Source organism: Carcharodon carcharias, chromosome 1, assembly GCF_017639515.1.
Source record: "Carcharodon carcharias isolate sCarCar2 chromosome 1, sCarCar2.pri, whole genome shotgun sequence".
Taxonomy (NCBI): domain Eukaryota; kingdom Metazoa; phylum Chordata; class Chondrichthyes; order Lamniformes; family Lamnidae; genus Carcharodon; species Carcharodon carcharias.
In genome coordinates, this window is record NC_054467.1 from 176,609,923 (window position 1) to 176,731,818 (window position 121,896).

Consider the following 121,896-nt stretch of genomic DNA (forward strand, 5'->3'; position numbering starts at 1 on the left):
GGTCAGCCATGATCTCATTGAATGACGGAGCAGACTCGATGGGCCGAATGACCTTCTTCTGCTCCTATGTCTTATGGTCTTAAATGCAAGACAAAAAGTTTTGACAAAATGTCTTTGCTCAGCATACTCTCAAGTTCTGTACTACCAAATGAATATGTATAATGCATATATACATAATATGTGTGTGTATATATCTATGGGTCTGTGTGCATATATATGTATGTGTGTGTATCTGTATAATTGTATGAATATATGTGTATTTATACATATGTGTATATTTATATGTGTGTATTTATATGTGTGTATATTTGTATGTATGTGTATTTATATATGTGTGTATATTTGTGTATATGTGTATTTATAAGTGTGTGCATAATATATATGTGTGTGTGTACATTTGTATTTATCTGTATTTATATGTGGATGTGTGTATATTTGTATGTGTGTATTTATATGTGTGTGTATATATATATACACACGTGTGTGTATATTTGTGAATATGTGTGTATATTTGTGAATAATTGTGAATGTGTATTTGTGTATATTTGTGTGTATATGTGTGTATATGTGCATTGTGTATGTGTCTTTATGTGTATGTGTTTATATGTGAATGTATGTGTGTAGTGTATGTGTGTACAAGTATATATGCGAATGTGTGTATTTGTGCAGATATTTGTATATATGTGTATTTATATGTTTGTGTGTGTATTTGTGAATATGTGTATATATGTGTATTAATGTGTGTGTGTATATATATAATGTGTGTGTATATTTGTGAATATGTGAATGTATATTTATGTGTATGTATATTTGTGTATATTTTTGTATGTACATTTATGTGTATATGTGAGTGCATGTGCATCGTGTATGTGTCTTTATGTGTATGTGGCTATATGTGAATGTATGTGTATTAGTGTATGTGTGTTTATGTGTATATATGTGAGTCTATGTATTTGTGCAGATATTTGTATATGTGTATTTATATGTTTGTGTGTGTATTTGTGAATATGTGTGTATTTGTATGTATATGTATATTTGTGTGTATATATGTGTATATGTGAATGTATGTGTGCGTTGTGTATGTGTCTTTATGTGTATGTGTCGATATGTGTATGTATGTGTGTATATGTGTGTGTGTATTTGTGTGTGTGTATTTGAGCATATATGTGTGTGTGAATTTGTGCAGATATTTATATATACGTGTATTTATATATATGTGTGTATATTTGTATTTATGTGTGTATTTGTGAATATGTGTATATATGTGTATTTATATTTGTGTATATTTGTGAATATGTGTGTGTATGGGTAAGTATATTTGTATATATATTTGTGTATATATATATATATTTGTGTATATTTATATATTTGTGTATATGCAGTTAACACAGTTTTCAAATTATCAAATGACTTTTGACATTCCAGTGTCTGTTGAAGCCTCTTGTTTTTTTCTTAATTGTTCAGTCAATGGAGCAACCACTTGGCTAAAATTTGGTACAAATTTCAGGTAAAACCCACTCTTGCTCAGAAATCTCAAAACTTCTTGTTTTGTTGTAGGCACTGGGAAATCAACGATAGCCTTGAATTTCGCATCTGTCAGAGCCACCTTACTATGTCCAATGGTATGCCGTAGATACGTAGCTTGCGCTTTTGCAATCCCATTTTTAGCCATGTTCATCACGAAATTAACTTCTTGTAGTCGAGTAAATAATTCTTCCAGATGCTGTAAATGCTTCTCCCACATCTGACTGAAAATGATTAGATCATCAATATAAACTGCACAATTGCTTAGATCTGCAATTACTTGGTTTGTCAGCATTTAAAATGTCACAGGTGCATTCTTCATACCAAATGGCATGTCTTTAAACTGATATAGTCCACTGTGTTACAAAAGCTGATATCTCCTTTGCTCTCTCTGACAATGGTGCCTGCCAATATCGTTTAGCAAGTCAATTTTGTGATAAATTTCGATTGTCCTACTTTCTCAATGCAATCCTCCAACCATGGTATGGTATATGAATCCACTTTTGTCACCGCATTCACCTTTCAATAGTCCACAGACAGTCTTTGTGTTCCATCTGGTTTCAGTACCAGTGTAATAGGCAAACTCCAGTTACTGCAACTAGATTCAATGGTATCATTCTGAAGCATGAAATCAATTTATTTTTGTACTTGTGATAACTTTTCCGGATTTAATCTATAAGGTTCTTGCCTTATGGTAGATGATATTCCTATACATACATTATGTAAAGCTAAATGTGTCTTTCCCAACTTATTTCCGCAAATAGGTTTGTGTGACTGCAATAGTGTTTCCAAATGACATTTGCTTAGAAGGTAACTCAACATTTCATTTAAATTTTCAAGCACCCCCTCATTATCAAATTTGATTAGAGAAAAATCGATTTCAGAGCCCTACATTTCTACCTCTTTCTCATCATCCACCATCACTAATACCTTTTTTGTTCCTCTTCTCTGTCAAAGTACTTTTTAAGCATATTTACATGACACACCTTCTGCTTCTTTCTTCTACTAAATAATTTACTTCACTCAATTTCTTTTCAATCCTGTGAGGCCCACTAAATCTTGCATTTAATGAATCACATAGCACTGGTAACAAAACTAGTACTTTCTCTCCAGAAACAAAACCGTGAGTTTTAGCCTTCTTACCTGCTTTCACTTTCATCACTTGCTGTGATATCTTTAAATGTTCCCTAGCCAGCTCACATGCTCTGTTCAAACTTTTCCTGAAGTTGATCCGTAATCCAGGAGAGTAATTTCTGAATTTTGACTCACCAATTTCTCATGAATCAATTTCAGTGGTCCTCTTACTTCATGACCATAAACTAGTTCAAAAGGGCTAAAACCAATCGATGCATTAGGAGCGTCTCTAATAGCAAATAACAAAAATGGTATCCCAACGCTGTGCATAATTCAGACAGTTTGCTCTCGTCATAATTTTTAAAGTTTGATGTCACCTTTCCAAAGCCCCTTGTGACTCCAGATGATATGCTGTTGACTTAAACTGTTTTATCCCCAAAATGTTCATTACTTCCTTAAACAATTGTGACATGAAATTTGACCCCTGATCTGATTGTATTTCTTGAGGTAAACCGCAACTTGTAAAAAATTTAATTAACTCCTCCACAATCTTCTTAGTTGTAATATTTCTTAAAGGCATCACTTCAAAAAACCTGGTAGACACATTAATTATTGTCAATAAATACTGATTTCCACTTTTAGTCTTAGGGAGGAGTCTTACACAATCAATCATGATCCTGGTAAAAGGTTCTTCAAATGCTGGTATTGGGATTAAAGGCACCGGTTAGTCACTGCTTGTGGGTTTCCTGTTATTTGACATGTGTAACAGGTTCTACAGAATTTGACTACAATAAACAATAAAACCCCTTTCATAGTACCAGTTTTATTAGTAATATAAACATATTGCTTGGTATCTGCTAGATAGGTTGAGTTTTCACCCCATTTTTGAATGCTTTATTCAAAAAATGCAAATGCACACTATCTCTCTTACATATCAAAACTATTACACATCAAAGCACCCAGACCAGCTGGCTTTAATCCAACTAAGACACACCCACAGACTAAACCTCTATTTTAAAAGAAAAATATTTTCCAATAATATTATATACATTGCTAGCTTCATTACAGTGTATTTGTGCATTTATGTATATTTGTTTGCATGTGTTTGTGTTTGTACATATAAATATATGTATATGTGTATATTTGTGTATATGACTGTGTGTTTGTATTTGTGTATATGTGTGAGTATATTTGTGTATGCGTGTGTATATATTGTGTATGTATATATTGTATGTGTATATTTGTCTATGTGTATATGTGTGCGTATATGTGTGTATATTTGTGTATACGTGTGTGTATGTGTGTATATGTGTTTAATTCTGAATATGTGTGTGTATCTGTGAATATCTGTGTATATATGTGTATATTGGTGCCTATGTGTGTACTTGTTTATGTTTGTAAATGATTGTGTATATTTGTGTGTGTATATGTGTGTGGATGTGTATATATGTGTATATGTGAGTATTCATCTGTGAATATGTGTGTGTATGTGAATATGTGGGTGTATGTGTGTATATTTGTGTATATGTGTATATTTGTGTATATGTGAGTATATTTGTGCATGTGTGTAAATGATTGTGTACATTTGTTTATGTGTGTATATGTGTGTGCATATATGTATATATGTGTGTGTATGTGTATATATATTTGTATATTTGTGGGTGTATATGTGTGTATTTATGTGTGTGTATCTGTGTGAGTATATATGTATATATGGGCAGGATATTCCCCTCGCCAGTCAAGAACGGCGAGTGGGCCAGGGAACAGCCGCGAGACAGACCTCCGCCCGCAATTGGGCTCCAGCCGCGATTTCACACTGGCTAGCCAATGACCAGCCAGCGTGAAACGCGCATTAAGAGCCTCAGCGGTATGAGGGTGGGGGCAGGAGGAGCACGAGCACTGAAGTCTGCACATGCGGAGGGAAGCGGGCACTGAAAGCTCCCTGAAAGCACAGAGCTGCTTCAGGGAGTTGAAGAATTTTAAATATAAGAATAACTATTTCACGAATTATATGAATATGTCCCCACGTGTGACTCAGTCAGATGAAGAGGGACATGTAAGAAATGATATTAAAAAAAAATTTTTTAGGCACCATTAGAAACCTCATTCCATCCATGGATGAGGTTTCGTAAAAAACGCAAAGGCCATCAGGCCAATTTGCTCACCGCCAACCGAACAGTTGAGCAGTCAGCAAAAAATACAAATGAATTAATTGCTAAAGGGCCTTAATAAGCCTCTTAATTGTCGGCAGGGGTGTGCGAAAGGCGAAAGATCACGAGAGTGCACAATGACAGCAGGATGCTCGCCCAATGTCATTGTGCACTATTTCTTCCCCATTAAGGTCATGCATGCGCCCACCAATGGGATGAAAAATTCTGCCCTTTGTGTGTATATTTGTGTGTGTGTGTATATTTGTGTGTGTGTATATATTTGTGTGTGTGTGTGTTCATATTTGTGTGTGTGTACATGCGTTTTTAAAAATTCATTCAGACAATGTGGGCTTCGCTGGCTGGGCCAGGATTTATTGCCCATCCCTAGTTGCCCTTGAGAAGGTGATGGTGAGCTGCCACCTTGAACAACTGCAGTCCATGCGGTGTAGGTACATGCACAATGCTGTTAGGAAGCGAGTTCCAGGATTTTGACCCAGCGACAGTGAATGAACCGCGATATATTTCCAAGTCTGGATGGTGAGTGACTCGGAGGGGAACTTCTAGATGGTGGTATTCCCATCTATCTGCTGCCCTTGTCCTTCTCAATGGTAGTGGTCGTGGGTTTGGAAGGTGCTGTCAAAGGACCCTTGGTGAATTCCTGCAGTGCATCTTGTAGGTGGTACACACTGCTGCTACTGTGCATCAGTGGTGGAGGGAGTGAATGTTTGTGGATGTGGTGCCAATCTGGCAGGCTGCTTTGTCTTGGATGGTGTCAAGCTTCTTGACTGTTGTTGGAGCTGCACCCATCCAGGCAAAGGGGAGTATTCCATCACACTCCTGACTTGTACCTTGTAAATGGTGGCCAGGCTTTGGGGAGTTAGAAGGTGAGTTATTCATCGTACGATTCCTAGCCTCTGACTTGCTCTTGTAGCCACAGTATTTATATGGCTAGTCCAGTTCAGTTTCTGGTCAATGGTAAACCCCCAGGATGTTGATAGTGGGGGATTCAGTGATGGTAATGTCATTGAACATCAAGGGCCCATGGTTGGATTCTCTCTTGTTGGAGATGGTCATTGCCTGACACTTGTATGGAGCGAATGTTACTTGCCTCTTGTCAGCCTGGATATTGCCCAGGTCTTGCTACATTTGTACATGGACTGCTTCAGTATCAGGATTGCTGGGTCCTTGACAGAAATCTTTGTATTCTCACTGGCTACCGGTGAGGTCCCAGAGGACTGGAGAATGGCCAATGTTGTTCCATTGTTTAAGAAGGGTAGCAGGGATAATCCAGGAAATTACAGGCCAGTGAGCCTTACGTCAGTGGTAGGGAAATTATTGGAGAAGATTCTTCGTGACATGATTTACTACCATTTGGAAGCAAATGGGCGTATTAGTGAGAGGCAGCATGGTTTTGTGAAAGGGAGGTCGTGTCTCACTAACTTGATCGAGTTTTTCGAGCAAGTAACAAAGATCGACGATGGAAGGGCAGTGGATGTTGTATACATGGATTTCAGTAAGGCCTTTGACAAGGTCCCTAACGGCAGACTGGTACAGAAGGTAAAGTCACACGGGATCAGAGGTGAGCTGGCAAGATGGATACAGAATTGGCTTGGTCATAGAAGACAGAGGGTAGCAGTGAAAGGGTGCTTTTCTGAATGGAGAGCTGTGACTAGTGGAGTTCTGCAGGGATCAGTGCTGGGACCTTTGCTGTTTGTAGTATACATAAATGATTTGGAAGAAAATGTAACAGGGCTAATTAATAAGTTTGCAGACGACACTAAGGTTGGAGGAATTGCAGATAGTGAAGAGGATTGTCAAAGGATACAACGGGATATAGATCGGTTGGAGACTTGGGCGGAGAAATGGCAGATGGAATTTAATCCGGACAAATGCGAGGTAATGCATTTTGAAAGGTCTAATACAGGCAGGAATTACACAGTAAATGGCAAAACCCTTAAGTGCATTGACAGGCAGAGGGATCTGGGTGTACAGGTCCACAGGTCATTGAAAGTGGCAATGCAGGTGGATAAGGTAGTCAGGAAGGCATATGGCATGCTTGCCTTCATTGGCAGGGGTATTGAGTATAAGCTGGGAAGTCATGCTGCAGCTGTATAGAACCTTGGTTAGGCCACATTTGGAATATTGCGTGCACTTCTGGTCACCACATTACCAGAAGGATATGGAGGTATTGGAGAGGGTGCAGAGGAGGTTTACCAGGATGCTGCCTGGTCTGGAGGTTATTAGCTATGAGGAGAGGTTGGAGAAACTTGGATTGTTCTCACTAGAGCGACAGAGATTGAGGGGCGACTTGATAGAAGTTTACAAAATTATGAGTGGCATGGACAGAGTAGATAGTCAGAAGCTTTTTCCCAGGGTGGAAGAGTCAATTACTAGGGGACAAAGATTTAAGGTGAGAGGAGAAAACTATAGAGGAGATGTGCGGGGCAAATTTTTTACGCAGAAGGTAGTGAGTGCCTGGAATTCGCTGCCAGAGGAGGTGGTGGAAGCAGGTACGATAGTGGTGTTTAAGAGACAGCTTGACAATACATGAATAGAATGGGAATAGAGGGATACGGACCCTGGAAGTGCAAAATGTTTTAGCTGAAGGGCAATATGATCGACACAGGCTTGGAGGCCTGAAGCGCCTGTTCCTGTGCTGTACTTTTCTTTGTTCTTTGTTTTTTGAGTAATGAATGGTGTTGAACATCATGCAATCATCAGTGAACATTCCCACTTCTGACCTTGTGATGGAAGGAAGGTCATTGATGAAGCAGCTGAAGGTGGTTGGGCCGAGGATAGAACCCTGAGGAACTCCTGCAGTGATGTCCTGGAGCTGAGATGACTGACCTCCAACAACTACAACCATCTTCCTTTGTGCTAGGTATGACTCCAACCGGTGGTGAGTTTTCCCCCGATTCCCATTGACTCCAGTTTTGCTAGGGCTCCTTAACGCCACACTCACTCAAATGCTGCCTTGATGTCAAGGGCAGTCACTCTCACCTCACCTTGGGAGTTCAGCTCTTTTGTCCATGTTTGAACCAAGGTTGTAATGAGGTCAGGAGCTATGCACCCCTGGCAGATCCAAAACTGGGTGTCAATAAGCAGGTTATTGCTAAGCAAGTGCTGCTTGATAGCACTGTTGATGACCCCTTCCATTACTTTACTGATGATCGACAGTTGACTTATGGGGCGGTAATTGGCCAGGTTGGACTTGTCCTGCTTGTTGTGTACAGGGCATACCTGGGCAATTTTCCACATAGCCGGTTAGATGCCAGTATTGTAACTGTACCGGAACAGCTTGACTAGGGGCGTGGTAAGTTCTGGAGCACAAGTCTTCAGTATTATTGCCGGAATATTGTCAGGGCCCATAGCATTTACAGTATCCAGTGCCTTCAGCCATTTCTTGATGTCACGTGGAGTGAATTGAATTGGCTGAAGACTGGCATCTGTGATGCTGGGAACCTCAGGGGGATGTCGAGATGGATCATCCACTCGGCATTTCTGGCTGAAAATTGTAGCCTTATCTTTTGCACTGGTTTGCTTGGCTCCTCCATCTTTGAGGAAGGGGATATTTGTGGAGCCCCCTCCTCCAGTAAGTTGTTTAATTGTCCACCACCGTTCACAACTGGATGTGGCAGGACTGCAGAGCTTAGACCTGATTAATTGGTTGTGGATCACTTAGCCCTGTCTATCATTTGCTGCTTATGCCGTTTGGCATGCAAGTAGTTCTGTGTTATAGCTTCACCAGGTTGACAGTTATTAGGTATACCTGGTATTGCTCCTGACATGCCCTCCTGCACTCTTCATTGAACCAGGGTTAATCCCTGGCTTGATGGTAATGGTAAAGTGGGGGATATGCTGGACCATGAGATTACAGCTTGTGTTAGAGTATAATTCTGCTGCTGCTAACGGCCCACAGCGCCTCATACTTGAGTTGCTAGATCTATCCCATTTAGCACGGTGGTAGGGTCATAACACGATGGAGGGTATCCTCAATGTGAAGGCAGGACGTCGCCTCCACAACGACTGTGCAGTAATCACTCCTACTGATACTGTCATGGACAGATGCATCTGCAGCAGGCAGTATGCTGAGGATGAGGTCAAGTATGTTTTTTCCTCTTGTTGGTTCCCTCACCACCTGCTGCAACACCCAGTCTAGCAGCTACGTCCTTTAGGACTCGGCCAGCACGGTCAATAATGGTGCTTCCGAGTCACTCTTAGGGATCAACATTGAAGAACCCATCCAGAATGCATTCTGTGCCCTTGCCACCCTTAGTGCTTCTGAAAAGCTCAGCGCTGAAAGGCTCAATGCTGCTGGGGTGGGGGTGGGAGGAGGGCAGGCAATGATGTTTCCGGGGGTGAGGGTGAGCGCTGAGAGAAAGCTCTCTGAAGGAAAAAAATGACCGAGCATCATATTCAGGCACCTGAACATATCGATCATAAAAATGCTGCCCACAGATTTTTGTTTTTATGTTATTTACTAACGGAAACCTTATCCCACCCTTGGATGAGGTTTGATGAAAAATGCAAAGGCCGCCTGGCCGATTCATCCGCCCGCCAACCGCAAGGTTGGACAGGCCATGAAAAATTGGAGATGATTGCGCCATTAATAGGCTTAATTGATCTCTTAATTGTTGGCGAAAGTCGGAAGCCTGCCCGCCGACCAAAATATCGTGCAAGCGTGGGATAATGTCAGGACCCTTGCCCGATATCATCACGTGCTATTTTATGCTCGAGCGGGTTGGGCGCATGCCAAGCTAAAAATTCTGCCCGATGTGTGTACATGTGAAACAAAAGCAAAAATACCTGGAAAAACTCAGCAGGTCTGACAGCATCTGCGGAGAGGAATACAGTTGACGTTTTGAGCCCATATGACCCTTCATCACGTGAATATGTGTGTGTGTATATGTATGCGTGTGAATATATGTGTGTGTGTATGTTTGTGTATTTGTGTATATCTGTGTGTACATGTGAGTGTCTATGTTGGCTATATGTTGGTGTACTTTTGTGTATGTGTGTATATTTGTGTATGTGCGTGTATATATTTATGTATGTGTGTAGATGTGTGTGTGTGTGTGTGTATATTTCTGTATATATGTATTCAAAATGGGCTTAGTTGTAGGAGACAGAGGGTGATGACAGAAGGATGCTTTAGTGACTGGAAGCCAGTGTCCAGTGGCGTACCACAGGATCTGTGCTCGGTCCCCTATTATTTGTCGTTTATATAAACGACATAGATGACTATGTGGGGGGTAGGATTAGTAAGTTTGCGGATGACACAAAGATTGGACGAGTGGTTAACAGTGGGGTTGAGTGTCTTGGGCTACAGGAAGATATAGACGGGATGGTCAAATGGGCAGATAAATGGCAGATGGAATTTAACTCTGAAAAGTGTGAGGTGATACACTTTGGAAGGAGTAATTTGGCAAGGAGGTATTCAATGATTGGCATGACACTAGGAAGTTCTGTGGAACAAAGGGACTTGGTGTATGTGTCCATAGATCTCTGAAGGCGGAGGGGCATGTTAGTGGGATGGTGAAAAAGGCGTACAGGACACTTGCCTTTATCAATCAAGGCATAGATTATAAAAGTAGGGAGGTCATGTTGGAGTTGTATAGAACCTTAGTGAGGCCACAGCTGGAGTACTGTGTGCAGTTCTGGTTGCCACATTATAGGAAGGATGTGATTGCACTGGAGGGGGTGCAGAGGAGATTCACCAGGATGTTGCCTGGGATGAAATGTTTAAGTTATGAAGAGAGGTGGATAGACTTGGGTTGTTTTCGTTGAAGCAGAGAAGACTGAGGGGCGACCTGATCACAGTGTACAAGATTATGAGGGGCATGAACAGGGTGGATAGGGAGCAACTGTTCCCCTTAGTTGAAGGGTCAGTCACAAGGGGACATAAGTTCAAGGTGAGGGGCAGGAGGTTTAGGGGGGACGTGAGGAAAAATGTTTTCACCCAGAGGGTGGTGACGGTCTGGAATGCACTGCCTGGGAGGGTGGTGGAAGCGGGTTGCCTCACATCCTTTAAAAAGTACCTGGATGAGCATTTGGCACATCATAACATTCAAGGCTATGGGCCAAGTGCTGGTAAACGGGGTTAGGTAGGTAGGTCAGGTGTTAATCACGTGTCGGTGCAGACTTGATGGGCCGAAGGGCCTCTTCTACACTGTGTGTTTCTGTGATTCTGTATGTGTGTGTATATTTGGGTACATGTGTCTCTATATTTGGATATATATGTGTGTGCGTATGTTTGTGTATGTGTGTATATAGCCAGAATTTTCCCATTGGTGTACGGGAGCAGACCCCACACGCCGATTTGTAAAATGATGCAGGATGACGTTGGGCGAGCGTCCCAATGTCACTGCGTGCCATGTGATATTTAAGAGGGTGGGGGATGACGTTCTCCGATGTATGCTTGCCATTAATCACCTAGTTAAGGCCCTTGAGGCAGCAATTGACTGCAATTTTTTCGGGGCCGTGCAATCTTCAGGACGTTGCACAGGCGCAACGGGCAGGTGAGTAGGAGACATTTGTATAAATCTCATCCATGGGCGGGATAAGAGGGGTGAGTGGGGTCGTAATGTTATCTTATAGGTACTTAAGTGTGAAAGTTATTGATACTTGCCTGTGTGAACAGGGATACTTTAAAACTCATACCGGGTGCTTGGACAGGAGTAAAAGCCTTCAGGTCAGGACTCAGGACAGTAAAGATCATTTTTGGGGCCTGCAGCTTTCAGGAAGCCTTCCCTTAGCCTGGGAATGGGCACTGTGCTCTTCACTGGGGCACCTCCTCTGAGGAGGAAGGCAGGGCTAGAAGGGGAAAGAGGCCAGGAGTCCACATTCAGCCTTCAGAGCAGCCACCTTTGGGAGGAGAGGCGCAGGCATAAGGGGTGCAGGGCCAATAGGAAGTCCAAGGCGGAAGGGGCCGCAGAAGACGCCACTATCCTGCTGCCAGGGTATACAGGCTGCAAAGCAGCTACCTCAATATGTCTGAGGTGCAGCGCTGAAGGAGGCTCCAACTCTCAAGGGAGACAGTCACCTCCATTTGTCAGATGATAGACCCTGAGATCTCTGCAAACTGTGTGGGTGGACACCCCATGCCAGTGGCTCTGAAGGTCACAGCTGCTCTCAACTTCTTTGCCTCCGGCTCTTTCCAGGAGTTGGTGGCTGATCTCTACTGAGTCTACCAATCAGCTGTCCGCATTTGTGACAAGCAGGTTATAGATGCTCTGCTCAGGCATGCATTGACTTTCATCCACTACCGCTGGGACCAGGCCAGCCAGACAGAGTGAGCCAGAGGCTTCACAGCCATTGCTAGCTTTCCCCGCGTCCAGGGTGCAATAGACTGTACACATGTGGCCATCAATGCGCCAGCAGGTGAGCCCAGTGCCTTCATCAACAGGAAGGGCTTCCACTCCATGAACGTGCAGATAGTGTGTGATCACAGGATGCTGATTCTACAAGTCTGTGCAAGCTACCCAGGCAGCTCTATATCCTCAGACACTCCCAGGTGCCAGGGCTCTTCAGTGCTCCAGCCCTTGATGGATGGCTGCTGGGTGACAAGGGCTATCCCCTCAGAAGGTGGCTCATGACGCCTCTCCGCCATCCAAGAACAGAAGCTGAGCAGCGATACAATAGGTGCCACGTCTCCACAAGGCCTGTCGTGGAGAGAACCATCAGTCTTCTCAAGATGCGCTTCTGATGCCTGGACCGTTCAGGGGGTGCAGTCCAGAAAATCTGGCTCTGGAAAGGGGCGATGCAGTGGACGAGGAAGACGTAGATGCAGTGGCTGCAGCTGCACATGATGAGTCCAGCAATGAGTCCGCGGATGAGCATGCACAGGAGAACGCTGAGGGGGTAGACGCTGACCTGGGCATATTTCAGGGAGGCAGGGACACCCGGCAGGTTTAATCTAAAGAATCTTCAGCTAGCACACCACAAATGGACCTCCAACACATGCCAGGGCTGCAGGCTCCATACTCGAAATCTGAGTGCTAAATCTGCCTGGATAGGGACGTTAATTAAGGCCCTTGTCAATAAAGCTCAATGTCAGACAACTCACTCATAACATCATGGGTTCCAGTCCACCTGCAGAAGTAAAGAATCACCCTGAGGCATGGCAACATATCAAAATTTATTGAGAGAACAAATGTAACTTCATAAAGCAAAAAAAGAGGGTGTTGGACATCCATGGTCTTCAATAAACTACTATAGAACAACATAAAAGCACCAATGAGAAACCCGCGGTGTGCCTAAGGTGCCTTAAATTTATGTTTACGGGTGCTATGTCTTGGTGCTGTCTCCTCGCTGGTACTGGCATCTAAGACAGCCTGCTCGTTGTGCTGTCCTGTTGGCCCTGATGACTTTGGCAGCCGTCCTCTGGCCCGTGGAGCCTTTGCTGGCCCTGCCTGGGTGGGAGCAGCCAGTTCCACAGCTGGCTTCTCCCCAGTCGCCGCAGCCTCATCAGATGCCACGGTCACTGGCAGAGGGGCGGAGGAACTGCCGCCCTCATCCGGAGCACCCTGAGAGGAGCCCGCAGAGACAACAGGCAGCTGCTGCGCCGACGTGAGGTCGCTTTGGACCTCCCTGCTCACCGAGTTGGGATACTTGGTGCCCAAACCATCTCCCACATAGGCCAATGACCAGCCGAGGTCAATGCCGCTGTGAGGGCTTGCAGGTCAGAGCGCAACACCAGAAGGCCCTGATTGTTCTCCTGGAGGAACCTCTCCACGAGAGTCGCCACTGTCTCCATGGAGGAAGCATGGCGCTCAGCGTGATGCTCCGCGTGGACTACTCAAGCATGGGCACCATGCCACACATAGCCTCATGTATCTCTGCCAGATCCTCCCGCATACCCTGCTGCACTTCCAGCATTTGCTGCCTCATGGACAACTCCAGAGGCACATCATCAGCCACTGACTGAGCACGTACCTGGTCCCCAGCCGTCATCCCGCTGCCAGCGCCCTGGGTGCACTCTATCTCTGCCCGCACCTCAAGCGAGTGTGAAGTGCCCTCACTGCCATGCCCCAGGACACTAGCCGAATATCTAGTTCGCACCGAGGTACTTGTATTTGCGCTGATGCCTGCCAGGCAGAGGTGTTGTGATGCTGGTGAGCGGATTTCCTCTGGGTCCTCAGGTGTGATAGGTGGCCCCTCTGCCTCCTCCTCCCGGCCCTGCTCCGTGATGCTGAAAGGAAGAACAAGGACATTTGATTAGTTATAGTGCAAACAATGTCAATGTACATGCCAGTCCCCCGTATCATTATGCCCTCATCGTTCCATAATCAATGGTCAACCCATGTTGCTAACGTCAATCACTGAGCATTCAGCAGTGCCATGGCATTTGGGACACACATGGTGATCTGAGTGCTCGCCAAACACACCTCCCCATGGCACCCCAGCCTCCCCGCCACCGGTGGACCTGGGCACATGGCGTCTCTCCAGATCCATGGCCTGCTGTTCAAAAGGAGTGAAAATGGCCAACTGGGCCTGGCCTCCGCCAGTCCGCATCTGCTTGGCAAATTTGTGCGCAGTCTCCTCCTGAAAAGGAGAGAAGAGCATTGATTAGTCCACCCTGTACCTGAATTCCCATCGCATCCCTGCCAATCCAATTAGAGTGGGACATTGCAGGACTCCAGTTACTTGTTACCCCGCAACTGCTGAACACTCATCCAAAGAAACCAGGGCTGAACCCCCCCACCCCATTGCCCAAATGCTGCCTCCTTCACATGTGGCACCACAAGATGCAACTTTGCTAAGCAAGGAGGCACAAACATGTGGAGCGCAAAGACCAGCAGATGGATTGGTGCCCCACCACCTGGAAGCTCCCCTCCCAGCATGTTAGCACCCTGACTTCGACACGCTTCCCAGTTCCAGCACTCTGCCTAGGTGCAGATCCTTGACATTCACTCCCATTCTATACTCTGGGTGTCAGTGTCACACATGCTGTGGGTGGAGAACCCGTCCTAGCTCAACCCTCTCAGGATGAACTAAGCATGGGCAATATCTGCTGGCCTACCCAATGAGGGACACATACCGTGAGGGATTCAATGCAGTTACTGTACTCAGAGTTGCTGGGGGGTGGTCCCGTATATGACTCAGTTACATAATAAGGGATATATTAAAAATTATGTCTAAAAATATTTACTTTTTAAAAATTACTGTTCGAAACCTCGTCCCGCCCGCAGATGAGATTTCATAAAATATCCAAGGCTGCCTGACCGATTTGTCCGCCTGCCAACCATAAGGTTGGATAGACAGCAAAAAATTGCTTTTAATTAATTGATTAAGGGCCTTAATAGGCCTCTTAATTATCAGCAGGCGTGCTGCCGACTCTCACATGTGCCAGCCAACCGAAATATCTCATGAGTGTGCAATGACGTCGAGACACTTGTCCGACGTCATCGCACACTATTTTATGCCCGATCGGGTCAGGCGTGTGCCCACCCGTGGGACGTAAAATCCTGCCCTATGTGTGTCTATGTGGGTGTGTATGTCTGTGTATATATCTGTGTTTTTGTGTGTGTCTATGTGTATAAGTGTGTACATTTGTGTATACGTGTATCTGTGTGTATATATGTGTAGATGTGTGGTTATATGTGTGTGTGCATATGTGTGTGCATATATGTGTAGATATCTGCGTATATTTGTGTATATGTGCATGTTTCTTTGTGTATATGTGTATGTATACTTGTGTGTGTATGTTTGTGTGTGTATGTTTGTGTGTGTGTGTTTGTATGTGTTTGTCTGTATGTTTGTATGTTTGTGTATATATATGTGTGTGTATATTTGTGTATATGTGTGTGTGTGTATAATTGTGTGTATGCGTGTGAAAAATTGCTTTTAAATAATTGATTAAGGGCCTTAACAGGCTAAAGGGGGCGTGGTGCCGACTCTCGCATGCGCCATCTGACTGAAATATCACGCAAGTGTGTGATGACATTGAGACGCTCATCTGACATCATTGCGCACTATTTTACACCCTTTTGGGTCAGATGTACACCCGCCCGTGGGACGTAAACTCCTGCCCTATGTGTGTGTATATGTGAGCGTGTATGTTGTGTCCCTATGTGTGCCTATGTGTTTGTATATGTGTATAAGTGTGTATATTTGCGTATACATGGGTGTATATGTCTGCATGTATTTGTATAAATGTGTGTATGTAATCGGTATGTGTGTATGTGTGCATAAATGTATATATTTGTGTATGTATGTTTGCGTATATGTGTGTATTTGTGTATAAGTGTGTGTGTATACGTATGTGTACATTTGTGTATGTGTTTGTGTGTATATTTATGTGTTTATATATTTATGTATATTTGTATGTATGCATGTGTGTATATTTGTGTATATTTCTGTTTATGCGTGTGTATATTTGTGCAGTTGTGTATATAGAAACATAGAAGCTAGGAAACTAGGAGCACGAGTAGGCCATTCAGCCCTTTGAGCCTGCTCCACCATTCATTATGATCATGACTGATCATCCAACTCAATAGCCTGCTCCCGCTTTCTCCCCATACCATTTGATCCCTTATGCCCCAAGAGCTATACCTAACTCCTTATTGAAAACATACAATGTTTTGGTCTCAACTACTTTCTGTGGTAACGAATTCCACAGGCTCATTACTCGCTGGGTGAAGAAATTTCTCATCTCAGTCCTAAATGGTCTACCCCATATCCTCAGACTGTGACCCCTGGTTCTGGACTCCCCCACCATCGGGAACATCCTTCCTGCATCTACCCTGTCTAGTCCTGTTAGAATTTTATAGGATTCTATGAGATCCCCCCTCATTCTTATGAACTCCAGCGAATATAATCCTAACCGACTCAATCTCTTCTCATATGTCAGTCCCGCCATCCCAGGAATCAGGCAGGTAAACCTTCGTTGCACTCCCTCTATAGCAAGTACATCCTTCCTCAGATAAGGAGTCCAAAACTGCACACAATATTCCAGGTGTGGTCTCACCAAGGCCCCGTACAATTGCAGCAAGACATCCCTGTTCCTGTACTCGAATCCTCTGGCTATGAAGGCCAACATACCATTTACCTTCTTTACTGCCTGTTGTACCTGCATGCTTACCTTCAGCAACTGGTGTACAAGGACACCCGGGTCTCGTTGCATATTCCCCTCTCTCAATTTATAGCCATTCAGATAATAATCTGCTTTCCTGTTTTTGCTACCAAAATGGATAACCTCACACTTATCCACATTATACTGCATCTGCCATGCATTTGCCCATTCACTCAGCTTGTCCAAATCACACCGAACTATCTCTGCATCCTCTTCACAGCTCAGCCTCCCAACCAGCTTTGTGTCATCTGCAAATCTGGAGATATTACATTTAATTCCCTCATCTAAATCATTAATATATACTGTGAATAACTGGGGTCCCAGCACCGATCCCTGTGGTACCCCACTAGTCACTGCCTGCCATTCGGAAAAAGACCCGTTTATTCCTACTCTTTGCTTCCTGTCTGCCAACCAGTTTTCTATCCATCTCAATACACCACCCCCAATCCCATGCGCTTTAATTTTACACACCAATCTCCTATGTGGGACGAAGGTCGAAAGCTTTCTGAAAGTCCAAATAAACCACATCCACTGGCTACCCTTCATCAATTCTACTAGTTACATCCTCGAAAAATTCCAGTATAATTGTCAAGCATGATTTCCCTTTCATAAATCCATGCTGGCTCTGTCCGATTGTTTCCCACGTGCTCAGCTAATAAATCTTTTATAATGGACTCTAGAATTTTCCCCACTACCGACGTCAGGCTGACTGGTCTATAATTCCCTGTTTTCTCTCTGTCTCCTTTTTTAAATAGTGGGGTTACTTTAGCTATCCTCCAATCTGTAGGAACTGTTCCAGAGTCTAGAGAAACTTGGAAGATGACCACCACTATTTCTAGGGCCACTTCCTTAAGTACTCTGAGATGTAGATTATCAGGCCCCAGGGATTTATCGGCCTTCAATCCCATCAATTTCCCCAACACCATTTCCCTACTAATACCGATTTCTTTCAGTTCCTCCCTCTCACTATACCCTGTGTTCCCCAACATTTCTGATATGTTATTAATGTCCTCCTTTGTGAAGACAGAACCAAAGTATGTATCTAGTTGGTCAGCCATTTCTTTGTTCCCCATTATAAATTCCCCTGTTTCTGACTGTAAGGGACCTAAATTTGTCTTCACCAATCTTTTCTTCTTCACATACCTATTGAAACTTCTACAGTCAGTTTTTATTATCCCTGCAAGCTTACTCTCATACTCTATTTTCCCCTTCTTAATCAATCCCTTGGTCCCCCTTTGCTGAATTCTAAACTGCTCCCAATCCTCAGGTCTGTCGTTTTTTCTGGCCAATTTGTATGCCTCTTCCTTGCATCTAATACTATCTCTAATTTCCCTTGTAAGCCATGGTTTGACCACCTTTCCTGTTTTACTTTTGTGCCAAATAGGAATAAACAATTATTGCAATTCACCCATGCACTCTTTGAATGTTTGCCATTTCCTATCTAGCGTCATCCCTTAAAGTAACGTTTCCCAATCCATCACAGCCAACTCGCGCCTCATACCATCGTAGTTTCCTTTATTAAAATTCAGGACCCAAGTCTCAGAATCAACTACATCACTCTCCATCTTGATGAAGAATTCTATCATATTATGGTCGCCCATCCCCAAGGAGCCAATTATTCCTTTCTCATTACACAATACCCAGTCTAGGATGGCCTGTTCTCTTGTTGGTTCCTCAATGTATTGGTCCAGAAAAACATCCCATATAACACTTCAGGAATTCCTCCTCTATGGTATTGTTACTAATTTGATTTGCCCAATCTACATGCATATTAAAGTCACCCATAATTACAGATGTTCCTTTATTACATGCATCTCTAATTTTCTGTTTAATGCCATTCCCAACATCACCACTACAGTTAGGGGGTCTATATACAACTTCCACTAACGTTTTTTGCCCGTTGGAGTTTCCTAGCTCTACCCATACAGATTCCACATCGTCAGAACTAATACCTTTCCTCACTACTGCGTTAATTTCCTCTTTAACCAGCAATGCAACTCCACCACCATTTCCTTTTTGTCTGTCCTTCCTAAATACTGAATACCCCTGGATGTTCAGTTCCCATCCCTGGTCACCTTGCAGCCATGTCTCTGTAATCCCGACTATATCATACCTGTTTACATCTATTTGAGCAGTTAATTCATCCACTTTATTGTGAATGCTCCTCGTGTTAAGGCACAAAGCCTTAAGGCTTGTCTTTTTAACATTACTTGTCCCGTTCCCACTATTGATTCTTGCCCTTGATTTCTCTGACTATCACTTTTCTTAATCCACTTTCTGTCTTTTGTTCTTGTCTTTGATTCCCCTTCCTCTGACTCCTTGCATAGGTTCCCATCCACCTGCCAATTTAGTTTAAACCATCCCTAACCACCTTAGCAAATGTTCCCCCTAGGACATCAGTCCCGGTCCTGCCCAGGTGTAACCAGTCCAGTTTGTACTGGTCCCACCTCCCCCAAAACTGGTCCTAATGCCCCAGGAATCTGAAACCCTCCCCGTCACACCATCTCTTCAGCCACGTATTCATCCGATCTATCCTGCTATTTCTACTCTGACTGGCACGTGGCATTGGTAGTAACCCCGAGATCACTACCTTTGAGGTCCTACTTTTCAACTTACTTCCTAACTCCCTATATTCTGCTTTTAGGACCTCATCCCTTTTTTTTACCTTTGTCGTTTGGACCAATGTGTACTATGACCACTGGCTGTTCACCCTCCCCCTTCAGAATGTCCTCTAGCTGCTCTGAGACATCCTTGACCCTAGCATCAGGGAGGGAACATACCATCCTGGAGTCTTGTTTGCAGCCACAGAAATGCCTATCTTTTGCCCTTATAATTGAATCGCCCATAACTATTGCATTCCCACACTTTTTACTCCTCCCCTGTGCAACAGAGCCAACCGCAGTGCAACAGATTTGGCTGTTGCTGCTTTATCCTGAGAGGCCATTGCCCCCAACAGTATCCAAAGTGGTATATCTGTTTTGCAGGGGAATAGCCACGGGAGATTCCTGCACTGCCTGCCTAGTCATCTTGCTTTGCCTGGTGGTCACCCATTCCCTTCCTGCCTGTGGACTCTTAGCCTATGATGTGACCACCTCTCTATACGTGCTATCCACGATACTCTCTGCCTCACGGATGCTCCACAGTGTCCTCAGCCGCCGCTCCAGCTCCAAAACCCGGGCTTCCAGGAGCTGCAGCTGGAGACACTTCCTGCACACATGCTGGCCCCAGGCACTGGAAATGTGCCTGGCTTCCCACATAGAGCAGGAGGAGCACACCACAGCTTTGAGCTCTCCTGCCACGACTTACCCCTTTAAATTAAATTAAACCTTTTGGAAGATACTTAATATCAATTACTCTTGAGCCCTTCTTCCCTGCTCCTCGTTGTTACAGAATATAGCCCCTACAAATGATGAACCACAAAATAAGACCTTAAAAACTATAAGCAATAAAAGTAGTAAGTGCTTACCCGTCCATACTCACGGTACTCAAAGCATCATCCCGTTCCCTCCTCACCGATCTCCCTCAGTCACCCCTGCTCTCTCAGCTTCTCTTCAACTCCCGACTCCTCTCGTGCTCCTTTTCAACTCCCGACTCCTCTATGCTGACTGCCTGTCCCAGAGTCCTCCTCTTGCACTCTTCTCCACATATGTGTATGTCTATTTGTGTATGTGTGTGTATACATGTATATATTTGTGCAGTTGAATATATGTGTCTGTTTGTGTATATTTGTATGCGTGTATATTTGTGTATGTGTGTTTGTGTGATATGAGAGAATAAAATGTAAATGGAAAGTCAACTTTAATTTTGGAATAATAAAAAGACATATTTGTACTGATTCAAACTTATCCTGTATAAATGCCCATTCTACATAAAAGCACACATGATTTTTATTCATTTGTGATACGTAGGTTTTGTACAATATATGCTTAGTTATTACTTTATTTCCTTCTCCAGGCCAAGCATGTTGGATGCTCTTTTGCTTTCAAAAGAAAACAGGTAAAACGGCTTCCCATTCCTAGAGTAGAAAAACAAAACTGCTGAATTCCCATTGTTTTAATCAGTCAAAACCACATAGGCACCACAAATTATGAGTCAGGGAAACCTGTCCTGAGCTCACCTGAAGTTTGAAAGGTAGTCATCATATACCTCGATTTCAATAACATTCAATTATTATTATTGGTCTGACATCGCAACGAAGGGTGGCCAATCCGCTAAGCGAAGGGCGGGACATCTCGGTTGCAGGTTGGGGTTTTTTTCGTTGTTTGCTAAAGCTTGCGTTTGGAGTGTTTTAGTCCATTCTGTTTGCAGGGAAAGGCCAAGTGGGATGAGAAGGCGGGTATGGAGAAGTGGGGGAATGTTGAGTGGAGAATGGGTTTGGTAGTGGTGGGGGAGACAGAGGGAGGGAGAAGGTGATGTTAGTGTTTGGGATGGGAGAGGAGATGAAAGCGCTAAAGTTGAATTGACATTTTGCTATTTGTTTCTGCAGCTCCACCAATGGAAAGCGCTGTAGTCGAGCCTGGCTCAGCCTGCATCCGGGTCTCGGGTTGGCCAGCTCGCTCTCCGGGAGGGCGAACAACATGGCGGAGGTAAGGAGACGGCGGAGCGGGGCCGGGCCGGGCCGGGCCGAGCCGAGAGACCGGCCGAAGGAGGAGCAGGAAGGGCACCCGACCGGACCCGCAACCTCTCCTCCTCCCCCTCCAGCTGGAAACGGCCGCGGCTCCGACAAGCGGCGGGGGTCGGTTGGATGGAGATGGAAACAGGGAGGGAGAAGCGGTACCGGCGGCCCCGGCCCCGGGCTCTGTGTGTCTGTGAGCGGGGAGGGGAAGGGGGCCGGTTGGGGTGGGGTTGGGGGTGGTGGGTGATGTGGAGGCTGGGCGCCGTAAGGCCCCGGACCCTCTCGGTCCAGCGCAAGTCCCTGTGCCGAGGAGGGAGTGAGGGTGAGCGTCGGACGCCGTTTGGCTGCACCAGGAGGAAGCTCCGCTGGCGGCGGCCCCAGCCCCAATAACTTTTAGTTTGTGGCCAAGATGCAGCGCAGCAGAATCCGGCCGGACAGAGACTGGGGGATGTGGAATCTCCAAAGAGACGGAGCGAAAATAGGCGGTGAGGTGGAGGGAGAACGGGCAAAAGGATGGAGGAGTGGTAGAGAAGTGGAAAGAGAGAAAACAGGTACTGTAGGTTAGACAAGAAAAGGGGCAGAAGTGTAGACAAAACAAGTAGAGGAATCAGACGGGAGAAGGCAGATAGGAAGGGGCGAGGGGCATAATAAATAGGAAGTACAGCCCCTCCTGCTCCATCATTCAGTACGATCATGGCTTGGGCATTCGTTGGCCTTAACTCCACTTTCTCGCCTGCATCCCATAACCCTTGATTCCCCGAGAGAGCAAAAATCTGTCTACCTTAGCCTTAAATACACTCAATGACCGTGCATCCACATCTGTCCAGGTGGAGAATTGGAAAGATTCACAAACGTTTCTCCTCATCTCAGCCCTAAACGATCGGCCCCTTATCATGAGACTGTGCCCCAGTGTTTTAGATTCCTCAACCAGGGGAAACAACCTTTCAGTATCTACCCTGTCAATGCCCTTCAGAATCTTGTATGTTTTTTATTCTTTCATGGGATATGGATGTCACTGGCAAGGCCAGCATTTCTTGCCCATCCCTACTAGGCCATTTCAGAGGGGCAGTTAGGAGTAAACCATTTGCTGCAGGTCTGGAGTCACATGCAGGCCAGACCAGGTAAGGATGGGAGATTTCTTTCCATAAAAGGCATTAGTGAAACAGAAGAGTTTTTATGACAATCATTGATAGTTGCCATGGCCACCATTACTGAAAACTAAGTTCTATATTCCAGATTTTATTAATTGAATTTAAATTTCATCAGCTGCCCTGTACAACTCTGTACTCCAATCCCTTTGCAATAAAGGTCAACATGCCATTTGCCTTCCTAATTGCTTGCTTTGTATGGATGCAGACTTTTTTTCCTTGTATGAGTACACTAAAGTCCTTCTGAGCATCAATATTTACAAGTTTCATGCCTTTTAAAAAATATTTTCCTATTCTTACCAGAGTGAGTAACCTTCCCCCATTATACTCCATCTGTCACCTTATTGCCCACTCACTTAACCTGTATGTCTCTTTGCAGCCTCTTTGTGTCCTTCTCACAGCTTGCTTTCCAACTTAGCTTTGTATCATCAGCAAACTTAGATACGTTACCTCCAGACTCTTCGTTGAAGTCATTAATATAGATTGTAAATAGCTGAGACCCCAACACTGATCCTTGTGGCACTCCACTGGTCATGCCTGCCAACTTGAAAATGCCCTGTTTACCCCAGCTCTCTGTTCCCATGTTAATATATAATCCCCAACCCCATGAGCCCGTATCTTGGGTATGAACCTTTTGTGTGGCACCTTATTGAATGCTTATTGACAGTCCAAGTGTACTAAATCTACTGGTTCGCCTTCATCTACCTGACGAGTGGCATCCTCAAAAAATGATTAAATTTGTCAAATACGATTTTCATAAAACCATATTGGCTTTGTCTGATCATATTATGAGTTTCTGAGTGCATTGTTAAACCTTCCTCAAGAAATTCTAGCATTTTTCCAACTGATGCCAAGCTAACGCCTATAGTTCACTGTTTTGGGAATCAGGCAAGGGGAAGAAATGAGTGAATTGGGAAGAGGAATCGGGTGAGCAGTGGGAAGAATCAAGAGGGGAGTGAAATGGAGAGGAATTGGTAGGGGAGAGGGAATTGTGAGGGGGGGGAAATTGGGGATGGGTGAGGGGAATTTGGCATGGAGAATTGGGAGGGCGATAGGGAGAAAAACTATATTGGAGAGCGAGAGAGATGAAAACTGGGGAGACAACGAAAAGGAAAGAAAATGGGCAGTGAAGGGAACGAGGGGGAGCATAGGCAGAGGGGAAGGTCAGGGGAACAGGGAGGATAGCAGGCTGGTACAAGGGCAGGGGATTAGGGATGAGAGGGAGAAGGCACTTGAGCTGGCAGGGGCAAGGAGATGAGGGCAGTTGAATGGACAGGGGCAAGTGGGAGAGGAGACAATAGCTTGCATTTATGTCAAGCTTTTAATGCAATAAAACTTCCCAAGATGCTTCACAGGATGGTTATCAAACAAAATTTAACACCGAGCTACAAAAAGGAGATAAAAGGACAGGAAGAGGTAACTATTGAGGAGAATCTTCAAGGAGGTGCAAGGCAGAGAAGTTTAAGGAGGGAATTCCAGAGCGTAGGGGCTAGGCAGCTGAAGCTACGACTGCCAGTGATATTAAAAACAGGCTGGATGTGGAGATGCACAGTGGACTCTTGAGAGTTGTAGGGCTGGAGAAGGTTACAAAGATAGTGAGATGCGAAGTCGGGGACCAGTGTTCCCTTTAAGCCTCACAGTAACCCAAAAGTTCCTGCACAGGCCGCGCACAAGTCAACCCCTTTCACCATGCAAAAAATTTAAAAGCCTACACACTTAAACAAATTGCTACAAAATGGAATTAGAAGATTCGTTATCATGGAAGAATTTAAAAACAATTTTAAAATGGAAGCATTACTGGGTCAATATAGGTATGCACAGGAGTGATGGGTAAGTAGGGCTTGGTGTGTTGGGTTACAGGCAGCAGAATTTTAGTTGAGCTCAAGTTTATTTAGGGTGGAAAGTGGAGCGCCAACCAGGAGAGCTTGGAAATAATCAGCTTCAGTGGTAACAAAGGCGTAAATAAGGGTTGCAGCAGCTGAGCAGAGACAGAGTCTTGAGTTGGGCACAGTTACAGTGATGGGAAGTAGTCTGTTTTGGTGATCGTGAATATGTGGTTGGAAGCTTGTTTCAAAGTCAAGTAGGATGCAAAGCTTTCAATCTAAGGCCGTGGTCAGGGAGAGGGTTAGAGTTGGTGTTGAGGACCAAAGACATGGCTTCAGTCTTCCCAATATTTCATTGCATGAAATTTCTGCTCATCTGGCACTAGATGCTGACATGCAGTTTGACAAATCTGACAGTAGGAGGGGCTGATAGTGAGATAGAGCTGGATCCTGTCAGTGAGGATATGGAACCTGATATGCTTTTGACTGAAGTTGCTGAGGTGCAGCTTGTAGATGAGAGATAGGAGGGGGGCAAGTGTATATCCTTGGGGGATTCCAAAGGTAACAGTGTGAAAGTGGGAAGAGAAGCCAATGCAAGTGCTTCTCATTTGGGGGTGGAGAGGGAGTAAGGAGAGCCAGTGAGATGGGCATGGGGAGGTAATTGGAGAGGTGGAGTGAGAAAGCAGCCAGAGGAAATTAAAGGTTGAGTAAATGTCCAGCTAGAGGTGGGAATTAGAGACAAAATGACCAGAGAGAGAAGAGAGAAATATATAACAATTGGGGAAGCAACTGGGAGAAAATAATTGAGGAGAGGAGGCAAAAATAGTAAACATGGTGGGAGATATGAGATGGAAAACAGCATTGAGGGGAAAATGTGAGGTTACACACTTTGGCAAGAAGAATAGAGGAACTGAATATTACTTAAATGGAGAAAGAGTGCAGAAAGCTCCAGCACAGAGGGATTTGGGGGTCCTCGTGCATGAATCCCAAAAAGCTAGCATACAAGTTCAGTAGGTAATAGGGAAGGCATATGGAATGTTGGCCTTTATTTCAAAGGGAATGGAGTATAAAAATAGGGAAGTCTTGCTAAAGCTATACAAGACACTAGTTAGACCACAACTAGAATACTGTGAACAATTTTGGTCCCCTTATCTAAGGAAAGATGTACTGGCACTGGAGGCAGTCCAGAGACAGTTCACTAGGTTGATGGAGGGATTTTCTTATGCTTGGGCCTATAGTCATTGGAGTTTAGAAGACTATTATTGAAGGCCTTATTGAAACATATAAGATTCTTAGGGGGCTTGACAGGGTAGATGTTGTGAGGTTGTTTCCCCTTGTGGGAGAGTCTAGGACCAGAGGGCATAATCTCAAGAGCAAAGAGTCACCCATTTAAGACAGAGGAGAAATTTCTTCTTTCAGAAGATAGTGAATCCGTGGAATTCTTTACCACGGAGAGCTGTAGAGGCTGGGTCGTTAAGTATATTCAAGGCTGAGATAGACAGATTTTTAATCAGTAAGGAAATCGAGGATTATGGAGAGAAGGCAGGAAAGTGGATTTGAGGATTATCAGATTGGCCATGATCTCGTTGAATGGCAGAGCAGATTCGATGGGCAAATGCTCCTACATCTTATGGGGGAAAGAGCATTTCCTTCAAAGAAAGGAGAGAAATAGAAAACTGCCAAGAAAAGGATATGGGAGAGAGTGATCAAACTGCTGAATGGAGTGGAGAGGGGTGAAAAGAGAGAAACAGACATTATGAAGGGGGAATAAAGGCAGACAGAAAACATCTGGGGAGAGGGATGGGGAGAGGTGATAAGCAGCTGGGAAGAAAGAATATAAAGCAGAGAGGATAGCAGCTGGAGTATTTGTGAGGCAAGGCATGTTTTAGGGTAATGCATATGGGTGCTATCAAACAAATTATGACACCGAGCTATGTATGAAGATGGGGAAGATAACAAAAAGCTTTGCCAAAGAGGTAAGTTTGAAGGAGCAAATAAAAAGAGGGAAGTGAGGAAGAAAGGGGGAGAGGTTTAGGGAGTGAATTTCAGAGCATCAGATCTTGGCAACTGAAGACACCAACTGTACTGTCATTGTTTTGTGCAACAGCCAGTATGATAGCATATGAACTAAATGGACTTTTGTCTTTTTATTTAGCATTTTCCTTTCCTAGTAGCACTGTGTGTGTACCTACACCAGATGCAACAGTTCAAGAAGGTGGCTCACCACCACCTTATCAAATGCAATTAGGGCTGAGCAACAAATGCTGGCCTTGCCAATGGCGCCTCATGTGCCATCTTGAGCATAACAGAGGGAAAGGCGAGAGAAGAGAACTTTGGAAAAGAGGTAGAAAATATCAGGGACGAAAGGTAGAAAATAGAGGGAAAGAAAGTAAGTTAGAAAATACAGAGGGGTAAATGATAGCAAATAGTGAAGAGCAGCAAAGTACTGATCAATCTGGTTGGAGGGAAATAAAACATTTGAAAGAGAAATATCGAAGGGAGGGTGGAGAGGGAGCAGGAGAGTGAGATGGCTAGAAAGCAATGGACAGCTGCCAGAGAACTAAATGGAATAGAAAATGGTTACTTGGAGGGGCAGGGAACATGATCGATTTTTTAAAAAGTCCTCAGAGTGAAAAAAAAATAAAGAGAGAAAGTGAGAGCAGGATAATAAACTGCCAGAAAGCAACAAGTGGGTTTAACAGCAAAGAGAGAGAGATAGAAAAGAGATGAAAATAGTTAAGAGGAAGGGAGAAAAGAAGAGAAGACAGTTGGGGAGCAAGACATAAAGCCTATGAGTGAGAAAGTAGCTGGAGGTTGGGCAGGGAGAGCATGAGAGATGGATCGAAAATTGTCCCGTAATAGATACAGGTAGAGAGTAGCAACACGAGAGAGGGAAAGAAAACAGCCCAAGGAGGAAAGAGCAAGTTAAAAGAACTGGGGAGGGGAGGAAACGAAAACAGTCTTTGTAGTGTGGTAGAGCAGAAACAGCTGGGATAAAATACTCATACAGCTGGGGAAAGAGAGAGGATAGTTTGGGAGAGTGAGCAAACATTCAGAAGAACTTGGGAAGAGACCATCAAAGCAGTTGAAAGCAGATTGAGAATAGGGGGGAAATGTGTTTATAACAACTGAGGGGAGATTATTCAAATCAGCCAAAGGGAGAAAGTTTTAGCAGAAAATTTGTGGAAAAAGCGTTTTTAAAAAACAAGGACAGTGATGGAGAAAGGAAATAGAGTAAATATTTTAATCTAAGGCACAAATGAGGGAGGAATGTTTAAAATAGGGAAAAATGGGAGAAAATCTTTCAAGAGCTGTCTAGCCGGTGTAAAAAAGAGAGAAAATGTTCTGAAAATATATATAAAATAATGAGGAACATAGAGAAGGAGGAAGTACATTACAAACAGCCAGGTACAGGAAAATGGGGATGCAAAAACAACCATTCAGAAAAAGGTGAGCTAAATAACAGCTGGAGAGACTAAAACAAAAGCTGGAAACCTGAAATAAAAAACATAAATTGCTGGAAAAACTCATCAGAAAAGGCAGTATCTGTGGCGAGAGAAGACCTTTCACCAGAACTGGAGAGACTAGTAGGGTAGTAGTCTAGAGATATAATAATATTGAACTATAAATACAAACTTTAAACAGAAAATAATAGTGAGAAGAGTGTAAAGGCGAGAAGATGTGGGATCATGAAGAAAATCTGACCAGAAGGGAAGATATTTTAAAACAAGGCTGACCAGAGGGATATTTTAATTAAAAATCTCGGCCAGTCTGGGATGGGGGAAGAGAGGGATTTTGGAGATGCAATCAGAGGGAGACGGGGAGGTGGAAGAGAAAGAAATGAAATATCTGGACCTGTATCCAAATACAATCAACAAACTATGGAAAAAGATGGTGATCTGAAGTTTCTGCTAGGTTTCTCTGGTATTTGGTGCAATTTGACTAATGGTACCCAAACAGTACTAAAGATCAAGAAATTTCAAGTGCTAACCCATAATCTTTTACACGAATTAAAAAAGTTGAATGTGGGAGAAAGCGCGTAAAAGCATGTTCAAAACAACTTGGGAGGGGTGGGTGGGGGGAGGAGAGATTCAAAACAACTCAGGCAAGATTTAATAGAAAGAGAACATGAGAAGATATGGAAGCTGGCCTGCCCCCAAAATTGGTGCTACCCCCATTCTAAATTAACTGTCATGATGAGTTTCTGTTAATTGTGCCAGTTTTTAGACCTTTGAAGGTGCTCTTTATAATATCTTTTCTCAACACAGGGTATCTTTTTAAAAGCTTTAATTTTTTTTAATTTATGAAGAACCTAACTACTGTGCACCAGTGAAGTTAATAAATAGTTCAGTATAGCTTTTTAAAGTCATTTTTAGTTACTTAAAATCAGATTTCTCTGGTGGTGGGCTAGACACTGATTTTGTTTTGATAGACCTAATTTGAACTGTATTAATACAGCATTCTGTTCCATTCTTAAATATATCGAAAAAAAATTTCAAGACAAATTTCTAAAAATTACTTTTACAAAGTATTGGTTCATGGAAGATTCTACTTTTGACAATATGCAAATAAGTTTGAGCAACACAAAAGTCACTTCTGAAAACCAGTGAAATATTTTCACATTGCCAGTTGCGGCCAAAGGAAATCCTAGTTCCGTGTGTTCAATGTTTGGCATATTTTATGCAGGAAAACTGAATTTGTTTTTTTTAATTAATGCATTCTAAAAAATTTTGTTTCAGGCTTCCTATGGAAGTTCGAGTCCAGGTATGTGCTGATCTACTTCACTTCAATTCCTGATCCTAGTGGGAAATCGATTTCAAGGTGTTTGGGTGCGACCTTTTGTTACGTAATATGGTTTTTAAAAATTGATTTGGAATAAGTAATTTAGACTGTTTCTGGCTCCATCCTGCAAAGTAGGATTAAAACACAGGATTTGATCATATGTTATAACAAATATATTACAACTGAAGATCATGCATACACAGTTAAATGTGTTTGAGAACTGTTATGTGAGCAATTGTATTTTGATTTCATTCTTGAGCAAAGCCTTTTACTTTGCAATGACAAAAATAATTCTAGATTTCATCAGATTAAGAATGATTGATTATATTGTTCAGATTTTGTTAAAACCCTTTCCGTTGTTTGGTAGTATTGGAGAAGATGTGCAGTTCTTTAACTTTTGAACATTCACTTTAATCCATAAACACACAGACACTTGTTATCTTCCATTAACTCACTTGATGTCTAGACTGCTCTTAAAATTAGGGTACTCAAAACAGAATGGTGGGATAAGAAGTAGAATAAAAATATTCATACTTAATATCTGAAAATGTAGTATAACAATGGCAACCTCTCTTTCAGGCAAAGCAACTCTTAAGCTTTTTATTAAATTTCTTGGCTGTGGCATTTAATCAGCATGTATACTGATTGCCTCTTGCAAATCTGAAAAAATTAAGATACTGTTCAACGTATGAGGGAGGAACAAGAAGAGATGCTAATTTAATTCACAAGAAGTTGAGGCAAGTGATGCTTAGGTTTATTATAAGATTTTATTTTGAGATGTTAATTAGACTTCATAGTAGCAGAACACTGACTGTAGATACATTTGAGGTTGACAGGTTTCTCGTGTTTGTGCCCACTTACACATGTACTATCCAATGCAAATATAGTTACAGTTTGGGTCAGGCTGCATGTGCATACATTGGGGAGACAATAGCATACTGACAATGTCACTAGACGAGTAATCCAGAGGCCCAGGCTAATGCTCTGGTGGCATGGATTCAAATCCCACCATGGCAGCTGGAACATAAAGCTACTCTCAGTAATGGTGTCCATGAAATTATCATTGATTGTTCTATAAACCCATCTGGTTCACTTTGGGGAAGGAAATCTGCCATCCTTGCTCAGTCTGGCCTACGTTTGACTCCAGACCCACAATAATGTGGTTGACTCTTAACTGCCCTCTGAAGTAGCCTAGCAAGTCACTTAATTCAAGGGCAATTAGGGATGGTCACCAGCCACTGGCTTTGGCAGCAACACCCGCATCCCATGAAAGAATAAAAAAGCTCTTCAGAGATGTGGCTTTCCCATTTTTGTCAATATTCAATGGGTATGTTTCTTGAGTAAACTGAGCATATGTTTTTAGGTACCTAATTCCCATGTACAATAGATTTTCCCAGTTTCTTTTATATTACCCAAGCTAAATTAGAATATAGAAAATTGATTTAATGGTGAAGCAGCCCTCAAGATTTAAAGCTAGTTAAAATAACATAATATTAAGGTAGTGTAGAGTTTATGTTTTGTTAAAAAAACAAAAATGGGCCAGCATGAGTCCAGTCTGTTTGTTGATTAAAAGGGCTCTTCTACTTTTACTGTCCACACATCACACATGTCTCAAAATGAATTTTAATGGTCATCTACTGTTCAAGGAACTTATTGCTTTTGTTTACATGTGTTTTTGTACTGTGCATGAACAGTGTGTGTGCATGTGAAGAGAAATTCAGTTCTTGAATAAGTGATAACTAAGTTGGGGATGTTGGGTTCAGACTGTAGAAACAATTGAGGTTTGACATTTCCTGAACACATTCTGCTGATTTGTATTTTTTTTTAAAGTGCATATTCAAACTTGTTTGCATAAATTAGTTAATTTGAATCTGATGCATTTTTACATATGGGAAGCACTCTGATTTAATGCTGTGCAGCCTGTAGAATTTAATTCGTATTGTAGGTTTGTTTGATGTCAACTTCTTTCTAAATTGAAGTAGGTGTTTAAGTAGTACAGTAGTCCTGGAACTTTGGATATTTGAATGTTCATGTCAGAAATTCACTTTACATCCTTGTGAATATGTAGTTATTAATGGCCTTTGCTGTACTTCCTGGCTTCAGAAACCTTTAAGCTGCTAGCATGTGCACAGTTGGGCTAACAGTGGCAGGCAAGAAGTTAAAACTAGTTTAGCATGTAAAATGTTTTTATTATACCTCCAGATCACCACCCTTTACTTTTTTAAGCTCTGTGTACTATTACAGCTTTGTGGTGGTGCACAATCAACTGTGGAAAATCATAGGCCATAATGCTAGGCTTGATGATGGAGTGATGGATTCTTGCTTCTTTCTCATTCTTTGAGAGGATCAGTGTCCTGAAGATGGGTATTTTCCATAAGTTACCATTCATAGTTCAAGCACTGAGTCTAACCTTTCTGGAACTGGAATGATAAATATCCATAAATTTAAGTGAAACTCTTGCTTTGACTTATTGATTGAAGTATGCTACCACTCCAGTCCTTTCCACAATTGTAATTCTTTTGACCATTTTAATGCCCTGATTTGGATTACTGGGTGAGGTAGAGCAGGTTTGCTACCCAATTCTCTTCTCTTGTTGCCTTTTTGAATGTGTTGCTCAGCTTCATAGCCAGGTTAATCCTTCTGCTCTGATTTTAATTGAGAGATTTCTCCCATTGCAACCAGTGGGAAATTCCATTATTTGTGTTTATTCCTTTGCCACTTTCAGACCTTAAGGATGGAGGGGGGATATATTTTAAAATTATTTTCAGGCTTCCCTTTTCATTCCTCTCTAGACCTCCTTTCATGCTTTTCTTATGATGTAAACAATGAAGAAATTTTAGGGAGTTCATTTGAAGGGGAGAGCTAACCTGAATTTCATTCTTTCCTTTTTTGTGGAAGTGTGGATGACTGATTTGAGGATTGAAAGTTTTGGTGAGGATCAGGAAGCCATCTGCATGGAAATTGTTTAAATTATCACTTCGGAATTGTCAGAAAACTAATTTCAAAATTGATGTTTTTTCGCACCTCTGTCATTCATGGCAATCCAAGATCCCAAAACAGCACTCTTGGCATGCACTCTTAAATTTCCTGGGTATGTTCCATTATTTGTGACTTTTGGGCTGCAATTAGTAGAATTCAAGGCTGTTATTGGATCAGATTAGACTCCCATCCATTCATTCTTGTTGGGATTGATTGATAATTTCAATGGACTATATGAAGATGACTTTGAGCTGCCAATGAGAGGGGGGGGTATTGACTTCTTAGCAGCTCAGTATTGTGCTCTAGTCCTCTGGCATAAAACAGTCTAAATTTAGAAGTCTTCTTGAATTGAGCTGTATTAGAATCATGGAAAGATAGTGCACAGAAGGAGGCCATTCAGCTCATCGTGCATGTACCAGTTGATGGGAATCTATTTGAAGTTTAATCAAGCTCAGTTGCTAGTGACCTTTCTTGCCCGGCCCTCTATTCCCTACTCCTTTTTTCTTTTGATGCTTGTTTATAGTGTTCATTCTAAGGACTTTTAATTTTCTGTTAATTATGTTAACCTTTTTTTGATTTGGGTATTTTAGGAGTGTTTTTTTTTTGCATGTTTAAATGTTAATTTACCTCACCTCGCTCTCTTCTCTACTTCTTCCTGCCTTTGAATTACACCACTGTTTACTTAACTATATATTCATTTGTAAAGAGAAGATTTTTAAAGTACATTTTGGCACTCCATATTTAATACCAAAAGAATTATACATTTTTTTTTACATTAAATAAGTGATATCTGGATCCATCTAATTCAAACCAAATAGGTATATAGTTGCCTAGTATAAGTTAGCGCAATACCTATTTTTGAAATGATTAATATGCTAGAAAAAAAATGTAAAACTATATCACAGATTTAGTATGTTCATTTGATTGTTTTTACTTTGTAGTTGGCTCATTGTCTTCTGAGGATCATGATTTCGACCCTACAGCAGAAATGCTAGTGCATGATTATGATGATGAGCGAACACTTGAAGAAGAGGAAATGTTAGAGGGAGGGAAGAATTTCACATCTGAAATTGAAGATTTGGAAAGGGTATCTAAAGTTTTTTTCTTGAAGTAAATTAAGCTTAAATCCAAACAGTTGAAACAGTGCTGTTCAATGTAACAAAATTGATCAATAGTTTGTCTACTTCAAAATAAAGATTAATGTTGTAGGAGTGCTTTCTGTGCTTTGGGGGTCAACAATGTGTGCAAAACAGCTGTTGGTCCTCTTGGGTAGCATTCAGACATAGTTTTTATAAAATAATTTGCTTTATACCCTACACACTGTTGCCTTCATACGAGGCTAATAATTTTGTTATACTTAAAGTAAAAGGAAAGGCTAAGAGAGTGTCATTAAAGGAAACATTAGATACTTCCTACCTGTTCAGCTTTCTCAGTCTGAAGTACAAGCCCTCTCACAAATGGTTGAACATGGGCCAGTACTTAGTGACATGTCAGAGGAGTGACCTTGGGTTTGATCAGATATGATTGATTTTCATTATTCGGCAAATTGCATTTAAAAACTGATAGGTAGTTACATGTTTAGTTTCTTTCTAATTCTAGATTGAAGAGTACTTTGTTCAGAATTCCTTTTTCTTCTGAAGTTTAAGATTTGAGATATCTTTCCCATAGAGAGTATGAATCTTGCTGTGCAGGATAAGGGCAAGTGCTCACTGAGGAGTGGGAGAATCGGAGATCCAGTTACCCTGGGCTAAATGTATGCTCTGCCTGTTGTCAAGCCAGGAAATGTTTGGAGCTGGTCTTCATGTTGTCCTTTTGGCAAAGCAAAGTACTGAGAACTATGAACAGAAAAAGAGGAGAAAGCAAATTAGCTATTCCTCTTTGTAGGAAATTAGATGGTCTGTTGCTGCCTAGAAGAGAGCAGTACATATCCAAGTATGATGATCCCTCATGCTCAAATTTCAGGCTGGTTTCCTGTGAAAATTTTGTGGTGTCAAAATTTCTTAAAGATACAAGTAAAACAAGGAATACGTGCCTAAAGTTCTTCTATTGCTGGAATCAGTGAGTGTACCAATCTCTATAAAGTTGAGACCCCCACCACCTGCAAGTCATAAAATAAGAAAATAAGAAATAGGAACCAGAGTATGCCATATGAATGCTCGCACCTGCTTTGCCATTCAGTAAAGTCATGGCTGAACTTCCAAATCAACTCCACTCTCCCACCCTGTCATTTGTTTCCTTTGGTGCCCAAAAATGTATGAATCAATCTTGAATACACTGAGGGCTGTGGATGCTCAGCCAATGAACAAAGAAGTTTCTCCTCATTTCTGTCCAAAATGGCCGACCCCTTATCCTGAAACTGTGACCCTAGTTCTAGATGCTTCAGCCAGGGGAAACAGCCTCTCATCGTTTACGCTGTCAAGAGCTCTTAGAATGTTATATGTTTCGATGAATCACTCTTTCTCCCGAACTCCAGAGAATATAGGCACACTCTGTTCAATGTCTCCTAATAAAACAACTCCTCATCCCCGAATCAGTCTAATGAAGTTTCGTAACTGAGGCACTTGTATCCTTCCTTTTGGTAAGGGGACCAAAACTGTACACGGCACTCTAGCTGTGACCTCATCAAAGCCCTATTTAATTGCAGTAAGACTTACTTACTCTTACACTCCTACCCTTTTCAGTGAAGACTAGCATAACCATGTTCTTTTCTAATTGACTACTGTAGCTGTATGTTAACTTTGTGATTAGCGTGCAAGGATGCAAAAATTCTTCTGAAAACCTTATCTTTCTATTTTTAAAATAATATTCTGTTTTTTCCATTCTTACTACCAAAATCGATAATTTTGCACTTCCCCACATTATTGTCCATCTGCCAGCTTTTTGCCTGATTACTTAGCCGGTCTATATTGCTTTGTAGCCTCCTCACAGCTTTTTTCCCATCTAGCTCTGTACCATCAGCAAAGTTGGATATATTCCACTCATCCCTACTGTTTTCTGTCCATTAACCAATCCATGTTAATATATTATTCATAATCCCATAAGCCTGAATCTTATATAACAACCTCTTGTGTGGCACCTTATTAAATAGCTTCTGAAAATGTAAATGTGCTACATTCACTGGTTTTCCCATCTCTCCTGCTAGTTACACCCTCAAAAAAACTTGACAGATTTGCAGAACACAACTCCCCTTTCATAACAGTGTTGACTTGACCAAGTCATATTGTGATTTTTTTTTTCCCCAAGTGCCTTGATGCCATGTCCTCGATAGTAGATTCCAGCATTTTCCCTACTATAGATTGTTAAGCTAACTGGCCTATCATTCCCTCTTTTCTGTTGCCTTTCCATTGTTAAACAGCGGGCTCACATTTGCTGCCATTGAATCCATGGGGACCATTCCAGAATCTAAGGAAAAAAGCACTGCATCCACTTTCTCTTTTAAAACTCTAGGGTGTAAGCCATCAGGCCCAGGGGATATTTTTGACCATTAGTTGCTGCAGGACTTTTTCTTAAATGTGAATTGCTTCAAGTTCCTCATTCTCATTAGACTCTTGGTTCTTTGCAATTTCCAATGTTTTGTATCTTCTACAAAAACAGGTACAAAATATTTGGTTAACGTCTCTGCCATTTCCTTATTCCCCATTTAAATTTCTTTTGTCTTTGTCTTTATAGGACCCAACTTGAATTTCACTAATTTCTTTTTGCATACATGTACTCTTATAATTTTTTAATATTTGCTAGTTTACCTCTTTTCATTTTTTCCCTTTTAATCAATTTCTTGGTTACCCTTTGCTGCTTTTTAAAACCCTTCAATCCTCAGCTTGCCACCGTTTTTGACAATGTTATTGACTTATTTTAATCTAATATTATCACTGACCCCTGTAGTTACCACTTACCCAGCAGAGGCCTTTGTACCTCAATAGAGTGCATACTAGTTGAGAATTATGAATTATTTATTTAAATGTTTGCCATTGTTTATCTACTGTCATGTTCTAAGCTAATTTCCCAATGTACATCAACCAACTTGCCCATCATTACTTTGTTTAAGTTTAAGACCCTGGTTTCAGGCTTAACCACATCACTTTCAAACTTTTTATGAAACTCCAACATATTATGATCACTCTACCCCAAATGATCCTTTACTATAAGGCTACGAATTAACCCCGTCTCATCTCACAACCTAGATCTAAAATAGCCTGTTCTCTAATTGATTGTTTAAATGAATTCCATAACTGTGTCTGCCAAGCTACTTTTGCCAATTTGGTTTGCCCAGTCCACATGAATGTTAAAGTCACCCATGATTATTGCATTACTCTTGTTGCATGCTCCTCTAATGTCCTGATTTATACTCTATGATTACTATTAGGGGGCTTATTCCCAACAGTGTTTTCAGCTTTTACAAATATGCAAAATAGTAACAGAAGTAGGCCATTTGGCCCCTATTTCAACTTCCATATTTCACCTCTTCCTCTCTCCTCCCCCCCAAAAAATAACCTTAAGACTCTTGTTAGGCAAGGAAATCATCTATCTCTGCCTTAAAAATATTCAATAATACTGCCTTCTGAGGCAGAGAGTTCCAAAGTCACTCAGCCCTCTAAGAGAAAATATTTCTTCCCATCTCTGTCCTAAAAGGCGACCCCTAATTTTAAAACAGTGTCCCCTAGTTCTGGACTCACCCCACAAAAGGAAACATCCTTTCGATGTCCACTGTGTCAAGACCGTTCAGTATCTTATATACTTCAATCAAGTCACCCCTCACTCTTCTACATTCCAGTGGAAACAAGCTTATCTAACTTTCCTCATAAGACAACCCACTCATTCCAGGTATCAATCTAGTAAGCTTCCTCTGAACCGCCTCCAATACCCATACATCCTTAAGTAAGGAAACTAAAACTACACACACTGTTCAAGATGTGGTCTCACCAATGCCCTTTATAACTGTAATATAACATCCTTACGAGAGGAATTGAACATAAAAGTAATAAAGGATGGCATTCCATTATTCTTAATTACTTGCGGTACCCGCATTTTAACTTTTAGTGATTCATGCAGTAAAACACCTAGATCCCTCTGCACCTTGAATTCTGCACTTACTTTCATTTTAAGTAATTTAAAAAAAAAATTCTTTCTGCCAAAGTGAGCAACTTCATATTTCCTCGCACTATCTTCTATCTGACAGATTTTTGCCCACTCACTCAACCTATTCATATCTGTCTGCAACCTCCTTATGTCCTCTTCATACTTCTTCACATGCTTTACTACTTATCTTTGCTTCATTTGCAAATTTAGCTATCATGCTTTCGCTCCCCTCATCTAAGTCATTGATATAAATTGTAAAACGTTGAGGCCCCAGCACAGACTCTGCCGGGTTCCATTCATCACATCCTGCCAATCAGGAAAAACCCATTTATGCACACTCTGTTTTCTGCCAGTCAGCATGTCTTCTATCCATGTTAATATGTTACCTCCTACACCATGAGATTTTATAACCTTTGATAATGCACCTTATCAAATGCCTTCTGGAAATCCAAGTACAGTACATCTACAGGCTCCCCTTTTATCCACAGCACATGTTACTCCCTCAAAGAACTCCCATAAATCGGTTAAGCATGATTTCCCTTTCACAAAACCATGCTGACTCTCCCTGATTACCATGGATTTCTCAAAGCGCCCAGCTGTAACATCCTTGATGATCGCTTCTAGCACCTTCCCCATGAAGATGTCAAGCTAACAGACCTATCATTTCCTGTTTGCTTCCCCCCTCCCTTCTTGAATAGAGGGGTTATATTTTTCACTTTTCAGTCTCGTGGAACATTTCCAGAGTCTAGGGAATTTTGGAAAATTAACACCAACACGTCATCCACCTCATTAGCCACCTCTTTTAAGACCCTAGGATGAAGTCCATCAGGACCTGGAAACCTGTCAGACAGCAGCTCCATCAGTTTGATCAGTACCACTTCCCTAGTGATCATAGTTTCATCAAGTTCCCCCTCTCCCTTCCACCACCTGATTTACAGCTATTACTGGAATGTTTTTTTATCTTCTATATTGAAGACAGAAGCAAAATATTTGTTCATTTCATTTGCCATTTCCTTATTATCTACCATTAACTCCCCATTGTCGCTCTAGCGGACCAACGCTGACTATACTTACTTTTTCCCTTTTTAAATACCTGCAGAAACTCTTGCGATCCATTCTTGCATTTCTACTTAGCTTCCTCTCAGACTCTAAATTCTTTCTTCTGATTAATCTTTTCGTCATTCTCTACTGTTCTTTATATTCTGACCAGTCATTTGGCCTGCCACTCATCTTTGTGCAGTTATATGCTTTTTCCTTAAGTTTGATGCTTTCCTTCAGTTCTTTAGTTAACCACTGATGGTGGGCCCTCCCCTTAGAATTTTTCTTTATAGTAGTAATATACTTATTCTGAATATTTTGAAATATCCCCTTAAATATCTGCCACTGTTTCTCTATTGATCTATCCCCGACCTAGTTTCCCAGTTCACTTCAGCTAGCTCAGCTTTCATGCCCACGTAATTGCCCTTATTTAAGTTTAAAATACTAGTCTTAGATCCAGTCTTCTCCCTTTCAAACTGAATGTAAAATGTGTGCTTACCCCTCCCTACTCCTCTTTTCTGGCGTACTTTGCCTTGACCCTATCTGTTCCTTCGGCCATACTCTGTCGTATGAAATTCTTTCCTTAACATCCTTTCCAATCTTTTTTCACTCCTACGCTGTGTTTACTCTTTGTTTGCCACCTGTAACACATTAAAATGCTTCTCTGCACACAAGTGCTATAGAAATACAAGTTTTTCGGATTGTTCCTGGATTGTGCATCTTGCTCTACCAAAATCTAGTTGGTATAATGAGTTCTAATTAATTTCCTTGGCATTTATTGAACAGTGGCTTTTATTTTATTGTTCATTGGATGTGGGTGATGCTAGCAAATCAGCGTTTATTTCCCCACAGTTATTGAGAAGGGAATTGCAGAATTTTTGACCCAGCAATGAATAAGGAATGACAAAATATGGCCAAGTCAGAATGGTGTGTGACGTAAAGAGAAACTTTTACTTGGTCTTGTTCCTATATATTGCTGTTCTAGACTTTGAGTCCTCGAGGTTGAGGGGCTGGGAGGTGTTGCTGAAGTAAATTACAAGTGTGTGTTAAATCAATTGAAAAATTTTTAACTGAAAATATCATCATGTTAAGACTTTAAATTGCAGCTATTTATGCTCAACAGGAGAGCAACATGCCACTTGATGATTTGCTGGCACTTTATGGATATGAACCTCCAGTAATAGAAAATGAAAATCCAGGGAGTTCGCCAAGTGAGCTTGCTGATGAATTACCTGACATGACTCTTGATAAGGCAAGTGAAGTAAAGCCCATGTCTTTGCAGCAATGTGTGCAAATAGGCTTGAAAAAACTTGATGTGCATTATGAATTATGTCTAATAAATAATATTCCTTTTTACCTGAACCTAATAGGAGGAAATAGCAAAGGACCTACTTTCAGGTGACGATGAAGAAACGCAATCTTCTGCTGATGACCTGACCCCATCTGTCACTTCTCATGAAACAACAGATTTATTTCCCCGACACTTAAGATGTAAGTTTATGGATTAGAGACAAAAATAGCTTGATCAAATACCTTGGGGCTAGAGTGGGAATTTTAAAAGTTGTCGTAAAATACCATTCATTCCACCAGGTAAGCTTTGGGGTGTAGTAAAAAGTAACAAGGAATTGGCATGTTATATTGCAAAATAAAATTTAACGACTGTGTGGACAAGCTAAGAAACTAATCTTTGTTTCCCTTCCATCAAGTTAAACATGTAATATTTACTTTGTGTAATTGCAAGGTATTTTTGAAAGTAATAAGTAAATTTGGTGCGAATTTCACTCGTACAAAATTACTTCAGACTTATGTGCAACCATATGCAAAAATAACTGACTAAACTCATAACGTGCTGGCCTGCCACAGTGGCTAGACATAAAACCAGTGGATATATTTTTGCCATCTTCCACAAGCATCATGTAATGAACTACTGAGGTCAAACCTTCATTCCTAGCAACTATATTTTTGGTTTTCAGGAGGCAGTGGGTACCACACCAGTTCAATACTCACAATATACCTACGTTTCCAAATCAGCATGTATACTCTCTTGGGGTACATGATTCTGAATCATATGGGTAATTGTACTTGATGTGTGATGCTTGTTACGGAATGTGAATGCCATCTCAGTAATTGTTGGGTGGGTGACGGGGGAGTTATTGGAAGGTCTGTCCTTTGAAAATTTGAGTTTATTAATTAATTCAAACATTTATAATCTTATACTAGCATATACTATGCTATCAGTATATTTTTCAAAGTTATGCTCGTCGGGGGAAGTGATTCTGTGCTGGAATGGAATATTTCTATACTTCAAGCTCCTGGTATTAGCACTTGAGTTAGAGCAAAACTGTCTAAACTGCCACACCCTTAACCTTTCACCTCCGATGTATCCCCAGCACTATACAGAGTGAAACTTCACAAAGCAACTATCATGATGGCCTCTCTGAGATTTTAGTGGCATTTGTAAATGAATTTGTGTTTTTGCAGTGTGCAGTTGTGCCCACAAATAATTGTATAATATCATTTCAATGCAACCGTTGTACCTGTTGATGGAGAATCTCATCTTGTCTGTTTGGATGGAATTGGAAGCTAAGTCTCACCGAAGAAAAGTGTTGCAGCCCAGGAGTTGTCAGTTTTCAGTCCTTTTAGCAATGTGAAGCTGTTTTTTGTAAAAGTTGCAGTGTTGATTGAAGTATGTGGGAGCTTACATTTTTGCTGCAAACATGAAAACGAAGAACAGTATGTACAGCCCCTTGACATCGTGGGCTGTAATTGAGATTCTTTCTTTTGAAGCAAACATTTCACAAACTTCTTTTGAAATTTATCAGTTTCTCTAAACACATAATTCAAAAATAATTCTGTTGGATCAATAAATTGAAGTACTTTTTTGCAAGCTGACATGAGCTTACAAACAGCATCCGTACCAGAATACAACACTAAAATTGGGAATCTAGTCTTTTCTGGGTTGATTTGTGTATTTGGCTAGACTCTGATCGCTCATGGAAAGTAAATTAGTTCAGTCTTCTATTCATCTTTGGTAATTTGCAGGAAGAAGAAATGAAGTACAGATCATATGTTTCATTTAAAATGTGTGTATGTGAAGTTATTAAATCTCAGAATTAAATTGCAACTTCTGCGATCGGGATAAACTAGGCATTGGTATTATATGGGTTATAGCTGTTGCCATGCCCAAGATGGAGGTTACATAAGCTGATCTTTATTTTTAAAACTAAAACCTGATATCCCAGGTGGCAGTTTCTGACAATGAAAATGTTTAAAGATAGGCTATAATAATTTATTCTTCTTCATACTGTGGGATTCTATCCAGATTTTCAGTGATGAGAATAGCTATTTAAAATGTCTTTTTAGTTGAGCTACATTCGCCATTGTTTTCCTTTCCTCAATCATTGAAAGACCCTCCCCTCATCTGATGTGTCGTAAAATTTCCCCCAGCAGCATAAAATCACGCACCACTATTCTCTCACATGGTTGAGCTCTGTGTTCTCTTGTTTTCCAGCTTGGAAAGATCATTGATCTTCAAGCAAGTTATCTCTGCTGGTTTTAAACATTGCACAAAATGTTCGTGGTGGCAGATGGCCACTTTGGGTTCTTGCAGTTATGTTTGAAGCACAACATGACATTGTGCACTATATGATTGGACATCTCCTCCCGCACCAGACGGGAGAGCCTTCAGCAATCCTCCAAGAAAGAGTCCACTGCAGGAGTGAGGTCTGGGAGCCAGGTAAGTTGGCCCCCACCACAAACCTGCTCCACAGGTGCCAAAAAGCATGGTCCTTCTCAGGTCACCACTCCTGCTGTGGCTCAGCTTACTTTGGTGCTGGCTTGTATGAGGAGTCAATCCAGCCTCGTGTCAAGTAAGCTTGGTGTCAGGATGCCACCTTTCACTTTTACACCACCCATCCAACCCTTTTTGTTGAGAGGAGGTCTCAGACAACTATACAGTCATGTGCAGCAGTTGGTCAGCCATCAGTCCTTAACTGCACCACTTCTGCTAGTTGAATTCTGTTTCGGGATAGAAGCTGGTATTGACATATGCTCCATTGCTGGCAGGCATTTTTCTTTGATAAACTACTTGGGCTGAGTGAAAATTAGATCATGTTGCTGTCCAAAAAATTCTTAACAGATGCTACTGCATTTCCTAATGCCAAAGTAAATTACAGGGAGCTAGCTCATGCTGACATGCGCTCCTGTTCATGCACTCCTTTATTTGAAGGTGAGACTTCATCCATGAAGGGGCAATCTTTAAATCCTCCTTATAGCCTTTCTCTGTCAGTGTAACCAGGTTAGCCTACTTGGGTTCAAAGGAGACAAGAAATTCTCATTTGGTACCTTCACATTTTGTTGTTCTCAAATTCCAGAATCTTAATTACTAACTGGACTGCATTGCCACTTTTACTCCATTGTGCCTGCAGTTGCTAAGCATCTGATGGTGCCAAAGAAATCCCGTTTGCTTGTGATGAGAAAAGGAGAGGTTTTTGGATCCAACTTTGCATGTTAAGCTTTGTCCAATCCTTCATGGGTTGTCTTGGCCATTGGCTAATGTTTTTCTTGTGTGTGGCAGTTTATATGCAGGAAGCTTCTGAGATTTCACGTTTAGAAAAAGAGCTTCTGAAACACATTTTTTTTCTTTCGGCCTCTGCCCCTATCTCAAGTTGTACCCATTTTGTGCCGCACTTTCATTTCGATTATTAACTTCCACAGTTGCCTCTCAAGTCACATCAAGGACCCCAATGCAGCAAATTCTCTTGCAAAATTGTGGGGTTTCTCACAGCCTAGAGAAACCTCTGAATTAAGTTTTCTTTTATAGCACAGTATATTTGAAGCTTGTGTGCTACCGTAATGCAGTCATTAACCTGTCTAAAATAAATGTTTAATAACTGCATTAAAATAGTGACCAAAGAAATTTTACACAAGCATGTTGATCACTGGGTTACAAAAGAGGTTAAACCCCTTGGGTTAATATGGACCTTATTTCAGGTATGTCCAGGGTCTACATTGATTCCAGATGTGCAGTGTGCTGATAACTGGGCAGAGAGCAGAGTGTATTTTTGTGCTCTTCAAGAGGAATGCAACACCCTTCTGTTTTGGAACTTAATGCAATTGAGGCCAGGTGCAGAGCAGAGCTCCCATTACTCCAATCAACAACACACTTTTAACTGCAAGCGCTCCCTCTGCTAGCACTCCACCTCTGTTTTCCTTTTCAGATTACCACAGCAGGCATTCTTAGGAATTATGTTTTTATAAGGGGCTGGAATAACAGCAAAGCTTTGTGTATTCTGGGCATGATGATTGATTTACTTTTGTATTACCCAGATGCAGTTCTTGAGTCCTCATTTAAAATCTTCTCTGCCAGTCATCTCAACACCAATCACTTGTTTTGCTGCTAGAGAATCTAAGCATCGCCCTATGACATTCAGTGGCATTACCATCATTGAATCCCCCACTATCAACATCCTGGGGGTTACCATTGACCAGAAACTGAACTGGACTAGCCATATAGATATTGTGGCTACAAGAGCAAGTCGGAGACAAGGAATTTTGTGGCAAGTAACTCACCACCTGACTCCTCAAAGCCTTGTCCGCCATCTTCAAGGCACAAGTCAGGAGTGTGATGGAATACTCTCCACTTGCCTGGATGAGTGCAGCTCTAACTACACTCAAGAGGCTTGACACTGTCCAGGACAAAGCAGCCCACTTGATTGGCACCACTTCCACAAGCATTCATTCCCTCCATCACTGACGCATAGTTGCAGCAGTGTGTACCATCTACAAATTACACTGCAGGAACTTACCAAGGCTCCTTTGACAGCACCTTCCAAAACCATGACCGCTATCATCTTGAAGGGCATGGGCAGCAAATACATGGGAACACCACCACCGTTCCTTCACTGTCGCTGGGTCAAAATCCTGGAACTCCCTCCCTAACCACGCTGTGGCTGTACCTACACCACATGGACTGCAGCATTTCAAGAAGACAGCTTACCACCACCTTCTCGGGGAAAATTAGGGATGGGCAATACATGCTGGCCTAACCAGCAACGCCCACATCCCATGAATGATTTTTTAAATAAAACTAATGCCAGATTTCTGCTTGAACCTTGAGTTGAAGATTCAGAAACTGTATACTCTTCCGATTCAAATTTCAGTTTCCCATGAAAAACTTTGACCTAATAGCAGTTGAATACTTGTTGGGTTAGGTTAGTTTACCATATGTAATAAGGTGTGTGAGCCCAAGGCCTTTTAAAAATTGCATTTTCTTGCACCTGTCAGCAAGAATCTACTTCAAAAATTATGTTCCAGAAACAAATTAAACAACTGCAGTGCGTGCCAGCTACTGTGTTTGAAAATTTAAACTTCTGATCATTACTGACTTTAGATCTGCAATGATTTTACTTGATCACTGCAGGGTTGTTGTCTGAGCTTAAGGGTCATATCCATCATCTGGACCAACTAGGCTTGTCTCGATAATGAAATGCTGTGGTTACTAGCTATCCCTCCAATGGAAACTGTTCACCTGGTGTACAACGATTCATGATCTTGATGTCCTTTCAGTTCTGGAGAATCTTAAACGTTTGCTCAACTTAAACCTGTTGCAGATTTTATAAACGCACCTTTTAAAGAAAGTTTGATTGGGATTTGGTATGAACAATATAACTCCATAAATTGCATACCTTTTAAGTTAAGATGACTTTGAAATGTCAACGGTAATAGCCAATACTTATTTGATTAATCCGTTTTTTTAAAGAACAACCCAGGTTCCACTGCATAATGTCAGAAGAGCTTTTTAAAGTTTTAAATTAAGGTTGTTCATGAAACTAGACAGTTTATATCAGATGAAAGTAGTGATATCTCTTATTTTCAAACTAAGACTGGCAGAGTGCAGCTATCTTTTCTTTCCTGCTTATCTGCAGTGCTGTTGCTTGAAGCAGTCTGCATACTTATTAGCATGCATTGTTTTGATATGGTAGTATTTTGGCTGTAGGCTTTTGTCCAGGAAAGCAAGGGTTCCTGCTTGAAAGTCTGACGAAGCACACTCAAGTGATGCAAGGAGGATCATGAACTAGCAAGAAAACTGAGATGCTATTTGATTCCTAATTTAAAAAATATTTATCATTGAAATATTGCCCCTTCTGTGTAAATGGTGGTTTCATTCAAACATATGCAGGAACAAAAAAAAATGTGGTTCAGACTGCATAGCTTAGTTTTGGTGCCATATCTGTATTCCTTTACTCCTTGTTGAATCTAGAAACTGTTTAATGATTCAATAGAATCCATGTAGATGAGAATCTATCCATAGGTTAACAGTTATAATTAGGTATAATTGCTGTTTGAGATGTATTTAAGTTTCTGTTTTTGTCTGCTTTCTGAGGAAAAGTTGTTTTACTTATGATCAGCTGGTAAGTTTATCTCTTGGCTTGAGTCCCTAATGCCAGGGAAAGGGAGGCTTTTTTTTTTGCTAGTAATTTGGAGGCTTCAATGGGGTAAATCTAGAACTAATCATTAACTGGCAAAGCCAGTGATGTAGATGTCTTATCAGCTGCTCCTCTGAAAACAAACCCCAGTGTGCAAAGAAAAGAAAAGGGCCTGCTGAGTTTTCTAACTTTTCTTTACACATTTTTTTATCACTCTGAGAGAAGCTAGAAGACAGCCTTTGTCATTTGGTTGAACTCCAGTGTACTTTGTCACGGAGTAGTAGGATATCAGTAAAAAAACAGATAGTAATAGGAAACTGGCTTCCCAATGACAATTTAATTTTTGCCATGCAGGTGAGCAGGTAACATACAGGGTTTAGGTGCTTTCTTACAGGGAGGGACAGTTGTTTCTCCTTGCCATGATTATTGACATAGCCCTACTTGGCTCGAAAATGGTCACGTCTGAGAACTGCAGTTTTCTCCTTGTGGCAGTTTTGTCCTTTTTAGGTGACAGGAGTAAGGGGAAATAGATATCCAAATGTATTATTACTGTGGTAGTGATTCAGGGGGTAGTTGCTATATGTACTCAATTTTGAGATAAAACTGGACAAAGTTTATACTTAACTCCTAGATCAGTCATTAAGAAGAATCTCAAACCTGACTTTCAATGTCTCTACTAAGGTGAAAGTAACCTTGGATTGTCAAGGATAAATATCTTTTCAAGACCTTTGGGAAAAACAAGACATCTTAGTTGTTCTTCACAGGATTGAGGTCAAGGATGTTTCTTTTCAGTTATACTTAAACTGAGGTCCAAAAATTTCTTCCAGATATGTAGCTGCTTTCTGTACTTAAAAATTACACAGGCTATATCTTTCGCCACATTATTTATTTAACATTGATAATACATTGAAAATCTTAAACACTTCTTCAAACACTACCTCATAACTTTTACCATTATAAAATCTTGTTTATGTTTACAATGTTAACTGCCCAATTAAACTAGTCAAGTTGGAATTGCATCCTTCCAACAGTTGAGGTGCTGTACAATTGAAGATGTAATTGCAGTGTGACAAGTTTACACAAATGATATCATAATTTATAATGGAAACATAAAAATAATAAATTTGTGACTTTGAAATTGGGGACTGAATTGCATAGGTGCATACCTTCCAAATATCCCCTGCTTTACCTTGGTGATCCATCTTGGCCTCGTCCTGAGGTCCCCAACACCACAGATGCCAATCTTCAGTTAATTTGATTCACTCCACGAGGTATCAAGATAAGGCTGAAGGCATTGGATACAGCAAAGGCTATGGGCCCTGACAATATCATTGTGGTACTGAAGACTTGTACTTCAGAACAAACCACACTCTTAGCAAAGCACTTACAATGTTGGCATCTACCTGATAATGTGAAAAATTGCCCAAGTATATTCCGTCTACAGAAAACGGGACAAACCCACTCTAGCCAATTATCACCCCAACAGTCTACTGTCATCAGGGAAGTAATGGAAAGTGTCATTGACAGTGCTATAAAGCGGCACTTATTCAGCAATAACCAGCTCATTGATGTGGAGTTTGGGTTCTGCTGGGCCACCTTGGTCCAAATGTGGAAAAAAGAACTGAATTCCAGAAGTGAGATGAGAATGACTGCCTTTGACATCAAGGCAGCATTTGACCAATGTGGCATAAAGGAGCCTTAACAAAATTGAAGTCAAGGAGAATTAGGGGAAAAACAATCCACTGGTTGGTATCATAGCTAACACAAAAAAGATGGTTGTGGTTGTTGAGGCCAATCATCTCACCCTAGAATATTGCTGCAGGAGTTGCTCAGGGTAGTAACCCAGGCCCAACGATCTTCACTCTCTTCATCAGTGACCACCTCTTCAATATAAGGTCAGAAGTGGGGATGTTTGCTGATGACTGCACAGTGTTTGGTACAATTCCAAATTCTCATACTGAAGCAGTCTGTGCCTGCATGCAGCAAGATTTGAAGAACGCTCAGATTTAGGCTGGTAAGTGGCAAGTAACATTGTTGCCACACAAGAGCCAGACAGTTACAATCTCCAACAAGAGTCTAACCATCTATTCTTGATTTTCAATGCCTATATCATCAATGAATCCTCCACCATCAACTTTCTGGAGTTGGGGGGAGGGGGAAGAGAGACGGTGCTAGACCAGAAACTTAACTGGACCACTGATACTGATCAGAGACTGGGAATTCTGTAGCAAGTACCTCACTTCCAGATCCTCAAAGCCTGTCCACCATCTTCAAGGCACAAGTGTTGGATGTGCGATGGAATACTGTCCTCTTGCCCGGATGAATGCAGCTCCAACAACACTCTAGAAGCTCAACACTATCCAGGGCAAAGCAGCCCATGTTTTTTTGGCACCCCATCCACCACCTTAAGAATTCACTCCCTCTACCACCAGTGTACACTAACAGCAGTAGGTCCAATCCACAAGATGCACTGCCACAACTTGGCAAGCCTCCTTTAATGGCACCTTTGAAACCTCGGCTTCTGTCACCGAGAAGAACATGGGCAGCAGGTGCATGGGAATACCACCAACTTCAATTTCCCCTCCAAATCCCATACCACCCTGACTTGGAGCGGTATCACTTTTCCTTCCCTGTCGCTGAGTCAAAGTCTTGCAACTCTGCCTAGCACCACTATGGGGTATCTACACCACGTGGACTCCAATGATTCAAGAAGGCAGCTCACCACCTCTAGGGCAATTTATGTTGACCTTGTCAGCGATGCTTACGTGCCAGGAATGAATTTTTTTAAAAATCAAAAAATCCATTATTTGGATGATTTCCGGACATTGCTTTTAATATTTTTTCTTGATTGAGTGTGAATTAATATCCTTGGTCAACAATAAAACTCTCTTCTGTCTTGAACATAATGAAATTGATGCATTTTTAATGGCCATTTTCTGACAACTGTCTTTAACTTTCTTGTACATAGCAAGCACTACCTTTGATGGTGATAAAGAATCTGAAGATGAAGAAGGACAGGATGATTGTGTCCCGCCTGAAGACTTGAAAAAGGTACTCTAAACTCAGCATGTAAATTGTTTAATCTGACCTGTAATTTATACAACAGTTAAAATCAGCATTTCCACTTTAAATTTGCTATACTGCTGAATGAGTGTTTCTTGATAATCTTGTCGGGTATAGTAAAAAGGTTTGTGGGAGCTGTATTCGGTCCTTTAGTTATTAGGGATGAGGTGAAATGTACACACAAACAGATGAAATAGGAGCAGAAGCAGGCTATTCAGCCCCTTGAGCCTGCTGCGCCATTCAGTAAGATCATGGCTGATCTGTTCGTGTATCATGTTCCACATTCTCATCTACCTCCAATAATCTTTGATTCCCTTGCCTAAGAAGAATCTGTTTGCCTCTGCCTTAAAAATATTAATTGAACCCCCCCCACCCCCCTCCCCTCCCCCCCCATCTCCACATCTTCTGAGGCAGAGTTCCAAAGTTGCACAGCCCTGTCAGAGAAAAAAATCCTCCTCATCTCTGTCCTAAAAGGGCGACCCCTAATTTTAAAACAGTGCCCCTTAGTTCTGGACTGACCTAAGAGAGGAAACATCCTTTCCATGTCCACCTTGTCAAGATTGTTCAGGGTCTTATATTTTTCAATCAAGTCACCCCACACCCCACAAGCACAGTCTGTCCAACCTTTCCTCATAAGACAAGCTGTTCATTCCAGGTAACAATCTAGTAAATCTCTGAACCGCCTTCAACGCATTTATACCCTTCCTTTAAAAAGGAGACCAAAACTGTGCACACTATTCAAGATGTGGTCTCACCAATGTTTTGTATAACTGAAGTATAGCACCTTTACTTTTATGTTCAGTTCCTCTCATAATAAAGGATAGCATTCCATTAACCTTGTTAATTACTTGCAGTGCCTGCATACAAATTTTTTTTGACTCATGGGGTAGAACACCTAGATCCCTCTGCATCTAGGACTTCTGCAGCCATTCTCCATTGAAGCAATACTCTGCTTTTTTTATTCTTCCTGCCACTGTGAACAACTTCACATTTTCCCCCATTATACCTCATCTGCTAGATTTTTGCTCACTCAACCTATCTATATCCATCTGTGACCTCCATATGTCCTCTTCACAACACGCTAACAGTGTACTAGGTGACCACATGCAGGAAGTTCTGCCAGCTACAGAAACTTGAGCTCCGGGTTTCAAAGCGCGAGCGGCGGCTGGAGTTACTATGGCCCATCAACGAGGCTTAGAGCTACGAGGATAGCACGTCCAGAGATGTGACACCACAGCTTAGGAGGCTGGAGGCAGAAAGAGAATGGGTGACCACCAGGCAGTCCAAGTAGTGTAAGAGTCCCCTTGGGTCCCGCTCACAAATTGGTTTTCCGTTTTGGAAGTTGATGAGGGTGCTGGTTCCTCAGAGGAGTGCCGTCACAGCCAAGTTTTTGGCAACTTGAGTGGCTCGGCTGTACAGAATGGGAGGAAAGAGGAAAAAAGCAATAGTGATAGGGGATTCCTTAGTTATGGGAACAGATAAGCATTTCTACGGCTGCAGATGTGACTCCAGGATGGTACGTAACCTCCCTGGATGTCACCAAGCAGCTGCAGGACTTTCTTCTGGGGGAGGGTGAACATTCAGAGATCATGGCCCACATTGGTACCAATGACTTGGGTAGGAAGGGGGATTTGGTGCTGTGATCAGAGTTTAGGGCGATAGGTTGAAAATTAGCAAGCAGGACCTCAAATGTAGTAATGTCTGGATTACTCCCAGTGCCACGTGCATGTGAGTACAAAAATAGAAGGATAAGGCAGATGAATGTATGGCTGGAGAGATGGCACAGAAGGGAGGGCTTTAGATTCCTGGGACACTGGGACTGGCTCCAGGGAAGATGGCACCTGTACAAGCGGATGGGTTGCAGCTGAACAGAGCTGGGACTGAGTTCCTTGTAAGGCATTTTGCCAGTGCTTTTGGAAGGGTTTTAAACTAATTCAGGGGTGTGGAAACCAAGAGAAGAATATTAGAGAGGAATGCCAAGGTTCATAAAATACTGGGAAAGACCAATAGCATTAATATAGAGAATAGTAAGTTAATAAGTAGAATAGCATGAAGGAGAAAGTCATGAAGTCTAAATCAGGGTTACTGTGAATGCATGGAGTGTAGTAAATAAGATTGGGGAGCTACAGACACAGATTGTCATGTCGTGGTGATAACAGCACCTGGCTCAAGGAAGGGCAGGACTCAGTGTTAAAAATTCCTGGGTACAAAGTGTTCAGAAAAAATAGAAAAGGAAGGAAAGGAGAGGTGGCAGTATTGGTAAAAAAGAGCATTGCAGTGCTGGAGAAAGAGATTGTTCCAGAGAGTTCAAGGACAGAATCAATTTGGCTAAAACTAAGGAACAAAAAGGGTCCAATTACATTGCTCAGTGTATTCTGTAGACTGCCAACTAGTGGGAAGGATGTAGAGGAACAAATCTGTAGGGAAATTACAAAGAGATGCAAACATAGAGTAGTTACAATGGGGGACTTTAATTACCCGAATGTAGACTGGGACAATGGTAGTGTAAAGGGTGGAGAGAAGCGAGCATTCCTAGATTGTGTTCAGGAGAATTTTCTACACCAGTAGGTGTCCAGTCCAACAAGAAAGGATGCACTGCCAGGCCTAGTTCTTGGAAATGAGGTGGGCCAAGTTGATCAAGTGTCAGTGGGGCAAACATTTAGGAGACAGTGATCATTGTATTGTAAGGTTTAGGATGATGGTAGAAAAGGGCAACGGGCAATCCAGAGTAAGGATAATTAACTGGGGGAGAGCCTACTTCAATGGGGCAAGAACGGAGCTGGGCTGGATAGACTGGAATAAAAGTTTGGCGGGAAAAACTGTAGCTGAACAATGGGCTACCTTAAAAGGAAATGGTTCGGTCGTAGTCAAGGTATAGACCCTCAAAAGGGAAAGATAGGGCAAACAAATCCAGAGCCTCCTGGATGAAAAAGGCGTTAGAAATTAAGATAAAGAAGAAAAAGTTTGCTTATGACAGATGGCAAGTAGAAAATACAATTGAGAACTAAGCACAATGCAGAAGGTTCAGCAGGGAGATGAAAAAGCACATAAGAGCAGCAAAGAAGGGTTATGAGAAAAGACTGGCAGCCAAGATAAAAGGGATTTCCAAAGTCTTCTATTGGCATGTAAATAATAAAAGGAGGAGTAGGGCCAATTAGGAACCAAAAAGGGAATTGCACATGGATGCAGAGGGCATGCCTGAGGTGTTAAATGAATACTTTGAATCTGTCTTTTTACCAAGGAAGCAGATACTACCCAGGCCATGGTGACAGAGGAGGAAATTCTGTCATTAGAAAGATTCAAAATTGATCAAGTAGTGTTGGATAAACTATCGGTATTTTAAAGGTGACAAGGCACCGGGACTGGTTGAGATGTATCCAAGGATATTGAAGGACGTGAGAGTGGAAATTGCAGGGCCACTGGCCATAATCTTTCAGTCTATGGAAGACTCGGGAGGTACCGGAGGAATGGAAAATTGGAAACATTATGCCCTTGTTCAAAATATGTTGCAAGGATAAGCCCAGCAATTATAGGCTAGCCAGTTTAACTTCAGTGGTGGGGAAGCTTCTAGGAATAATTTTTTGGGACAAAATTAGTAGTCACATGGAAAAAAAGTGGGTTGATTAGGAAGAGCCTGCATGGATTTCTGAAGGGGAAATAGTGTTTAACTAACTTTCTGGAGTTCTTTAAAGATGTAACAGAGAGCGTTGATGAGGGTAATGTTATTGGCATGGCGTACATGGACTTTCAAAAGGCATTTGATACAGTGCCACACAACAGACTTGTGAGAAGAGTCATAGCACATGGAATAAAAGGAACAGTAGCAATGTGGATAAAAAAATTGGCTGAGTAATAGGAAACAGTAATGGTCAATGGATATTTTTCGGGCTGGAGGAAGGTTTTTAGTGGCGTTCTCCAGGGGTCAGTATTGGGACCCTTGCTTTTCCTGATATAAGTGATCTAGATCTTGGCGTGCAGGGGTCAGTTTCAAAGTTTGTGAATCATATGAAACTTGGAAGCATTGTAAACTATGAGGAGGACAGTATGGAACTTCAAAAGGGCATAGACAAGATAGATGTCAGATGATGGCAGATGAAGTTCAATGCAGTGAATTGAGAGTTGATGTGTTTTGGTAGGAAGAACATGGCGAGGGGTACAATTCCTAAGAGGGTGCAGGAACAGAGGGACCTAGGTGTATATGTGATATATCATTGAAGTTGGCAGGACAGGTGGAGAGAGCAGTTAATAAAACATGTAGTATCCTGGGCTTTATTAATAGAATCATGGGGTACAAGAGCAAAGAGGCTATGCTGAGTTTATATAAGATGCTAGTTTGACCTCAGCTGGAGCATTGTGTACAGTGCTGCGTGCCACATTATAGGAAGGATGTGAACATATTGGAGAGAGAGTGCAGAAGAGGTTTACAACAATGGTTCCAGGGATGAGAGTTTATTATGAAGATTGATTGGAGAGGTTGGGACTCTTCTCTTTGAAGAGAAGAAGTCTACAGGGAGATTTGATAGAGGTGTTCCAAATCATGAGGGGGCTGGATAGATAGGGAGAAACTGTTTCCACTCATAAAATGATCGTGAACGAGAGGGCACAGATTTAAAGTGATTTGCATAAGAAGCAAATGCAATGTGAGAAAAAACTTTTTCACACAGCCGAGTGTTTCGAGTCTGGAATGCGCTGTCTGGAAGTGTGGTGGAGGCAGGTTCAATTGAGGCATTTAAGCGGGCATTGGATGATTCTTTGAATAAAATAATGTGCAAGTGGAAAAGGCAGGAGAATGGCACTAAGTCATAATGCTCATTTAGAAAGTTGGTGCAGACATGATGGGCTGAATGGCTTCCTGCACTGTAACAATTCTGTGGTCCTGTAAACATACTTTCCTGTCTATCTCTGTGTCATCTGCAAAATTAGCTGCCAAGCCTTCGCTCCCCTCATCTAAACCATTGATATAAATTGTAAAAAGTTGAGGCCCCAGCACAGATCCCTGTAGATGTCCACATGTCACATCCTGCCAATCAGGAAAAGACCCATTAATGCATACCCTTGTTTTCTGCCAGCCAACCAATCTTCTACCCATGCTAATATGTTATCCCCTAAACCATGAGCTTTTATTTTCCGCAATAACTTTTGATAAGGCGCCTCATCAAATGCATTGTGGAAATCTAAGTACAGTACATCTACAGGCTCCCCTTTTATCCACAGTGCATGTTACTCCTTCAGAGACCTCCAATAAATTAATTAAACATGATATCCCTTTCACAAAACCACACTAACTCTTCCCGATTACCTTGGGTTTTTCTAAGTGCCCTCAGTGCTATAACCTCAATGATCGATTCTAACACCTTCCCCACAACACGTCAAACTAGAATAAAGGGGTTATATTTGCTACTTTCCAGTCTGGTGGAACCTTTTAAGAATCTAGGTAATTTTGGAAAATTAACATCAACGCATCTACTACCTCGTTGGCCTCCTCTTTTAAGACTTGAGGATGAAGTTCATCAGGACCCGGAGACTTGTCAGCCCGCGGCTCCATCAGTTTGCTGAGAACCGCTTCCCTCTTTATTGTAATTTCTCCAAGTTTCTCTCTTCCTTCTACCTCCTGATTTATAGCTATTATTGGAATGTTTTTTTGTGTCTTCAGTATGAAGTCAGAAGCAAACTATTTGTTCATTGTATCTGCCATTTCCTTTCTATCTGCTATTGAATTCCTGTTGTCACTCTCTAGAGGACCAACACTCACTCTTTTCCTTTTTAAATACCTGTAGAAACTCTTGCTATCTGTTTTTACATTTCTAGCTAGCTTCCTCTCATTCTCTAATTTCTTTCTCCTGATGAACCTCAGTCATTCTCTGCCATTCTTTATATTGTGACCAATCACTTGACCTGCCACTCATCTTTGCACAGTTATGTTTTTGCCTCAAGTTTGATACTTTTCTTAACTTCTTTAGTTAACCATATATGTTGGGTCCTCCCTTTAGAATTTTCTTGTCTAGTAGGAATATACTTATTCTGAGTACTCTGAAATATCCCCATAAATGTCGGCAACTGCTTCTCTTTTGCTCCATCCTCTAGCCTAGTATCCCAGTTCACTCCAGCAAGCTCAGCTTTCATGCCCACATAGATGCCCTTATTTAAGTTTAAAATACTAGTCTTAGACCCACTCTTTCTCCCTTTCAAATTGGATGTAAAATTCCGTCATATTGTCGTCGCTGCTACCTAGGGGTGCCTTTACTCTGAGGTCGTTAATTAATCCTGTCATGTTACATAATACCAAGTCTAATATAACCTGCTCTCTGGTTGGTTCCAGAATGTGCTGCTCTAAGAAGCTATCTCATAAGCATCCTGTGAATTCTTCATTCGGGCTACTACTGCCAATCTGATTTTTCCAATTAATATGTAGATTAAAATCATCAATGGTTATCACTGCCCCTTTATCACAAGCACTTAATATTTCTTCTTGTACACTTTGTCCTACATTGTGGTTATTGTTGGGGGGCCTGTAGACTACTCCGACTAGTGACTCTTTCCTTAATATTCCTCATCTCCACCCAAAACAATTCTAAATCCAGATCTCTTGAACCAAGGTCATCTCGAACTATTGCACCAATGCCATCTCTCATTAACTGCTATTTGTCTTGAATGTCATATACCCCCTAAATATTCAGGAGCCCCCGTCCTTGCTATCCTGTAGCCACATCTCCGTAATGGCTATCAGATCATATTTATGTGCACTATCAATTAATTTACTTTATGAATGCTACGGGCATTCAAATACAGAGCTTTTAGTTTTGTCTTATTGTTATCTTTGTAACATCTATTCTAGACTGTAGGTGTATTCTTAGGGTTTTTTCTCCAAGTTCCTTCCTGCCATTCTGACCCTTATTTCCCATATTACTTGGCTCTTCTGCCTTGACTCTGCCCCTTGATTTGCTACATCTACCCAAGATTGATCCCTCACAGCAACAACCCCCCCCCCCCACCCCCACCCCCGGACCCCGTTTAATTTAAAGCCCTATCTATATCTCTAGTTATGTGGCTCGCTAGAATACTGGTCCCAGCACAGTTCAGGTGTAGACCCTCCCAACCCTACAGCCTTCTCTTTCCCCAGTACAGATGCCAGTGCCTCAGGAACTGGAACCCACTTCTCCCACACCAACCTTTGAGCCACGCATTCATTTTTCTAATCTGATTTGCTTTATGCCAATTTGCATGTGGCTCATGTAATAATCCAGATATTATTACCTTTGAGGTTTTGCTTCTTAATTTGGTGCCTAGTTCCTCATACTGACTATGCAGAACCTCCTTCCTCATCATGCCTATGTCACTGGCATCTACGTGGATCATGACAGCTGAATCTTTTCCCCCTCCCACTAGGTTATTCTCCAGCCCTGAGCAAATGTCCCAAACCCTGGCACTAGGCAGGCAATACAGCCATCTGGACTCTCACTCTTTGCTACAGAGAATGGTGTCAATTCCCCTCACTATGCTGTCCCCTACTACTATATTTCTTTTTGCTCCCCCCACTTGAATGGCTTCCTGTAACACAGTGTCATGGTCAATCAGCTCATTCACGCTGCAGCCTGCACTCTCATCCAAACAAGCTGAAATAACTCAAACCTGTTAGACAATTGCAGAGGGTGACACTCCTGCCCTCTGGGTACCCTTACCTGTCTCAGCTGCAGTCACATCCTCCTGTCCCTGACCACCTTCCAAATTAGAAGACCCTATCCTAAGGGTGCCTCCTGGCACAAAGTGTCTGGATAGCTTTCCCCCTCGAGGAAGTAACAAAGAAGATCGACGATGGAAGGGCAGTGGATGTTATATACATGGATTTCAGTAAGGCCTTTGACAAGGTCCCTCATGGCAGACTGGTACTGAAGGTAAAGTCGCACGGGATCAGAGGTGAGCTGGCAAGATGGATACAGAATTGGCTTGGTCATAGAAATCAGAGGGTAGCAGTGGAAGGGTGCTTTTCTGAATGGAAAGCTGTGACTAGTGGAGTTCCGCAGGGATCAGTGCTGGGACCTTTGCTGTTTGTAGTATACATAAATGATTTGGAGGCAAATGTAACTGGGCTAATTAGTAAGTTTGCAGACGATACTAAGGTTGGAGGAGTTGCAGATAGTGAAGAGGATTGTCAAAGGATACAACGGGATATAGATCGGTTGGAGACTTGGGCAGAGAAACGGCAGATGGAGTTTAATCCAGACAAATGCGAGGTAATGCATTTTGGAAGGTCTAATACAGGCAGGAATTACACAGTAAATGGCAGAACCCTTAAGTGCATCAACGGGCAGAGGGATCTGGGTGTACAGGTCCACAGGTCACTGAAAGTGGCAACACAGGTGGATAAGGTAGTCAGGAAGGCATATGGCATGCTTGCCTTCATTGGCAGGAGTATTGAGTATAAAAGCTGGGAAGTCATGCTGCAGCTGTATAGAACCTTGGTTAGGCCACACTTGGAATATTGTGTGCACTTCTGGTCGCCACATTACCAGAAGGATATGGTGGTGTTAGAGAGGGTGCAGAGGAGGTTTACCAGGATGCTGCCTAGTCTGGAGGTTATTAGCTATGAGGAGAGGTTGGGGAAACTTGGATTGTTCTCACTAGAGCGACGGAGATTGAGGGGCAACTTGATAGAAGTTTACAAAATTATGAGTGGCATGGACAGAGTAGATAGAAACTTTTTCCCAGGGTGGAAGAGCCAATTACTAGGGGCATAGATTTAAGGTGAGAGGAGAAAACTATAAAGGTGATGTGTGGGGCAAGTTTTTTACGCAGAGGGTAGTGAGTGTCTGGAATTTGCTGCCAGAGGAGGTGGTGGAAGCAGGTACGATAGTGTGTTTAAGAGGCAGCTTGACAAATACATGAATAGGATGGGAATAGAGGGATACGGACCCCGGAAGTGCAAAATGTTTTAGTTGACGGGCAATATGATCGGCGCAGGCTTGGAGGGCCGAAGGGCCTGTTCCTGTGCTGTACTTTTCTTTGTTCTTTGTTCTCCGTGATGTGTCGCAGAATCTGCAGCTCTGTCTCCAGCTCCATGACTCTGAGCCAAAGCTCCTCAAGCTGCAGGCATTTACTGTAGAAGTGTTTGCCCTGGATCATACTGGCATCCAGGAGCTCCCACATGCTGTAGCCATGACGCATCACCTGTCCTGCCATCCTTGTCTGTTTTACTTAACTACCTAATTATTTTATTCAATTATTTTATGTATTTTAATAATCTTACCACACATTGCTGTACTATTTTAAACCTGAGGAATAGAACAGAATTTAATCACTCTCCAGATACTTACCAGGTACTCACCAAACAGCTAACTTCTTCCTCTGTAGTAATTGTGCAATTGAGCAAGAACTAATTCCGACAGGGGAAGTTAGAAAAAGCACCTCTCTCTCTCCTCCTCAACAAACTCCCAGTATTCCGTTGAGGTCACACTCCAGTATTATTTACATGAATACATGCAATCAATCTGAATCTACATTGCAACTCCCTATGTAAATGTTCCTAAAGGTTAATTCCTAAATGTTGTTGTAATTTGGAAGGACTCTGCCAAGGATTTTATTTAAATCATTTAAGAGAACTGGTGGCCACTGCAGAATCAAGCAGTACAAGATTGTCATATTGTCATTTATTCTTTCAAGATTGGTGTTCTGAATATTTTCCAAAAAAGGAAACATGGGCTTAAGCCCTGTAATCCATTATGTTAATGTATAACATTAAGTTTCCCTCAAGGTTCACTGTAAAAGTCTAAAATTTTCAAATTCCAAAAGTTGTGAAAAATGTTTTCCATTTGCCTAAACATTTGAATAAATCTTTAACATAAGGCTTACTTAATTGCATCTAAATAATTCTATATCTTTTCCAAAGATCATATTACCTTTGAATCTAACAATTTTTTTTATTAATCAAAATGTTATTACTGGATAGAAAGTGCTGTTATGCCTGTCCCAATTACATAGAGGCAGTCTAGTTTGAATTTACTGCTGACTAAAAGTACATTCCTTGAGATGATTCTGTCTAGTTCTTGAGGGACAATACAAAAGAAAATTATAGTTGTGCATTGTTACTGAGCTTCGCTTAATATTTGTGCAAAATATGTAGCTTGTGAGATCCGTAGATTAGATAAATTATGAAACTGTTGTTCATGAGTGCAATAAATTCAAATGTTCCATTTTAATTTCTGTGCAGATTTTTAATAGAGACAAATATTTGATGAGTTTTTCTGATATTAATGTTGAACTTCATCTGTTCCCATAGATGATGTGTCAATTTCCATATATGCTGTAGATTGTTTCCCTGATTTCAGCTGCTGCGTATAAAGTGATTTTATTTCCTGTGGATGGAATTGTAAATGAGTTCCTATAGAATATAATTCTGAACTCGTCTGATTTTGATGTTTGTACTGCAAAGCATTGACTTTTACATTTATGTTTTAAGAAACTGCTGTAGACCCAAGGCCTGCTGCAGCATAATGGCGGTGGCGGGGGGAGGGCTGGTGCAGGAATTGAAATGGAATCTTAGTTACAAGTATAACATATATATTGAGCAACCTTTAGAAGGTAAACCACTTGCAGCAGATCTGTTTGTTAAATTAAAATTATTTAACATCTTTGAACAGAATACCTAGGCAGGGTCCAGTTTGTTGTATATTTACATTATATTGAACTGGACCCTGTCTAATCACCATTTGATTTGTGAAAAATAATTGTTAGCTGCATGGCTATAATGTCAAATTGCCTTTATTTAGGAGATAATGGTGGGTTCAGAGTATCAAGCTGAAATTCCATCCAGTCTGTGCAGATACAAAGATGGTGATAAAGGTAAGGCACATGTTTATGAATTAAAACAAAATCTGTCCTGAAGTCAATTCTAGAGGTAAATATCCAAATTAATACTCCATGGACATGTTTTTTTTTATTCTTTTAATCACTATTATTTGTAGATCTCTTGATTCTTGAATATTTATTTTAGCGAGACGGAATGAAGTGGGTGCATTTGGTTAGCCTCAACTTTGAGAATCCCTTTAATAATGCTGCTCCATTGAATGGAATCTGCATAACTCAAGCACTGACTGTATTTTCCCTTCAAGGTACTGGCTCCCTAAAATAGTTTACAGATCATAAATTGAGTATCCTATGAATGAACATAGTTAGGAAATTAATGTCGATAACTAGTTAGATTTTGGGAAGTAATTCACAGTGAAGGTGCTCTACTGACTGACCTCCATTTTCCACCCTGGATAAACCTCTGCTCAGCCAGTGCTCTGCTGCCATGTCCTAACTTGCGCCAGACCCTGTTCACCTATCACCCCTGTGCTTACTCGCCTTTGGTCGTGGAATGTCTTTATTTTAATACACTCATCCTCATGTTTAAATTCACTCCATGGCTTTGTGCTCTCTAACCTTCTCCAGATCTGGAATTTTCCCAAGAACTCCGTTTGTTCAATCCTGGCCTCTTGTCCATTCCCCCACTGCCTTCACCCCACCGTTGGCAGTCATGCCTTCAGCTGTCTAGTCTGTATGTTCTGGTTAATCCTTATGCTCAATATATTTTGTATTTTGCAATTGCATGATGTATTGAAAATACTTGCTTCACTAAAGCTGGTAAGTTACTGTAACCTGTACTTTATTTCTAGTCTATGAAAATGAGGACCAATTACTTTGGACTCCCTATTTGCTTCCTGAAAGTGCGGTAAAGGAATTCTTGCATGAAGCAGCTAAGAGATCTGCAGATGAGAAAGGTGTTGGTGGTATACCTGAAGGGGCACATGTAAGGGACAATGAACAGGTGAATATTTACTTAATTACAGATCTGATGCATAACTGGTTAGAATTTCATCATGGACTGCATTGATGGCATATTTCCTATAATGGATTTTGGCTCAAACATGAAGGCTTGGAAACAATATTCCTGGCCACAAGAAAAGATAGGGATGAGAAAGGGGGATGGGGGATGGTGTTGGATAGTGGTCAGAGTAATGATCAAAGATACTGTTATAGCATTAAAAAGAATAATGTCCTTGAGGGTTAAAAGAGAGAATCTAATAGAATTAAGGAATAAAAGAGGAACTATTGCACTTCTCGGTGTATACTGTCAGCAATCAGTGGGAAAGAAATAGAGGAGCAAATTTTGGAAGATGCAAGAACTGTAGTAGTGTTATAATGAGGGACATTCATTATATTAATATAGACTGGGAAAATAACAGTGGAATGCAAAGACTGGGAGAAGTTCTTGAAATGTATATAAGGGAACTTTCTTGATTATCTTTCCAACCCAATGAGGAAGGAAGCAGAGCTGGCTCTGGGGAAGTGGGGGAGAATTTGGTAAAAAGACATGTAGCAATCAAACATGAAAATGCTCAGCTGGAGAAGGGCTCATTTCAGCGAGTTGAAAAGATGAAATTGTAAATGGAAGGTAAAACAGTAAATGAGCAATGGGAAATTTAACGCAGGGAAGAGTGCAGTATTGCATTTTGGTAGGTAGGTGCAATGTGAACCAAATAATAGAATTTTAGTTGGGTTGAAGGAACAGAGAGATCTGGAGGTTTGTGTGCATGAACCTTTGAAGGTGGCAGGACAACTTGAGACGGTTATTTAAAAAATTATGTGGGATCATTAGCTTTTTAAATGGATGGATAGGGAGTCATTTTAACCTCCCAAAACACGTGTTTGGGTTAGGTGGGAAGTTAAAATTTTAAAAATTTCAAACCAAAACCCAAGGCTGCTTGAATCCATTCACATCCAGTTTTAATGGAGGTGAAATGGGAGTGGGGTTTTGGGATGTTGGTAATCAATCCGCTCATAGGAGGTCGATCATTGAAATCTTTTAAGGAGGTTGCACGCTGTTTTTAACCCGTGTTGCCCGGGCTTCCCTGACCTCAGGAAACCCAGCTGGTAAAAGCTGTCGAGAGCAACTGGATCCATATGTAAGTCCCTATTTTGGTACTTGTGAACCAAGAGGAACAGAAATGTTTTTGTTTTCAAATGGAATTATTATTGTATGCCGTGACACAAATGATATTAAGCTTCACATAACAGAATTTAATTTAATATTTAATTTAGTGAGTGGCCTCTTTTCAGTAGCCCTTAAAACATTTTCTGTTTATGTTTACACTTATTTACAACTTCATTGAATTGTAAATATGTGAGGTGAGCCAATTGTTTAAAGAAATTGGGCAATAAATGAATGAGCAGAATGAAATTATTGGAGACTGTAGTAAAGAGGAAACTGGAAAATAAAATGTTGACTCTTAAATTTACATATAAGTGGTGAAAATATTAAATGGGACAAGTCAGTAGAAAACATTACGCAACTTCAGGTACCTTGACATGTTTAAAGCATGTGAATGGGGTTCGTTCCACTTTATTTATGCATAATAAATTTCAATGGCAACTAACTGACAGGTACAGTATTAATATTGACACCATCAATGCAACTTTTTGAGGAATATCTGAGTTGACTTCTTAAAACTATTCAACAGTGTAAGGAAAACAGCTGGTTCTAAAATGGTAATCATTTGCTTCTGGTGTATTTCCAACACTTGACCACCTTCAGTTGTGAAGTAAAATAGTAAAATTGTTTTATATGTGGATTTAATACTTTTTTTTAACTTTCCCTAGGCACTATATGAACTTGTAAAATGTAACTATATTGTTAAGGAGGCACTCGGAAGTTACCACTCAAATGTAAAGGCTACACGAGGTAAGGGCCAAGATGTTTGCGGTGGAAAAGACAACAAAGCCCGCATTTGCCGTCATCACCCAAACTGACAGCAATTTGGGAGTTCACACATGCACAAAATAATGCTGAAATCCAGAGGTTACTGTCACTGATTCTAGACTCCTTCGTAGGGTGGCCTATTGAGGTTCCCCTTAGAGTTCAACCCCTAAACAACCAGTGAATTGATGAAAGCTTCCACATTTACACCGTTAGTCTTGCTACTTAAAAAGTATACCTTGTTAAATAAGGTATAAGTGAGTTTTTAACAACGTTGCAACTACATTATTGCTGCTAAGTACCCTTTATTCTTTATCTTCTTGAGTTCTCAGACCAAAGGCAGGTCCAGGCCACAGCATGACCTCCACCATGGGTGTGTTGTGGAGGCAGGTCCAGAATGGGAATCAAGCCCTGCGCTTTTAAACAATATAAGTCCGTAACAACCATCCAGCCAACTAAGACAACTGCACCACCACCACCACCAGCAGCCCCCCCCCCCGCCCAGTAGTCCAAGTTGCTGTGGCAACATACAGTTTTACATGCATGTTGTAGCCTGCAGCTATAGAGAGTAGTAGTGGAGACTCTAATTTCTTTCCATCACCTGGCTGACCAGAAATCTTTTCTGCTCTTACTGTCTGCCATTGGCATATGTTGGAAGGGCTTACAAATTGATACTCAACCTGTTTGGCCACATTATGAATGTCCATCAAGTCCTGGAGTAGGACTTGAACCCTGAGCTTTTGGCCAGAGGTAGGGACGCTACCCACTGTGTCACAAGACCTCCTAAATAGGTCTTGAGAAGCAAAGCTATTTGTGGAACGCTCAATTTCTCCATTATGACTTTTTTATAAAGAAGTCCACATTTTTTAAGTATTTTAGAAGCTAAAATTTTATAAATAAGCTTTATCTTAATCGAATCATCATTTATTTCACTATCTGAAAATTGATAATGCTTTTAACTTCCCAGTTTGTCATTTGTGAGGGTACTTCAGAGAAACATAGAAAATAGGAGCAGGAGTAGGCCATTCGGCCCTTCGAGCCTGCTCTGCCATTCACCATGATCATGGCTGATCATCCAACTCAGTAGCCTGCTCCGGCTTTCTCCCAATATCCTTTTGATCCCTTTCGCCCCAAGAGCTATATCTAACTGCTTCTTCTTGAAAACATACAATGTTTTGGCCTCAACTACTTTCTATGGTAGTGAATTCCACAGGCTCACCACACACTGGGTGAAGAAATTTCTCCTCATCTCAGTCTTAAACGGTCTACCCCGTATCCTCAGACTGTTACCCCTGGTTCTGGACTCCCCTACCATTGGGAACACCCTTCCTGCATCTACCCTGTCTAGACCTGTTAGAATTTTATAGGTTTATATGAGATCTCCCCTCATTCTTATGAACTCCAGCGAATATAATCCTAACCAACTCAATCTCTTCTCATATGTCAGTCCTGCCATCCCAGGAATCAGTCTGGTAAACCTTCACTGCATTCCTCAATAGCAAGTGCATCCTTCCTCAGATAAGGAGACCAGAACTGCACACAGTATTCCAGGTGTGGTCTCACCAAGGCCCTGTATAATTGCAGCATGACATCCCTGCTCCTGTACTCGAATCCTCTGGCTAAGAAGGCCAACATACCATTTGCCGCCTTCACCACCTGCTGCATGCTTACCTTCAGTGACTGGTGTACAAGGACACCCAGGTCTCATTGCACATTCCGCTCTCAACTTATAACTATTCAGATAATAATCTGCCTTCCTGCTTTTGCTACCAAAATGGATAACCTCTCATTTATCCACATTATACTGCATCTGCCATGGATTTGCCCACTCACTCAGCTTGTCCAAATCACACTGAAGCATCTCTGCAACCACCTCACAGCTCACCCTTCCACCCAGCTTTGTGTCATCTGCAAATTTGGAGATATTACATTTAGTTCCCTAATCTAAAGCATTAATATATATTGTGAATAGCTGGGGTCCCAGCACCGATCCCTGTGGTACCCCACTAGTCACTGCCTGCCATTCAGAAAAAGACCTGTTTATTCCTACTCCTTGTTTCCTGTCTGCCAATCAGTTTTTTATCCATCTCAATACACTACCCCCAATCCCATGTGCTTTAATTTTACACGCTAATCTCTTATGTGGGACTTTGTCGAAAGCCTTCGGAAAGCCCAAATAAACCATATCCACTGGCTCCCTCTCATCAACTCTACTAGTTACATCCTCAAAAAATCCAGTAGATTTGTCAGGCATGATTTCCCTTTCATAAATCCATGCTGACTCTGTCCGATTCTGCCACTGTTTTCAAGTGCTCAGCTATTAAATCTTTCATAATGGACTCTAGAATTTTCCCCACTACCGACATCAGGCTGACTGGTTTATAATTCTCTGTTTTCTTTCTACCTACCTTTTTTAATAGTGGGGTTACGTTAGCTACTGTCCAATCTGTAGGAACTGTTCCAGAGTCAATAGAATCTCGGAAGATGACCACCAATGCATCCACTGTTTCTAGGGCCTCTTTTTCTTAAGTACTCTGGGATGTAGATTATCAGGCCCTGGGTATTTATCGGCCTTCAATCCCATAATTTACCCCAACACCATTTCCCTACTAATACTGATTTCTTTCGGCTCCTCCCTCTTACTAAACCCGGTGTTCCCCAACATTTCTGGTATGTTATTTGTATCCTCCTTTGTGAAGACAACCAAAGTATGTATTTAGTTGGTCAGCCATTTCTTTGTTCCCCATTATAAATTACCCTGTTTCTGACTGTAATGGACCTATATTTGTCTTCACCAATCTTTTTCTCTTCACATACCTTTAGAAACTTTTACAGTCAGCTTTTATGTTCCCTACAAGCTTACTCTGGTACCCTATTTTCCCCTTCTTAATCAATCCCTTGGTCCTCCTTTGCTGAATTCTGAACTGCTCTCAATCCTCAGGTCTGTTTTTTTTTAGCCAATTTGTATGCCTCTTCCTTGGATCTAATATGCCTCTTCCTTGGGTCTAAATGCTGCTTACTCTGCTTGTTGATATCACTGCTGTTGGATACCTGGAGAATTTCTTGCCTTGGTATCAGATTAAAACTTCTGTTGGGAAAGGAGAAATATGCACCACAGAGATTGCTGTATCTTTGTGGCCAGCCTTCATCGCAGTCAGTGGCAAGTGCTATTGTTTCTGTTGACCACAAAATCCAGCCTGATAATGATACACTTGGAGCTTAAGAATGCAATACTAGTGCAATTTTATGTTCTGTGGTGCTAATTTCAGTATGCACAATCCACAGATGAGCAGTCTGCTTGGACAGAAGAGGAGTGCAGAAACTTTGAACTTGCACTTCGACTCTATGGTAAAGATTTTCACCTAATACAAGCAAATAAGGTAAGATAGATTTGTGATACATGTTTTATATAAAGCTTAATTTACAGTTTTAAGATTATTTGATCTTAGAGTGAAATTGGTAAGCGTTCATAAAATGATTCTGTAATTAGTTCTTGGATGTCAGCATCACTGGCAAGGCCAGCATTTGTTGCCCATTCCTATTGAGAAGTTGGCTAAAGCTTATTTTAGTGTTCATATACCTGATAAACAATTATGGATGGTGGCAGCATCTATATTGTTTATGATGGTGTGGTCAGAGTGGCTGTGGTCTGAATCATGAATAATATATTAGAAGGTGTCTTTCCTTGTTCTGCTGAATTTAATGAAGACATCTGCAAATCTCTTAACCCAGTGATATTTGATTGCTTGAAACTGTTAAGGCATAGTAAATAGTGTTGGAGGGATCTGTTCACAAGGCTAAAGTTTCATTATAGGGCTCTTTTCTCATCACTATTAATGCAGGTTTTCTTCTTTCTGAATAGGGCTATTTTTTAATTTACCATAGATATATATCTCATCTATCCAGTGCAACTTCCATTTATTTTTTGGAAACCTAATGAGCAGTGTCACCAAATGATAGTCGTGAAAATTTGATTGTGTATATTTAATGTCTTATTGGAAGGTGTTCTAGAAATATGGCTTCCTTCAAAAGATGATAGGAGTCATCTGCTCATTTTATGACTCTATGATGGCCAGTATGACAGGGTATGGTGCCTCATTAGGTGCCTTTCCTGTCACCAATGGAACCAAGTAAGGCTGTGTAATGGCCTGTTCTGATTGCGATCTGTTTTTTGGCCATGCTCTTGATTGCATTCAATGATCTTGACATAGGAGTACAAGTTCATTTCAGGACAAGGCAACCTTTTCAATTTCCAAAGGCTCAAGGCTCGCAGAAAAATCACAGAAAAGCTACTAAATTAACTCTTGCTTGCTGCTTCTGCTCTCATAGATGGGAGTGGCGTAAGGTAATGTCACTGGACGTTATCCAGAGGCCCAGGCTAATAGTCTGGGTTCATTGTGGATTCAAATCCCACCAGTGGCCGTGGTGGGGAATTTAAAATTCAATTATTAAAATCTGGAATTTAAAACTGCTCTCAGTAATGTGACCGTGAAACTATCATCAATTGTTGGAAAAAACACATCTGGTTTACTAATGTCCTTTAGGAAATAAAATCTGCCATCCTTACCTAACCTGGCTTACATATGACTCCAGATCAAGGGCAGTTAGGAATGGGCAATAAATGCTAGCCTTGCAGGTGACACACACATCCCATGAAGATAAAACACACTCCAGAGGATGCCCAATAGCTTGTTGACTGCTTTGCCCAAGCCTCAGAATGCTTTGGCCTTACAAGACTGCAAAAGACGAAGAGATCTTGTACTAACCTGCCCCGGTTATGACACCATAGACACAATTAACAATGCATCCTTCATCTCAGTTCATAAGTTCTGCTATCTTGGCAGTATCCTCTGCAACAACACCATGTTGGCTAAAAAAAAGTCATCACCTATCGCCTGGCAACAACAAGCTCAACAATCAGAAGCTCACTCACAGGCTTTGGAGAGATTGTGGTGTTAGTCTCAAAACAATGATCAAAGTATACCAGGCAGTGGTTCTCACATCATTTCTTTCAATTCTTTTTGGCTGTGAGGCATGAACAACCTATCAGTGTCACGTAAAGCAACTAGATGCATCCCACCTTGCTGCTTAAGATCTATTTGCAATATCAAGACAAAACCCCTATCACCGAAGTTCTTGCAAGGTTCTGCATAACTGGTATCAAGTCCATGCTTGCTAGTGCTCTGCTTCGCTGGCTTGGCCATGTGGTTTCCATAGAGGATTCCTACATACCAAAGGTGGAATTCTACAGCCAGTTGAGGATAGGAACCAGCACCATAGCACGCCCCAAACTCGGCTTTAATGTCTCATCTGCAAGACGTTACAGCACTCCCTCACACTTCACTGGAGCATAGCCTTGTGCTGAAGACCTGGAAATGAAAGTCGCTGTAGTCCCAGAGGACCATAGGCTGCTCTCTCATTAGAGAGGGATGACTGGTGCTGAGTTTAACCTGAGGGTCACCAGACCTTAGGTGAGAGGTGAGGTTGAGAAGACTCCATGGATGACTTCAGCTGGTACGAGAATTGAACCTGCTCCGTTGGCATCGTTCTGCATCACAAGCCAGGCCATTGAGCCAACTGAGCTAACCGACCTGGAGTGGAACTTGAACCCACGACCTTGTGCCTGAAAGGCGGGAATGCTGCTATCAAAGCCGTGGATGACAAAGGTTGAATTATTTGCAAGTGAAGGGAACTGATATAGGTGGTTCTTGTTGCTCACATACTCGGAGAAGTTTAGGTAGGGGCAGAAACTGGAGACTTCGAAATTCAGAATCTTCTATCAACTAATAGATTTATTCTTTTTTTGTGTTTAAGTATGTAGATTATCCTGGAGTGCCTTAGACTTCCATCTCCATTCAAGGTATTTGGTTCTATCTTTAGGTCAGGAGTCGATCTGTGGGGGAATGTGTGGCTTTCTACTATATGTGGAAGAAGTCTGAAAGATATGACTACTTTGCACAGCAAACCAGGTTTGGGAAGAAGAGATACAATCTTCATCCTGGAGTTACGTAAGTAGATAACTGTAGCAAGACTACTATGAGTAGATAACACTGTTCATGCTGCTAGAGGAGCTAGCTTAAGATAGAGCTGGATGGTTTTGAGGGACTCAAAATAATATCAGTACGTCAGTTACTCTGAAGTACTCCATGTTAATTAACCACCTGTTTGCTATGTAAGAATCTAAGAACATAAGAAATTGGAACAGGAGTAGACCCATAAGGCCCCTTGAGCTTGTTCCACCATTCAGTACAATCATGGCTGATCATTTGCCTTAACTTCAATTTCCTGACTGCTCCGCATGTCACTTGATTCCCAAAGAGACCAAAATTTGGTCTATCTTAGCCTTAAATATACTCGGAGCATCCTCAACCCTCTGGGTTGGACAGTTCCAAAGATTCACAACCCTCATTGAAGAAATTTCTCCTCATTTCAGTCCTAAATGACTTAGCCCCTGACTTATCCTGAGATTGTGCCCCCCCATTTTTTGGATTCCTCACCCATGAGAAATGATCTCTGTAATAAAGCAAAATACTGCAGATGCTGGAGATCTGAAATAAAAACAGAATGCTGGAAAAGCTCAGCAGGTCCAGCAGCATCTGTGGAGAGAGAAACAGAGTTGACATTCCAAGTCCAATATGACTGTTCTTCGCAACTGCTGCCAGGCCTGTTGAGATTTTGCAGCACTTCTGTTTTTATTTATGCCTCAGATGAGCACCTAGCTTGAGAACAATGGAGCACTTAATTTTGCGCTGGAGAATCTATTTAAGAAAAGAGAGAGAGTGAGGTTGACATCAGTAGTACGGAAGATGTTAAACTCTTATAAAGGATATCATAATGGGACACTTATAAAAAGAAAAGGTAGGATTCGGCTAGATATATGAAAGGGGAATCATGTTTGACAAACCTGTTGGAGTATTTTGATCATGTGACTAGCAGAATAGCTAAGGGAGAACTAGTAGATGTTCAATGGCAGTAGCATTGAATATCCAGAAATCTATCTATTTCTGTCTTGAACATATTCAATGACTGAGTCTTCACAGCCCTCTGGGGTAGAGAATTCAAAAGGTTCATGCAGTAATTGTAGCCTCAACGAATGTAGTGACTGCAGCTTTAGGACTTACTGTGTTCTATAGTATCACATGACAATGTGAACAAATTAGCTCTAAGCGCAGGGAACCTTAGAGTGGGAGTTCTGCTAGTTGTGGAGTTTGATGGAAGCATGTAACTCTTGCTGCAGCCTGTACATAAAGTTCGATGTTTCTAGTGAGAAACCTGTCTGGAAAATCAAGCCCATAACACTTCACCACCCTCTGAGTGAAGGAATTCCTCCTCATCTCAGTCCTAAATGGCCTACCTCTTATTCTGAGACTGTCTCCTGGTTCTATAACCACCCGTTCCCCCCAGCCAGGGGAAACATCCATCCTGCATCTATCCTGTCAAGGTTTATTTGGATTTTCAGAAAGCTTTCGATAAGGTCCACGAGGTGAGTAAAGTTAGAGCACATGGGATTGGGCGTAATATACTCGCATGGATTGAAGATTGGTTAACAGGCAGAAAACAGACAGCAAGAATGAATGGGTCATTCTCAGGCTGGCAGGCTATGACTAGTTGGATACTGCAAGAATCAGTGCTTGGCCCCAGCAATGATTTGGATGTGGGGACCAAATACAATATTTCATTGTTTGCTGATGAGACAAAACTAGGTTGGAATGTGAGTTGTGAGGAGGATGCAGAGAGGCCTCAGGGAATTTAGACAGGCTGAGTGGGCAAGAACATGGCAGATATAATATGGATATAAGGTGGAAAAATATGAAGGTATCCACTTTGGTAGGAAAAACAGAAATACGGAGTATTTCTTAAATGGTGAGGCCTTGGGAAGTGTTGATGTCCAGAGGGACCTGGGTGTCCTTGTTCATAAGTCACTGAAAGCTAATGTGCAGGTGCAACAAGCAGTTAGGAAGGAAAATCACAGAATCGCAGAAATTTGATGGTGCAGGAGGAGGCCATTTTCAGCCCATCGTGTCTGCTCTCCAAATGAGCATTGTGACCTATTGCCATTGCCCTGCCTTTTCCCCGTACCCCTGCACATTGTTTCTATTCAAATAATCATCTAATGCCCTCTTGAATTCCTTGATTGAGCCTGCCTCCACCACACTTTCAGGCAGTGCATTCCAGACGCAAATCACTCGTGTGAAAAAGTTTTTTCTCACATCACATTTGCTTCTTTTGCAAATCACTTGAAATCTGATCCCTCTCGTTCTTGATCCTTTTACGAGCGGGAAAAGCATCTCCCTCTCTACTCTGTCCAGCCCCCTCATGATTTCAAGCATCTCAATCAAATCTACTCTTAGCCGCCTTCTCTCTAAGCAGAACAGTCCCAGCTTCTCCAATCTATCCTCATAGCTCAAGTTCCTCAACCCTGGAGCCATTCTTGAAAAACCTCTTTTGCACACTCTCCAATGTGTTCACATCCTTCCTATTATGTGGCGCCCAGAACTGTACACAACACTCCAGCTGAGGTCTAATAAATGCCTTATATAAATTCAGCATAATGTCCTTGCTCTTGTACTTTATGCCCCTATTAATAAAGCCCAGGATGTTATATGCTTTATTCACTGCTCTCTCCACCTGTTCTGCCATCTTCAATGAACCATGCACATATACATCCAGATCTTTTTGCTCCTGCACCTCCTTCAAAATTTCACCCCTTATTTTATATTGTCTGCCCATGCTCTTCCTACCAAAATGTACTTCTCCACATTGAACTTCATCTGCCACCTACCTGCGTACACCAACTTGTCTATGTCCTGTTGAAGTTCCACACCATCCTCCTCGCAGTTTACAGCACTCCCAAGCTTTGTATCATCTGCAAACTTTGAAATTGTCCCCAGCACACCAAGATCTCTAGATCATTAATATATATCAGGAAAAGCAAGGAACCCAATACCAACCCCTGGGGAACTCCACTACAAACCTTCCTCCACCCTGAAAAATATCCATTGACCATTACTCCCTGCTTCCTGTTTTTCAGCCAATTTTGTATCCACGTTGCTACTGTCCCTTTTATTCCATGAGCAATAATGTTTCTCACAAGTCTGTTGTGTGGCACTGTATCGAATGCCTTTTGGAAGTCCATGTGCACCACATCAACATTACCCTCATCGACCTTTTCTGTTATCTTTTCAAAAAAACTTCAAGCTAGTTAAACATGATTACCCCTTATCAATGCATAGTTTTCCATGTGACTAACTCTATCCCCAGTAATTGTTTCTAGAATCTTTTTACTGTGAAGCTAAACTGACTGGTCTCTAATTGCTGGGCTTATCCTCACAACATTTTCTGAACAATAGTGTCATGTTTGCAATTCTCCAGTTCTCTGGCACCTCCCCTGAATCTAGGAAAGACTGAAAAATAATGGCCAGTGCCCCTGCAATTTCTACTCTTACTTCCTTCAATATCCTTGGATGTATCTCTTCCGGTCCCGTTGCCTTGTCAAATTTAAGTACTGATAGTGTATTCAACGCTTCCTCTTTATCAATTTTGAACACTTCTAGTGACAGTTTACTCCTCTGTCACGATGGCCTGGTTAGCATCTAATTCCTTGGTAAAGACGGACGCAAAGTATTCATTTACTACCTCAGGTATGGCTCCTTCGTCCATGTGTAAATTCCCTTTTAGGTGCCTAATAGGCCCTACTCCTCCTTTTACCACCCTTTTATATCCCTATAGAGGGCTTTGGGATTCCCCTTTATGTTGGCTGCCGGTCTTTTCTCATAATCCCTCTTTGCTTCTCTAATATGCTTTCTCACCTCCCCTCTGAACTTTTCGTATTCCTCCTGGTTCTCAATTGTATTTTCTACTTGACACCTGTCATATGCACACTTTTTCTTCTTTATCTTAATTTCTATCTCCTTTTACATCCAGGGAGCTCTGGATTTGTTTGCCTTACCTTTCCCTTTCGTTGGAAGATACCTCAGCTGTGCCCGAACCAATACTTTTTTGAAGTAGCCTATTGTTCAGCTACAGTTTTTCCCGCCAATCTTTCGTTCCAGTCTATTTGGCCCAGCTCCGTTCTTGCCCCATCAAAGTTGGCTCTCGTCCAGTTAATTATTATTACTCTGTATTGCCAATCATCCTTTTCTATCATCTTAAAACGTACAATACAATGATCACTGTCTCCACTGACACTTGATCTATTTGGCCCACCTCATTGGAGACAGTGCTGTAGGAAGTTTTCCTGAACACAATCTATGAAATTTTGCCCATCTCCACCCTTTACTCTACCATTGTCCCAGCCTACATTCGGGTAATTAAAGTTCCCCATTATGCTTGCATCTCTCTGCAGATTTGTTCTTCTGTGTCCTTCTCACTAGTTGGCGGTCTATAGACTACACCGAGCAATGTAATTGCACCTATTTTGTTCCTTAGCTCTAGCCAAACTGATTCTGTCCTTGAACCCTCTGGAACATCCTCTTTCTCCAGCACTGCAGTACTCTCCTTCGCTAATATCGCCACCCCCCTCCTCCTTTCCTATCTTTTCTGAATGCCTTGTACCCAGGATATTTAGCACCCAGTTAGGGGAACTAGGCCTCTGTTATCACTACAACATCATATTTCCACATAGCAATCTGTGCCTGTAACTCCCCAATCTTATTTATACTCTGTGCATTTGCATACATGCATAGTAACCCTGATTTAGATTTTGGTACTTTCTCCCTCGCCCTGGCTCCAACTATTAACTTACTATTCTCTATTCCAGTGTTACCTGTGTCTCCCAGTATTTTGTGCACCCTGGTACTCCTCTCTAATATTCGCTCCTGGTTCCCATATCTCTGCCGAGTTAGTTTAAAACCCTCCCAACACCACTAGCCAAATGTCCCGCAAGGAACTCAGTCCCAGCTCTGTTCAGGTGCAACCTGTTTGTCTTGTACAGTTGCTGTCTTCCCCAGAGGCAGCCCAAGTGTCCCAGGAATCTGAAGACCTCCCTCCATCTTTCCAGCCACGTATTCATCTGCCCTATCCTCCTATTTCTGTACTCACTGGCCTGTGGCACTGGGAATAATCCGGAAATTACTATGTTTGAGGTTATGCTTGGTAATTTTCTACCTAGCTCCCTAAATTCTGATTGAAGGACGACATCCCCTTTCCTACAGTGTCATTGGTCCCAATGTGGACCACAACCTCTGGCTGTTCACCCTCCCCCAGAAGAGTGTCCTGCAGACGCAGGTATGTTGGTAAGTTGGCCTTTATTGCAAGAAGATTTGAATACAGGAGTGAGGAGTCATGTTGCAATTGTATTGAGCTTGGTGAGACCATACCTTAAGTACTGTGTACAGTTTTTGTATCCTTTCCAAAGGAAGGATATACTTGCCACAGAGGACAAAGGTTCATCAGGCTGATTCCTGTCCTAAGAGGAGAGATTGAGGAGACTGGGCCTATATTCTCCAGAGTTTAGAAGAATGAAAAGTGATCTCATTCAAACATAAACAATTCTTACAGGGCTCGACAGGGTAGATGCAGTAAGGATGTTTGCCCTGGTTGATGGGGTTTCGAACCAGGGGATACAGTCTCAGAATAAGAGGTATGCCATTTTGGACTGGGATGAGGAAGAATTTCTTCACTCAGAGGGCAGTGAACCTTTGGAATTCTCTACCCCAGAGGGCTGTGAAGACTCAATCATTGAATATGTTCAAGACCAAGATTGATAGATTCCTAGATATTAAAGATATCAAGAGATATGGGGTTATTGTGGGAAAATGGCAGTGAGGCAGATCAGCCATGATCAAATTGCATGGCAGAGCAGGAACAAGAGGACCAAATGACCTACTCCTGCTCCTGTCTTCCAAAGTACAGTATGATAGTTATTGATTCTCACTTTAGGAAGCCACTGCTTGATTTACATACGAGCATGAAGCAGGAGTAGGCTATTCAGCACCTCAAGCCTGGTCTGCCATTCAAAAAGATCATGGCTGATCTGATTGTAACCTCCCACCTACCCCCAATAACCTTTCACCCCCTTGTTAATCAAGAATCTGTCGAGCTCTGCCTTAAAAATATTCAAAGACTCTCCCTCAAAAGGCAGTGGAAGCAGATTTCCAAAGACCTACGGCCCTCCTGAGAGGAAAAAATTCTCATCTCCGTCTTAAATGAGCGATCTCTTATTTTTAAACTGCGACCCCTAGTTCTAGATTCTCCCACAAGAGGAAACAACATCTCCACATCCGTTCTGTCAAGACCCCTCAGGATCTTAAAGATTTCGTTCAAGTCAACCTATACTACCTTTCTTCATAAGTCAACCCGTCCAAGCCTGTTATTAGTCTAGTAAACCTTCTCTGAACTGCTAACACATTTACATCTTTCCTTAAATAAGGAAACCAACACTGTACACAGTACCCGAGATCTGGTCTCACCGGTATCCTGTACAACTGAAGCATAACCTCCCTACTTTTGTATTCAATTCTCCTCGCAAGAAATAAAATTCTTTTAGCTTCCTTAATTACTTGTTGTACCTGCATACTAGCCTTTTGTGATTCATGCACTGGGACACCCAGATCCCTCTAAATCTGAGCTCTGCAATCTCTCGTCATTTAGATGATGTGCTTTTTTATTCTTCCTGCCAAAATGGACAATTTCACACTTGCCTGCATTATATTTCATTCGCCAGATCTTTGCCCGCTCACTTAACATATTTATGTCAATTTGTAGCCTCCTTACATCCTCTTCACAACTTACTTTTCTACCTATCTTTGTCTTGTCAACAAATTTAGCAACCATACCATCTGTCCTTTCATCCAAGTGATTTATATAAATTGTAAAAAGTTGTTAAGACAGCATTTGCCATGTTGTCTTGCTCCTTTCAGGCTTGGTAGTGTCTTACACCATAGGTTTACCTTGGTCCACCTGTGCTGATTTTGTATTTTTTTCATGGAATACGCATGGCCAGCATTTGTTAACTATCTCTAATTGCCCTTGAGAAGGTGGTAGTGAGCCTTGAATCTCAATAATCCATGTAGTACAGCTACACCCACAATGCTATTGGGAAGAGTGTTACAGGAATTTGAAACAGCGACTGTGAAGGAATGGCGATATAGTTCCAAGTCAGGATAGTGTGCGACATGCAGGTGGTGGTGTTCCCATGCATCTGCTGCTGTCATCCAGGCAATTGGAGAGCATGCCATCACAGTCCTGACTTGTGCCTTGTAGATAGCGAATAGACTTTGGAGAGTCAGTAGGTGAGTTACTTGCCACACGATTCCCAGCCTCTGACTCGTTCATGTAGCCACAGTATTTATATGCATGGTCCCATTAGGTTTCTGGTTAATGGTAAGCCCTCAACATGATAATGGTGGAAGTTTCAGCAATGGTACTGTCATTGAACATCAAGGACAGATTTTATATTCCATCTTTTTGGAGATGGTCATGACCTGGCACTTATAAATCTTTTTTGTAATTTATCAGCCCAAGCCTGAATGTTGTCCAGATCTTGCTGTAACTCTTTCGAGTACAAACACGTTTCCATCTGTTTCAGATGAAGTTACATTGTTTCATAGTTTGCCATTGTGAGATTTGAACTCTTGATCTTGGGGTTACAAACCCAGTACCATAACCACTTGGTTATTTAGGCCAAGCCAGTTCTTGCTGTATATGGACATGGACTGCTTCAGTATCTGAGGAGTCACAAGTGGCTCTGATCATTGTGCTATCATTGGTGAACATCCCCACTTCTGACATTATGACTGAGGGAAGGTCATTGATGAAGCAGCTGAAGATGATTGTGCGTAGGACACTGTTTGGAGAACTGTCCTAAGGCTGAGATGAATGGCCTCCAACAACTGCAACCATCTTCCTTTGCTGGTTATGACTCCAACCAGTGGGAGAGTTCTCCTTCCTCTCTCCTGACTGCACGCTACCCCCAACCCAGTTACATTGACTTCAACTTTACTAGAGCTCCTTGATGCTGAACTCAGTCAAATGTTGCCTTGATGTCAAGGGTATTCACTCTCGCCCCATAATTTGAAAAAATCATTGTTGCCATGCTTAAGTAATCTTGCACAGACCTTTGAATGCATGGACTTTATAAAACACAAGGGGAAAACCTTAAAGGGCATGTGTTTCCTTTGAAAATACTTTCCACTCCTGTGCAGCTTTAAATACAATATTGCAGTTAGGTAGAGTCCTTGTTATCCTGAATATCAGGTCTGTGTTTGAATTGCTTTAAATTTAAATACCTTGTACAATAGTTTAATTTTAAGATATCTTTTTAAGGGATTATATGGATCGTCTGGTAGATGAGGCTGAGATGGGAATGTTAAGTCGATCAGTACATTCTCCATCTGTGTGTTCTTCTGTCAGCAGACCAGAAACCATTTCTGATCACAATCTAATGAGCTCTGGACATGAGTTTTCTGGTAAGATCTGTACACGTTTAATGTTTTCAAGCAAAAATTATAATCCAAGAATTCAAATCACTTAAATGTAAATTTGAGTTTTTATGACGATGTAATGGGAGAACACGTTGTATGTCTGATGTTCAGCTTTTGTCTTTATGGATACACATGTTCTGCTAATTTTGCATGTGCCCCAATTTGATGATGATGAAATAACCTAGGTGTTCTGATGAAGAAGTCATCCATTTGTAAAATGGTAATCCAGTCCAATCCGTTAGGCTCACAAAATGTGAAACAGATGTACGCATTAGGACTAAGGTTGCCTTGGTTTTCCTGGGTGGATTTACAGGACCTGGGAGCCACATGTGGCTTTGGCACAACTAGTTGGACACCCCTGTACATAACTACCAGGTGAAAAGTTTAATGATTTATCACTGATTTCTGGCAAGTAAGCTGACCTCTGTCTCACTTTGTGTGAACAGCATTTTTAATTTAATTATCTTATAATTTAATTATCTTGAGATAATTAAGAACTGCCAGTGCCTGAGAGTTGGTGCTCTCAGGGGAGAGAAATGAGGCAGGGCTTTTTTACTGGATTGTTAGACAACATAAATTAGGTTTACAGATACCGAAGTATAATTCTAGAAAAGTTGAATCTTAAACTCTGATGCTACTTAGAATTGCATTGGGGTACATATACATGTATATGATGGAGTGGTTCATTGAAGTAAAATACCATGTTGAAAAGACCTTTTTGGAATTAAAAGCTAAATGAATGGACAACTTTTATATTCACTGCAGGTAGATCATTAGTGCAAACTATATTCATGGAAAGCTACGTTAAATCTAGAGTACTTTCACCATTTTGTTTGTCTGTGGAATTGTTTGCTTAGATAACTTTATATTTGCTACAATCTTTTTAAGCCCAGTAGTTTATCCAATAATTCAGTGTATTATACTTCGAACAAAGCCTAAATGTCCACATATCCAGAAATCTGTAATTGTAAAAAAGGAACATTTTTTAAAATTGTAAATTTGTGTTTTTTTAAGTGATTGAACAAGCGCATAACTTTAGGTGGCAACATTAAAAGAGGTAGTTCGGTTTTGAGAACTAAATCTTGTACTAGTTTTCAGCTTTCACAGAAAATGGCTGAAATGCAAAACCTTGGTAAGAATCCACAAATTCTGTGAATTTCCCTTAATCAGTCACAGTAAACCAGTGGTGGAAGGTGAGCATGTTATCCAAGATAAAAGCAAAATACTGCGGATGATGGAAACCTGAAACAAAAACACAAAATGCTGGAAAAACTCAGCAGGTCTAACAGTGTTATGACTTTTCTTCAGAGTATATTATCCAATCCTTTTACTGGTAAATCAGTGTCTAAGTCCTGAAGAATACATTGAAAATACACGTGTGCTTGACTGTCATTGGTGTCCCACGGTGATATGATGGATTTATGAATACAGTAACATTTGAAAATACAATAAAATCTAGCAGTCAGGTACAAAAAGTAATCAAAAAAGGAAATGAAATGTTGGACTATAACTAGAAAGCTGGGATATAATGGGGAGCAAATTTTGTTGCAGCAATACAAAGCCCTGGTTAGACTAATATGAACTGTGTGCATGGTTCTGGATACTGCACCTTTGGTAATACTGTACTTGGAAGGAATATGGCATAGATTCATCAGAATGTTACCAGGGTTCCAAGGGTTAGATTATGACAGATTACATACATCAGGCTTCTATTCCCTTGACTATAGAACATTAATCACAGAAGTTACAGCCCATCGTATCTGTGCAGGCACTCCAAATGAGCAATTCACCTAATGCCACACCCTTGCCTCCTTCCTATAACGCTGTACATCCTCCCATGTCGTGCAAACTAATTCCCTCTTGAATGCCTCCCCCACGCTCTTGGGCAGTGCATTCCAGATCCTTATCACTCGCAACGTCAAAAAGTTTCTCCTCATGTCTTCATTGCTTCTTTTGCCAATTACCTTAAATCTGTGACCTCTTGTTCTCCATCCTTCCACCAGTAGAACAGTTTTTCCCTATCTACGCTGTCAAAACCCTTGGTGATTTTGAATATCTCTATCAATCTCCTCTCAACCTTCTCTTCTCCAAGGAAAACAGCTCCAGATTGTTCCATTTATCTAGTGACTGAAGTTCCTCATCCTTGGATCAATTCTCATGAATCTTTTCTGCACTTCCTGTCTAAAGTGTGGCGCCCAGAACTGAACACACTACTCAAGTTGAGGCTGAACCATTGTTTTGTACCCAGCTGAGGCCAAACCAATGTTTAATACGTGAAAAGTCATGATTTGATTGAGTCTTTTAAGATTTTGAAAGGAATTGATATGGTAAATAGAAAAAAAGCTTTCTGCTGGTGGAGGAGTCAAGGAAAAGGAACCAAGACCTTAAAATCAGAGCCAGGCCAGTGAAGAGAAAAGTTGGAAAATATCTCATGTGCAGTATGGTACAAGTATGGAAAACATTAGCAAAAAGCATTAGGTGCTAGCTCAATTAATACATTTAAATCTGAGATCAATAAATTTTTGTTAGACAAGGGTGTAAAAGGTTGTAAAAACAAGGAAGGTCGATGGAGTTGAGATACAGATCAACCATGAACTCATTGAACGGCAGAACAGGCTCAAGTGGCTGAATGGTCCACACCTGTTCCCCTATGTGAGTGATGCCCTTTTTATATTACTGAGCTGCTTCCATTGGAGTGGTATAGTGGTTCAGTAATTGCACCAGTTTCTATTAGTTTTAGTTTTACTGTGGGATAGATAAAGCAGAATTGGAAACCATACATAGATATGATTTACAATAAATAATAGCTACAATAATTTTTAATGTTATTTTCCACCTCACACCAGGAAAGAAAAAATTGAATAAATTTCTATTTCGTTTTGATGTGCATTCAATGTTATGCCAGCAAAAGCAGCATGCAATTTACACACTCTTGAGTTCTCTAATGAATGACCAAATAATCTGTTTCCAGTTGTACTGGTTGAGGAAGGAATATTGGCCTGGGCAGCAAGTACAGAAGATGAAAAATAAAGTATTTGCACTTAATCATAAAATATTCCCTTTTCACAGCTTAATCTGGTAAACTCCCTGCTCCGTTTCAAATAGTTCTCTGGAATCTTTTGCTTCTAATTGTGGAGGCAGAATAAGATCTTGATTTGATGGCACCTTCCTAAGCACTAGCACATGCTGCAGCTGTATAGAACCTTGATTAGGCCACACTTGGAATATTGCATGCAATTCTGGTTGCCACATTACCAGAAGGATATGGAGGCATTTGAGAGGGTGCATTGGAGTTTACCAGGATGCTGCCTGGTCTGGAGGTTATTAGCTATGAGGAGAGGTTGGAGAAACTCGGATTATTCTCACTAGAGCGACGGAGATTGAGGGGCGACTTGATAGAAGTTTACAAAATTATGAGTGGCATGGACAGAGTCAGAAGCTTTTTCCCAGGGTGGAAGAGTCAATTACTAGGGGACATAGATTTAAGGTGAGAGGAGAAATCTATAAAGGTGATGTGCGGGCAAGTTTTTTACGCAGAGGATAGTGAGTGTCTGGAATTTGCTGCCAGAGGAGGTGGTGGAAGCAGGTACGATAGTGGTGTTTAAGAGGCAGCTTGACAAATACATGAATAGGATGGGAATAGAGGGATACGGACCCCGGAAGCGCAAAATGTTTTAGTTGACGGGCAATATGATCAGCGCAGGCTTGGAGGGCCGAAGGGCCTGTTCCTGTGTTGTATTGTTCTTTGTTCTTTGTTCACTACACTGAAGCACCTGGTTATATGATAAAACCTTTAGTGTGACTTGAACTCTGATCCTTTTGACTGTTAGGATAGTGCGCCATTAACTGAGCTAAACTGACTCTGGAAACTGGCATGGTGGTTAAAATAAAAATTATGTAAAAATAAATTTACCAGTGCAATTATTTGCAAAACTGGACCAGTGTCTAAAGTGTACAGCATAAGGGATGTAACCTGAACTTATTTCTGATACTTAGTTTTTATTCTACATCATGATTATCCATGTCTTGATAATTGAGTTTAGTCAGCCATATATGGCACTGTCCAATTGAAAAGGTAACTATGATAATTAAAAATCATTGGTGTTCACAAGTTGTTTTACATTTAACTTGGCTATCCTTTAAATTAAATTTTAAAGTATAGTTCTTCATTTGACAGCAACCTTGTGTTGGTATAAACCTTTCAGCTACATTTTTTAGGTTTTTAAAACTATTAATCTGTGACGGTGATAGTATTTTAGATAACATCTGTGAATTTCAAAGATAGTAATATTTTGCTTTTCCTTTTTTTTTTAGCACTGACCAGTGTTGGTACAACATGCAGCGTGGCAGATGTAAACTGTTTGGATTCCTATAATTTTCCTCCGTTAGACAGTTTACACTCGAAGGGACCAACTACCCATGTGCCTGTTTTAATAGAAGAATCACTTGGTTTGCCTACAAATGGTGATACAGACTGTCTAAATTTATTCGAGACTGGATTCTACCATTCTGACTTAAGCCAGATAAGCATGTGCAACGATGAACCTGAAAGACCTACAAAGAGATTGAAAATGGGGATTGCTGTTCAAGAATCTTTTATCAATGACAATAACCTGGGTGTGGATTTCGAGAATCGCACACATCACATCACTAGTGCCAAAATGTCTGTTTCTGTTGCTGATTTTAGCAGCTTGTCTGGTAGTGAAGCAAATGGCTTCATCAATCCCCATGCACTACACCAGCACACAGCTCTCCAATCAGAGTGACTCCTGCATTGAAAATTCTTATGGAATGGTGGTATGCAGTAACAGTGGACTTGGTGGGTGAGCCATCAAGTTTGTTCAGTCATTCACTGGAAGTTTGAATTTTTTACTATGACATCAGTGATGTCTTTTTACTTATAGAACCTAATCTTGATTTCTCAAGAGTTAAATAGCCATTTATTTTCAGTCCCTAATAACATAGAAATTTCAGAGATTATGTTCACATAGCAGAGTTGGGGACTTAAATTTGAACTTTATGATGCAGTCTTGAACTCTCAAGCCTTTGCATCTCCTTTGTAGCCAGTAGACAAAGGAACCATTTCACCTCCTGACACCAACATTGGGAATCTGAAACAACAGAAATGGCTTCCATGAGTCCACACCACTGTTACAGTAGTGGGTACAGAGGAATACTAATGTTTACAGGTACCTAGCCTTGTCCCTGGCTAATGTAGCATTTTAGAAGTGAACTGTGCATATCAGTGCAAAGACCTGCATGAACAGAGCCTTCTCTCATTCATTGACTTAAAGCAGAGCACTTCAGTTTACAGTGCCGTGAGTGCATCCTTTAGAAGAAAATTGCTGGATGAAGTACAAGCAGGAGGAAGTCTACAGACATTCACTTGTCTAGCAAGAGTTGGGCATGGCTGCCATCTGTAAACGGGTTGCAACTACTGCCAGATTTCTGTGTGCTTAAAAATTCTTCAAGCTTTTATTGATTAGATTAAATATTGAATTTTGTGATAATTGTATATTGATGTTTATTTTTTTTAAAGACTTTAAAGATTGTATTATAGCGTATCTCAAATTGCGCAGTGCATTGTATATCTTATGAGATTTCCTGGGGCAGCTGAAACTGTTTTGACACAGCTTGGGACTTGCCACTTTTAAACATAATTCTAATTTGACAGCCTAGCCAAATTTCTTGCAGCAGTTCATTGTGTTCTGTATAAAATAATGTTTCCGTATCTTGCAGCATATAATATAGTGAAACCTTGATGAACCAGGTTGAAGCTGACTCCTTCGTAATGCATTCCAAGTTTTTAGTCTGTTGTAAATGTGATTCTGAAGATAAAGGTTTTGAAATAAAATACTTGTTAGACTGAAGCAAGGAGCAAATATTCAGTATTGGATTAAAGTAAATATTTCTGATCAGGGATATCTAGTATCCAATTTTACAAATCAACAGAGGTTAAATAGGTGCTTTTATGTGTAAAATTGTTGCTGAGAATTGTCAGCCACTGATTAAAATACCTTGGGAAGTCTCAACCTTATTAGAAGTAGGGAAAACTTAGCATCCTAAAATATATAAGTATATTTTACATATTTACAGTACATGCAGTGTTGTTTCATAGTATATCATTTTTATTATTCACATAGCTTTTCTTCCTAGAGTTTCTAATTTAAATTGTAGGCTATTAATATCTAAATTTGGGTCTGGGTCTCTGAATATGGCACTGTAAAAATGCAGCTATTAATATAAAAGCAAAAAACTGCAGATGCTGGAAATCCAAAACAAAAGCAGAAACAGAAATACCTGGAAAAACTCAGCAGGTCTGGCAGCATTGGCGGAGGAGAGCACAGTTGATGTTTCGAGTCCTCATGACCCTTCAACAGAACTTGAAGGGTCATGAGGACTCAAAACATCAACTGTGCTCTCCTCCGCCAATGCTGCCAGGCCTGCTGAGTTTTTCCAGGTATTTCTGTTTCTGTTTTTGTTTCAGCTATTAATATACCTAGATATTAGTCCCTGTCGGGTAGCTACTTTTACATTTATTTGTGATGTTAAAAATCCAGGGTTTTACTGTATTGTATTTGAGAAGAATTTTACTAATTTGTGTAAGTGGTGTGAAGGTGTTAAGGAGGCCAAGTAATTGGAATACACAACATGATGAACTGCTTTCATTTATTGTAAATATTTATATCCTGTCTGAAAAGAATATCTTTTCCTTTCCCCCACCCCATATTCTTCACAATCTCCTAAAGATGATTTTGTACAGAATTATCACAAAGGTTGGCCTAGTTGGCATTTTAAATGCGCAAGAGTGGGTACTGTGGTTTGAGACTGGGGTTGATTTTCTATGTAGATGAATATAACTGTACAGCCATAATCTAAAGATCTTTCAGTTTTTATACAGGAATCTTGTATGATAGACAAAGCTTTAGGTTCTGAAACAGTACAGAGTGGCATAAAGGTACAAGACACAGAAGTAACGGGTAGCCTTGGCTCTTGCCAGTATTGCGTGAAATTGTAATCCAAGTCATCAGCTTCTTGTAGCTGTGTTTATGTGCTGATCTATGCATTTGTCTTTTGTGGGTTTTTTTCTTAATGTTAATTGAACTAGTCATGTATTTGTGAAATGCTATACATATCCCTTCATTTATATATTTGAGTGTGACTGTGGATTTGCAAAGGCTAGTCTGTAGTAATGTTCACACAGATTTATGACTGATCACTCACATCAGTTGCACTTTCTGAAATTTTGAAAACCATTCCTAGTGCATTATAAATACAGAATTTAACTATGCATTCAGACTTTGTAAGTTCCCTTGGTAAACAGAAGTGTGTGATTTTATTACAGGGTTTAATTTAAAATTTCCTAGAACTGATTTGCTTGTGATTTTTAAAAAATAAAGAGCCACAAATCCTTATTGGGTATGTATTCTCTTGCCAATTGCATTGATTAACTCTTCTGACTGAATAATGCAGTAGCATATTTTGTTTGGTGGTTTTGCCAAATAGACTGAAATTTAAACTAGGTTTTTTAACCATAGTTAGATCTTTTATTGGTTACTTGCTATCAACTTACTTTTTTACATTTTTTCTGAATTGTGTTTGGCATGTGAAGCAAAATGCTCATTAGCATATATGCTAAACCGAGATCATTGAGATGTGTAAGATACTGGTAACTTACTAAAACCAAATACTTGTTGGGAACTGCTATTTTAGAATTTTGTAAGTTTCCTTTTCATGTTCATGTTAAGGAGGGCAATAATTTGAGAGAATGTAATTATGTACAAGTTCTGCATAAAGTAGACTTTTTTCCCAAATTTTCAGTTACAAGTGCCATGAAACATTGCTTTGTTTGTTCTTTCTAAATGAGAATCTCATCATTTAAACCGTTGGGATTTGGAAGGTCTTGCTGTTTATTGTTGAGCTTTGTTTAAAATGCTGGCCAAAGATGATTGTTTTCCATTTCCATGTTGAGAAGTCAGTTCATATACTAATTCATTTGGAAATGTAACAGGTGCTGTTATGAATATAGCAATACTTCACCCAAACGGAGATGATGCTTTTCTCACTAGCCTAAATGATTAGTTTCCTAACATATTGCTCCATTTATTTGAAGGTTGTACATGGTTGTTGGCTTAAGAATATCAAAGTCCATACAATTAGGTCATTTAAAATTGTGCAGTTTTCCTTATTGGCTAAGGATAAACATCTGTGCTGCAGTTGTTAAGTTTGGCAATATTTATTTTTAAGCAAAGTCTGCAGCGTGAATTAAAATTGCATATTGAAAGCAAAATAGCGACTAGTTGAAACTCTAACTACAATTGCAATTGTAACAAATCTGAAAAGAAGAGTGAGTTTGTAAAATGTGAAAAATGTAAACAACTTGGTATTGGTGATCAGTATAGACATGCTGACTAAAATGCTTTTGATAAAATAAAAACACCTGCAATACTGTTCTGAAGAAATGGTGCTACAGCTCCTCTTCTGCTGTATTGTTTCAGAGTTAGTAATAGAACTGCCAGTGGAAATATATGGGCTGATCAGTGACAATCAAGACAGCATTTAATTTTGAAGGTATACAAGGGGAACGCTCTAATGTTGCATTTGGTTTTAATATTTGTATATAAACATTGAAGGTTTTTGTTCAGCATTATTTTGTACTTATGTTGTATTTTGAATATGTGGTGTACACCATTCCAGAAATAAAAGGTCTGGAAGTCTCATCTTTATTTTGATTAAGTGTAACTTCAAAGTTGATATGAAAATCTCTTTATTTTAAAATTTACCCAAAGAGACAAAACGTCATGTCCTTAATTACATTTAAGAAGCCCAAGCAAAATTTTAAGTATCATGTTAAACACTACTCACTGCACCAATATTTGTTGATTATTATAATTTGTCTGAGCAAATGTACAGAAGAAAAATCTGTCTAATCTCCAGGCAATGATTAGGAACGATTAAGTGTAAAGTTTATTGCTACTATTGCGACTTGGCAGATTTTTACTAGCAGAGAACTTCATTGGAATTCTGGTTAATATTTCTTAGTCTTACGGTAACATGCTATCATTTCTTTCTCACAGCCAGAGCTGTGCTTTTACATATTTGAAGGCTTGCATGTAAAGGTTGTGATATTCTTAAACGCTGTATCCAAAAACCATTCATCCAGTTGCAAACCCGATTTAATTCTGTAATGGATAGATTTATTGTATGGTTAACAGTGCCAAGACAATATGTACAATTCTCAATGTTTCTGCACCAGAAAGACACTTTCTTTTTGTGAATAATGTTTACTTTTTTGTATTACTGATTCTTGTTGGAACATGTATGTACGATGAGAAATTAATTTTTTAAAAACTTTTTTTGGTAATGATCAGTGCTCTGTTTGGTTATGGAACAACACACATACGGTGTGGATGCTTGTGCCCATCAGTTAATCAGGTGCCTTGGGCACCTCCGCACTACTAAACACTGATTCTTATCCTGGTTCTCCAATTTTGGGAGCTGGGGATTGGGTTAGTTTCCCTGAATGTTTTTCTGGTATCTGATTTTACATTTTTGTAGTTCGAGGATAACGGTAGCCAAGCACCTATCGAGAATAAGAACTCTTAAAGCACAAATAACTGCACTTAAGGCTAGTACGTTTTAAATGTTCTTGGTTCTCTTGATAAAGGCCTTACAAAATTTATCAGTACTGTTGCAGATCTGTTCCCACTTTTTGATGGCACTTTACAGAAGGCACTTAAGCTAACATCCTGGATTGTGGATCTTTTCATCCTGTTCCATTATTGTGCTTAGATCATATTAATAACCTAAAAACTAAACTACTTGGGATGAACTTTGATGCCAAATCATTCTTTGTTCATCAAGTTAAGAGCCTGCTGAAGGCTCAGAACCGCAGGATGCTTTAGGGTGGTTGGTTTGAAGGCATGACCTCCTGACACAAGTTGTCCAGCTTACATGCCAAGACTGGAAAGCAATCCTCTTTGAGTTCTGATGGGAAATAATGTGCAGCAGTGGTAGAACCACTGACAATGGTGAATCCAAACCTACTAGAGGGCCTTGGGGTTTTCTTTGGGAGATCCATCTCATGTTCCAATAAGAGGAACTGGTACAAGGTATTTTTTCAAAATCTGACTCCTAAAATATGTGGATAATCTATTTGGGCTGCCCAAGGAGCTTTGTGCTGTGACTCCCTGTAGTTGAAATGAATGGCCTGCTTAACTTTGCTCTATAATCATTTACAACATTCAGAAGAGACTCCTATTATTGTATGCCTTTCAGAAATATTCTATTGTATGCTGGATTTAGAACTACTTGAACCAACTGTTACAAATAGTGCATTCAGCCTGAAATTAATCAGGCAGGTTGTGCTATATGTGCACTGCAACATTATTCCTAAAGGAAGCTTGTTTTTAATATGGCCATTTTTATTTTTAAAGATTCAGGTTTCTGGTAAATTTTGATCTTGATTGGAGCTGAAAGCAGTTTTTAAGGTTTGATACTGGTACTAGTGTTTTCTTAAGCCTCAGCTTATACCAATGTGGGAGTAGGCTGTGACTAGACTGTTTGAAACCATGACATCTAGCTTCAAATGGCAAACACTGGCATATAACCAGAAATGGAAGATGCAAAATGTGGTGATTCAGGGAGGGTGAGATATTGATGTTTTTGCATGCCAGGGTCAAAAATGGATTGCAGGTTGTAGTTTAGACACTTTTTCATTTGTGTTTGATGACAAATAGTTCCATTCCTGCCTGACAAGGGAGTTCCTGTTCAGGGCATGTGAACCTGGGGTATTTTGAAGTCTGTTCATCTGTGATCATGTTAATCTAAAGGCAACTTTGCCAACCAATAAGAAAGGACCCCACTGTGATTTCTTTACTGAACAATCTAAGATGCCTTGGCAGTGTCAATATTTTGCTAGTCTGGAAAGCTTTGCCATTCTTGCAACCACTAATATCCTGAACATCAAGACAGTCGTGGATAAGGAAAAATATTTGGCTCACAACTTTTATTCTTTCACGGGATGTGGGCATCACTGGCTAGGCCAGCATTAATTGCCCATCCCTAATTACCCTTGAGAGGGTGGTGGTGCTCTGCCCTCTTGAACTGCTGCAGTCCATGTGATGTAGGTACACCCATGGTGCAATTAGGGAGGGAGTTAGAAATTTGTTCTGAATTACTATCAGCTTTCTGTTGGTTTTCAGGTGATAAACAATAGGGTTTGGCAGTTGCATCTACCGACTCTGAAGTGCTGGTCAAAGACGGTACCTGCATGATCCTCTGCATTTAAATGGAGACTGAAGAACTCAGAATCACAGAATTTTAACGGCACAGAAGGAGGCCATTCGACCTGTCGTGTCTGCACCAATTCTCCAAATGAGTATTATGACCTAATACTATTGCCCTGCCTTTTCCCCGTACCCCTGCATATTGTTTCTATTCAAATAATCTAATGCCCTCTTGATTGAACCTGCCTCCACATTTCCAGGCGGTGCATTCCAGACCTGAACCACTCGTGTGAAAAAGTTTTTTCTCATGTCACATTTGCTGCTTTTGCAAATCATTTGAAATCTGAGCCCTCTCTTTCTTGATCCTTTTACGAGCGGGAACAGCTGCTCCCTATCTACTCTGTCCAGCCCCCTCAAATCTCCTCTTAGCTGCCTCCTCTCCAAGGAGAACAGTCCCAACCTTAAATCTATCCTCATAGCTCAAGTTCCTCAACCCTGGAACTATTGTAAACCTCTTCTGCACTCTAATGTGTTCACATCTTTCCTATAATGTGTACACAATATTCCAGCTGAGGTCTAACAAGTGTCATGTAAATTCAGCATAACCGCCTTGCTCTTGTACCCTATGCCTTTATTAATAAAGCCCAGGACACAATATGCTTTATTAACTGCTCTCTCCATCTGTCCTGCCACCTTCAATGATCTATGCACAAATCCACCTAAATCTTTCTGCTCCTGCACCCGCTTCAAAATTTCACCCCTTATTTTATATTATCTGCCCATGCTCTTCCTACCAAAATGCATCACCTCACACTTTTCTGCATTGAACTTCATCTTCCAACCATATGCCCACTCCACCAACTTGTCTATGTCCTCTTGAAGTTCTACACCGCTGTCCTCACAGTTTACAACATTCCCAAGCTATGGATCATCCACAAACTTTGGAATTGTCCCCTGCACACCAAGAACTAGATCATTAATATATAATAGGAAAAGCAAGGGTCCCAATACCAACCCCTGGGAACTCCACTACAAACCTTCCTCCACCCTGAAAAATATCCATTAACCATTACTCTCTGCTTCCTAGTTTCCAGCCAATTTTGTATCCATGTTGCTACTGTCCCTTTTATTCCATGAGCAGTAACGTTTCTCACAAGTCTGTTGTGTGGCACTGTCAAATGCCTTTTGAAAGGCCATGTGCGCCACATCAACAGCATTACCCTCATCGACCTTTTTCTGTTAGCTCTTCAAAAAAAAACTTCAAGTTAGTTAAACACAATTTCCCCTTTAGAAATCTATGCTGGCTCTTCCTTATCAACCTATACTTTTACCCACCCCTGAAGTTAAACTGCCTGGTCCATAATTGCTGGGCTTATCCTTACAAGCTGCAGCATTTTGTCTCTATAACCAAGAGAAACATTCATTGTTGTTATCAGGAAACTTTAACAAGTGTCTCTTTTGTATTAATACTAAAGCAAAATATGGCAGATGTTGGAAATCTGAAATAAAAACAGACAATGCTGGCAGTACTCAGTAGGTCAAGCAGCATCTGTGGAAACAAACAGTTAACCATTTGAATCACTGAAATAAAAGCAAAAAACTCAGATGCTGGAAATCCAAAACAAAAACAAAAATACCTGGAAAAACTCAGCAGCATCTGCGGAGAGGAACACAGTTAACATTTCGAGTCCGAATGACCCTTCAACAGAGCTAAGTAAAAATAGAAGAGAAGTGAAATATAAGCTGGTTTAAGGAGGGGTGGGACAAGTAGAGCTGGATAGAAGGCCAGTGATGGATGGAGATAACCAAAAGATGTCATAGACAAAAGGACAAAGAGGTGTTGAGGGTGGTGATGTTATGTAAGGAATGTGCTAATTAAGAGTCGAAAGCCCTAGTGGGGGTGGGGTGAAGGAATCAAAAAAAGCTAAAGGGTAGAGATAAAACAATGGATGGAAATATATTTAAAAATAATGGAAATAGGTGGGAAAAGAAAAATCTATATAAATTATTGGGGGGAAAAAGGGGGTGGAGGAGAGAGTTCATGATCTAAAATTGTTGAACTCAATATTCCGTCAGGAAGGCTGTAAAGTGACTAGTTGGAAGATGAGGTGCTGTTCCTCCAGTTTGCGTTGAGCTTCACTGGAACAATGCAGCAGGCCAAGGATGGACGTGTGGGCAATAGAGCAGGGTGGAGTGTTGAAATGGCAAGCGACAGGGAACTCTGGGTCATGCTTGCGGACAGACCGAAGGTGTTCTGCAAAGTGGTCACCCAGTCAGCGTTTGGTCTCTCCAATATAGAGGAAACCACTGCAGTTTCTGCCCTAGAGTTTTTAGCTGCAGGCATAAATCTGAAGATTCTTCATGCAGGATTTGGAGGGCCTTTAAGGAAGCAGATTCACAACATTCTCCAGATAGACAATTATACTCGTGACCACTCCTTGAAGCTTTTGGTGCTCTGCCCAGGAGCTGAAATGTTCATGACCGATGTTACACCGCTGAAATTGTCCTAACTAGATCTTGGAAATCCCATGAAAGTGCCATGTTCAAAGTATCTATTGCAGCATTGTTAGCTGCAATTCTTGCAATCACTAATATTATTAGCTCTTCCTAGCATTTTGCCATTGCAGAATATTATTCTCAACTGGGTGCTCAACAAGTCCTGCAATGCGTCCATTACCTTGGCCATTTGTAAAATTTGGGAGTGACGGATTTGGCTGTGGCAATCCCTTTAAAGGCAGAGGACAGGCACAGCCCCACTCAGCAGGGTGGAGATGCTGAACCTTGTGAATCTCAAACCAGGTGGCACCGCTAACAACCAGCATGAGATATATGCCCATCTTTGAGTTACCTGAGGCACTGTGGAGTCATGTGGTAAGAATTGAGGAGCCAATCAATCTCATAGGCTCCATAATAGCTCAGTGCTTTGAGTACATGAGTATATCCATTGAGTGAATGTGAATCTTGTGGAGAGCCATATAGACATCACAGAGTAAATGTGAGAATAGCGTGCTGACATGCAGAGGGTTCACAGCAAGCTCAGCAGCTAGTCAGTGGCACACATGGAGCAGAGAGGCATGGAGTGGATGCCAGCGCTGCTCCACCCCTCCGACGATCAACAGTGCCACAAAGTGACTGAGGTCACAAGAAATGGTAGTAAGGGGGGCCACTCCCCACTGGTTCAGTTATCAGCATCTGCCTCCATGGCTTCCCTAATAGGCGAAGCATCTGAAGAGTCAAGCCCTGTGCTGATATTCCAGAGAATGGTAAATGAGGGCTGACATAGTGAGTGAATGTACTGTTGAAGAGTGTATGTATCAGAAACTGGGGCCAATTTTAACAGCCCCTTCATTGTGAAGAGATGTGCTTCTCAGTTTAATGTTAAGTGACTTATAAGTCAGGCATGGACTAATAAGGGGGGTTGATCATAAAAGGGTCTGCAGCTTAAGTGGCAGCCTGTCCTCTCTCTTTGGCTAATCTTACTGAGCCGCCAGCAATGGACCATGACTTTCTGCCCTTGTCTTCTTAACACTGATTCTTCCCTCTCCAAAGTTCCTCTGCACAGTAGGGGCAATCTCAGTCTTTCAGGCTGATGGCTGTCATCTACCTCTGCCCCAACACCATTGAATGCTCCCTGCATTAACAGCACCTCCTCTCTCCTGATGTGTTGTCGATATTGCCTCCATCTTGTCACCCCCTCACCCCCCGACCCACTTAAGATCACACTCTGCCTCCAGAGCAAATTGCTAATGAGGTCAGTAGTGACTTTAAGTGGCCAACATAACACATCAGGCAGGCTCCCACAGCCTCCTCCTATTGTACCAAATGAAAATTTTAATGTGCCAGTCATGCATTAGGAAACTGGCACACTGACCCGGGCAGATTTCCGCAGCCACCTGCCCCTGAATCTGCCCTCTGCAGCCTTTAAAGAGCAAATCCATATAAGAATGTGTTCTGTTACAAACAGTGTTCCCCTTGAAGAAATTGTTGACCCAATTACAAAATTTGTAGCCCATCACAATTCAATCTCAATGAAACATCTGTTTTAGGTTCAACACCTGGACTGCTACACAACCCCTACCAGAAGTGCAGATGATGCACAAATAAGAGTAGAGACTACGCAAAAGGGTCTATTCCCATTTTTCTCAGAAACAGTACTAATGGAATGCAATGAAGATAAAAAATCAGCTCTACAGAATCACACCTAGTTTAGTTTACACCATCTCACCAGGTTCTGTTGTTGCAATGGATGTCTAGCAGAAGCCAAGAAAGAAGCCTAATCATTTAATAAACTTTCATGCAACTCCTAACATACAATTTAGAGTGGCACAGCTGGATGTATAGGAGCTGACTGCCACCCCACCTGCCCATCCATCCACCTGCCCTCCTTTGCAGTCACAGCTCTGGGAATTAGCCAAGAATTTTTTTTAAAAACCAGTCATCAAAATAAAATGAATCAACTTGACCACTTTGAGTTAGTTTAAGTCAAATTGTACTTGCACTATTCGCTACATGTTAATACAAAGGAGTAGTTAATTTGTTTATGCAAAAGTTACATGCGTTTCAAGAGGGGGCTATTCCTCTCTCATCCAAATAACAATGTAACTCTTATTAAAAAGCTGTTCGTAAAGAAATAATTGGAAAATTTAGCATCAATGAATAAAATGTGAAAATCCACGCTGCTTGGGATGAAGCTCCTGATGTCACTCATGTCCTGGTTTTTCAAAGTACTACAGTGTAGTAATTAGAAAAGAGCTCTTCTCCCTTCTCTATGTCTCTAAGTGCCACAAGCACCACACAGCGCAAAGGCCTGTAATGCATAAGAAACGGAAACCTTAAAAACCAGAAGCAGATGAAACATTTAAATCGTGAGCACCACAAAGCATCATATAAATATATGTGCAGCAGGAAGCTATTTCAATGCACTGGGCCTGTTCTAGCTCCAGATATATTTATTTTATCTGTTTTCCTGGTCTTTCTCTATATCTTGTCTTCATGTGCATATCCAACTCGCCCTTAAACAATGATGGAATTGGCTTAAATATTAATGTATTCCCTATTGTAAACATTTTGCAGGAAAAAATACTTCTTCCAATCTCCCTCTTTATGCTTTAGCACTAATCCAAGATTTACACCCATGTTACTGATTCACCAATCAGTGGAAATAATCTTTCATTATTTATCCTCCGAAATCCTTCATAATTCCAAACACTTCAATTAGGTCTTAATGTATAATACATTTTATACTACAGTGAATAAATCCTTAGGTTTTAAAGTCTTCCCTCATGATTATACCCTCTCACTACCATTTTTCTATTGAATCCCTGTTAATCTTTTTCAATGGTTCCAATATCCTTAACTCTATACTTTTGTATTCATAAAGCTCAGAGTCCCATTAGCCTTTTTGTGGCCTTTTTTTCCAACTTGTCAGCTTTTAAAAGTTCTGTATTTTCTGTATCTTTAGATTTCTATGTTCTTCCATTCAATTGAGAATTGCACTATTTAGGATATATTTGTGTTCTTATTCACAGACTGTACTACTTGACTATTATCTCTGGTTGAATTGGATTTGCCATATATTTATCCATTCTGCTGGCCTGTCTAGGTTCTACTGTAGTCTCTTTAGTCTTCCTCATGGTTTTTGGAGTCCCTTAATTTGGTATCATGAGCAAACTTTGATATTGTTCTCTCTATACCCAGGTCCAAATCATTTATGCATACAGAGAATAACAAAAGTCTCAACACAGACCCTGGGCTTTGTCAGTAGCTCCAACTCTATATTCATTTGCTCCAACTCTTTATTCTTCCATCCATGTCACTACTTTAGCTTTGACAGAACACCAATTATGTTTGCAACAAACTTCTTCAAAACTTATTTGGAAGTCTAAATATGTCACACCCAATGCATTCCCTTTGTCCATCCAGTCAGTAATTTTCTTGAAGAATTTGATTCTGAGTCAAGTATGATCTGTCCTTTAGGGAAAAGTCAGCATGGTTTCATCAAGGGGAGGTCATGCCTGACAAATCTGTTAGAATTCTTTGAGGAGGTAATGAGCAGGTTAGACATAGGAGAGCCATTGGAGGTTATCTACTTCCAGAAGGCCTTTGACAAGGTGCCGCACAGGAGGCTGCTCAATAAGATAAGAGCCCATGGTGTTAGAGGCAAGGTACTAGCATGGATAGAAGATTGGCTGTCTGGCAGGAGGCAGAGAATGGGGATAAGGGGGTCCTTCTCAGGATGGTGGCCAGTGACTAGTGGAGTTCTGCAGGGGTCAGTGTTGGGACCACAACTTTTCAATTTATACATTAATGATCTAGATGAAGGAACTGAGGGCATTCTGACTAAATTTGCAGATGATACAAAGATAGGTGGAGGGACAGGTAGCATTGAGGAGGTGGGGAGGCTGCAGAAGGACTTAGACAGGTTAGGAGAATGGGCAGAGAAGTGGCAGATGGAATACAATGTGGGGAAGTGTGAGGTCATGCACTCTGGTAGAATAGAGGCATAGACTATTTTCTAAATGGGGAGAGAATTCAGAAATCTGGAGTGCAAAGGGACTTGGGATTCCTAGTCCAGGATTCTCTTAAGGTTAACTTGCATGTTGAGTCGGTAGTTAGGAAGGCAAATGCAATGTTGGTATTTATTTCGAGAGGACTAGAATATAAAAGCAGGGATGTGCCGCTGAAGCTTTATAAGGCTCTGGTCAGACCACATTTAGAATATTGCGAGCAAGTTTGGGCACTGTATCTCAGGAAGGATGTGCTGGCCCTGGAGAGGGTCCAGAGGAAGTTCACAAGAATGATCCCAGGAATGAAAGGCTTAACATACGAGGAATGTTTGAGGACTCTGGGTCTATAATCGATGGAGTTTAGAAGGATGAGGGGGGATCTGATTGAAAATTACAGAATACTGAAAGGCCTGGATAGAGTGGACATGGGGAAGATGTTTCCATTAGCACAGCCTCAGAGTAAAGGGAAGACCCTTTAGAACAGAGATGAGGAGAAACTTCTTTAGCCAGAGAGTGGTGAATCTATGGAATTCATTACCACAGAAGGCTGTGGAGGCCAGGTCATTGAGTGTATTTAAGACCGAGATAGATAGATTCTTGATTGGAATGGGGATCAAAGGTTAAGGGGAGAATGAGGTTGAGAAACTTATCAGCCATGATTGAATGGCGGAGCAGACTTAATGGGCCGCATGGCCTAATTTCTGCTCCTATGTTTTATGGTCTTTACAAATCTATGTTGCCTGTCTGTAACCTTTCTAAGTGCTTACTCATATCATTTCCTATTCTAGCAGTTCTCCTGGTACTGATGTGGGTGTAACTTGTTTAACTAGCCTATCTTGGAGGTCCAAACATATTGATTCTATCTGTATTTCTTTCTTGTCTCCATCACCTTTTCTGCAGCATGTTTTCTTCCTTTTACCAATATAGCAACTCTATCCCTCCTAAACAAATGATCTTCTGATACGTTTATTTTCAATTCTTGTCCAGTTTGCAGACGGGTTTTTTTATTTTATCTATATTTGCCTATAAAATAATTGCTCCCAGTGTATTTCCCAGACTATAAGGATTAAAACAGGGGCATTTTAAGCTTTGTTTTTTTTAATACTACTACTTTGCCCACTTTTTTGTCTAAACTTCCTCCACATATACTGCCGCCTTTTCCTCAATAATAACTGGTCCATTTGATTTTTTTACTTCCTATCTCTCTTGTTACTTTGTTCTGCATGAATGTTATCCTCATCTATTTTTTTTTCCTTCTCTGTTGGCTGATCCTTGACTTTAGTTCCCTCACACACCCCATCTCCCTTCTAACTAAAATACCTCACCACTTCCCTAATTAAATGTTTTGCCAGTATATCCCTGAAAAGATAGCTTAGATCTGAACAGAGTAGCATCCAATTGCTCCAGAACTGGTGCCAATGCCCATAGTGGAATTCCTCTTCCATTAGCTATGCACTGATTTCCTAATCTTTCTATCCTTTCTTGTTCTAGTACATGGCTACATAAACGTTCCAGAGGTTTCCACCCATGAAATGCTCTTAAAATTGTTTCTTAACCTAAATTTATACTCCAGGATTTCTGACCTATCTGCACCTACATTATTGGCGGCTCCCACATGGACCATGACGGCTGCCTCCTTTCTTGCACAATCTTTTCCAGTCTGTGTTTTGTCCCTTATTCTGACAACAGGGAGGCAACAAAGCATCTGGAACTGTAAGTTTGGACTGCAAAACATCGTGTCAGCCCCTCTAACTACTGAATCCCCTGTGACTACAGCATTTCCAGTTCTGAGGAGAGTGAGAGAAGGACCCTGGGACACGCAGTCAGCAGCGTCTAGGGAATCCAGCCTACAAGACCATAAGACCATGAGACATAGGAGCAGAAATGAGGCCATTTGGCCCATCAAGTCTGCTCTGCCATTCAATCATGGCTGATAAGTTTCTCAACCTCATTCTCCTGCCTTCTCCCCGTAACTTTTGATCCCCTTACTAATCAAGAACCTATCTATCTCGGTCTCAAATACACTCAATGACCTGGTCTCCACAGAGGATCTAGCAATAAGGGTAAAATAAAAGCAAGGGTCCATATTTTATTTAGTTAAGATATGTCTGGGGAGCTCATCCCATGATTTGCACATCCTGTGCTATGTGGGAAATCCTAGGTGCTCCTGGTGGTTTGGATGACCATGTGTGCAGGAGATGCCTCCGACTGGAGCAACTCGAGATCCGGGTTTTAGAGCTTGAACGGCAGCTGGGGGCTCTACAGTGCATTCACGAGGCTGAAAGGTTCGTGATAGCATGCTTCAGGACGTGGTCAGCCGCAGCTTAAGAAAGTGCAAGCAGAGAGGGAATGGGTGACGGCCAGACAGAAGAAGGTGGCCTGGCAGGTAGTGAGGGAATCCCCGGAGTGCATCTCACTTGTAAAGCTTTTTTCGACCTTGGAAAACGGTGAGAGTGATGGTTTCTCTGTGAAGGCCAACCAGAGCCAAGGCCATGGCAGTTGGGTGGTCCAGCTATTCAGGGTGGGAGGAAGAAAAATGAAGGACAATAGTGGTAAGGGATTCGTTAGTAAGGGGAGTAGACAAGCGCTTCTGCGGCCGTAGACGTGACTCCAGGATGGTTGCCTCCTGAGCACCAGGGTCAAGGATGTTACGGAACGGCTGCAGGGCATTCTGAGGGGGAGGGTGAACAGCCAGAGGTTGTGGTCCATGTTGGGGCCAATGACATAGGAAGAAAGAGAAATGAGGTCCTGCAAGCAAGCAGGCTTTAGGGAGTTAGGTAGGAAATTGAAATGCAGGATTTCAAAGGTAGTAATTGCTGGATTACTCCCAGTGCCACGCAATAGTGAGTATAGGAACAGAAGAATAGAGCAAATGAATGCGTGGCTGGAGAGATGGTGCAGGAGGGAGGGCTTTAGATTTCTGGGGCACTGGGACCATTTCTAGGGGAGGTGGGAGGTGGGATCTGTACAAGTAGGACAGGTTACATTTGAACAGGAATGGAATCAACATCCTCACGGGGAGGTTTGCCAATGCTGTTGGGGTGGATTTAAACTAAATTGGCAGCGGGATTGGGTCTTGAAAAGTAGTTCAGAGGGGAGAGAAGCTGAAATAGCATTAGAAGTTAAAACACAAGTAAATGAGTCTGGAAGGCAGGGGAAACATAGGCTAGATAAGAAAGAAGAGAGTTTAGCAAGGCTAAATGAAATATATTTTATCGCAAGGAGCCTGAGGAATAAGACAGACGAGCTGAGGGCACAGATAGGCACGTGGGAGTATGATATCATAGCTATGACCGAGACCTGGCTAAAAGAAGGGCAGGATTTGCAGCTCAACATTCCTGGTGATAGGGTATTCAGACGAGATAGAGAGGGGGTAGATGAACAGGGGGGCTTGCAATATTGATCAAGGAATCATTTAAAGCAGTGAGAAGGGATGATATCTTGGAAGGATTGTCAAATGGGTAGAACTAAAAAGGAGCAAACATGCTGTTGGGTGTGTACTAAAGGCCCTCAAACAGTCAGGGAGAGATAGAGGATCAAATATGCATTCAAATTTCAGATAAGTGTAAGAATGATAGGGCAGTAATAGAAGGGGATTTTAACTACCCAAATATTAACTGGGGTAGTTTTAGTGTGAGAGGTAGGGAGGGAGCAAAATTCTTAAGTTGCATCCAGGGGAACTTTTTTAGCCAGTACGTAGAAAGCCCCACAAAGGAGAGGGCAGTTCTGGACCTAATATTCGGAACTGAGCCTGGGCAGGTGGAAGGCATATCAATAGGGGAGCATTTTTGAGATAGTGACCATAACTCAGTAAGATTTAGGATAGTTACGGAAAAGAATAAGGTTGGGCTGGAAATAAAAGTTCTAAACTGGGGAAAGGCTAATTTTACTAAGATGAGATGTGATTTGTATCTGGGAGCAGCTACTTGCAGATAAAACTGTCAGAGCAGTGGAAGGCATTCAAGGAGGAAACAGTGAGAGTACAGGGCAAATATGTTTCCGTAAAGACAAAGGTGGGGGACCAAGTCCAGAGAATCCTGGATGTCAAGGGACATAAAGGTTAGGGTTAAGAAAATAAAAGCTTATGGCAGATACCGAGGGCTCGATACGGCAGAGTCCTTAGAGGAGTATAAAAAGTGCAGAGGGGACCTTAAAAAGGAAATTAGGAAAGCTAAGATAGTGCATGAGAAAGCATTGGTGGGTAGAATAAAGGAAAACCCAAAGGGGTTTTTTAAATATATAAAGAGCAAGAGAATAAAAGGGAAAGAGTAGGGTCAATTAGAGGTAATCTGCGTGTGGACCCAGAAGACGTGAGTGCAGTAATGGAAAAGGACAACTCAGGTATAGACATCGGTGGAGGACTGTGAAATATTAGAGGAAATTAACATTGAAAGAAAGGAGGTACTAGTGGGTTTAGTGGCCTTACAAGTGGATTATTCCGCAGGCCCAGTGGAGACGTATCCCAGGCTGTTGAGGGAGGCCAGGGAAGAGATATCAGAGGCCCTTAACAGTAATTTTCAAATCCTCTCTGGCCACAGGTGAGGTGCCAGGGGACTGGAGGACTACTAACATTGTCCCGTTATTAAAAAAGGGATGAAGTGATAGACCAAGAAATTACAGGCCAGTTAGTCTAACCTCAGTGGTGGGGAAGTTACTAGAAAGAATTCTGAGGGACAGAATATATCTGCACTTGGAGAAACACAGATTAATCAGGGATAGTCAGCATGGATTTGTTAAGGGAAGGTCGTGTTTGACAAATTTGATCAAATTTTTTGAGGAGGTAACCAGGAGTGTTAATGAGGGTAATGCATTTGATGTGGCCTATATGGACTTTAGCAAGGCTTTTGATAAGGTCCGTCATGGCAGACTGGTCAGGAAAGTAAGAGCCCATGGGATCCAAGGCAAAGTGGCATGTTGGATCCAAAATTGGCTAAGAGGCCGGAAGTAGAGGGTGATTTGTAGAGGGATGTTTCTGTGACTGGAAGTCTGTTTCCAGGGGGTTCCACAGGGCTCGGTGCTGGGGCCCCTGCTGTTTGTGGTGTACAAAAATGATTTGGACTTAAATGTAGGGGGTATGATCAAGAAGTTCGTGGATGAGATGAAAATTGGTAAGGTGGTAAATAGTGAGGAGGATAGCTGCAAACTGCAGGAGGATATCAATGGACTGGTGAAGTGGGCAGAGCAGTGGCAAATGGAATTCAACCTGGAAAAGTAGGGAGGGCTAACAAGGCAAGGGATTACACAATGAATGGTAGGACCCTGGAAGTATTGAAGATCAGAAGGACCTTGGTGTGCATATCCATAGGTCACCGAAGGTAGCAAGGTAGGTAGATAAGATGTTTAAGGCGGCAAATGGGATACTTGCCTTTATTAGCTGAGGTGTAGAATACAAAAGCAGGGAGGTTATGCTGGGACTGTGTAAAGCGCTGGTTACGCCACAACTGGAGTACTGCGTGCAGTTCTGGTCACCACATTATAGGAAGGATATGATTGCACTGGAGAGGGTGCAGAGGAGATTTACCAGGATGCTGCATGGGCTGGAGGGTCTGAGCTATGAGGAGAGATTGGATAGGCTGGGGTTGTTTTCCTTGGAACAACAAAGGTTGAGAGGGGACCTGATAGAGGTGTATAAGATTATGAGAGGCATAGATAGGGTGGATAGGAAGGCACTTTTTCCATTAGTCAATAACATTTAAGGTAAGAGGTAGAAGGCTAAGAGGGGGTTGAGGAGAAATCTTTTCACCCAGAGGGTGGTGGGAGTCTGGAACTCACTGTCTGAAAGGGTGGTTGAGTCAGAATCTCTCGTAACATTTAAGAAGTATTTAGATATTCACTTGTGTTGCCATAGCTTCCAGGACTATGGGCCAAGTGCTGGAAAATGGGATTAGTGTAGTCAGATCTTTGTTGACCGGGGCGGACACGGTGGGCTGAATGGCCTCCTGTGCTGTAGACGCCTATAAGTCTATGCATTTTAAGCTCCAAAATTTGAGACATCTTTTGTTTGTTAATGCCATTGATATTTTTTTTTCCTGTCTTTGTCCCATGTCCTCACTTTCCCCAGAAGAAGCTGAAGTTTCAAACCAGTTTGATAGTCTAAGTTGCTGGACATTCCTGTTCTAATTTTCCTTTCTGCCTTCCCTGTCCCTCAGTCACCCACTTTCCTCTTTCATTGCGCCTTTGTATTTTTCATTGATGCGTCTACCCTCTCAAACTCTCACTCCATGAACTTCTCTGTCTCCCCGATGTATGAAATTGTCTCCATCTCCAAGTCTGAGTTTTTGAGCTTGAAAAGTGTTGAGAAGTATTTTGTGACACTTCCAATGGACCAGGTGAACACCTGGTGCTCGCAACTCCCATATCTTGCAGGATTGAAACATCTCTGTCCTTGCATATTCCTTAAGATATATCAACTTGTTTAATTAGCCCATGCTTCTCCCTCTCCACGCAATTACCACCTCCACTTAATTCCTGTCCAAAATGTCCTTACTCTCATTCCATTGCTCAAACTGGAGCTCTTGCAAAGACCTCTTTATATACCATTCAGACAAAATCTGATTTTGACTGGCCAGCTGCACAGTCTTCTTGAAACGCTGCAGTCCATGTGGTGTAGGTACACCCACTGTGCTGTTAGGAAGGGAGTTCCGGGTTTTGACCCAGTGACAATGAAGGAATGGCGATATATTTCCAAGTCAGGATGGTAAGTGACTTGGAGGGGAACTTCCAGATGCTGGTGTTCCCATCTATCTGCTGCCCATGTCCTTCTAGGTGTTGTGGTCGTGGGTTTGGAAGGTGCTGTCTCAGGGGGCTTGGTGAATTCAAAGAATTGAATTCAAAATCCTGGTCTTGTTTCCAATTCCCTTCATTGCCTGACCCCAACCTTACCTTTGCTAATGCCTGCAGCAGGCATCTGAGCCTGCACTCTTTGATCTCTGACTTCCTGTATGACTCCGCCATTTCTTTGGTGATACAGCCTTCAGCTACAAACCAGCTGTGATCTAATTGAATGGCTGTACATTGGAACTCCTTCCCTACATCTCTTTTCCTTGCTACTTCTTTCTCTGCTTTTAAAAGTTGTTAATTTGGTCATCCCTCCAAATTCCTCAATTACATCTCAGCGCCTGTCTATCATAGGAATGTAGGAACAGTGATAGAATATTCAGTTCCCTCAAGCTTGTTCTGCCATTATGTTCGATCATAGCTGGTCTGTATCTTAACTGCCTTGGTTCCGTAACCCTTAATATCTTTGTCAAACAAAAATCTATCAATTTGTTTTGAAATTTTCAACTGATCTAACCTCAAAAGCTTTTCAGGGGGGCAGGGGGGGAGAAGAGATTTCCAGGTTTCCACTACATTTTGTGTGAAAATGTACTTTCTGAAATCACCCCACAACTTCACACAGCCTCACTTGAATTTTAAGGTTACCCCTTATTCTAGGCTCCTCCACCAGAGAACATAGCTTCTCTCTTTATCTACTCCAGTAACTTCCCCATGTGAAATAAAGGCAAAATACTGCGGATGCTGGAAATCTGAAACAAACACAAAAAGTGCTGGAAAAACTGAGCAGGTCTGTCAGCATCTGTGGAGAGGAAGACAGCGTTAACTTTTTGAGTCTGTATGACTCTTCTTCAGAACTAAAGAGAAGTAAAAATATGGTGACATATATACTTTTTAAGGGGGCAGAATAGGTGAAGCCAGTGGCCAGTGATAAGTGGAGGCAAAGGAGAGGTTGCAAAAGAAGTCATAAACAAAAGGTGGAAGGGGTGTTGATGGTGGTGATACTGGCTAAAGGAGGTGCTAATGGTGACATTAAGAGTAGAAAGCAGAATGAGCAAGTGATAGATGGTCCTAGTGGGGGTGGGGTGGGGGGAGGAGATGGTGGCAGGAAAAAAGATCAAAATAGGCTAAAAGGTGGGGATAAAACAATGAATAAAATGGAAATAAATTTCAAATACCAATAATAAAATAAGTGGACAAAATAATTAAAAATTTAAAAATAAATATTGAAAAAAGGGGTGAGGACGGAGGAGAGAGTTCATGGTCTGAAGTTGTTGAACTCAATGTTAAGTCCAGAAGGCTGTAAAGTGCCTAATTGGAAGATGAGGTGCTGTTCCTCCAGTTTGCGTTGAGCTTCACTGGAACATTGCAGCAGGCCAAGGACAGACATGTGGGCACCAGAGCAGGATGGTGTGTTGAAATGGCGAGCGACAGGAAGGTCTGAGTCATGCTTGCGGACAGACTGAAGGTGTTCCGCAAAGCAGTCACCCAGTCTGCATTTGGTCTCTCCAATGTAGAGGAAACCACATTGGGAGCAGCGAGTGCAGTAGACTAAATTGAGGGAAATGCAAGTGAAGCACTGCTTCACTTGAAAGAAGTATTTAGGCCCTTGGACAGTGAGGAGGGGGGAAGTAAAGCAGCAGGTGTTGCACCTTCTGTGGTTGCATGGGAAGGTGCGGTTGGAGGGGGTTGAGGTATTGGGGGTGATGGAGGAGTGGACCAGGATGTCCTGGAGGGAATGGCCCTACGGAATGCCGACGGGGGGGTGTGAAGGGAAGATGTGTTTGGTGGTGGCATTATGCTGGAGTTGGCAGAAATGGCAGAGGATGATCCTTTTAATGCAGAGGCTGATGGGGTGAAAAGTGAGGACAAGAGGGACCCTATCATGGTATTGGGAGGGAGAGGAAGGTTTGAAGGCAGAGGCGTGGGAGATGGGTCGGACACAGTTGAGGGCCCTGTCAACCATCATGGGTGGGAAACCTCGATTAAGGAAGAAGGAAGACATGTCAGAAGCACTGTTTTGGAAAGTGGCATCATCGGAACAAATGCAATGGAGGTGAAGGAACTGAGAGAATGGGATAGAGTCCTTACACTAAACAGGGTGTGAGGAATTGTAGTCAAGATAGCTGTGGGAGTTGGTGGGCTTATAATGAATATTGGTGGACAGTCTATCACCAGAAATTGAGACAGAGAGGTTAAGGAAGGGAAGGGATGTGTTAAAGATGGACCATGTGAAAATGATGAAGGGATGGAAATTGGAAGCAAAATTAATACATTTTTCCAGGTCCAGCCGATAGCATGAAGCGGCACCGAAACAGTCATCGATGTACCGGAGAAAGAGTTGTGGGAGGGGGCCTGAGTAGGGCTGGAACAAGGAACGTTCCACATACCCCATAGAGAGATAGGCATAACTGGGGCCCATGCGGGTATCCATAGCCACACCTTTTATTTGGAGGAAATGAGACAAGTTTAAGGAGAAATTATTCAGTGAGAGAACAAGTTCAGCCAGGTGGAGAGAGGTGGTGGATGGGGATTGTTCGGGCCTCTGTTCAAATAAAGAGTGGAGAGCCGTCAGACCATCCTGGTGGGGAATGGAGGTGTAGAGGAATTGGGCGTCCATGGTGAAGAGGAGGCGGTTGGGGCCAGGGAGCTGGAAATTGTTTATATGATGTAGGGCATCAGAGGAATCACAGATGTAGGTGGGAAGAGACTGGACAAGGGGAGAGAGAATGGAGTCAAGATAGGAAGAAATGAGTTCTGTGATCGTCCTGCTTGTGGATTTTTGAGAGGAGGTAGAAGCGGGCTGTCTGAGGTTGGGAGACTATGAGGTTAGAAGCTGTGGAGGGAAGATAACCAGAGGAGATGAGGTCAGTGGCAGTCCTGGAAACTATAGCTTAACATTCAGTGGTGGGGTCATGGTCCAGGGTGAAGAAGGAGGAAGCGTCTGTGAGTTGGCACTCAGACTCTGCGAGGTAGCAGTTAGTACGCCAGACAACAACATCACTACCTTTGTCAGCAGGTTTGATAACAAAATCAGGGTTGTACCTGAGAGAATGGAGAGCGGCAAGTTCAGAAGGAGACAGGTTAGAGTTGGTGAGAGGAGCAGAGAAATTCAGATGGTTGATGTCACGCCGATAGTTAGCAATGAAAAGATCAAGGGCAGGTAAAAGGCCAAAGGGAGGGGTCCAGGTGGAGGGAAAATACTGGAGGTGGGTGAAAGGATCCGTTGAATGGGGGAGGACTCCTGCCCAAAGAAGTGAGCACGGAGACGAAGGCGGCGAAAGAAGAGTTCAGCATTGTGTCGAGCCCGGAATTCATTGAGGTGAGGGCGTTAAGGGTATGAAACTGAGCCCTTTGCTTAGTACTGAACGTTTATGATCAGTGAGGGAAAGGTCAGGGGGTATGGTGAATACACGGCAGGGGCTGGGATTAGAGAACGGGATGGGGTCAAAGAAACGAGAAGAGACGGAGGATCCTGGATGGGCTTCGGTATCAATGAGTTGTTGGAACTTGCGTTCCTTAGCACCTGAAAGAAAGAGACAAAGTTTTTTGTTAAGGCGTCGGATGAGATGAAGAATAAAATGAAACTGGGGACAAGGACAGCTTTGAGATAGGGTGAGTCAGTGCTGCTGGAGGGAGAGGTCGAGTGTGTTCATATGGCAGTGCACGGCACTGAGCGTGGATCTCAGGATGCGGCGAAAACAGCAGTCCGAGGAGTGTTGTATGTCCCAGAGATACCAGTAATCTTGGGTGCGTTCGAAACATGAGGGATGGAACTTCAGTTGGAATCCACATGGGTTAAGTCGGAAACGGAGACAGTCACTGAGGAAGGAAATATGTCTGTGAAAGCAAGTTTTAGTAAACACCTTGTCAAACACCAGGAGGGGAATGGAAAGCAATGAACGTGAACAGGGCAAAAGAGACAAGTGGAAATCCTGTCGGAGAGAAGAGTAGTACTTCTTCAAGATAAAGGCAAAATACTGCGGATGCTAGAAATCTGAAACAAAAACAAAAAGTGCTGGAAAAACTCAATTTTCGAAACGTTAACTCTGTCTTTCTCTCCACAGATGTTGTTAGACCTGCTGAGTTTTTCCAGCACTTTTGGTTTTAGTTCCCCGTGTGAAATGTTTTATTTCATTAAGGGTTCTCTAAAAGTACAAGCTGTGCAGTTGCATTTTACGCCATATCACTGTCCTGTGTGACATTTTGGCTGTGTAATTAAATACGGATCCAAATAATACCCATCAAATGCTTTGTATATAAATGACTAACAATTGTTGATATATTTTATCTATTAAGCTTACAGCTTCTATACATTATAGATACAGTCACTGTCTAAATTTCTGTTAACTGAAGGTTTTCAATAGATATTTATAAAGCTTTTCATTCAATACATTTTGATGCTGCTTCTTAATGGCAAAATAGTAAATCATAGTTCAAATACCTTTCCACATTGTGACCATAGTTAACATTTGGAATATATTGACGGAGCTCGACAGGAAATGCTGTAGGAACATCAAACTCCTGATAACATACATTAGCTGCTTTCTCTGAAACAAAACAATATGTAGGATCAGTTCTTATTTAAACACACTAATGAACTCTGCAGATTTTTTTCCTTCATTTGCTGAATGCTTATTATGGTACTTGAAGCTCCTAATTGCTGTTAGCTTTCAAATTCTGGCTTGATCCACAATTGTTAGCAAGGCTTTTCATGTCATTTAATTGATTTTGTGGCATGTGGTTCATACTTCTGGAAGTCCATTCCTGAATGTTCTCTGTCATTACCTTGAACACCTCCAAAGCCTCTGACAGAATCTGACACTGCATTTTTTAAGCAAGTTACTGTTATAGCCATGTCAGTTTCCTTTCAAATATTGCTATCGATGCTAGCTCTTTAACTGACTTGCCCAAGGGATCTGTGACCTTTCACATTTTAGTTTTTCTTCATATCAATAACCTCCTGCATTCATCATCCATTTTCTAGGTAGCAAAGATGAAGACAAAGACATTCTCCTCAATGATCTGATCAATATTTATCCCTCACAATGTCATTAAAACAGATTATCTAGTCACTGCTGTTTATGGGAACTTGCTATACACAAAGTGACTGCTGCATTTCCAACATTACAACAGTGACTACACTTCAAAGAAGTACTTCATTAGTTGTAGAATACTTTTGAACACCTTGATGCTGTGAAAGGTGCTATATAAATTATATTATAAATTATCTTTCTTTCTCTACACTACTCAGTTTCTTCCACATCGCATGCTACCTGTTATTTTCCTGTTAACCATGCCAGGCTGATAAATATTTGTGCAGGAGCACAGCTGAGAGAATCAATTTCCCTCCAACTGCCAGGAGCCAGGTGGAAACCAGTTACAATGGAGTGGGGGAATTGTCCATTGCTTTCCTTCCCCACTAGAGCTTATTACAATTTTAAATTACAGGCAGCAAGCGTGCCTGCCTGAAGCTGACAGCAATTTAAATATGCAGCTGGCACTCTAATGATGTAATTGTGGCCCCATTTGCTATTTTAACTTGAGGCCTGAGTGAGGGAGTAGTGATGGCTTCCCCGCTGGGCTAAGCCTACTGAAAACAGGAGCCTGGACAGAAGAGGCTCAAAAAGGAGAGTTTTTAAAATTTTCTTTTGTCATGATCATAAATCCTATCCTGAATATGGACATATTGAACTTTTAAGTAAGACGTGTTTTTTTTTAAAAAAGGACATACAAGCAAAAGCTGGCAGAGACTGTAAGGTAACCACTTGCTGGAAAATTCCTAGGTGGATTACTTGACCAACTAGTTCAGAGAGAACGGAGAACCTAAAAGGTGTGACATGACCTGCTTCAGCCAGAGGCACTTCAAAGGAAAAGATACAATGCAAACTGACCTGTAATCTCCTGTGGTTGCGGAGATAATGTAAAATGATTACTGTTCCAGGTGAAACCACCATCTGTTGAGTTATATCCCAGACTGTGAACGTGAACTGAGTTGAAAAGAAAACAGATCTGGGCAAAAGACATATTTGTTTTTTCCCTTCCAGGAATACATAAGGAAAGGGGTTTTAAAAAAGTCAAGGTCACAGCTGAAGAACACCAACCAGGCTTTCTTGCACTTGCAGGTAAAAAAAAACTCTCTCTGATTGCTGGAAGCAAGTCACAAGTCAGCAAAGCCACAGTCAAAAAGGAAACAGGACAACTCCTTTCAGCTAACCTGCAGAATCCAAGAATCTCCAAACCAACTGCTCAACTGCCGAAGTCAGCACTACCGGAATCACCCCAACTTAATGGCCACAACGTTTCACCATCTACTCCTCATGGGCAAGCCAAAGAACTGATTCATATATTTTCTTAACTTTTATTTTTGGACTCAATTTCTCATTTTTAATCTGTGCATATGTGCATTGTGTTATTTTTTCTCGCATTTAGTAACTAATAAATTCACTCTTTTATTCAAGAAAACCTGGTTAAATTGGCTCCTTTTAAACCTTAAATACATTTGCACTGGGAAGAGCTATCCACAAGGGAAGGGGTCCTTTTTAAATTAACCTTATTGCAACCAACCGAGGGGGTTGAATAAAGAAAGGGAGCCAGCTCATCCCTCCTCACCTGACAGCATAACAATTGGGGTACCTCACCCAGGGACCAGTAGCCACACTTTTAACTTTCTTCTGAGCCAGCAGGAACAGGAGAAATAATAGCTAGATAGTTAGGTTTTGTATATAATTGAAATGGGTTGTTCATTTGTTTATGTATTGTCAATAAATCTGATTGGTACTGTATTTCATAGCCTAAGCCATGGACTTATTCTGTTGTCTTCTGAGGTCAAGGAGATCTTAGGACAGATACATAAAGCTGAAAAAAGCAATAAAGTTTTTCTGTTTAACTCTTGGGCTTGTTATAATCACCTATGCACTGGATGTGTAAAGTTTGGCTGTAGGAAGCAAGAGTTCACTTTCAAGGAAGGTTTCTGATGCTCAGAATGTGAGATTTGTGTCCTGATATGTATTAGGGTCTATTCCTAGTTGACTTTATCGATTGATTTTCTTGCTTTCCCCATCTCCTCTGATCTCAAATGGAACTTTCACATCTTTTTCAATTGCTAATTCCGCCTTCAAGAATCTCAGTTTGCTTTTTGGTGAGTTACACATTTATTAGTTACCCAGTTCCTACGTGTAGCAACATGTTTTATAAAGACCCAAAAAGGATGTAACATACCATTAGAACAGTTGTTGACATATTGACCCACAGCTAATGGATTGACAGGGGTTTCTGAAAGCCAAGTGGCATCGCTTATTTTATAAGGACCAAGCCTGTCCCGCCCATTGCATGATCTGAAAGGAGTCAAAGAAATTAAAAAAGATTATCCCTGCAAACTTACTTATCATGATAAATGTGTAGATAGTAAAGCTTTTGTCAGAAAGCTACATTTTTTAGAAGTTCCCAATAATGTAGGATTTGTAGTGTTCCATTAAATTGCAGTTAAAAAAAAGTGGTCCAGTACTGCAATGAATCACAGAATTGTTACAGTGTAGAAGGTGGCCATTCGGCCCATCGTGTCTGCACCGGCTCTCTGAGCATCTTAACTTGGTGCCAATCTCCTGCCTTTTCCCCGTAACCCTGCAAATTGCTTCTATTTAAATAATCATCCAATGCCCTCTTGATTGCCTCAATTGATCCTGTTTCCACCACACTTCCAGGCAGCATTCCAAACCCTAACCAATAGCACCAATGGTTAAAGAATCAATTCCAGTTGTGAGAAGGGATGTGTGTTGCCTCTCGAATTCTCCTGGTACTGGCTTCACAGAAGGGTATTCAGGTAATGAAGGAGCAGGGGTGGAGCTAAAGCAAACCTGAATATACAGCCTAGTATCTCTGCAATATATGGACTAGTCAGGGATGGTCAGCATGGATTTGTTAAAGGAAGGTCTTGCCTCACAAATTTGATTGAATTCTTTGAGGAAGTGACAAGAAGGGTTGATGAAGATAGTGCAGTGGACGTTGTGTACATGGATTTTAGCAAAGCATTTGACAAGGTCCCACACGGCAGATTGGTCAGGAAAGTAAAAGCCCATGGGATTCAGGGTAATGTGACAAACTGGATAAAAGGTTGGCTTTGTAACAGGAAACAAAGGGTAATGGCCGATGGATGCCCTTGCGAATGGAAAGTTGTCTCAAGTGGTGTTCCACAGGGCTTGGTGTTGGGACCCTTGCTGTTTGTGTTATATATTAACGATTTGGACGTGAACGTGGGAAATTTGCAGATGACACAAAGATTGGCCGAGTAGTGGATAGTGTAGAGGATAGCCATAATCTCCAAAACGATATAGATGGGTTGGTGGAGTGGGCGGTAAAGTAGCAGATGGATTTTAACATAGAGAAGTGTGAGGTCATACATTTAGGGAGGTCAAACAGTTACAGGGATTTTAAAATAAATGGGGATATACTAAGAGGGGTAGATGAAGTGAGAGATCTTGGTGTACAAGTACACAGGTCCCTGAAGGCAGCAGTTCAACTAGATAAGGTTGTAAAGAAAGCATATGGAATGCTCTCCTTCACTGGCAGAGGTATAGAATATAAAAGTAAGGATATAATGTTGGAATTGTATAAAACACTGGTGAGGACACAACTGGAGTATTGTATGCAGTTCTAGTCACCACATTACAGGAAGGACGTAATAGCTCTGGAGAGAGTGCAGAGGAGGTTTACAAGAATATTGCCAGGGTTAGAAAAGTGTAGCTATGAGGAGAGATTGGATAGGTTGGGGTTATTTTCCTTAGAACAAAGAAGGCTGAGAGGTGACTTGATTGAGTTGTACAAAATTATGAGGGGAATAGACAGAGTGGACAGGATAAAATTGTTTCCCTTGATGGAAAATTCTAGAACCAGGGGACAGATTCAAGATAAGTGGCAGAAGGTGTAGGGGGGACATGAGGAAGAACTTTTTTATGCAGAGGGTAGTGGGTGTCTGGAATTCACTGCCCAAGTTGGTGGTAGAGGCAGAAACTTTAAACACTTTTAAAAAAGTACCTGAATCTGCACCTAAAGTGCTGTAAGCTGCAGGGCTATGGGCCGGGTGCAGGAAGGTGGGATTAGAAAGGGCACCTAGGTGTCCTCAGGCTGGCATGGACAAGATGGGCAGAATGGCCTCCTTCTGTGCTGAAATTTTTCTATGGTTCTTCTCCTCTCCAAGGAAAACAGTCCCAACTTCTCCAATCTTTCCTCATAACTGAAGTGTCTCATCCCTGGAACCCTTCTCGTAAAACTCTTCTGCACTCTCTCCAATCCTTCCTATAATGTGGTGCCCAGAACTGTACACAATACTTCAGCTGAGGTCTAACCAATCTCTTATATAAGCTCATCATAACCTCCCTGCTCTTGTACTCTATGTCCCTATTAATGAAGCCTAGAATACTGTATGCTTTATAAACAGGTCTCTACCTGTCCTGCCACCTTTAATGATTTATATACATATGCACCTGGGTCTCTCTGCTCCTGCACACCCTTTAGAATAGTATCCTTTATTTTATACTGTCTCTCCATGTTCTTTGTACGAAAGTGTACCTTACACTTCAACACATTGAACTTCATCTGGCACCTATCTGCCCACTCCACCAATGTGTCAATGTCCTTTTGAAGTTCTATACTGTCCTCCTCACAGTTTACAATTGTCCAAAGTTTTGTGTCATCCGCAAACTTTGAAATTGTCCCCTGCACACCAAGATCTAGGTCATTTATATGTATCAGGAAAAGCAATGGTCCCAATACTGGCCCCTGGGGAAATCCACTACAAACCCAGCCCAAAAAATACCCATTGACCATTACTCTCTGTTTCTTTTCCTCAGCCAATCTTGTGTCCATGTCGCTACTGTCCCTTTTATTCCATGGCTTATAACTTTCCTCACAAGTTTGTTGTGTGGCACTGTATTAAATGCCTTTTGGAAGCCCATATACACCACATCAATGACCTAGCCCTCATCAACCATCTCTTTAAAGAACTCCAGTAAGTTAGTGAAACACAATTTTCCTTTAACAAATCCATGCTGACTCTTCCGAATCAATCCACATTTTCCATGTGACTACTAATTCTATGCTGAATAATTGTTTCTAGAAGTTTCCCCACCACCAATGTTAAACTGACTGGCCTGTAATTGCAGGGCAGATCTTTGCAACCTTTTTTGAACAAGGGCGTAATATTTGTAATTCTCCAGTCCTCCGGCACCTCCCCCGAAGCCAGGGAACATTGAAAGATTATTGCCAGTGCCTCTGCAATTTCCATTCTCACTTCCTTCAATATTCTTGGATGCATCTCATCTGGTCCCGGTGCCTTATCAACTTTAAGTACTGACAACTTAGCCAATATCTCATCCTTATCAATTTTGAACCCTTCTAGTGACTGAGTTTCCTCCTCAGTCACCATGGCCTGGGCAGTATCTGCCTCGTGGGTGAAGACAGATGCAAAGTATTCATTTAACACCTCAGCCATGCCTCTTGCCTCTATGTGTAAATCACTTTTTTAGTCACTAACTGGCACCACTCTTCCTTTTACCACCTATTGATATGCTTATAGAATACTTGGGGATTTCCTTTTATGTTAGCTGCCAATCTTTTATTCATAATCCCTCTTTGCTTCTCGTATTTGCTTTTTCACATTCCTTCTGAACCTTCTGTATTCAGCTTGGTTCTCAATTGTATTTGCTACCTAACACCTGTCATAAGCACACATTTTCTTCTTTAACTTAATTTCTATCTTCTTTGTCATCCAGGGAGCTCTGGATTTGTTTGTCCTATCCTTCCTTTTGGAGGGAACACATCCTGACTGTGCCCAAACCATTTCCTCTTTGAGGTAGCCCATTGTTCAGCTACTGTTTTTCCCACCAACCTTTGGTTCCAATCTATCCGGCCCAGCTCCATTCTTGCTCCATTGTAGTCCTCTCTCTGCCAGTTGATTATTCTTATTCTGGATTGGCCAATGTCATTTTCCACCATCATCCCAAACCTTATGATATAATGATCACCGTCCCTTAAATGTTCTCCCACTGTTACTTGACCGACTTGGCCCACCTCATTCCCAAGAGCCAGATCTAGCAGAGCCTCCTTTCTTGTTGGACTGGACACATACTGTTGGGGGAAATTCTTCTGAACACAATCTAGGAACGCTTGTCCCTCACTGCCTCTTACACTGCCACTATCCCAGTCTATATATGGGTAATTAAAATCCCCCATTATAACTACTCTACGATGTTTACACATCTCTGTAATTTCCTTGAAAACTTGTTCCTCTATATCATTCCCACTAGCTGGTGGTCTATATATTACACCGTGCAATGTAATTGCACCTTTCTTATTCCTTAGCTCTAGCCAAGTCGATTCTGTCCTTGAATCCTCTAACACTTCCTCTTTCTCCAGTACAGCAATAGTCTCCTTAACCAAAAACACTACCCCTTCTCCTTTTTTCCCTTTCCTATCTTTTCTGAACATCTTGTAACCAAGAATATTTAACACCCAGGTCTGTCTTTCCTTAAGCCAGATTTCTGTTATCGCCACAACATCATAATTCCACAAGGCAACTTGTGCCTGTAACATCCCAATTTTATTAACTATACTCCGTGCATTCACATACATGCAGTGTAACACTGATTTAGACTTCATTACTTGCTCCCTTACTCCGATTCCATCTATTAACTTACTATTCTCTATTTTAGTGCTATCTGCCTCTCCCAGCATTCCGTGCAACCTGGTATTACTTTCTAATATTCTCTCCTGGTTCCCACACCCCTGCTGAATTAGTTTAAACCTTCCCCAACAGCACTAGCAAAACGATCAGCAAGGAGCTCCGTCCTGCCTCTGTTCAGATGTAACCCATCCGGTCTGTACAGGTGCCATCTCCCCCAGAGCTAGTCCCAGTGTCCCAGGAATCTAAAGCACTCCCTCCTGCAACATCCTTCCAGCCACGTATTCATCTGTATTATCTTCCTATTGCTGTAGTCACGTGCACGTGGCATTGGGAATAATCAGGAGATAACTACTTTAGAGGTCCTGCTCTATAGTTTTCTACCTAGCTTCCTAAATTCTGATTGCAGGACCAAATGCCCTTTACTACCCACGTCGTTAGTACCAATGTGGACCATGACCTCTGGCTGTTCGCCCTCCCCCATAAGAATGTCCTACAGCCGTTCTGTGACATCCTTGGCCCGAGAACCAGGGAGACAACAAACCACTCTGGAGTCACATTGAAGGCCAGAGAAATGCCTCTGTTCCCCTAAGAATCCCCTACCAATACTACCCTTCCACTCTTCTTCCTCCCCTCCTGTACAGCTGGGCCACCCATGGTGCCACGGGTTTGGCTGTTGCTGCACAAGAATCCATCACCCTCACCGATATCCAGAATGGAAAACTGGTTATTGAGTGGGGTTTCTAGGGACTTCTGCACTACCTGCCTGTTTCTCTTGGTCTGCTTGGTGATCGCCCATTCCTTATCTGCCTGCTTGCCCCTAACATGCAGTGTATCCATGTAGTTCTCTGCCTCACTGATGCACCTCAGTGACTCCAGCCCAAGCTCTGAAACGCGGAGCTCAAGCTTGTGCAGCTGGTGACACTTCCTGCACATGGGCTCGTCTGGGTCACGAGAAGTGTCCACGACTCCCCACATGCCAAGCTCATGGCTGAGCGGTCCTGCCATGCTTTAACCTTAATTTTTAAATCACTTTTTTAACTTAAACTTGAGTTACTTTTACTTACTTTAATCTTACTCTTGTACTATTAACTATAAGCTGGAGATTAGTAGAAAGTAGAAATTCTTCACCCTTACTCATAAATCAGCTCCCTCTCTTGTGCTATAAACTCTTACTTTCCCTGTGCATGTTTAGAAATTTATGTTTCTGTACTCACACTGTTTTCAATCTTCCAACTATCTCTCCACTCAGCTGTTTTATCTCCTGAACTCTCGCTGTTTTATCCCCTGAACTCTCGCTGTTTTATCCCCTGAACTCTCGCTGTTTTATCCCCTGAACTCTCGCTGTTTTATCCCCTGAACTCTCGCTGTTTTATCCCCTGAACTCTCGCTGTTTTATCCCCTGAACTCTCGCTGTTTTATCCCATGAACTCTCGCTGTTTTAGCTCCCGAACTCTCACTGTTTTATCTCCTGAACTCTCGCTCTGTCAGAGTTTTGCTACACTGTATCACAGAATGCTGTGATTTGAGTGTGAACCTGCAATTATTCCCATCCAAAATTCTCAGTCCCGGACACACCATCATGGGTAGGAATTGTGAGAAACCAGGGAAGAGAAGGCAAAATTGGAGGACAAGTCACAGTGAACCAGCTTTATGCACCTTCTATCAAATATGGAGTTCCATTGATAAGAGGTTTAAGACCAAATCACCTGCTCCTAATCTTGCCCATGAGTGGTGCTTCAAAACAACTTAAGTGAAGGGTGAAATAAGAGACTTCAAACATCTTGTTCTTCAATCATGAAAGATACAGACAAGATTAACAATCTGTCAAACACAGTACAGGTGCTACATACATCACTAGATTCATCCAATTTTAAGGGCATTTATCTGGGGAATAAATCTATCACCTTGAATTTCCATTTTTAACTGAATGTGTGAATTAATTATGAGGTACATTCACACACAAAAATGTCCATTCTAAGAGTGTGATCCGACTTGTTTAGTAGCTAAATCCAATCAGGAAACATTTAATAGAATTAACAGCCAATGCGCACGAAATGAAGAACTCATTCAGTGTTCAGCGCTTGTTTTTAACCGTTTAGTTATTAGAATCATGAGCCTAAATAAGCATACCTAACTCGAGGGTAAAGTTCTAGTACGTTCATTCCCATTATATTGAAGATCTGATTTGAAGCATAGAATCTTTCAATAATAAGAAAATTGTAGAAAGAACACCTACTGCCATTCACTTGATTACTATTACAACAAAAACAAGAATCTGCATTTATATAGCATCTTTAACATTGTAAAAAGGATTCCAGTCTTTCATGGAGCCTCATCAGACAAAATTTGATCCCAAGCCACATAAGGAGATATTAGGGCAGGTGACCAAAAGCTTATGAAAGAAGTAGGTTTTAGGCAGTGTTTTAAAGGAGGAGAGAGAGTTAGAGAAGTTTAGGTAGGGAATTCCAGAGCTTAGGGCCCAAGCAGCTGAAGGCACAACTGTCAATGGTGGAGTGATGAAAATATAGGATTCCCAAGAGATCAGAACTGGAAGAGATCAGAGATCTTGGGAAGGTTGTAGGGCTTGAGGAGGATGCAGAGGTAGGAAAGGGCGAGTCATTAAATTCAGTTATAAATTCCTACTGCAGACTACTTTCACAAAATTACACATGCACTCAGTTTTAAAAGTGCAGTAACTGTGCTCACGCCTAGTAATACAAGGCAAATAAAACTTACCTATAAATAACTTTAGAAATTCCTTTATCATTCCCATCAATCAACACACCATCTATACATCGAAAAATGAATGGGTTGCAAATAGACTGGAAAAGGATTGGCTCATATTGCTGGTAGACAGTACCTGTTATTCATAAAAACACAGCATCAGTTAAATACGGTTAAGGATGTGCTTCTTGGATTTTATGCATGCACTCATACTTATACATGCTGAGGGGAGGGGAAGGTCTTATTATAAGATGAAACTCTAACTTTTCAAACTTAGCCAAGGGCCTAGTTTGGCTTCTTTGATCTGTTACATTAACGCGTAGTTTACAAGAGCTTGTAATCAAAGTTAGATAGTGGAGGGATATTCATTCTGCATTATTTTATTGATTGAATCACACTCATTTTGAAGCCAAAAGTTTCTAACTTCCAGGGAACAACTGCTCCTCATATTTTTTGTAGAGAGAGATTTTTTAATTTTTTTCTCCCCCAATGTGCTTAGGTTGGAAAGTCAAATTGGCTTTGGATGTAAAATTTGCATATAGCTGCATGAATTTTGTGCTCCAACATGAGACCATGAATGATGTGTGTAGAGTAATGCCCTTGGGAAATATGACTTAAGCAACAACTTGAATTTATATGATGCCTTTAAGGTAAAATGACTCAAGTACTCAAGTGTTATTAAAATGACACTGAGTCACAAGAGGAAACATATGGGAGGATGACCAAAGGCTTGGTCAAAGTGATAGGTTTTATGGAGCATTTTAAAAGGAGGAAGGGGGGTAGAAAGGAGGATAGAGAAAGTGGGAATTCCAGTGCTTAGGACCTAGGCAGCTGAAGTCACAGCCGCCACTGGTGAAGTGATGAAAATCAGGAATGCGCAAGAGGTCAAAATTGGAGGAGTGCTCCAGGGCTGGAAACGGTTACAGGTTAAGGATAGGTGAGGCCATAGAAGGATTCAAAGACAAGGATGAGAATTTTTAAGCCAACATGCTTCCAAGAAGCCAATGTAGATCAACAAGCATGTGGCTGATGGGTGAACTGCATTTGGTCTGAGTTAAGATACAGGCAACAATTTCGGATAAGCACCACCTTGCAGATGGTGCAAGGTGGGAGGATAGTGAGAAAGCATTGGAATAATCAAGTTCAGAAGTAACAAAAGCATGGATGAAGGTTTCAGGAGTCTATGCAGTTTGTAACAGCAATCAAAATCCAAAATGCCATTACTGCCCTGAAATCACTCCTGTGTGTCATTGCCTTTGTACACCATGGAATTCACAGGGCAATTTTCATCAAAATGTAAACCTTCAAACAAATGGCTTAAAACATTTAAATCACTGAAAGAATCAGCTGTTCATAATTAGTAGAAAATGAAAGCAGAAATTTGCTATCCTCATATCCCATCAAGTAATATAGTGAACACTGACAGTCAAGATGCTCCATTTAATTGGCATACAATGGCATATAATTCAGAATTAATGAGTTATAATCCAGAGTTGATTAACAAGAATACTGTTTGTGTGTGTGTTTTTATATAATATATATTCACTATGACACTTGCTGATGGCAAAAATAAAAATTCCCTGAGAACTCCATGATATAAAAAATAAAATATAATATACCATATGAATAACCACAGAAAATGCTCAAAGTCTCAAAGTACAGTGAGAACTCCTGTTTGGCTTTGTCAGTAGGAACCCCATGTTTAAAATGTCAACATTTATACAAATGTACAAAGGTAATGACACACAGGAGTGATTTTCCTTTTCCCACCTATTTCCATTATAAAAAGAGAAAAAGAAAAAACAATATTTATTTATTTATTTTATTTATTTATTTATTTTTTACATCTTTTATGCTCTCCCCACCCCCACTAGAGCTATACCTTGAGTGCCCTACCATCCATTCTTAATTAGCACATTCGTTTAGATAATATCACCAACTTTAACTTTAACACCTATGTGTTCTTTTGTATTATTGTTGTTGACATCTTCTGATGATCTGCTTCTATCACTGCTTGTTTGTCCCTACAACCACACCCCCACTCCACCTCTCTCTCTCTCTCCGCACCCACCCCCCCCCAACCCCATACACACACACACACACACACACACACACCTTAAACCAGCTTATATTTCAACTCTTTCTTGGACTCGAACTCAAGTTCTGTCGAAGGGTCATGAGGACTTGAAACGTCAACTCTTTTCTTCTCCGCCGATGCTGCCAGACCTGCTGAGTTTTTCCAGGTAATTCTGTTCTTGTTTTTGTTTTGGATTTCCAGCATCCGCAGTTTTTTTGTTTTTAACATTTATCTCTTCTGTTTGTAGATGTGGCTGTGATTGCCACTTATAATAGTAAAAATCTGTCAAATAGCAATAGCTGCAATCTAAGTACATTTGTACTTTTGGTCTTAAAGTCAGCATGTGTCTAAACATACAGCTCCATTAAAATTCCACTTGGTGGCACTGCAGAATAACTTTGCGGAGACACGTGAAGCCTCCTCCCATCTAGAAATCAAGAGTCAGTCACCAACTGTAAGCGCCCCCTTAGGCTTCCATTAACAAAGAAATGACAGTCAAGGCAACCAAACCCAACCCCACCAAAACTGTCAGACTTTCTAGTGATTGACCTTGTTCTCTCTACCATCAGTTGCAGGATTTGGTGACCCTCCACAACCATCCTCCCAAATGATCATCTTTAAAATTCTGTTAACCTCACCAGCCCCACGATTGAAGGTCATTCTGAGCATATAGCTGAAGGTCTTTCATCCCCCTCCCCCAATTTTTTTGGTTCTGAATCCTACCCCTTCTCACCCAGGAGGAAGAAGAGAAGTGAGGGGGAGGTGAGCGAGGGTAAGAATGGGGGTGAGGAGAAGATGAGCGGGGATGAAGAAGAGGAGGGAACTGACAAAGGTGGAGGAGAGGACAGCAGTATATAGGGCTAAAGAAGGAATGGTGGGAAGGGAAGGGGTCGGAGGTTTCCGGGCAGAGAGCTGGCAAGAGAGGAGGTTGGGCAAAGGAGGTTCAGGATGGATGAGGCAGGGAAGACTAAGTGGACAGGCAAAGAAGCAGGTACAAGGGAGGAGAGGAGATGGAGGTATAAGCAGTGAAATATCGTACACATAGCAACTAGTGTAAATGGTTTCAGCAGACAGTATCTGAAGTAGTCCAGTACTAATCTACAGAATAAAGCAATGGTCACACCACCACAAACAGTAACTGAACATTACGTACATAAAACGCTACCAAAGAATTGCAGGATATAAAAGTTGTAAAAATAATGACCAGTACCAGGATACATGCAAACAACTGTTCCTTTAGGCACCTTTCCTGTCGTAACAAACACCCCTCTTCCTGCAAAGGAAAGCGAACTGGTTGCTCGATTGATAACGAATCCAAGCGTTTCAAACATTGCCTCATCAGGGTTCAAATCCATTCCATTTCCTTTTGTTTCTTTCTCAGTTTCTTTAATTGACCGAAAATTTGTTAACATATCATGGTATTTCGATCGGCTATTTTCTGGCAGCAGGTTAAGAAACTCAGCTTGATTGCTCAAATCACTCAAGAACAAAGTACGAAATAGCTTCAGCAATGATGTCTCAACCACTTGATCAGAAATAACTTTATCCAAAGAATCTTTTGCAACAAATCGTAGTGTCCTGTAATAGCCAATGAAGAGGATTAGTTACATGTTCTGGGAATGCCCTGGAACTCCCTCCCTAACAGCACTGTAGGTGTACCTACACCACATGGACACCAGCCGTTCCAGAAGGTGGCAGATGATTTTACCTTTGGTTTTTCCACAGGTTCAGGGCGATCCAGGGCACCAGCCGGTATTTATAGCGGTTCCAGCCGGACACAAGCTTTTTCAGCATCGCCGCGGCCGACAGCCCAGAGCCCGACCTGAGGACCGAGGACCGAGGCCCCGACTCTCTCTTAGACGGGGGATTAGTGCCCGGACCCCGCTCTCTCGGGCGGGTTAGTACCCGGGCTCCCGGCCGGGATTAGGCCCGGACCCCGCTCTCCCGGAGGGGGCTAGTACCCGGGCCCCCGGCCCCCCCGCTATCCCCGGGCTCCCGGCCCCCGGGCGGGTTAGTACCCGGGCCCCCGCTGTCCCCGGCCCCCGCTGTCCCCGGGCCCCCGCTGTAGCTCCTCAGGAACAGGGGATGTTTGGAGTTGAGCTGCTCCTTTAGTGTGAGCCAGTTGATGTCAGTATAGACACTAATGTTGATGTATGTCAGTGTTATTATTAATTAGTGTTGTTCTTGTTGTTACGGTCAATTTAAATCTACATCATAAACCTTCCCCTTTTTTAATTTGTTTTTGCTTCTCACAGAAGGAGGCCATTCGGCCCGTTGTGTCTGTGCTGGCCTTTTGAAGGAGCAATTCACCTCCTGCTGCTGCCCTGGCTTTTCCCTGTAGCCCTGTCAATTTTTTCACTTCCGATCCCATTCTCCCTTGAAAATCATGATTAAATCTGGCTCCACCTCTCTCTCAGGTGATGCATTCCGAGTCATAACCACTCGTTAAAGAACCTTTTCCTCATATATATAAAAACAAAAAACTGTGGATGCTGGAAATCCAAATCAAAAACAGAACCAAAAGTACCTGGAAAATCTCAGCAGGTCTGGCAGCATCGGCGGAGAAGAGAAAAGTTGACGTTTCAAGTCCTCATGACCCTTCAACAGAACTAAGTAAAAATAGGAAAGGGGTGAAATATAAGCTGGTTTGGGGGGTGGGGGGGAGCAGTTGTTGGGACAGGCAGCCAGCGATAGGAGGAGATAACCAAAAGATGTCACAGACAAAATAACAAAGAGGTGTTGAAGGTGGTGATATTATCTAACGAATGTGCTAATTAAGAGTGGAGAGCAGGACAAGCAAGGTACAGATAGCTCTAGTGGGGGTGGGGTGAAATAAGACTAAAAGGGCTTAAAAGGTATAGATAAACGATGGGTGGAAATACATTTAAAAATAATGGAAATAGGTTGGTAAAGAAAAATCTATATAAATTATTGGAAAGAACAAAAAGGAGGGAGAAGAAACGGAAAGGGGGTGGGGATGGAGGAGAGAGTTCAAGATCTAAAATTGTTGAACTCAATATTCAGTCCGGAAGGCTGTAAAATGCCTAGTCAGAAGATGAGGTGCTGTTCCTCCAGTTTGTGTTGAGCTTCACTGGAATCTTTTCCTCATGTCGCTATTGCTTTTTTCAACAATCACCTTAAATCGGTGTTCTCAACCAGTGTGGCTCTTGATCATTCTACCATTGGGAACAGTTTTTCTCTATCTACTCTGTCCATAAGATTATAAGAAATAGCAGGAGTAGGCCATTTAGCCTATCAACCCTGCTCCACCAGTCAGTAAGATCATGGCTGATCTGATTGTGGCCTTAACTCCACTTTCCTGTCTCCCAACACCATCCTACCCCCTATAACTCTTGACGCTTTTGTCATTCAAAAATCTAACTCGTGACCCAGTGGAGGACTGCCCTCTGTGGAAGAGAATTCCAAAGACTAACAATAGACCCTTCATGATTTTGAACACCTCCATCAAATCTCCTTTCAACCTTCTCTTTTCCAAGCAGAAGAGCCCCATCTTCTCCAATCTATCTGGAAGCATCTTCATGATTTTTTTCTGCACCCTCTCTATTGCCTTGACATCCTTCCTAAAATGTGGTGCCCAGAACTGGATGCAGGTTCCCAGTTGAGGTTCAAGCAGAGTTTTATGCAGGTTGTTATAACTTCCATGCGTTTGTACTGTTACAATCCCAGCTGATGTTAATACTGGACAAGTCAGATCCCAGAGTGAAACCCAGCTTGAAAGGTCTTAACTTTCTATTTTATAAACTGGATGCAACTTACTGAACAAATTCATAGGAGTCTGCTGTTGAACTTTTAACAATAAGAATAAAACATTTATTAACCAGGAAAAATGAACTGTATTACACCAGACAAAAAGGTTAGAAAGATCTCGATACAAACACAAGGAAAAGATTCAAATATTCACTATTCCTTACAGACAGATACAAATTCGAAAGATAAAATAATTTACCATATCTACCTTA

At 41.5% G+C, this 121,896-nt stretch overlaps 2 protein-coding genes across 7 annotated transcripts; one reads left to right on the plus strand and one right to left on the minus strand.

The window, feature by feature from the left end:
- Positions 1-21,296: 21,296 nt before the first annotated feature.
- Positions 21,297-82,795, plus strand: LOC121283059 (mesoderm induction early response protein 3-like). Of its 4 annotated transcripts, XM_041197075.1 has the most exons (14): positions 21,297-21,407; positions 29,147-29,171; positions 29,769-29,926; positions 33,110-33,255; positions 39,406-39,534; positions 39,653-39,773; positions 48,678-48,760; positions 59,536-59,608; positions 60,424-60,575; positions 62,408-62,489; positions 65,790-65,884; positions 68,385-68,512; positions 76,770-76,912; positions 81,242-82,795. In XM_041197075.1, exons 4-14 carry the CDS (start codon positions 33,157-33,159, stop codon positions 81,691-81,693), a joined length of 1,557 nt encoding a protein of 518 aa, XP_041053009.1. In that variant the 5' UTR covers positions 21,297-21,407; positions 29,147-29,171; positions 29,769-29,926; positions 33,110-33,156; the 3' UTR covers positions 81,694-82,795. The 4 variants fall into 4 exon arrangements, with proteins under 4 accessions (XP_041053009.1, XP_041052998.1, XP_041053027.1 ...); XM_041197064.1 differs by lacking the exon at positions 29,769-29,926 and having other exon boundaries at positions 21,324-21,407; XM_041197093.1 differs by lacking the exon at positions 29,769-29,926 and having other exon boundaries at positions 21,394-21,407; positions 29,147-29,236.
- Positions 82,796-85,957: 3,162 nt separating this feature from the next.
- setd9 (SET domain containing 9) lies at positions 85,958-119,891 on the minus strand. Of its 3 annotated transcripts, XM_041193330.1 has the most exons (7): positions 119,625-119,891; positions 119,127-119,494; positions 115,852-115,975; positions 108,657-108,772; positions 107,330-107,425; positions 105,880-105,985; positions 92,628-92,962 (listed from the first exon to the last, which is right to left on the minus strand). In XM_041193330.1, exons 1-7 carry the CDS (start codon positions 119,708-119,710, stop codon positions 92,875-92,877), a joined length of 984 nt encoding a protein of 327 aa, XP_041049264.1. In that variant the 5' UTR covers positions 119,711-119,891; the 3' UTR covers positions 92,628-92,874. The 3 variants fall into 3 exon arrangements, with proteins under 3 accessions (XP_041049273.1, XP_041049264.1, XP_041049282.1); XM_041193339.1 differs by lacking the exons at positions 92,628-92,962; positions 107,330-107,425 and adding an exon at positions 85,958-86,109; XM_041193348.1 differs by lacking the exon at positions 107,330-107,425.
- Between the last annotated feature and the right edge of the window lie 2,005 nt (positions 119,892-121,896).

What these genes read in the sequence shown, in the direction of transcription:
- LOC121283059 (XM_041197064.1), top strand. An exon ending in AAATTGAAGATTTGGAAAGG is followed by an intron (nt 33,256 to 39,405) that starts GTATCTAAAGTT and finishes TATGCTCAACAG; the next exon opens with GAGAGCAACATGCCACTTGA. An exon ending in ACCTAATACAAGCAAATAAG is followed by an intron (nt 65,885 to 68,384) that starts GTAAGATAGATT and finishes TTCTATCTTTAG; the next exon opens with GTCAGGAGTCGATCTGTGGG.
- setd9 (XM_041193330.1), bottom strand. Translation starts at nt 119,710, where the DNA reads ATGCTGAAAAAGCTTGTGTCCGGCTGGAACCGCTATAAATACCGGCTG. An exon ending in ATTTCTAAAGTTATTTATAG is followed by an intron (nt 108,773 to 115,851) that starts GTAAGTTTTATT and finishes GACTCCTTTCAG; the next exon opens with ATCATGCAATGGGCGGGACA. An exon ending in TGTCAACAACTGTTCTAATG is followed by an intron (nt 107,426 to 108,656) that starts GTATGTTACATC and finishes TTTTCAACTCAG; the next exon opens with TTCACGTTCACAGTCTGGGA.